This window comes from Phocoena sinus, chromosome 20, assembly GCF_008692025.1.
Source record: "Phocoena sinus isolate mPhoSin1 chromosome 20, mPhoSin1.pri, whole genome shotgun sequence".
NCBI lineage: Eukaryota > Metazoa > Chordata > Mammalia > Artiodactyla > Phocoenidae > Phocoena > Phocoena sinus.
This window is the reverse complement of record NC_045782.1, coordinates 10675462-10797357: the sequence shown is the minus strand read 5'-3', so window position 1 is coordinate 10797357 and position 121896 is coordinate 10675462. Positions and strand designations below refer to the sequence as shown.

At 54.3% G+C, this 121896-nt stretch overlaps 3 protein-coding genes across 6 annotated transcripts; 2 read left to right on the top strand and 1 right to left on the bottom strand.

Annotated features, from left to right (window-relative positions):
• Positions 1-1820: 1820 nt before the first annotated feature.
• PITPNM3 (PITPNM family member 3) lies at positions 1821-94340 on the top strand. Its single transcript, XM_032617816.1, is given in 24 exon segments — positions 1821-1935; positions 19840-19935; positions 28777-28884; positions 49891-49938; positions 65383-65459; positions 65814-66049; positions 68911-69100; positions 69503-69625; positions 70080-70264; positions 72688-72704; positions 72707-72769; positions 72772-72842; positions 72845-72860; positions 74135-74177; positions 74179-74303; positions 75580-75774; positions 76315-76463; positions 79236-79352; positions 81985-82101; positions 82406-82554; positions 82836-82985; positions 86222-86405; positions 88493-88621; positions 90147-94340. Coding segments are annotated over 24 exon segments (2913 nt in total). The 5' UTR covers positions 1821-1913; the 3' UTR covers positions 90450-94340.
• A 172-nt stretch (positions 94341-94512) lies between these two features.
• PIMREG (PICALM interacting mitotic regulator) lies at positions 94513-99521 on the bottom strand. Of its 4 annotated transcripts, none has more exons than XM_032615054.1 (6): positions 99389-99521; positions 98536-98864; positions 96834-97129; positions 96225-96320; positions 95556-95605; positions 94513-95207 (listed from the first exon to the last, which is right to left on the bottom strand). In XM_032615054.1, the coding sequence occupies exons 1-5, from the start codon at positions 99438-99440 to the stop codon at positions 95572-95574; spliced, it is 807 nt and encodes a 268-aa protein (XP_032470945.1). In that variant the 5' UTR covers positions 99441-99521; the 3' UTR covers positions 94513-95207; positions 95556-95571. The 4 variants fall into 4 exon arrangements, with proteins under 4 accessions (XP_032470945.1, XP_032470944.1, XP_032470946.1 ...); XM_032615053.1 differs by having other exon boundaries at positions 94513-95168; XM_032615055.1 differs by having other exon boundaries at positions 94513-95693.
• A 5234-nt stretch (positions 99522-104755) lies between these two features.
• Positions 104756-112877, top strand: AIPL1 (aryl hydrocarbon receptor interacting protein like 1). The gene is made up of 6 exons (XM_032617013.1): positions 104756-104851; positions 105399-105578; positions 110288-110476; positions 111474-111650; positions 111777-111918; positions 112675-112877. The coding sequence occupies exons 1-6, from the start codon at positions 104756-104758 to the stop codon at positions 112875-112877; spliced, it is 987 nt and encodes a 328-aa protein (XP_032472904.1).
• Positions 112878-121896: the final 9019 nt, after the last annotated feature.

The following is a 121896-nucleotide window of genomic DNA, read 5'->3' as shown; positions in this document are numbered from 1 at the left end:
CACTCATTGCTGTCCCTGCCTCCACCAGGCCCGAGTAATGGGGAAAGGCTGCAGGGATTCACTCACACGCTCCCAGCTGGCGATGGATGGCACACACCGGCCAAGAGCTCTGGCTTCAACCTCGAAGCTTCTGAAATTTTGTCTATTGGTCAGCCCCGCTGTCTGGTTCTGGGACCCAGAACTCTGGGGACTGAGGGGTTCCCTGGGATGTGGGACTTTCAGTGCTAAAACCAGGAATCTCTGGCAAACCCGGATGGTTGGTCCCTCTTGGTGAAGCCACACTAGGGAGTTTAGACAGAGGGCCCTTGGTTCTGTTGAGTGAGGCCAGAGAAGGACCCACAGGTGGGTCATCTGAGGGGCAGATTTCAGTTCAAATGAGGGGAAACCTTCTCACGGTCAGCAGCATCCAAAGATGGAAGAACTCTTGCTTGAGGTACTGAGCTCCCTGTCCTTGGATGTAATACACCAGGAGCTGAAGGGCCACTTGATGGGGATCCGGTGGATGGAGACAAAGCCCCGGGGGGTGGGGTGCTGGGCTAAATGCCCACTGAGGACCCTTTCAGCACCATATGTGCCCCGTTTCCATAGAGGGGCTAATGGGACCCTGGAGTCAGGACAGTGGCTACCCTAAGGGGGGAATTATCCTTTTCCCTGGAAGGCGGGTGTGGGACAGGGTGTGTGAGGTGCCTGGCTACAGACGGTAACTGGGCTTTAGCTTCCCAGTTCCTCAGAAGGAAGCAGAGGGCATCTTCTCAAGGGATGTTTTGGTGGGAATTGAAAGGTCATCTGAGAACAGATACCCCCTAGCCCTTTCCAGCAGCTGAGCCAGGCAGCCGGCTTTGGGGATGTTGGGAGCTGCCAAAGGCTGGGCAGACATCTGCTGGGCCCACCGACCTGGCCCAGCCTTGAGCTAGGGAGAGGACTGCTCTCCCCTGGGGCCTCCCATCTGGCTACCACCCAGGCGCCACCGAAAACGGCTGGCCTTCTCCCGCCCCCTGCTGGGGCTGGGCTGTGGATCCCCGGCTGCCACCAGGCAGAAGCCACAACCCCAGCCTCCCCAGCCTCCGCTGGGACTGTTCACCAGGATGTCTGCGTCCCAGGTGTGGGAAGCAAAGGGGGCTACAGCTCACAGCTAGGCTCCTGGCCTCCCCAGACTGCTCCAGCCTGGAATCCCAGGTGGGCTTTACGTGTATTTTACAAGTTCCTTTAGAACTAAGGGCACAGAAATCCCTTCCCCTCTGAGGCTAGTTCAGGTCCAGGTTGTGGATCCTAGAAACGACAGCCTGGAGTTGGGGCTGATGGAGGGGTCCATCTCTTGCCTCGGATCCCTGGAGACACCTCCCTCTTGGCTTCGCGGGAGCCTCCCGGTGCCCGTTCTTCCTTTCTCTCTCTCCTCTCTGCTCTCTGTCACTCTCCAGGTGCCAGGGTCTCGAATCTCCTCCGAATTTCTCTCCCCCTCTCCCCGTCGGTGTTTCGGCCCCAGGGGTGTCTCTAGCGCCCAGTCTCAGTGGCTCTCGCCCCCGACTCGCGGTCCGCGTGCGCATCTCCGCCTGGACCGCAGCGCCTCAACGTCTCTGCGCCCGTCCGGGGCTCGGAGCGGAGCGTTTTGGAGTGGCGGCCGCGGCCCCGGGCAGGGGTGCGGGCCCGCGGGGGCGGCGTTGGGCGCCTTCCTCCGTCAGTCCCTCCCCGGCGGCGCGGGGGGGCCGGCGCGGCCGCCGCTCGGCGCCTTTAAGGGAGCGGGAGGGAGCGGCGAGGCGGCGGCGGCTGCGGTGGCGGCGGCCGCGGCGAGCGGGGCGGGGGCGCGGCGCGCGGCGCTCGGAGTCCGCTCGCGGCCGGAGGCGGCTGGGCGGCCGTGGCCGGGCTGGGAGCCGCGAGGAGAGCGGGCAGCGCCGCCGGAGCCCGCCGGCCGGGCCATGGCCAAGGCGGGCCGTGCAGGTGAGGGCGGGCGCCGGGAGGGCTGGGCCGCCGCCGGGGGGAGGGACCCGCGCGTCTCGAGCTGGGGGCGCCGGCCCAGGTGAGCCCCCGGCGCAGGTGGGCGGAGGTTCCGGGCGGGCTGAGGGGGCGGCGGCGCGGCCGGCCCCCGGGAGAGTGGAGAGGGGGCTCCGCGCGCCCCGCGCCCTTCCTGCGCCCCCGGTCACCTCGTGGGACACCGCGTCCCCTCGCCACCGCCCCGCCGGAAAGGGCCAGGTCTGCGGCGCCTCTGCCCAGCCCGGCGGTGGGGAGCTCTCGCCGCCCTCCCGAGGCCCTGGGCAGAGCCGGGCGCGGGGACCGAAGGCGAGGTCCCGCGGCCGCCGCTCCATCCCACGCCCCCCAGCGCCAACCAGGACGCGCCCCCTTGTCCGGCCGCTCGCTCTATCCAGGACGCGACAACCCCCCCCCCCCCCCGCCCCCAGCTCAGTCAGGAGACCCAGATTTCTTCTGAGGAAGGAGGGGTGCCCCGCTCCGCACCGGCCAGTGAGCCGTTCCCCCCTCCCCCCTTCCGGACCCTGGGAGGCAGAGCCTCAGGTGTGGAGGTCTGAAGCGGGGCCTCTTCTGGGGTCCCCAGGGCTCTGCCCTCCCCCAGACACAGGCCGTGTGGCCCGTGGTGTGAGGGAGTGGGCGTTAGTCATTCGTTCATTCATTCGTTCAGCCAGACGATCATTCGCCAACATCTGCTTTGTGCCAGGCCCGGAGCTGGGCTCTGGGACCAGGAGGTGGTGGAGACTCTGATCCTATTTGCGCTCTTCGGGCTCATGGTGCCTTGGGAGGGCGGTGGAACGACGGTGGCGGCAAGCCTGGACACAGCAGGGCTGGCTTGGGAGGCTGGCATGTGTAAATCTACCGTGAACTCACACCCAGCCTGTGACGTTGGCAGGTGCCATGCCATCCCCTTGGACTCGACATTGGGCTGGCACGAACCCCACCCTCTACCCACCAGCGACGACAGTGATGGCATGAGTGTGAGTTCACCCCTGCACACACTTGGGCTGGATACCGCTGGGCTGTGTCAATCCACTGCCACCCCGCAAATGCTGCTCTGACCAAGGGCCGGGGCCGGATGCCCCTGTACACATGCTGGGTGTGTGATATGGATGCCTGAGAATACACTCCCGTTCTGTCCCTGAGGAGTCCTCTTGGGGTGGGGCTGGTTGTGTGAGACAGCAAGTACGGAAGACGTGTAAACACCCCCTTTCTCACTCCCCTCCCCTTTCACCCCAGGCAGCTGGAAAAGGCTGTCTCCCTGGGTCCTTACCCACCCCCCTCCTCCCATAGGGCACATGGCAGGGTGTGTGTCCCGCCCACTGCCCCCGCGCCTCTGCTGCCTGTGTGTGTGTGTGGTGTGCAAGTACATGCACACCCCTTGCACAGATCACCTGCCCGAGAGCACTGTCATCACAGCCGCAGTTAACAATTGCTGCTTGTCCTAGGTATCAGGCACTGTGCACAGCCGTGCCGGGAGGCAGGAAGTGTTACTCTTCCCTTTTTAAAACATCTGGAAACAGGTACTGGGAGAAATAGCTCCCTCCAGGTGGCCCAGAGGGTCTGGGCAGAGCTTAGATGTAGACCCAGGCTGTAAGGACTTCGAGTACTGGATTTTCTCCATTGCTACCCTCGTAGGTTGCCCCCCTCACAGCACAAAGATGCGGTTCCAGCCCCTCCACCTTGGTCTGTGGGTGCATTGGTCTCTAGACTGAGAGTCCGTGGGAATTTGTTCCAGTGACAGGTGAAAAACTGCTCTGCTTTGAGCACCAGTGCCTGGTGCGCTAACATTTTGTCTTTCCTGCTGCAGCTTCACGCTTGGCCCTTTCCCTCAGGGTAGCACAGATTCCCCTCCTCTGTGGATCAAACCGCCCAGGCTCTTCTCCCAGCCTCAGCCGCCACCGCAAGGAGCCTTTAGGATTGACCTCAGCAAGATGGGATTGCTCGTCCTCTTCTTAGCTCTTCCAGGCTCCTTTGCATTTTGTAAAGGTCCCTTCTCTTCCTAAGGCTTCTAAGCTCGCTGACTTGGAGACAACATGTGGTGATGTGTGCACGGATGTCAAAATCTGTGTAGGATGGACTGGTGAGCTTTAGAACAAAGGGAATCCTTGGAGGTAGGAGCCCCAGTCCCTCTCTTTACAGCTAGAGAAACTGAGGCCCAAGGAAGGGCTGTAACTCAGACAGGAGTGGCTATTCAGGACCATCTACCGTGGATGGACAGGCTGATGGTCAGTCAGAAATGATCAGGCCTTCACTCTGGCGGAGAAGAGGGTGCTGTTAGAACCAAAGGAGGCTGAAGGCTGTGAGAAGCTAGACTGTGAATGAGGGAGTGTGCTCTCTGACCTGTGACGTGTTCCGTCTAAAACTGGTCAGGGGAGCCACTGACTAGAGATAGGGGTTTGCGCCTCAGGGCCACCATAGGGCATGACTCCAAGGTCATCACATTGTAGTCTAGCGAAGGCGTCCCAGACCTGTGCAGTGCACAGCCTGAGCAGCCAGCCATGGCCGTGTCAACCGTGTCACACAGGAGCTGAAGGAAGGCAGTGAAAGGGACTTCCATGCTGCCAGGAGAGCCCAGGTACAAGAGAAAATGTAATCAAGTCCTAGAAAGGATTGGATAAATGGCAGAGGGTGGATCCCCAACGGGCGACTACCAAATCTCTGGGGAGATTTCAGCACACAGAACAGGATCGTTATGGTGCCCTGTATCCAGTCTTGAGAGAAAAGGCAAGAGGAGGAGGGCCATTGGTCTTGCCCTGAGGGAGCGCTCCGTCTAGCGGACAAAGGAGGAGAGAGGCCTACCTTGGGGATGAAAGTCTGCAGTAGGGAGGTGAGGGCTGGCAGTGGGGAGGGGCCGGGAAATGCACAGAGCTACCCGTGGCGGCAGGCCTCAAGTGCAGTGCAGATAGAGAGGAGGCCAGTGGGGGCTTGAAACAGCGAAGGCTGAATATCTCTAGAAGTTGGGCCTTAAAGGCTGGCAGAATTTGGACAGGCAGGTGGCAAGGGGCAGGCTTCCACGGGCAGGTGAGGCTAGGAGGGTGGGATGGGAAAGGTGTAGGTATGGCGGGTGAGAATGGGGGTGGGGGGGGGAGGAGGTGCCCAAAGGTGGCGAAATCTGTCTGGCTGGGGTGAAGCATCCCTAGGGGGCTGCAGAAGGCCGAGAGGAGCTCCGGAGAGCATGGGGGATGGGAGGGTTGTGTAAGGCTTGGGTGTTTTGGGGGTTTTTTTTGAGGTATGCGGGCCTCTCACTGTTGTGGCCTGTCCCGTTGCGGAGCACAGGCTCCCGACGCGCAGGCTCAGTGGCCATGGCTCACGGGCCCAGCTGCTCCGCGGCATGTGGGATCCTCCCGGACCGGGGCACGAACCCGTGTCCCCTGCATCGGCAGGCGGGCTCTCAACCACTGCGCCACCAGGGAAGCCCAGCTTGGGTGTTTTGACAGATCCCTCTGGCTGCTCCTGTGGGGGCAAAGCGAGGCCAGCCTGGCTGGGCTGTCTTAGTTGGGAAGAGTTTGTGCTGGTTCTTGCCAGCCGCACGGTCCCTCCCTTCCTCCCTGGCCCCCTCTACGCCTCCCTCCACACCCCAGCAGGTTGGCAGGGGTGTCTGCCCACCCGGGGGCAGGGCAAGTGGAAGGCCGTGCCGGGCAGGAACAGAGACAACAGCCAAGAGGGTCTTGGAACCTCTCAGGCTGGGCCAGGACCATCTGGAGAGGCGGGGCTGGGGCCACAGGGCTGGGCCTTCCAGGCTGGAGGAACCAGTTTATTTGCTGCCAAGTGTTGACCTCTGCTCTGAGGGGCGGAGCCAGCGGGCTGGACTGTATCAAACCCAGTAATTCGAGTGAGTAAAATACTGATCCTATAGTGGGAGAGCTGAGAGGACGCTTCCAGAAACTCATGTTCACAGCCCTCACCACGAGGGGACGTTGAGGCCTGCGGTGTGGGGTATTTGCCCAAGGCCACAGAAGAAGGTGGTGGCAGAGCTGGGCCCAGAACCTGTGTTTCCAGAGTTTTGGCTGGGACCTTGTTCTGCCGAGTCAGCCGCCCCCTCACATCCCAAAGCCAGACCCTCTTCTGGGCCCCCTGCTTCACGGCTCCCAGGTGGTGGTGTGGGGAGTGGCCAGAGCTCTCAGAGGACAGAGCATTTGGAAGCTTGGGAAAGGAACCAACTCTGGGATTCTCAGGACTCTGCGGGGGTGCCAGGAGATTTGAGGCACGACTCACCCAGGCCGAGGGTTCTGGATGGCTTCGCAGTGTTTCTGGGGAAGAGCGTCACGTTTCTGCGGGGAGATTGCAAATGCACCTTTTCAGGTTCCGAGGGAGAAGGCTAGGGCCGAATCAGATGACCGTGTCCCAACTCAAGGCCTTTCTAAAACTCCGCCCCTAGGAAGCCTTCGGGGCCTTCCATGCAGTCGGGGAAGTGCTGGAGCTTGGGCCAGTCTCTGGTTCCTCTGCTGAGTTACGTGTCACAGCAGCCGACCTGGCAGGCCCCAGCAGTCCCCAGATTGAGACCCTTTGCTACGTCTTAGCCCTGGCTGTGGTATGGTGTGGTGAGTCAGAGACAGCACAGTTAAAACAGAGTCCTACCCCCAGCGCCTGAAGCCCCAGTCCTAGCTGGTGTTCGAGTGGTGGAACACAGGGTATGAGGACATGGCTGGGCCCCCCTTGCTGGGGCCATGTCTGTGTCGGACTGGCCAGAAAGTGGGATGTTTTCTCGTATACATCTTAGTATACAGTGGTAATTCATGTCTAGAAGAGGCTTGGAGATCTTCTGGTCCTACCTGTTAATTATGCAAGTGGGACACTGAGGCCAGAAAGGCAAAGGGTTTTTCTCTGAGCTCTGGTGTCTTCAACGACAGAGGGTGTGAACTCCCAAGACCAGTGAGGCTTTGAGGACTGGGAGCTACTCAGTAGGCTCTGGGTGCCCCCCAGAAATTCTCTGGGATTCCAGGCTTGGGAGAGGGAGGGAGAGCGTCAGGGATTATCATCCTGGGGACAGTCTGGCTCATTTTTTGGTAGCAGTCAACATGCTTTACTGTCCGATGGCACGGCAGCATCTCTTTGAAGTAGGGCTGATGTTGTTCCCATTTTATGGATGAGAAAACTGAGGCCTGGAAATGTTAAGTGTCTGGTTCTAGGGTCACACATAAAGTCAGAGGCAGAGCTGGAATTAGAACTTAAGTCTCTTCTCTTGGATTCAGCATTCCTAGGAGTTGGACTGTGTAACAAAGAACAGACCTGGCTCGGTCACTGGTTGCCCTTGAACTGCCCCTCCGGTCTCAGTTTCCTCGTTTGTAAAAGGGGAATGGGAAGGAAAGAGTTCGGGGGACAGGACAGCTCTGAGTTTGCTCCAGTTCAAATACTGCTCTCTTTTCCTTCTTGGCCTCGCTCTCCACTGGCTTTACTGTGCCTTTTGGGCCCTCACCTCCTCCCTTCTCCTCCCTCACAAGGGTGGTGGGGATGGGAGGACAAATGGGAAGCTGGGCACCGGGACATGGAGAGCACCTGCCTCTTCGGGGTCCCGGGGCCCCAGCCTATCACCAGATCTTCAGCCAGGAGCCACGTGGAAGGGTGCGGCAAGGGCCCCCAGGGGAAGGGCTGGGGGTGGGGGGAGAATACATAACAGATGAGTTTGGAAATCAAATGGGATCTGAGCTCCCCACCCACCCCCTCAAATCTCTTTATACTCCCTCTTCTACAATTCTTGTTTTCTAAAGAGAAGGGAAATGCTACACTGCAGCCCCTTTCGCAAACGAATGGGAGCCTTAGTGAGTCACTCCGGAGGTAAATCCCACCTCCAGGGCCCCGAGTCTGCCTGCCTGCGGAGGCCTGCAGAGCCGTGTGGCCACCGGGGGGCGCGCGTGTGAGGTGCCCCTGCCTGTCAGCGGCTGTGGGTGGGCGCTGGGTCCCTGCAGTGGTGCCCCCACCCCGCCTCCTCCAGACTCTCCGCAGGGTGGCGTTCGTGAGGTTCGCTCGCGGATGGGGTCACGGCTCAAGCTGGGGCCCGGCTGAGGCTGGGGGTGGCACGCAGGGACTTGGGCTGTGACCTGAGTGTGGGGTGAATACAGGACCTGCGGGGGCGGGCGCTGTGGTTCTGGGGCGGTCAGGGCTGGCAGGGGGGCAGGTGCTAATGCATCTGCCTCTAGAAACCGGAGTTCTCGGGCGTCAAGCTGTTCTCTCCAGGTATCCTGGTGGAGGGATGTGTGTGTGCTTGTCTGGAGCCTCATCTTCCGCTTTGAGGGTCAGCCTGTTAACTTGCAGACCTGGGGCAGGGAAGGCCAGCGAGGAGGTGTTCCCCCTCCTAGATGACCCGTTGTTCGGGAGGGAGGGGAAGTAGCCGTCTGTTAGCCGGGGATGCCAAACAAGGGTTGAAAGCAAAAATAGAAACGCATTGGGTTCTGTCTGGGAGGGGCGTGGAGTTCTGGTGGATCCGAGAGGCCTCTTCCGAGCCGTCTGCCGCCGATCCTGTGTTTGCTTGGCTCAGTGTTTGCAGAGCACGTCATGTCCTGCGCTCCTGACCTCCTCGGGGATCTAGGTGTGCAGGATCCGGGCTGCGGGCTCGAGGGGCTGCAACTGTTCCACGAGTCTGTCTTTGGGAGGTTTGGGGCTGCTGTGGCCATGGTCCAGCTTGCTAGCTTGCTGTCCTCCTGATCAGAGCTCCCTTTGGCCTGCCATACCCGCCCCCCCGCCGCCAGTCCTCCAACTTCCCACCCCCCCCCCGTGAGGCTGGTCTCAGCTGAGCAATTCTGAAATCATCCCTTGTGGTAAAAGGAGCTATTTTCAGCCTTCCCATTACTGCCCAGTGGGGGGTGGGGTGGGGTGGTGTTTATCCCTTTGCTGCCTTTTTCTCTCCTTCTTGTACAGTGTAATCTGGAGCAGCGGCGAGAGCATTACGCAGCCCTGCCTCCGGGGTCCCGGCTGGCAGTTCCCGGTGCTGTGATTTGGCACCAAATGCAGAGCCTGGGGCAGAGGCAACCCTGGGCCCCATCCTTGCTCTGTAGTCACTCCAGAGTGGCAGGTGGCACAGATGACCTGTCGCAGTCACCTTGGCCCTGGCCGGTGGGGACAGCTCCCCTGCTGCTGCTTGCTTCAGGCCGACGGTAGCCTTTGGTGACCTCACCGAAAAGCTGGCCAGCTCCCTGAGGTGGCGGCTCTAAAGGAGCCCCCAGCATGCTCCGCTGACTCTGTGACCCTCCCCAATCTGGTCTCCCCATGCCCTGATCGGATGCCTGGGTCCCTCCTGGTCTCTTGTTCCCTGCTCCCCTCAGTGGGTCCTGGGGTGATCTGAAGGGGCCCCTCCGTCCTGTCTTTTGGGCTCCCCCGCCCTCCTGAGGAGCCTGCAGGTGGCAGAGCCATCGGTGGTGAATTGGCAGATGCTCTGGGAGCTCCCTTTAGAGGCAGGAGAAAACCTCTCCCTTATGGAGTGAGAGTCTGGTGGGACAGAGTCTGGTGGGACATCTGGGGCTTGAGAGAATTGTTCCAAATAACTCAGAACTGTTGGGAGCCGAACTGGCAGAGCAAATGAAAGTACAATAGATAGCCAAAGCTATTAATCACTAATTCTCTCCTAAATCAGGTAATTAATGGGTATTTAAGTAGCATATTTATGAGATACCAGCAGGTCTTCAAAAAGCACATTTTTTCCCAAAGCGACTGGTTGGCCCAACTGTGTCCTGCTGGGAGACTGGGGTTGTCATCCCACCCCCAGGCCACCCCAGGCACAGGGAGCATGATGGGAGGCAGGTCCCGTCTGAGCTTCCCTTTTGGCATCGCAAAGAGGGATCGGAGCCCTTCTGAACTGACCTCACTGGGCTGTCGTGAGGATGATAGGAAGTGAAAGCCATACAGATCCTGGGCAGCGGTGTAAAATGCTGTACAGAATTTAGTGTTAGCTATGAAAATAGCCTTGAAGTTATAGGATACAGTGCCTTGATTGTGCCCGGTGCTGTTTATGGCCAGGGTCAGGCGTCAGTCGGTGGCTAGAGGCATTCCTTTGTTTTGAGTCATTGCCGACCGTGTGTCTGGGTCTGTGACTGAGTCAAGGCTTAGTGTGTGGCTTCACGGCCTGGTTTGAGATCAGGTCCCAGTTGTTCTGTGATCGGGGTTGTGACTTGATCTGTGGTCAGCTCGAGGTTAGGCTGTGGTTGAGGTCAAGGTTGGGCCATGGCTAGTCTCAGGAAAATTCAGCCTTAGTTCTTGTGTCCACCCCTGGAATGATGGAGCTATGTGGGTCCCCTGGAAGCTGGATTCCTTCAGGGTCCTCCGGGATCTGGGCTCCAGGTGCTGGGAACCCCAGCACACAGGCCCTTCTGGGACTCCTGGCATGTGCCCTGAAACAGCCCAGCACACGAGCTTGTCAGTGGCGCTTACAGCAGTTTGGGAGATAGTTAGGACATGTTTCTATAGCAACCAACCCCCAACCAGCACTGGTTTCCTTCAATAATGCCTTTTTCTGGAAGCAGCTTCTCCTGGCCTCTTGTTTCTCCCTGGGTGGCCCTGTAGCCCCTTGAAGGCTGAGCATGGGCTGGTTGGCCCTGACTGGCCTGGTCAGACTCATCCTGACCCAGAGAAGGGGCCTGAGGGCATTCCCTATGGGATACTTCCCTGAGAGGGGGCCCTCCTGAGATCTACCTGGTGCTGGGCCATGCTGAGTGTAACAAGAGATTTCTCTGTGCCCAGCCCTGGGCTGGAAGAGGCTATGGGCCTGGGGAGGATTCCTACCAGGCTTCTGCCTGGGGGAACCCACAGCCCAGTGGGACAGGCAGGCCTGGACCTAGTCTGCAGACTGGTGCTCTGATGGGCACAGGTAAAGGATGTCATGGAAGTACAGAAGAGGCAGGTACCCAGACGAGCACTGGGGTCAAAGAAGGCTTTCAGCTGGGGTAGGGTGGGGATGGAGGGTATTTCAGGTACCAGGAGGTTCAGGAGCGAAGTCTTGGAGGGAAAGAACATGGTATGGGCTGGGGTGGGGGGCGAGGGGGGCCCTTCCCAGTGGCGACGTGTTGCTGGAACCCAGACTTATGGGTAGAGGGGCTTGCAGACAGAGCAGGTCCTGGCCTTAGGTAGCTCAAGGTTTGGGGGGCAGATAAGACACAGCCCCAGGAAGCTGCGCCGGTGGAGAGGAGAGAAGGGCCAGCCGTGCACCAGGGGCAGCCCCAAGACTGTCGGGGCTTCGGAGCTTCCAGCCTCAGGGTGAGGAGGGCAGTTCCTGCTCTGCCCTCTGGGCTCCCATTCCAGGGGCTGGAGAAGCAGAGGGGCCCACTCTTGGGAGCTCCCACCTGTGAAAGGACCAGAGAAAGGCCCGTGGATATCATGATTTATTTATGTTATTTAACAAACCCTTTTATAGCACTGAGTGCCAGGCACCACGCCAAACCTTTCTCAAATATTCATTCACGGAATCTTCATAGCGACCCTAGGGAAGGACTATTATTACCCCCATTTTACAGAGGAGGAGACTGAAGCACAGGGCGGTGTAGCGACATTTATTAAGATCACCAGTTGAGAAGTGGCAGAGCTGACAGTGAGAGGAGGAAGGAAGCCAGGGCTGCGGGAGGAGGGGCAGAGAGGAGGTGGGCCTTCAGAGTCCCCCCAGCCTGCCAGTAGGAGCCTCACTCAGACTCTGCATCTCTCACTCTGCATCCAGCAAGTGGATGGACCCCTGGGACCCCAGGCCAGAACTGTGAAGTGTGATTCTAAGTGTGTGTGTGTGTCGGGGGCGGGGGTGGGGGGGCTGTGTGGGCCACGTTTGGGCTCTGAACTCTACGTGTCCACGGGGCTCCCACTGCCCACGGGACGTCTGGCAGCCTGATGGTTTCTGCAGCATTGATTGTCAGCAGTTAGACCCAGATGCTTGCGCTTGTAGAGCCTGCCATCCCCGTGTGTGTGTGTGTGTGTGTGTGTGTGTGTGTGTGAGAGAGAGAGAGAGAGAGAGAGAGAGAGAGAGAGAGAGAGAGAGAGAGGCAGAGGAGACAGAGACAGACTGGAAACGAGGGACCTGCCTGAATGAGCCCACAGCCGAGCTCTTTTCTCCCCCTCGGCCCCGTCCTCTCCGAGGCACAGATTGCTGGAATCCCGCAGGCCTGCCAGGCCGTGGTTTCAGATGTGGCCTCAGGCAGGACTGGGCACCGAAGCTGTGGCCACACTCACGGGCATTAGGCTCAGAGCCAGGCAGCCCACCTTGGCCAGCTCAGAGGTGCTTGTGACTCCCTGGAGGTCTGGAAATTGGTAGGTGTCACTTGAACACCCACAGGGCCGTGGCTGTCACAGCAGACACCTATGTCCCCTCCCTTGCTCTGATGAGCCAGACTTCTTACTCTTGAGGAGAAGGTTCTGGATCCAGCGTCTCTTGGAAATGGCCCGATTGCTTTGACCCATGTCTCTACTCCCTCCCACCCTGCCCCAGCCTGGCCAACCCTGCCCACCCTTCCTTTAAGGCTCAGCTTGGGCCTCCTCCCCCAGGGAGGACTCTGGGCCCTTCAGCCTGCAGGGTGTCTGCCTCTGGGAGGTCCTGTCCACACCTATGAGACGAGGTAGGGGTGGCATTTAGCCCAGAGTCTAGGCTGCCCACCCCTCCTTTGTCCTGTGCCCTGTGCAGGGGCTGTGCAGGGCTGGGCCCCGAGGCTGGCACTCAGGAGCCGGGATTGAGCCCATTCAGCTTTGTCCCCAACTCCTTCCTCCTGGGCACCACCTGGCCCAAGGTCTGGCCCAGGAAGAGTCGGCCAATACCCACCTCCCTCACTTTACTGTACCTGGGCTTTCCTCACTGTGAAATGTCTTTCCCCTCAGACTGGGCTCCTGAGAGCAGGGCGGTGACTCCCTTCTGGTGGGGCTGACCCTCAGGCCGGGGCTGCCCTGGGCTCCCTGGTACTGGGCAGAGTACCCACTGCTGGCTCCTGTCCATCTGCCTATTCCTGCGTCCCTGGGAGCCAGGGCCCAGGTGGGGAAGTGGGTGACCTCTGGCTGCACCCACGCTGGGGAGACCCAGGCCTGTGACAAGGTCGAGGAGACCACACTGGACCTGATGGTGGCGGGTAGATGCGCCAGGAGAGAGGGCGGGGTTGGCTTCTAGCAGCCCCTCCCACTGCAGGCCCCCCACCCTACCCCGAGCTTTGCTGGGGGATCAGCGTATCGTGGGGTGTGAAGGATCGTTTGTTTCTCTCTGGATTGCCGGGAAGGATTGAGATATTCCCCTTTCTCTTTTATCCTGACTTAGAGGTTTTTTTTTTTAATTTGGCCATGCCTCGAGGCATGCGGGATCTTAGTTCCCCGACCAGGGATCGAGCCCACACCCCCTGCATTGGAAGCGTGGAGTCTTAACCACTTGACCCCCAGGGAAGTCCCCTGATTTAGAGTTTTTGAATAAGTGTGGTAGAGAAGGTGGGACAGGAGGAGTCTGCTGGAAGAAGTAGGCTGAGCCTTGGGGTTGCGGAAGGGACTCTGCAGCCTGGGAAGGGAAGAGAAGAGGAGACCTGGGCTCCGTGCCCTGAGCTCTGCTACAGAGCACCCAACATGGTGGTCCTGAGCACAGACCCTGGAGTCATATGGACCTGGCTTCAAATCTTGCTTCCATCACTTATTAGCTTTATGACCTCAATCGAATGACTTCACACCTCTGAACTTTTATTTCCTGAGCTGTAAGATGGGGATTCATGACACCCACTCCACGAGGCTTGGTTAGGATTACTTTAGATAATACCTGTGAAGCAGCTAGCAGATCATTTTTGTTCATTCGCTTGTTTGCCAAACACCCCTTGGCCCTCTTTCACCTGGGACCCTGTACGGGACACAGAAAATGCAGAGAAGTGGAGGGCAGGGGCCCACCTCCAAGAGATCGTGCTTCTGGGCCTTTGCCCTCGCTGTTCTGGGATCACGGCACCCACCTTCTCTGACTCTCAAGATCACGTATGGCCTTTAGCAACCTGACCTGTGCCCCCTATCTCTTGGGAGACCTCCTGACCCTCTTGGGCATCTGTGTTTCCCTCTTCCTGAAGTGTGCAGGTGATAGACGCTGGGTGGAGGTTGGAACCTTAAAATCCACCTGTGCTGAGCTCCCATCCGCAACAAGCAGGCAACCCCCTACCTTATCCTAACCCTAAGCTTAACCCTATTCTTACCTGGTCTGGCTTCATTTCCTCTCTCACCTCCCCTCCGTCACTTGTTCCAGCTCTTATCACAGGCTCTCATCCTTCTCCTCTGCCTGTCCATTCCACACGTGTGTGCCAGGAGCATGCATACACATACAGACGTACACACTCACGCTTAGCATGTCTGGCTGTGTCTCATCATTCAAGTCTCCACTGATCCGACACCTTTCCAGAAAAGTCTTCCCCTCACACCCCTCCCAAGATACCCTGTCTATCACTGTTTTCCTTTTTTGAAGTATGATCTTTGCCGTTCACTAAAAAGCCTGCACCCTGAAGGAAGAGATGAAGGGAGCATCTTCCACCCAGAAGCCAGGTGACGGCTGCTTCTTAACACGATCCGTACTTATAGGTTCTTTTTTACACCAGGGTAGATAACCGAGATCCCTCCACATACATAACTTTCCGGAGGTTGTTTGCAAGAAGGGAGGAACTGTACCAGGTTTAAACAAACTTACGGTGTGTATTTTAAAAACCAGTACAGGTATGCATTCTGAAAACAAAGAAGATAAAAGTAAACCAGATAAAAGACGCCTTTGAAGAGAAAATCAACTGTAGATTTCTGCCACAAAGGAGAGTCAACCATCAGGTGAAGGGTTCATGTGGGAGGAGAAACAGCGCTGGTTCAGTGTTTATAACTCGAACACGTGACAGAGTTCTTTTGGTGACGGGGCCGATCGCCCTTGTCATCATCCCTCGGTGGATGTGCAGATCCACGCGTTCATGCCTGTCTATTCTCCAGGCTGTAATTACACCGTAGGAGACGCTCAAGGAAGGAGGACGTGGTGGAGGTAGGAAGGGACCGTTTTACTTTCTTCCCAGCACTTTCTACTGCTGAAACGATCTTTGCTGCTTCCTTGTTCCAGGTCTGCTTTCCCTGCCCACTGCCACCATCACCCACACCCCGCAGAGTGTCCACGCCGGGAGAGCCCCATGGCCGGGCACCCCCTGTCCCTCTTATTGACCTCAGTGTCCCTAGCATCTCACACAGCGCCCTGCAGGATGGACAGCTCCCTTTGACACCCAGAAGCTCCTTCCCTCTCTGCCCACCTCTAGCTGGGAGAACATCTCCCTCAAATGGAGCTGAACTGGCCTCCCTGCAGCCTTCCCTGCTGGTGGGTTCTCCCCAAGGCCAGCCCGTCATGCATGTTATGGGTGTTGCGCTGACCTAAGATGATGGTGGCCTGCAAGGATGGATGTGGTGGTGGGAGTGAGGGAGGGACAACTTCCAGAGCTCTCCTCTTTTCCTCAGGCTCCAGCACACACTCTATTTAGGAGGGAGAGGTTGGCAGGAATATCCTTGCCCTTCTTCATTCTCAGGTGGAGTATATACTGTACAGGTATGAGACCCACCATTACCAGGACCTTCTTGCTGAACCCTCACTATTCAAACTCAGGACCCAAATCGACTCAGATACAGCTTCAGACAAACCCATCGCTACTTAAACCCTTGCTGCTAACCATCCAAAACTCAGGAGCCAAGTAGATGAGGCTGACATGACTGTCCTGAGTATCCAGATTCTTGCTTTCTTAGTAATGGAATAGATTTGGACAGCAAGGGATATTTACACATTAATATAGGATGCCTGATAGTTTTTATACCTTTAGCATCTATAAAAGGGGTAGGTTTAAAAAAAAAGGGATAGGTTTATATGAGAAAACATATAAAATTAGTGTAAAATCAAGAAGAAGTTTACGTGATTGTATTCTTTGAATCACAGAAATCTTCACATACATTTGATTTATACCTAAGCACTTCTTTATTTTATTTTGATACTATTGTAAATGGTATTGTTTTGCGGTACGTGGGCCTCTCACTGTTGTGGCCTCTCCCACTGCGGAGCACAGGCTCTGGACGCGCAGGCTCAGCGGCCATGGCTCACGGGCCCAGCCGCTCCGCAGCATGTGGGATCTTCCCGGACCGGGGCACGAACCCTTGTCCCCTGCATCGGCAGGCGGACTCTCAACCACTGCGCCACCAGGGAAGCCCTGACTTTTGTATTTTGATCTTGTAGCCTGCGATCTTGCTACACTCAATTATTAGTTCCAGTAGGTTCTTTTTTGGTAGATTTTGCAGAGTTTTTGTTTTGTTTTCTAGATAGACAATCATGCCATCTGAGAATAAAAGCAGTTTTATTTTTTCTCTTCCAACATGTATACCTTTTATTTATTTTTCTTGTCTTGTTGCACTAGCTAGAACTTCCCCCACATACATTTGGGAAACGGTCCCATATCCACGTTAGAAATACTCAGTTATGGTGAATCTCGATTCTCAAACTCCCTCGCAATAAATCCAGGGGTCACGGGCAGGAAATTGCTGATCAGCCTGTCATGCCATCCACACTGTTGGGTGAGAATCAAAAGCTTAGAGGGTCCCCACAGAGAGTGTATGGCAGACCCAGCTTTACACCTAGAAGTGACTCCCAGGTCAGTGTTCCCTGTGGCCTCTGCCTTTTCTGTGTTTCAGAAAGTGCTTTTGGCCTGGCTCCAAGCCATGGAGCTCAAGCTGGGTGTGTGTTTGGGTGTCTGTGGTGGGTGGGGCAGAAGGGACAGGCAGGAGGGCTGTGTCCCTGGGCTGACCTGTGCTGGCCTCTCCCTTCAGGAACAGTTTACGTTCTGAGATCTGAGCTCAGGGCAGGGAACAGTGCCAGCATCCTGCAGGGTGACTCGGTGTGGGGAGCTGAGGCTGCAGCAGATTTTCTGAGGACTGCATCGTGATGGGCATTCTAGCCATGGCTGGGGGAATGCCCACCTCTCACTGGTTCATGCACATCTACTATGTGCCAGACTGGCTCCTCAAACATCAGTCGGAGTTGAAAAGTTTCAGGGGAAAGTCTCTGTCAGATTCCTTATTGCACAGACGGGGAAACTGAGGTAGGGGCGTTGCTGATGCAAGAACCCACATGTACTGGATGGCCAGGGCCATACGGTGGAAGACGTACCTTGTGTGCACGGCGATTTTACTGTTTTCCATTGAATTAAGATGCAGTCAATTGTAAGATGCGTCATTATTTTCTATACCCCAGGAAAGAATAAACAATGCCAACTAAATGAGGACATGCCATCATGTAAGACACACCCCAATTTTAAAGATGTTGAAGTGTGAAAAAAATGTACGTCTTAGAACCGATAAGATGAATTTATAAAATTAATAGTCATATGGAATTATATGTGCAGGGTAAAAAATTGAGTTTTCCCTGCTTCTTATCAAATTCTACTCTGTAGAGATAATCTCTACTGACGTTTCGGTGCCTGTCCTTCCGGACATTTTAATGCATGTGTGAGTACATTTATATAATAATTACTGTTGTGAACACTTGCTATATGCTAGGCCCTGTGCTAAGCACCTCGATGTATTTTATTTCATCTTTACAGTAAGCTCATGGGGCAGGTATGAGCTTTCCTCACTTTATAGCAGAGGAAAATGAGGCACAGAGAGGTGGAGGGACTCACTTGACATCACACAGCTTCTAAGAGGCAAGGGCCTGAGCCTGAATCTAGGCCTCTTCCAACCTCGGACCCTGAGTTCTTAACTAACGTGCTGTACGTACCCTCAGTGTGCAGGTATAAGTATATTTTTCAAAAATGGGGTCAAAAGATACCTATGGTTCTGGGACCAATGTGCATTTTTTTTCTTCTACCCATACTCCGTGGGCATCTTTCCATGTCAGTACATAAGGAGCTACTTGATTTTCCTACCAGTTGCAAAGAATTCCCCTGGTGACTGTGTATGAATGTATGTCTGATCCTCTGTGGATGGACACCGGGATTTCTTCCAGTTTATTGGTATTACCAGAACACTAAGATGATCAACTACATATTACCATCTTTGTATACTTCTCTGATTATTTCCTCAGGAAAATTACCAGGTCAATTTTCTTCTAACACTTTTATGGTTTTTTTTTTTTTTTTGCGATACGCGGGCCTCTCACTGCTGTGGCCTCTCCCGTTGCGGAGCAACAGGCTCCGGACGCGCAGGCTCAGCGGCCATGGCTCACGGGCCCAGCCGCTCCGCGGCATGTGGGATCCTCCCGGACTGGGGCACGAACCCGTGTCCCCTGCATCGGCAGGCGGATCCTCAACCACTGCGCCACCGGGGAAGCCCCACTTTTATGGTTTTAATGTTTACAATTAGATTGGAATTCATCTGCCATCTCCAGTAGTTCACGTGTCCAGGGAGCAGGTGGAGGGGTTCCTGTATGTGCCGGGCATCAGCTGGTTCCATGAGAGTCCCAAAGTGACAAGTAAAGGGGGCTCTGAGAATGGGGGTCATGGGAGGAGGCTTCTGACCCAGCTCTGCCTCTGGCCTTCCTCCCTCCCGTCGTGGGGTAGGAGGTGGGTTGAGGCTGAGTCCAGGGCAAGGGGCCGCATTCTGTATATGCACTTGCTCCTGCCTGCTCTGGAGATCCTCTCAGCCCCATGTCCTGGCCTCTGCAGATGTTAATAATAATAGCAGTCACCATCACTGAGCCCCCCCCCGAGATAGAGGCGCTGAGCATGCATTATTTCTGATCCTTCGAGCTCGGGATTGATTGTTGCCGATATTTTGTAGAAGGGGAAACTGAGGCTGTGGTATGGAGAGGAAATGGCCACAGAGGTTGCAAATGGCAGAGATGGAACTCAAGTTCAGGTCCCCCTTCTCTTAGTGTGGGGCTTTTTCCCCAGGGGAGGTTGCAGTCCTTCCCTGGCCTGCACACGTGTGCAACAGACATCACTAATGCCCTTCAGGGTCTGCTTCTCCTCGCCTCCACCCTCTTAAAGCTGGGTTTGGTCACGTGACTTGCTTTGGCCAATGACATGAGCAGAAGTGTGTCACGTGTGGGAAGACTCATTTACGACTGGGCGTGCCTTTCTGTGCTCTCCTTCCCTGCCTCCGCAAAACTCGAAGTCTGGATTCGAGATGCTGGCGTCATAAGGCGGCGTCTTTGAGTGACCGCCGTGGCCAGAGGCCCCTTCCTAGCTGTGTGTGAGTGAGGAATGAACCGTTATTTTTTTTTTTTTTTTTGCGGTACGCGGGCCTCTCACTGTTGCGGCCTCTCCAGTTGCGGAGCACAGGCTCCGGACGCGCAGGCTCAGCGGCCATGGCTCACGGGCCCAGCCGCTCCGCGGCATGTGGGATCTTCCCGGACCGGGGCATGAACCCGTGTCCCCTGCATCGGCAGGCGGACCCTCAACCACTGCGCCACCAGGGAAGCCCTTTTTTTTTTTTTTCTTTCTTTTTTTTTCTTGCCGCTGCTTCCTCCCGCCTCAGGCGGCCCGGGGTGGGGGTGGGGGGAGACAGGGAAAGGCAACCTCCCTCCCGCCTACCCACAGCCCAGGCCCTCCCTCCGCCGAGCCGACCTGGCGGCAGCCGGGCGACGGCCGCAGGGCTCCACAAGCCCGGAGACCGAAGGAGCCCGTTAGTGTTTTAAGATCATTTATTAAAACAGCAAAACTTACCTGATGCTTCCTGATACACCGTGTCACCTCGGCAACATCTCTTAACTACCTCTGGTCTCGGTTTTGGTGTGTTCAAAACGGGCACCCTCGTTCCTGCCCCACTGAGCCGTCTCAGAAAGGAATTTGGGTCTTAAATGAAAGCATAGCGGTGGGAGGGCTCTGCGAGATGTTGTGCACTTGAAGTCAGGAGGGCAGGGACGTGCAGGATGCCGACTAAACCTTGGTCCAGGGGCAGTCTGGGTTTACCTCCTTCATGTCAGGACACGGCCTCAAGCTTGGCTAACAGGTGTGTTTCCTTTGGCAGGTGGCCCTCCTCCGGGCGGTGGTGCCCCCTGGCACCTTCGAAATGTCCTCAGCGACTCAGTGGAGAGCTCTGATGATGAATTCTTTGATGCTAGAGGTGAGTGAGTCTCATCGTCCCACCATTGTCTGGGTGACCTTTTTAGAAGCTCCAAGAAGGGGGTCCCTGTTGGGAGTTAGTATCTCTCCCCACTCAGAAACTGCAATTCCGTGCTTCATTATTACCCAATCTGTGAGTCCCCTCAGGGCTGGGGCTCAGCGTCCAGTCATTCACTCTTTGAGATATTTGCTGAGTCCCTACAGTATTTCAGGCGCTTACCATACTGCAGTAAACAGATAGGCGTGGCCACTGCCCTCATCAAGCTGCTAGTCTAGTGGGAGAGGCCAACATCAAACAATTACATAAAGGAAAATACAGTCACAAATGGGAACTAATATCCCTGAGTAAAAAGTACCAAGTGTTAATAGAAAGAGTGATGATGGGGGTACCTGATTTAGGCTGGGGAGGTCCTTAGTATCCTCTCTGCAGCACTGAGGGTAGGAGCTGGCTAGAAGAAGAGCGGGAGGAAAGAGCCTTAGGCAGAAGACGCAGCAGGTATGATGGTGCCGAAGCAGGAAAGACGGGGCTTTCCAGGAGCTGGAGGCCGATGCAGCAGGGGGAAAGGAGAGATGAGCCTGCATGTGACCCCGTAGGTGACTCTCAAGATCAGCCCGCAGACGGGAGGGGGATCTGGAGTGGAGATGTGGACGAGTTAGTTGCAGATGTTCAGGGGAGACACGAGGGAGGGGAGGGCATCAGCTCTGCTTTTCAGTGCTGGGTGCATGGCCTGCCTGCCGGACATAGCAAGGGGCGCTAAGTGAGGATGGGAAAACAAGGAACATTACAAGGATCGGAGAAGAGGGCACCAGATGGGGTGGGCATTTCAGGCAGAGAGCACGGTCTCAGAGATGAGGATGTGCAGGGCAGGTGTGGGGACCAGTGGAAGGCAGAGTCTGCTTGGACATCAGGAGAGAGGACCCTCACAGTCACGCTGGCCTGGGCCGTGCGGGGTTGGGTGAGACGCACAAGCCTAGGAGGGTCTCCAGGCTAGGAGGGTCCCCAAGTCTCACTTGGCTGGCTCAGCTCCACTCTGGGAAGTCACCGTATTTGGGGGATTGACTTACTCCTGGGATGGGGCCAGCTTTGAAGTACTGGCTGAATGGGGTCTTGAAAGAGAAACAGAGCATGCGCTGGCAAGACCCCAGGACCCAGAGCAGGACACTTGGGACATGGTCTCAGCCGTGCCATTGACTCGTTCTGTGATCCTGGGCAAGTCTTTCACTTTCTCTGGGCCTCAGTTTCCCTATCAGCTCTGTGCCTCCAGAAATGGAGACTGTATCCAGATCAGGTGATTTTCGGGGAGGCACGGTGGGGGGGAGGCAGTGGGATGCTGCCCCAGCCTGAGCCTCCCCCATTCTTGACTCTGGATGGAGTGCCCCCTCCCTGATGCTAACCCCAAACCAGCCCATTTGGGGCTTCTTTCCTGTCTCCCACTGGCGTCTGATTGGAGTGGCAGCCGGGGCTGACTTTCTCCATAGCAACTCACGCAAAGTGTGACAACAACGGCTTCAATATTTTCATGCTTAGAACACTTTCATTTAAAATACTTTTGCAGTTGATCAGGGCTCTGCATTCCCAGATGACGATGATGGCTTCCCGCGGGAGGCGTCTGCGGGTGGCGCCGGTCAGCTCCGTCTCCATCCCCATGGGCCCTATGCACCTGCTTTCCTTTTGAGCAGCTGTGGATCCATCCTGCTTCCCTCCCTGCGGACCCTCAGCATTCTGTCCTCTGCCCCCATGATCTCACTGCTCTGTCTGCAGTTCCCAAACTGGCCTCACCTCTCACTCCTCTCTTATGGGTGGCCCCACCTTCTCTTCTATTCCTTTGTCTCATCTCCTCCCCGCTCCCCTCACCTCCGTCTCTCCTTCTCTCCACTATCCCAGGATCACACACTCTCCCATCTCTTTCCTTGTCTTCCACCTCTCAACACTCCCTACCAGACCTCTGAACTTCATGTCTCTGAATCTTTCCTATGTCACCTCTCCCAGAGCATCTGTAGCTCTCAGCCTCAGGATCCGCTCACAGGGTGCTGGAACCTCTTTGGTTCTGTGTTGCCAACTCCTCACCTCCTGTCTGTTCCCTGTGGTCTCCCTGGACAAGGCTTTTGCATATTTCCTTCACTCAGGGCAGTAAGAGGTAAAGCCATCCTCCTTCTCTGCTCCCAAGGGCTTTCTCAGCATCTGGGGCCAGGCCATGAGTGTCCAGCTTTCTGGGCATGCTCTGAAGGGTCACCTCCCTGCCTCTGTTCTCCAGCCCAGGCTGAGCCCTGACCCTGGCCTGGGTGTGATCTCTGTCCCCACCTGCAACCTGCTGCCTCTGCAGTTCCACCTCCAGCCGTGGTGGAGCCACACTGTCAGGAACAGAGGCCAGAGCATGGAAGGGACCTCTCAAGATCACACAGCAAGGTCGGGGCAGAGGGGCTGGAGCCCAGATCAGGCCTTTTCCTTCAACTTATTACTGAAAATGGGGCCCTCCTCCCTCCCTTTCTTCCTTAAGCTCCATCCCACTTGTCCAGCACTAGGGTTTACCTGGTGGGACAAGAGACCTTCATGGCTCGTGGTCTAGTAGCAGAGGAAGGCTCTGGGGGCTCTGGTTGTGTATGTAAGGCCTGGGAGGGACTGGGGGAAAGTCAGGTAGGAGTATGGAGCTATCCGGGACCATAACAATCCCCTGGGCAGGATGCCAGCTCCCTGGGCTGTGGCAGCAGGCATGGGGCCTCAGGGCGGCTGGTACCCGTGATTGGATGCTGCAGGATGGGTAGTGGGGTCCAGGCTCCCAGACCCAGAAGAAGCACCACTCCCCATCCTGTCAATACAGTCAGAGGGTATCTGGGGAGCCACAGTCTAGCAAGGTTGGAGTGCAGAGTGAGGGAAACCCATGGTGGCCAAGAGGGTACATGCCTCAAACCCATGTCAGAGCTAGGGGGCCCTCAAAGTGTTTGAGTTCAACACCCTGACTTCATTTTACAGGCTGGAAAACTGAGGCCAAAGAACTGGGAAACTTGTTCAGGGTCCCACAAAGGGTCAGGCAGAGCAGGGGCTAGAATTCAGAGTCATTTATTTACTCTCTCAAGTATTTATTGGGCATCTGCCCATCCCCCTATTCCAGGTGTAGGGGATGCAGGGCAAGTGGACACTGTCGTGGCCCCCATGGAGCTTACAGTTTAGTGGTGATGGGTGGGAAGACAACGTACAAGCAAGCGAGCTCTATTGATAGTTTCCATAAATAAAATAATGCAGAGGAACAGACAGCTCACCAAAGAAGGTAGATAAATGAAAAATGAAAGGTGAAAGATGAAAATAACGCTCAACATCGTTAGTTATTAGGAAAAGGTAAACTGAAGCCACAAGGAGATACTGCCTCACACTTATTAGAACGACTCATTAAGACAACTGACCAGGAGGAGGAGGAATTGGGACTTTTAAAGTCTGCTTGGTGGGAACGGACGATGGGGCAGCCATTTCGGAAAATAGACGGCAGCTTCTTAGAAAGTTTATCATAGTTATAACGACCTTTCCACTCCTAGGTATTTACACAAGAGGTAAGCAAACATATGTCCACCTAAAGACATGTACCTGAATGTTTATAGCAGCTTCATTTATGATCGCCCCAAAGTGAAAACAACCCAAACGTACATCAATGGGTAAATGAATAAACACATTGCGGTACATTCATGTATTCAGTATTCATGAAGTGCCGCTTGGCAATAAGAAGGAATGAACTGATACACACAACAATACGGATGAATCTCAAAATAACTGTGCTGAGTGAAAAAGAGTCAGACTGAGAAAGAGTGCATATTATGATTCCATTTATAGAAAACTCTAGAAAATGCAAACGAGTCTATGGCAACAGGAGCAGATCAGTGGTTGCCTGGAGGTGGGGAGGAGGGATCAGAAGGGACAGGAGAAAACTTCTGGGTGTGATGGATATATGTCCACTCTCTTGATTAGGGTGATGGCTTCCTGGGTGTGCACATATGTCAAAACTTATCAAATTGTACTTTTTAAAAATTAAAAAAAAAATTGTATTTTTTTTTTTTGGCCGCACTGCGCAGCTTGCAGGATCTCAGTTCCGTGACCAGGGATTGAACCCGGGCCCTCGGCAGTGAGAGCGCCGAGTCCAACCGCCGGACCGCCAGGGAATTCCCAAATTGTACATTTTAAATATGTGTAGTTTATTGAATGTCAGTTATAGCTTTAGTAATGCCGTTAAAAATAAAAATGGAGGCACTCCCCCCCAGTATAACGTAAGGGACTGTGATAAGAGTGGCTGGGCAATTTGGAGGCCCCCAGCAGGTGTGGCCTTGACCTGAGAGCTGAATCACAAGAAATGAGCCAGGTGAGGATATGAGGGAATAGTGTTGTGGACAGTGGGAACAGCCAGTGCGAAGCTTTTACGGGAGGAGTGAATAGGAAGGCTGGTGTGGCCAGAGTGAGCGAGGGGGGCACCTGCTCAGCGCTGTGCGGGAGGGCAGACCCGGCCCAGTAGCCTCTGGATGTGCTTCCTGCCCAGGCTCTGGAGTGGTCCTGTGTGCCCCTGCTCCTGCACCAGGACACCAGAGGCTCAGAACTCAGGATCTCTGAGCGTAGAGGGAAGTGGCGCAGGTCGTCTGGGGTCAGAGCAGCCAGGTTTTCCTCAGGGCTAGGGCAGTGACTAGCTACTGTCTGACCTCAGGCGAGTCTTGAGCCTCTGGGCCCCGGGTCCCACTCTGGAGCACAGCAGGGGTACAGGCTTTGTCTCGTGGCTGGAGTGGAGGATGTCGCTTTGGGAAGCTGGGCAAAGGAGCCCTCAGAGAAGCAAAGCACAGGTGTGTCGCTGACCCCTGACCCTCCCTCTCATTGGGGGAGGGGACGTAAAGAAGCAAATGCCAAGGAGCTGCCCCAAAGGCTTCTGGGAATGGGCTGAGTGGGGACCCCCTTGTGATGAAGAGAGGGTGGTGGTATGGCCGTAGGTGGGGCATGGAGCGAGCAGTCCCCAGTCGGGGAGGTTAGCAATCTTGTGTCCCAGAGGCCCCAGCGCAGCGCATATCTGGTCCGTGGAGAGACTGGCCTGTTGGCCTCAGGCAAGGAGTGCTGGAGGGTCCTGGACCGGCTGATGGCCGAAGGTGACCGAGCCCTCAGCTCCATGAGCTGCAGGTGAAGCCTGCCTAGCACGGGACAAGGAGGTTCCCCGCTTTGAAGTCCTGTGGGTCCAGCAGACACAGAGGCCCCAGGGTAGGAAGAAAAGCTTTCGCTGTATCCAGGTTTTGTTTCGGGTCGGAGTCAGTCTGAGGTCAAGGCCAGGGGCGTGGTACTGGTGGGTGAGGCTGAGCCTGGCACCTAGAATGGGCAGGGACTGGGGGTCAGGGGGGTCGAAGTAGATGCAAAAACTCTGTCCGCACCAGGGGTCACCGGGGTTGAGCATTGGCACATAGGGAACAGTCACCAGGAGTCGAAAAGCAAAGTCAATAACCAGGACGTTTATTCAGATAAAGCCCTTCGCGGCCTTTGGCCTCCACTGGGAGTCTCCAACTACAGTGAGGGGAAACGGAGCGGAGGCTCAGAGCTGAGGCGCACGTCTCCCTGGTTCTCCTGAGTGACTCCAAAAGGAGATTTCTCAGCTGCTGCTTCCGTGTGTGTGTGTGTGTGTGTGTGTGTGTGTGTGTGTGTGTGTGTGTGTGTTTCTTGCTGCCACTCGGGACAAGCCCATTGTTGCCAGGGTGAAGATCTAAGGCTGAGTACTGAGCGCAGGGGCAGAGGAGCGGCCCAGAGAAGGAGAGAAATCTCGTCTGTGAGGTCGGGGGCTGGGGAGCGGCTGGAGAGTGCAAGGAAGCCAGGGGAAATACGAGAAAGCAGAGAGGGAAAGAGAGCAAGAGAGACTCAGAGAGGACGGGAGAGAGGGACACATACACACACACACAGACACACCAAGAGAGACACCAAGAGAGTTGAAAGAGAGACAGTGACCCAGGAGAGAGAGAGATCAGAGACACCAAGAAGGCCTGCAGAGGTGGAAAGCTCCGAGGGACAGGCACCCAGAGAAGAGATCAAGAAAGAGACACATCCACCCAGAGAGAGGAGAGAGAGAGGTTCTGGGATAAAGACAGAGCGAGAGCAAAGAGTAATTGTGATCGAGGCCCAGAGGGAGGGACAGACACGGCAGAGAGCCTGAGACAGAGAAATCCCAGGACCCAGAGGGACAGAGATCAGTGGAAAGGGACCTGGGTCAGGGATGGGCATCAAGCAGGGAGGAACACGGGGAGAGTCTGAGAGGAGATACATTTCCTAGAGAGATAGACAGAAGGCCAAGAGGGAAAGATGGTGGTGGGTCATGCAGATACAAGGAAGAGGGAAAAGATGCTGAAGCCTCTCGGGGTTCTGATAGCCTCACGTACACCGTGAGATGGGGATCACGCATTATAGAAGAACCAGGATCTAGGACGCGTAAGCACCTGCTGTATACCCAGCACTGGACCAGGAGCCCCAGCTCACTCATCTGACTGTGTCAGTTTCCCACTGTGTTTTTTCACAAAGCTGAATTCCTACAGGATGGAGGTCGTGTCTCACACTGCATACAGCAGCTGCTCAGGAAGCCCTCCGTTGTAGAATGAATGTTAAATGAACAAGCAGAAAACTGCACGCGTGGGTAACTGAGCCAGGAGACATAGGCACTCAAGGTGGGCTACAGGCTGACCCTGACGACCCCGCTCCGAAGCTGGGACAAAATGACCTAGGGGTAGGCAGCAGCATAACTGGAACCGGGGCATATCTCCACGTGCTCTGGTGGTGTTGGTGATGGTGGTACCTTCGTCTTCCTGCGCTGGTATCCACATCTGTGCTCCCGCCGTGTGCTAGTCGTGCGTGTACACACTTTACCTTCATTGTCTCATTATCTGATTGAATCCTCACAGCCATTCTAGGACGTGGGCATTACTGTGATGTCCTTTCATAGATGAGGAAATGGAGGCTCATAAAGCATAAGTTACTGTCCAAGGTCGGATAGCTAGCAGATGGTGCATCCAGGATTGAAAAGAGTCAATCTAACGCCAGAATGGAGCTCTTAACCCCCTGGTGACCCTGCTTCCCCAAGAATAATACTACCTGATATTTGTTTACAGCATTCTGGCTTGTGTAGCCTTTTCAAATTTACTATGTCAGTCGTCCTCATGAGAGTTTGCTAGAAAGAGTTGTGGAACCAGAGCTGTTATTCCCACTTAAGCAATAAGAAAAGAGGAACAGCTGAGGGACATCTGTAAAGGTACAGGCTCACATGTAGCAGCTCAGGACTGGAACCCAGTCGGGGCTCTGCCCAGAGCTTGATGCTACCTAGAGGTGTAAACCATGCCCAGATGGAACACACCGGGTTCAGGAAATTGTCTGGTGGTGTGTGGTGCTTGGGCAGCCAATACAGGATGTCCAGGACAGGCAGGCCATCAGGAGGGCAGGATCTTAGGACTCTTGAAGTAGTATATCTGGGTTTAAATCCTGGCTCTAGCCAGTGACGTTTGGCAAGTTACTGAACTATTCCGTGCTTCAGTCTCCTTGTCTATAAAATGGAGATAATAATAATTGTCCTCTTTTAGTATTGTTATGAGAATTAAATGAATTTGTGTTTGTAAAACACTTCTAACAACCTCAATGCATACTAAGGATTTGGTAAGTGATGTTAAATAGATCACATAAAATAATCAAATAAGGCAGGAGGAGGTGTCCCAGCCAGAAATGGGGTCTGGATGACTGAGCTTGAGTGATTCAGAACTCTGGACAGATCCCCAAGCTTTAGATTCACCATGTTGGTTCCACGTGCTCTGTGAAGTTCTTTGGCAGTGAAATGGGTCTTATCTCTTTGTTCTCAGTTACGATGAGCTTAAGAATTCTCCTCACGACCCTTTAATGTCTGCTCTATGAGAAAAGGCACAAAGGTCTTCACCAGGAAGGCCTGTCTCTTTAAAGAGAGAGGGGGCATTCCTGTGGCTTTGTTCTTGAGGCAATGTCCCTTTCTGGGATGAGGGACTGCACCAGATATGTGTAATTGATGTGTGGGACCCAGGGGCTTGTGTTCAGTGTGTTAGGGAATATGACCTCACCAATTCCTCTGAGCTCAGACTGGGAAAGGGCAAGGATAGAGACAGGGTTGAGGGGAGGACTAAAGGGAGAATGGAAGCATTAAGAGGTTCATAACGTTGAGATGTGGGTTAAGGGTTCCATATAGCTTAAGACTTGCTTAGAGGCAGAAGTCTTCTGCTCTCTCAGTTACTCCAGAGCCGCTCCTACACCACTCAAATCCTGATCTGCTCAAACAAGGATGGCAACTCACTCCTCATGTGAAGAAGTAACCTTAATGTCTCCCATCTGTAAGCACCGCCTGTGCACCAAGGTCTTTATATTCATTATCTCTCCTTTAATCCTTACAACAACTCTATGATTAGACATTGCCAGTCCCATTTTACTGATAGGAAAACTGAGGCTCAGAGAAGCCAAGTAACTCACCTAAAGAAAAACTGCTACCTAGTGGTAAGGCTTTACTTCTTCTTCCCAAACACACTGCCTTTCAAGAAATACCACTCTGAGTGCTAGGAATGGAGCCTTCTATGAGTTTTCAGCCTCTCTCATGACTGTTCCCTTGTTACTTTTTTTTGCTGTAACATGTGGAGACCCAGTAGGGTATAACCACAATGCCTTCTTGCAATGAAAAATTCCTGGATGTCTTATACCTGCCTGTAACCATAGACACCTTCAATAGTTGACATCTTCCTCAACTCAAAGGAAGAAATAAATACCCCCTGAGACATAGGCTCCTGTTAGGGCTACCTCTACACAACCCTGCCGACTCATGCCCATCCTTACTTCTTTCCACAGAGGAGGTGGCCGAAGGGAAGAACGCCATCCTCATTGGGATGAGCCAGTGGAATTCAAATGACCTGGTGGAGCAGATCGAGACCATGGGGAAACTGGAGGAGCATCAAGGTAAGGTTCTGCTTCTCGCCTGGCCGGGTGTGTACATGTGTGTGTTGTGGACAGTACGCAGTTTGAAATGATGGCAACTTGGGGCTAGAACCTGGGTTTTCCACAAAGAGTCATCTCTCTGTCTGGGAACTTCGCCTACAACCCCTGAATTCTATGACCTGCAGGAATCCTCACGGGGACTTCTGCAGGGTTTTCTGTGGCAGAAAAACTCTAGGATACTTCAACAGAGCTTCCTGTGTTCATTGGATGACCACCCAGGAGCATGGGTAATTAAGGGCAGGCGGCAGGGTCCAAGCTCCTTGGAATCTGCTAGTTAATGTAGGGTGGCAACTGGAAAGCCTTTGGGAATGGGCAGGGGAGAGGGGCAGCAGTTGGGGCTGTAACTTCCTTTGGTCGAATTGTTGAAGAAGATCATGGCTGGGGATTCGTCCAGAGGCTTTTTAAGGAGGGGAGTTTTGACCAGGAGTTTAATCAGGAGACAAAGCAGGCATATTCTTTTAGGCATCCATCCTTCTGTCCATCTGACCATTTCATGTTATGAACAGAATGTTCGTTGAGCATCTACTATGTATAAGTGCTTGGTAGGAGGGACCAAAGGCGATTTAGCTAAGGCTTCTGCCCTGTGATGTGTCACAGAGTGTAAGTCAAAACATAAAGGGGTCAACCCTTAAACTGAGGGTTGTTGGGCCCAGAGGGGAGAGGCAGGAATTTTAGAAGGAGGCAAGAGGGGGGGTCTCAAGGAAGCATTCTTGACAATGAACCTATGGACCCAGGCTTCACAAGGCAAGTGGAGGATGGAACCAAGGAGCTTATAAAATGTGAGATGGCATATGGGGAACCTGAGGCTCAGAGAGGGGCTGTAGTTGACTAAGGTCACACAGGAGTGAGAAGCAGAGCTGGGGCTAGAACCCTATCCAGGATCCAGGGTGCCTCTGCTTCTGTTAGCTTTTTCTGTCCCTCGTCCCCACCCAATATATCACTCCTCCTACTTCCCCTCCTTCCCATCTCCTCTTTTCCTTCCTCTCTTGGCCCCATCTTTCCTGTCATGGTCTGGGCCAGGCTACCTATCAGGAGACGCTCAGTGAGACAGTCCTGGCCTAGCCCAAGAGAATGACCGCTTTGGTGTTGACCATCTTGGTGGTAGCTGTCTTACCCCAGCATCTGTTCCTTTTCTTACCCTCCCCCATCCCAGCCTCCTTGGTTCAGAGCCCGCCCCATACCAGCTTGCCCATCCTGAGAAATGGACAGGCCTGGGACGACTGTTCCATTTTACAAACGAAGCACCCAAGGCTCAGAGGAGCTGCATCTTGCCCAAGGTCCTCCAAGTTGGGGGCAGCATCACACTTAGATCTCCAGTCTCCTGATGCCCAGACCAGGGCTTTGCTTCCCAAATTGGACCAAGGCTCAGCACAGTTTTGAGCCCCGGCAGAGTCAAGTCCGAGCAGCCCAGAGTCTTAACGGCAAGGCCCTCCTGGGCCACTGTCACATTCACAGAACGAGTGGGCTCTGAGTCTGGTACCCAAGACCAGTCCAGAGGAAATTTCCCAGTCTTCCCTGCTACTCATTTGCAGATGGACCCTTTGTCTACTCTTTCCTTCACCCCAGGAACCCGGAGGGGGCCCAGAAGGGGTCATGGACTCCAAGTGCTTCCCTGGGACAATGCTTGGAGTGATGAAAAGACAAACCGAGACTTGTACTCACCACCCATCTGGCCATCCCCTCCCATCCCAACCCGCGCTTGTCTGCCAAGGAATGTGTGACTCAGACACAGTGTGAGCTAAGGAGGAGGTGAGTGAGAAGCAGTGTGAGCTGGGAGGGCAGGGGAGGAGGAAGCAGGTGGAGGTCGACGGGCAAGGCTGAAACCGTAGCTTTGGAATCTAAGAGGTCTGGGTTTGAACCTTGGCCCTGCCACCTCATGGCTTTGTGGCCAGGAAAGTCGCGTCACCTCTCAGAGCCTCAGTTTCTTCATCTGCAGAATGGGGCTAGCACACAAATTGCACACATTAAATGAGCTGATACTTGCAAAGTGCCTTCAGTGCCTGGTCATTATAACGTGGGAAGGGGAAAAGAAGAGTGAAAGATCTTTCACAAATACAGTTCTAACAAATGCATCATGGAGCTCATGAGAGGTCGGATTAGGGGCAGTGGCTTGCCTGAGTCCAAGAATTGATGCTGTTTCCTCCCAGTATGAAATGGGGAGCAAGAGGGAGAGAGAGAGAAGGAAGGGTGAGGAAGAGGAAACCAGCCGTGTTTCTGGCTCCTTCTGAGTCCCATTCCCCTGTGCATTCATGATGTGAATTCCCACAACACGGCGGAACACACACGCCGATTTCACTCATTCCAGCGGCCACTTCTGGAGCCGAGACGTGGGCTCAACCCAGGATGGTGGGGAAATAAAGACAAGCAGGCTGGCCTTGTTACCTCTGTAGGAGCTCACAGCAGACAGGAAGAGGATCATGGCCACGGCTACAGTGCAATAAGACAGGCTGAGTCAGGGGCCTGAGGAGAGAGCCTCTGGGGACTCTTTAGGGGAGAGGAAGTTCTAAAAGCACTTTCTGGAAAAGGCTGCAATCAAAATTGGTGTTATAGACCGAGCTCTACCCCTGCCTCCTTCTACATTCCTGCCCTTAAACGCACGGCTCGCTGCAGAGACATCCCCCGCCATGGTTCAGGCCCTGGCCAATCACAGCGACCCCTGGTGATGACCCCCAAGTTCATCTCTAGCCAAGACCTACCCCCTGGGCTCCAGACTCATATTCTAAGGAGGCTCCTACTTGCCTCTACCTGGACGTCTCAAAACCACTTAATGGTCTGCAAGTTCCAAATGGAGCTGAGCTTCTTCCTTCTGAACCTTAATTATGTTCTATGGCCCATCTTTAATCTCAGTCATTTGGAGCCTGTGTTGCATAGGTACATTCAGCCTGCTCTGGTATCTCCAGTTCTTGAGGGCGCTAATTCTGGTATGTGTGTGTGCATGTGTGTGTACCTGCGTACATGCTACCTGTACCTCATGGGTTTTGTTGCATTTTTTTTTTTTTTTTTTTTGTGGTACGTGGGCCTCTCACTGTTGTGGCCTCTCCTGTTGTGGAACACAGGCTCCGGACGCGCAGGCTCAGCGGCTATGGCTCATGGGCCCAGCCGCTCCGCGGCATGTGGGATCCTCCCGGACCGGGGCATGAACCCGTGTCCCCTGCATCAGCAGGTGGACTCCCAACCACTGTGCCACCAGGGAAGCCTGTTTCTTCATTTTTTATTGTGAACTCATCTTGATCAACACCCCACCCTTTTCTTTTCTATGGGAATCTTGTGTCCCCCAGGTCTTGAAAATGTCCTTCTAGTGATTGGTCTTGTGTCTCTGCTGGGCCTGAGTGTTTCACTAATCGTGGACATTTTATATGCTAAATTTACAGCTTTGCGGTTCCATTCTTGAGTGGTGTAAATTTAGACCCCACACCCATAGGTGGCAAGGGCTTAGGGTTTTGATTACTCATGTATGACTTTTTTCTTTCCCACCGTCTATGAATGGTTTTTTGGCTGCTTCCCCAGAAGACTTTTTTTTTTTTTTTCGGTATGCGGGCCTCTCACTGTTGTGGCCTCTCCCATTGCGGAGCACAGGCTCCGGACGCGCAGGCTCAGCGGCCACAGCTCACAGGCCCAGCCGCGCCGTGGCACGTGGGATCTTCCCGGACTGGGACACGAACCCACATCCCCTGCATCGGCAGGCGGATTCTCAACCGCTGTGCCACCAGGGAAGCCCTTTTTTTTTTTTTAATGTTTCTTTATGGGTGGAGCAGCCCTTCACGGATCCCTACTACACAGGGGGCGCTGCTCTAGCTCCTCACCTTCCACAGGCTGAGGCCAAGTCTGTGGGGTTAACAGCAATACTGTTCTTAGCCTCTAGCCCTGGAGCCTTTATCCATCTGAGTCTTCCAGGGGTCTTCTCTACATTAGCTTCTGCTTTTGTGTCTGGATTGTAGTTCCCTCTTTGTTTCTGGCACTTGTATATTATCCATTCTTTATTTTGAGCTCAGTTACATATTTACTTTTTTTTTTTGGATATTTATTGCCCAGTATTTTTTTTTTAAATATTTACTTATTTATTTGGTTGTACCAGGTCTTAGTTGTGGCGGGCGGGCTCCTTAATTGTGGCATGCGGACTTTTAGCTGCGGCGTGCATGTGGGATCTAGTTCCCTGACCAGGGATTGAACCCGGGGCCCCTGCATTGGGAGCGAAGAGTCTTACCCACTGCGCCAGGAGGGAAGTCACTATTGCCCAGTATTTTCATGGAAAGGGATCCTTTGGCATCAGCTCAGTCCACTTATTTTTACAATTGCTTGTCTTGTTATTTTCATTTAGTGTTTTAAAAAATTTGGTAAAATATATAAAACTCACCATTTTAGCCATTTTCAAGCGTACAGCTTAGTGGCATTAATATATTCACATTGTTGTGCAATCATCACCACCCGGATGAAGAAGCTCCAGAACTTTTCCATCCTCTCAAACTGAAACTCTGTCCCCATTAAACAATAACTCCCCATTCCCCCCTTCCCCCAGCCCCTGGGAACTGCCATTCTACCTTCTGTTCCTATGAATTTGACCACTCTGGGTGCCTCATATAAGTAGAATCAAGCAGAATTTGTCTTTTTATGTCTGGCTTGTTTCACTTAGCATGTCTTCAAGGGTGATTCATGTTGTTACGTGTGACAGGATTTTCTTCCTTTTTGAGGCTGAGTAATACTCCATTGCATGTATCTACCATGTGTTGTTTATCCGTTCATCTATTGATGGACATGTTTTCACCTTTTAGCTATTGTGAATAATGGTGCTATGAACATTGGTGTACAAATAACCATATTATTTCCTGAATACATTCTTCCTCTGTGTTTTTGGCCACGGCTTGTGGCGTATGGGATCTTAGTTCCCTGACCAGGGATTGAACCCGTGTCCTCAGCAGTGAAAGCGCAGAGTCCTAACCACTGGACCGCCAGGGAATTCCCACTTGAATACATTCTTGTTGTAAATAAACAAACAATACAAATAAACAATCAATACAAATAAACCAATCTTCCTTATCTACTTCTTCAATTGCAGACCTCACTTCAAAGTATATCAACGTGGAGGGTATCTCTCTAGAGATAGATATTAGATGTCATTGTTGCAATTTAACTTATTTTTTCCATTTAATAGTAGATCTAGGAGAGCTTTTCCTATGAGTATTTATAGATTTGACTCATTATTTTTACCTGTACTATAGTATTCTCTATAATAGATGTACCATAATTTATCAAACCACTGTGTAGTGATAAACACTGGAATTTTTCATCATTAAAACAATGATACATGGGTTAAGAGTATAAGCATTGAAACTTGTAATAGATACTGCTAAACAGTTTTCCAAAAAGACTGTGCAAACTTATATTCACACCAGCTGTGGATTAGGTGAGCCATTTCCCCACAGTGTCACCAGACTTGATATCATCAACTTGACGGATGAAGACATTTTCTTGTTTTGCTTTGTCCTTACTTGATTGCTAGTGAGAGCAATCATCTTTCCATAAATGTGTTGCCCAACTCCATTTTCTTTTTCTCTGAGTTTCTTAATCATGCTTTTTGTTCATCTTCTATTGAATTGTCTTTTTCTTATTGGTTTTTAGGAGTCCTTTACCTGTATTTTGGATATAAATTATTTGCTGTGTATTTGAAATCTTTGTGTCTTGAATTCCTGCCACTTGGCTGAATTTTCTTATTTTCTAATAGTTTGTCAGTTCATCTCTTGGGTTTATTTCGGTAGAGTGTCACATCGTTTACAAATCTCGACAGTTATATCCTTGCCAATATTTACCCAGCTTACTTATTTTTCTTATTAAATGGCATTGCACAGGATCTCCAGATAGATGCTGAGTGGTAAGAGTGATCCAGGCTTTCTTATTTGATCTTGACTGTAATGCTATAATCTCCTCCCTCTTCTCCTCCCACCCTTCCCCCTCCCCTTTCCTCCTCCCCCTCCTCAGTTAAGTGTATTGAGGTATGATTTACATTAGGTAACATTCACTCTGGTTTTTGTTTTGTTTTGTTTTGTTTTTTGGTTATTTTTTGCAATACACGGGCCTCTCACTGTTGTGGCCTCTCCCGTTGCGGAGCACAGGCTCCGGACGCACAGGCCCAGCAGCCATGGCTCACGGGCCCAGCCGCTCCGCGGCATGTGGGATCCTCCCGGACTGGGGCACAAACCAGTGTCCCCTGCATCGGCAGGTGGACTCTCAACCACTGCGCCACCAGGGAAGGCCCCGGGGTTTTATTTTATTTATTTATTTTTTTTGGCCGTGCCTCGGCCTGGCCTGCGGGATCTCAGTTCCCAGACCAGGGATTGAACCCACGCCCCCTGCAGTGGAAGCGTGGAGTCTTAACCACTGGACTGCCAGGGAAGTGCCAGCATTCACCCTTTTTAGTGTATAGTTTTCACCGCTGCTTCTTAAATTCCATGACTTCCTCTTGGATTTACTTCCTCTGTTAATTAGAATGTCTCCTCAAGTAATTCTTTCAGGTAGGGACTGTCAGGTAGGGTTAGTCATTTTCCAAGCCCTTGCATTTCTCAGCATGTGTTCATTTTGCCTTTACACCTTTTGGAATAATCGTATTCCAAACTATCTCTGAAGACATTCCTCATGGCCTTCTCGCATTTAGTGTTGTTGGTGAGAAGTCTGAGGCTAATGTGTGGGTAATCTGTTCTTCCCTCTTGTTGAAGCTTTCAGTGTTTAAAAGCTTTATTCTTTGCATTCTGAAGTCACAGCCAAGTTTGCAGATGAGGTTTTGTTGTTTGCTGTGTCTGAACCTAGTGTCCTCTTTTTTTATTACTGTGACATTTTCTTTTGATTATTTCTTCAAGTATTTCTTTCACTATGTTTTCTCCTTCCAAAACTTAGATAGTTGCTGGAACCATGTCTCAGCTTGCCCTGCCTATTCTTATTTCTTGGTTCTTGCTGGGTTCTGGAAGTAGTCCTTTGTTCCAACTCATCAACAGCTCCCCAATTTTTCTCTTCTTTGGCTGTTTCCGTTCTTCTGATCAACTCTTCTTTATTATTTTTTTTAACAATCATCTTTTCATTTTCATGTGCTCTGGTTGGTTCTTTTTTTTTTTTTTTTTTTTTTTTTAAATTTATTTATTCATTTATTTATTTTTGGCTGTGTTGGGTCTTCGTTTCTGTGCGAGGGCTTTCTCTAGTTGTGGCAAGCGGGGGCCACTCTTCATCGCGGTGCGCGGGCCTCTCACTGTCGCGGCCTCTCTTGCTGCGGAGCACAGGCTCCAGACGCGCAGGCCTCTCACTGTCGCGGCCTCTCTTGCTGCGGAGCACAGGCTCCAGACGCGCAGGCCTCTCACTGTCGCGGCCTCTCTTGCTGCGGAGCACAGGCTCCAGACGCGCAGAGCTCAGTATTTGTAGCTCACGGGCCCAGCTGCTCCGTGGCACGTGGGATCTTCCCAGACCAGGGCTTGAACCCGTGTCCCCTGCATTGGCAGGCAGACTCTCAACCACTGCGCCACCAGGGAAGCCCTGGTTGGTTCTTTTTCATAACAATCTGATACGGATTCATAGATGTCATGGACTCATTCCATGCTTTTTAGAGTCTCTATCTCCTTGTTCTTTTAAGTTTCAGTTTTCTGGTCTGTCAGAAGTGGATGGGAATAGACCACACACACTTCAGATTGGATTAATTAGCCAAAGATCCATAAGTGAGATTATAATATGGAGCAGGATCAAGCTTGGTTCTAATTGTCTAGGAAACACACAGCTGTCATTAACATTGTCCAAGTGAAGCAGGTCTTGCCAAATTCTTTTTTAAGTTGAGACATAATTCACATATCATAAAATTCACCCTTTTTTTTTTTTTTTTTTGCGATATGTGGGCCTCCCACTGTTGTGGCCTCTCCCGTTGCGGAGCACAGGCTCTGGACACGTAGGCTCAGCGGCCATGGCTCATGGGCCCAGCCACTCCGCAGCATGTGAGATCTTCCCGGACCGGGGCACGAACCCGTGTCCCCTGCATCGGCAGGCGGACTCTCAACCACTGTGCCACCAGGGAAGCCCCTAAAATTCACCCTTTTAAAGTGTACAGTTTTATGGTTTTAATATATTTTTTTTTTTTTTTTTTTTTTTTTTTTTGCGGTACGCGGGCCTCTCACTGTTGTGGCCTCTCCCGTCGTGGACCAGGCGCGCAGGCTCAGCGGCCATGGCTCACGGGCCCAGCCGCTCCGCGGCATGTGGGATCTTCCCGGACCGGGGCACGAACCCGTGTCCCCTGCATCGGCAGGCGGACTCTCAACCACTGCGCCACCAGGGAAGCCCTTAATATATTTTTGAAGTTGTGCAATTATCACTATTATCTAGCTCTAAAACATTTTTGTCACTCCCCCCAAAAACACCCCATACCCATGAGCAGTCAATCCCCATTTTCCTCTCCCCAAGCCCCTGGAATTTCATATACATGAAGTCAAACAATGTGGTCTTTTGTGGCTGCTGTCTTTGTCTAGCATAATGTTTTTGAGATTCATCCATGTTGTAGCATGAATCAGTACTTCATTCCACTTTGTGTCTGAATAATATTCTATAGTATGGATATATCACATATTGGTTATCCATTCATCAGTCAATGGACATTTGGGTTGTTTCCGCTTTTTGACTCCTATAAATAATGCTGTCAAAAATATTGTGTACAAGTTTTTGTGTGGACATATTTTCTCTTGGGTGTATATATCTATGAGTGGAATTGATGTATCGTATGGTAACTGTTTAACTTTTGGAAGAACTGACAAACTCTTTTCCAAAGTGGCTGAACCACTTTACATTCCTACCAGTACTTTATAAGGGTTCAAATTTCTCTACATTCTTGCCAACACCTGTTATTGTCTGTCTTTTTGGTTTTAGCCATCCTAGAGGGTGTGAAGTAGTATATAATTGTGGTTTTGGTTTGCATCTCCCTAATGACTAATTATGTTGAGCTTCTTTTCACGTGCTTATTGGTCATTGTTCATCTTCTTTGAAGAAATGTCTATTCAAATCTTTTGCCCTTTTAAAAGTTGGGTTGTCTTGGGAATTCCCTGCAGGTTCAGTGGTTAGGATTCCAAGCTTCCACTGCAGGGGCCATGGGTTCGATCGCTGGTCAGGGAACTAAGATCTCACACGCTGTGCAGCACAGCCAAAAAAAAATTGGGTTGTCTTTTTATTGTTGAGTTGTAAGGGTTCTGTATATATTCTGTATGCTAGACCCTTATCAGTTGTATAATTTACAAATATTTCTCCCATTCTGCAGATTGTCCTTTCACCTCCTTGATCATGTCCTTTGGAGCACAAATTTTAAAAAATTTTACAAAGTCCAATTTATCTATTTTTAATTTTATTGTGTGTGCTTTTGGTGCCATATCTAAAACACCATTGCCTAATGCAAGGTCATGAAGGTTTACCCCTATGTTTTCTCTTAAGAGTTTTATAGTTTTAGCTTTTGTATTTAGGTCTTGAATCCACTTCGGGTTAATTTTTGTATATGCTGTGAGGTAGGGATTCAAGTTCATTCTTTTGCATGTGGGTAACCAGTGGTACTAGTACCGTTTATTGAAAAAAAATTATTCTTTCCTCCATTGAATTATCTTGGTACACTTGTCAAAAATCAATTAATCATAAACATATGGGTTTATTTCTGGACATTCAATTCTATTCCACTTATATATATGTCTATCTTTGTACCAGTATCACAGAGTCTTTATTACTGTACACTTGTAGTAAGTTTGAAATCAGGAAGTGGGAGTCCACCAACTTTCTTTTTTGCACGTTCTTTTCTTGCAAGTTTGGCTCTTCTGTGTTCCTTGCATTTCCACATGGATTTTAGAATCAGCTCATCAGTTTCTGCAAAAAATCCAGCTGGGATTTTTTTTTCTTTTTTTTTTTTTTTTTTTTTTTTTGCGGTACGCGGACCTCTCACTGTTTTGGTCTCTCCCGTTGCGGAGCACAGGCTCCGGACATGCAGGCTCAGCGGCCATGGCTCATGGGCCCAGCCGCTCCGCGGCATGTGGGATCTTCCTGGACTGGGGCACAAACCAGTGTCCCCTGCATCGGCAGGTGGACTCTCAACCACTGCGCCACCAGGGAAGCCCCCAGCTGGGATTTTGATAGGGATTGTTGTTGAATCTTCCAGATCAATTTTGGAAGTATTGCTAGCTTAACATTATTAGTTTTCTAACGCATGAACATGCAATGTCTTTCCATTTATTTAGGTCTTCTTTAATTTCTTTTAATGACGTTTTATAGTTTTCAGTGTACAAGTCTTACACTTGTTTTGTTAAATTCATTCCTAAGCGTTTTATTCTTTTCGATGCTATTGTAACCAAAATTGTTCTCTTAATTTCATTTATAGATTGTTTATTGCAAGTGTGTAGAAATACAATTTATTTTTGTAAATTGATGTTGTATACCTCAACTTTGCTGAACTCGTTTATTGGTTTTATTTTGGGGGGATTCCTTAGGATTTTCTATATATACAATCTCCAAATAGAGGTAGTCCAATCTGTCCAAACTGGATGCCTTCTATTTCCTTTCATTGTCTAATTTTCCTGGCTAGACTCTCCAGTATAATATTGAATAGAAACGATGAGAACCAACATCTTGTCTTGTTCCTGATCTTAGGGGAAAACTTTTCAGTCTTTCACCATTAAATACGATGTTAGCTGTGAGGTTTTTTTGTTGTAGTCCTTTCTGTGGTTGAAGAGATTCCCTCCAGTTTCTTGAGAGCCTTTATGAAAGGATGTTAGATTTTGCCAAATGCTTCTTCTGCATCTATTGAGATGATCATGTGGTTTTGGTCCTTTATTGTATTAATATAGCATTAATATAGCATATATTGTATTAATATATATTGTATTAATATATAGTTCAATATTAATATAGCATTAATATTGAACACTCTTTCATTCCTGGGATAAATTCCACTTGGATCTTGCCGTATCACTAATCCTTTATGCTCAGGATTTACATATCTCTTCCAGAATAAGCTGTGCTAATAGTCTATGAGCTGTCACTTAAGAGACTCTACAATCAGGGCCCTTCTTGTTTCTGAAACAAACTTAGTGTCATCAAGGCTACATTCTCATAGAGACAAAGGGAGCAGTCACTGCCTAGGTGTCCCTGATCAATTTCTCTGCCTCGAGCTTTCCAGAGAGCTGTTTCTTCCTGCCACTCACCCTCTGACTCTAGTTTATACCCTTATTTCTAGACATGTGATTCTTAAAGAGTGGTCCCTGGACCAACACAATTAGCCTCACTTGGAAACCATCAGAAATACGAATTGTGTGGGACTTCCCTGGTGGCGCAGTGGTTAAGAATCCTCCTGCCAATGCAGGGGACAGGGGTTCGAGCCCTCGTCTGGGAAGATCCCACATGCCGCGGAGCAACTAAGCCCGTGTGCCACAACTACTGAAGCCCGCGCCTAGAGCCCGTGCTCCGCAACAAGAGAAGCCACCGCAGTGAAAAGCCTGCGCACTGCAATGAAGAGTAGCCCACGCTCACCGCAACTAGAGAAAGGCCCGCACACAGCAACAAAGACCCAACGCAGCCAAAAATAAATAAATAAATAATTAGAAATATGAATTGTGGACTTACTGAATCAGAAATCAGTACGGCTCAGAATCTGTGTTCTAACTAGCCCTTTGGGAGATTCTGGTGCTTGCTAAACTTGAGAGCCATTCATGATTGTGATACTAAGTTGATTGAAGGAACCCACAGATCCATTTTCCTGTACTCTCCTTCAGGCATTGAGTTTGGTATCTTTCTTTCACATTGTTGGTTTTCCTCTTACATTTAGTAATATTTGGATACATACTGCACTTGGTGTTTGTAGTTAGCCTCTCTCTGAGTGATGTGATATGTCTATTTACTGCAAGCTGCTGTCATCTTATTATTGGGAAGGGTAGGAAGTGCTGCAGGGTGACTTGAGCCATTAGCTTCTGCTTTGCCCCTCTTGGGTATTTTCAGCCCCACAGGGTGTCCTGTCCCTCAAACTCAGCCCTTCTCACACCTGGGGACAGCTGCCTCTACTTGGTACAAGCAGGAGTTGGTGGGCAGGGTGAATGGGGAGCCCAGTCACCTGGCTTCTCTACCATGGAAGCCCGGACAGTTGCAAAACCTTCCTTTGTTCCTGTGTTCTCCACCCATGACCCTGACATTCCCTCTGAGCTGCCCCTACCTTTGGCTCCAGACCTTTCTTTACAGAGTTGAGGTTATGGTTTCCTCTCTCCTGGCCTGGTTTTATGGGCATTTGACCTTAGCAGTCACACGAGTCTCCATGCATAGCAGAGTCTCACACTCGAGTTTATGCTCTCCTGTTACCATCTTGAAATTCTTAGTCATTTTGAACAAGGGGCCCCACAAACTATGTAGCCAGTCCTACCCCCCTCCCTCAGATCTCTCTACCTTCTGCCTTTTGAGGGTACTTCAGAATTTCTGACCTGCCAGGACATCCCTTCCTGTTTTACAGTGCTACTAAAGATTACTTCATACAAAATAGTTAATGCCATTTTCTAGGGGTATGGGACAGGAGAAAAAGGCTGGATCTCGTTGCCAGTTGGCCAACTTTATCCAGTCCTACTGTGATGGTTCTAAAATATAAATCCAGTAATATCGTTCTGCTATGGAGTTGGCAACTAGGTGTTTGTTGGCTGCAGGAGGAAGTATAGGGACTTCCCTGGTGGCACAGTGGTTAAGAATCCGCCTGCCAATGCAGGGGACAGGGGTTCGAGCCCTTGTCCTTGTGGCACACTAAGCCCGTGTGCCACAACTACTGAGCCTGCGCTCTAGAGCCCGCAAGCCACAGCTACTGAGCCTACGTGCCACAACTACTGAAGCCCACGTGCCACAACTACTGAAGTCCACGCGCCTAGAGCCTGTGCTCCAGAACAAGAGAAGCCACTGCAATGAGAAGCCTGCGCACCGGAACGAAGAGTAGCCCCCATTCACCGCAACTAGAGAAAGCCCGCAAGCAGCAACGTAGACCCAACGCAGCCAAAAAAATAAATTAATGAATGAATAAAAATTAAAAAAAAAAAAAATGAAGGAAGTATAAACCCCCCAGCCTGGCATGTGAGGACATCCTGGTTCTAGCCTTCCTTCTAACAATTATAATTGTCTAGGGTTAGTACGTTCCCCATCCCTGCAGGAGTCAAACAGCCCTGGAACGACTACCATGAGGGATGCTACACAGGGGCTGTCAGCTCATTGCTAAATCTGGCGATGTCCAGGTTATCTCTACTCTGATATTCACGGCTTCTGGAATATACCTTCACGCTGGGTTTCAGCCAAATGCCCAGGGGCTGCTTGCTGATTCTCAAGCCCACTTGAGCTCTGCCTGCTTCCCCCCGCCCCCCCCACCCCCCCCACCCCCGCCTTTCCCCTGATTTCCTCTCCAGCTCTCGTAATCCTGTGCACTTCCCCAGGGGGCCTCCCCACTGGCCCAGCCTCTCCCAGAGCACCTCCCTCTTGCTCCGCACTGCTTACGTGGGCTGCCCCTGCAGTGCTGACTCGTCTGTTTACAGCTGTGCCTTTCTGGGTGGTGATGCTTTGCCTCCTTTTCTGAACCCGAAGCAGTGAGGTGCTCATCACGCATTCGTGCCCTCCCTCCCTGCCTCCCTTATGCATTCAGGACACATGTACTGGTACTTACTCTGTGTCAGACCCTGTGCCGGTCAATGCTGGGGACACATTGATGACTCAGAAATGGACTCAGAATTGACCGGCTCCCAGACTTGGGGGTGGGGCAGCTCCAGGCCAGTGAGCTAATTACTCTAACAAGAGTGGGAACAAGGTCCAGAGGGATCAGAGAAGGACCCGGAGCCGGAGCTGAGACGTGAGGCATGAAGGAGGCCTTTCGGGGCTCTGGACAGACCCGTGAGGGTGCAGCAGGCAGAGGGAACAGCAGGTGCAAAGGTCCGGAGGGAGGTATGAGAAGGCAGGGAAATTTGGGGAGCTACTCGGAGTTCGTCTTGACTGAAGTTGGGATGCTAGGCATTGGGCTGGGGGGGGTGACCAGGGGGGTGGGGGGAATCTCGGAGAAGAGGTAGGAGTGGGGAAGTTGAAGGGAAGGCCTTGAACATCAGGGGTGCCCCCGGGGACCCACAGAACAGTTTAAGCGGGAGGGACGAGCTGCATTTTAGAGAGATCATTCTGGAAGCCGATGCAGAATATAATAGGAGGGACCGGGGAATGAGTGTAGAGGGGGTTGTGATGGGCCGGGTGAGAGGTGATGAGGGTGAATCTTGACCTTGCAACTCAGCAGAGGCTCAGCGTGTGGGGAGCACCCTGAGCAGGGGGGAGTGTGCGGGTCTTTCCTTCTCAGCCCCACTGCGTGGGCTGAGTTACCAGGCTGGCCAGAGCCTGGCAGATCACAGGGCTTCAGTTGCCCCCATTCCTGCTCCACGGGGCCTGCCCAGACCCTTTCTGGCATGTCAGGAGGAGAAGTCCCGATTCCTTCTTCCCCGAGGCCCCGTCTGCCTGCATTGCTCCCTCAGCAGCCACCCGATCCTCCTGTTGCAGGTGTTTGGTGAAAGTGTTTCTGTTCTTGGCCACGCACTTTGCTTCTCTTGCTCTCGGGGAGCTCACAGTTTGTTGGGAGGGGATTGGAAAGAGGAAATATAAAATCCCTCAGGAAACCATGGGCGGGATGTGGAAGCATCTTCTTGGAGGACACGATGGGGCTCAGATGCGCGGGGGTGTGAGGTTGGGACAGGCGGGATCGGTGGGCGACGGAGGCCCTGCCCTCCCTGTGTAGCCTGTCGTGTTTGCGGGAGTTGCTGGTAGCTTCTGCATTTGAAGAAAGCCCCAGCCGAGGCGACCCTGTTGGGCCCAGGGGCCCTGGAAAGCGTAGGCCAAGTGAGGTCTCATTTAGACAGTGGCTGAAGCAGCGGCACATCTGGTTAATCACCCGCGTCACGGGAGCCTGCTAATCAGGAAGCCGGCTTCACCGCGGACTCCTCCGCGCTCGCCGGCTGGTGGCTGTGAGGGACGGCGGGGCTGGATGCTTCTCCCCGGCAGCCCTTACAAACAACCCCTTCCCCATTCCCCCTGCTCCCCACTCCTCAGCCCCTGACCCCCCCCCCCACCCCCACCCCACTTCCGGAAGCACTGTCCACACTGCCTGAGCCATCCCAGGAAGCCCCGCTCTAGAAAGCCCCTCCCCCAATAGGGGGCAGAGGTCATGGGAAGAGCCCCCAGCAGATGTGAGGGCGTGGAAAGGGACCGGATATAAACTTGGGTAAGTGACGTTATCCTTCTGAGCCTCAGCTTCCTCTTCTGTGAAGCCACCCTTCTCGAACAGGTGTGAGATCTTAGTGATCTAACAGGTGGGAAAACACTGGGCAAACCCCAAGCTCTGCAGCCCAGGGACAGCCTTTCTGGTTTCCACACCTGAGCCTGCACTGCCGGGGCCAGCTCTGGCCTCCCCAGCATTCTTCCTTCTACCCACGTGACACCGGTGTGAGTCCTGCATTCCAGCTTCTCAGTGACATTCCCTCCTGGCTTCTTTTCGCCTCTGCACCCCTGCTTCCCCCCTACCCCCAGCTTTAATGACCCAGCTCGCATTATTGCCCACTGAAATCCTGCCTGGGCTACAAATCCTATTTCCTTTCTGGTAATGAAGTATTGCGTGGTAGCAGCATCTTGTAAACCGTCTAGGTGAGTCGCTCCTAGGGCCTGGCCTGAGAACAGGGAGGTGATGGGCTAGACCCGGCCCATCGCCTCCCCTTCCCCCAGGGTCTGGCACAGAGCAGGTACTAGAGAAACACCAGAGGTGTATGTGTGGTAGTCAGGGCTGTGACCAGTGCTCTGAAAGGCCTGGGGCTTGGGGTTTAATGATCTCAGTTCTGAATGATTTTGTCTTCAGCTCTGTGTTTTGTAAGTGCCGCTCGATGGGACAGTGGAGCGTGTGCTGGGGCTGGGAGCTTGGTTCACGCGTCGGGCCGCCTCCCACCCCCTCCCTGCCTCCCAGGATGGGCTCTTGGCCTCCCTCTCTCCTGCCCTCTGCCACCCAGCTTCCTCCTCCCTTCACCTGCCCGGAGACGACTACTGTCCTCCCCCAAGCAGGGGCCTGGGTGCCGGGACGGTTGGGGTCAGAGGCATGGAGCCCAGTGTCAGTACAGAGCAACCGTCCCCACCCTGGGCTGGCAGAGCTGCGGTGCCTTCGGTGGGTGACTCAGAGAGGGCAGGCCTCTCACCCACCCCATCCAGGGACCTAGAGTGTTTTGATGCTGAGGCTGCAGTACCCTTGGGGGTCACCTGCCTGCCCGGGGGGTCGGGGCAGCAGGCAGTGGGGAAGGGTGGATGCATGGCCCAGCTTTCCTGCTCTCGGTCATGGCACGGTGCCAGGGTCCAGCAGCTGGCGGGAGGGGGACTCTGGTAGCTGATGGCCCATGTGCCTGGGTGCCACATTGAGAAGCGGGCACCCCCGGGCACCTGTGAGTGTCTACACTCAACCCTCAGGTATCCCTGTGCATGAGGGAGCACACATTAAGTAGCAAATAAAAAACACCAGGACAGGTCAGGAAAGGACAAAGGGGAAAACTGTATTTTAGTACCTTTAGCAGTTTTTCTTTTCTTTTTTTTTTTGGCTGGGCCTCATGGCTTGTGGGATCTTAGTTCCCGACTCAGGATTAAACCAGTGCCCTTGGAAGTGAAAGCACGGGTCCCACCTACTGGACTGCCAGGGAATCCCCAGGTTTTTTGTTTTTTTTTTTTTTTTTTTTTTTTTTTGCTTTTTGAACGAGGGCCTTTTCATTTTGCACTAGGCCCTGCTCATTATGTAGCTGGTTTGGGGCACAGTAGAAATGGCGGGAGACTCGGGTTTGGAAGAGCTAGTGAATCCCTCCGCCTCTCCAAGCTGCAGTTGTCTTATGTGCCCCGGGCTCCGCTCCCCTGCACCTGCCTTTCCTTGGGTCCACGTGCTGCGGACGGGGTCTCGCTGGCTGCGTGCAATGTCCTGCTCGGTCCTCTCCCTGTCAAAGCTGTTTGCCCCGAGGCTCACAAGTCGTGGCTCTGCCGCACCTCCGCACCTTCCCCAGGTCGCTCGGTCAGAGCGAGTCTCTCCTTCTTCCTCCCTCATCTCACCTTGACTTTTTCATCTCCGCGTCCCCCACGGCCCCATGGCACAGTGCTTGGCAGATAGATAAATAGAAGGGGTTTTATAGGTGAGTGTCTTCATCTCGATGTGAGGCATCTGTCCTGCTGGGTGGCGGGAGCTGACTTTCCCCCTGGACTCAGCTGGCGCTCAGACAGGATGCTCGTGTTTGGTCCTGACCTACGCATCTGACATCTGATGTGGGATCTCCCTTGCTCTGTCCGCATCAGTGCTGCTCTGGCACCCGGGGAAGCGGTCTGCGGGCGCCTTGTCATGCTGTCGGGGGGCTACTCTGCGAGGGTGCCCAGGCCTCTGTTCTCTACCTGGGCCTCTCTGGAGCACGGGCTCTGCCGTGACCCCTGGGCCCGGGGAGCACTGTGAGCTGGCACCCAGCACTAACCATTGAGTCTCTCTACCTGACTCCACCAGGAGTCGTGATGGTGACAAAAGAGATGAGGTCTTGAGCCAGTTGTTAAAAGTAAATAAGTAAATGAAGCAACAGTAAGACCACTCCTCACACCTTGAACGGCTACTGTGTGCTGGGCTGTGTGCTAAGGGCTTTACACGCATTAATCATTTGATATTCACAATAACCCTCTGAGGTAGGTAGCACCCCGTCCCCATTTTATAGATTAGAAGACTGAGGCATGCAGAGGTTAAGTAACTTGTCCAAGCATACACGGTTACCAAGATTTGAGTCCAGGTGTTTAACCGAAATGCAGTACAACCAAGGACTTTCAGTACTTGTAGGGTCCTTAGATAGCACTGGCCCACACTGGATTGTGGGAATGAGGCCCAGAGAGGGAAAGTGACTTGCCTCAGGTCACACAGTGAGTCCGAGTCCATGGGAACCTGGATGGGAATCTCAGCCTCCTGACTCCAGGTCTATGCCCTTTCCATTCCCTGCTCCTGCCTTTGAGAGTGCCCAGAGGCCCTGATCCCATGGAGGAGGGAGATAGGTTAGGATTCAGGTGACATGAGCCATGAAGGCAGCCCTAGCAGGAAGAGGCTGCAGAAACAGGGCAATGGATTCCGGTGCATGGCATCTGGGATGGTTCATTCCCTTGGAAGGGAGTCTCCCATCAGCCCCTGGATTGTTGGCGGGGAGGTGGTGGCATTTCCTACACTGGAGCCTCCCTTGAGTCTGCAGGGGAGGGACTGGCAGCTTTGCACGAGGAAGGGCATTCAAGGCCCCTGGCAGAGGCCTGGAGCTGGCTTCTCTCTGTGCCCTGGAACCTTCCTTGGAGAACTGGGGTTCTTGGGGAAGCTGTGGACACATTTTTGGGGGGACTTCAGACTTGCTCAGGAAGCCGGGGACACCAGACCTGGTATCTGTGGGTTCTGCCGGCATGGTCAGGGTCAGGAGAGAGGGTCCCACCTGGGCAGCAGGATCCTGCCTCTAGCTAGAGTTTTCATGGCTGGAGGCGTGACTTCTACATTGCTTGGCCCATGCCCTAGACTCCAGTCTGGCCACTTTTGTGCTGTGCCCCTGGCCCTGGACTCCTGTCCTGGCAGAGCTGGAGGACCCTTCAACAGAGTAGAGTGAGACCTTCCATTGAACAGATGTGTATAATTGAGGCCCAAAACATGGTGCCACAGAGCCAGGGCTAGGACTCCTGATGCCAAGGGGCTCCCCTGGCTGAAGATCTTTGGGGGGCTCAGACAGAACTGCTAACTGACTGGGCTCTCAGTGGGCTGAGGTCAGCTGAGGGCCGGGGATTCCACTTCTCAGATTCCAGCCTCACTCTGGCCACAGAGAATTTTCTAGCTCCTGGGGTTTGGCTTAGGTCCCTTTCTGAGCCTTCCAGTTAGGTGGGGTGGGCTCGAGGGGAGCATTCGCGATGGAAGGGAACTGGCCTTTGCTGAACCTGACCCTGTGAGTCCCTTGGGATGCAGAGCTGACCTTTGAGGACAGAGGTCCTGAGAATTGAGCCCTTTGAGGAAGGATCAAAGTCTTCGTGGAAGAGGTGGCCTCGGGTTGGTTCTCCACCCAGCCCACAGGATACAGCGTGTTCGACAGAGAAAGACGAAAGAGCCCTAATGGTGTGCAGGTCATTTGGCCGGTGGAGATGAGGCAGGAAGGGGTGGGCAGAGGCTGGGGACGTGGGCAGGGGCCACTTTACAGAGAGGCTTGCTTGCCAGGCTGAGAATTTGATGACGGCGAGTCACTGGAGGGCTTGGAGCAAGGGAGTGGCCTGGGCAGGCCAGTTTTCAAAAGATTAATCTGGTGAAACTAGAGGCAGAGAAATTTGACAGACCAATGTAAATGCTGGGGAGGTGAGCATCTGTTAAGAGCAGCCCTTACTTCTGCTGCGACTGGGTGTGTAAATCAGAACATACGCCTCTCTGGAAAGCAATCAGGCAATAAACATCGAGCCTTAAAAATGTTCTTACCCTTTGACCCAAAATTTTCCTTCTGTGGCTGTATTTTAAGGAAATCATAAAACAGGCAGAAAGAGCTTCAGCCTCAAAGATGTTCCTTGCAGCAGTAATTATAAGGGTGAAATTTTGAAACTTTCTGCCAATAGGATAATTTAAAAGTCAACCATGATGTATCCTTTCAATAGAATGTCCTGTAGCTGTTGGAGTGATGTCTACAGAGGTTTCGTAGCTTTAGTTATTTATTCATGCTTCAACTTGAAGTACAGAAAGTGTATTTTGCGCTTCCTTATCATCTATGATACCTTCCACGAGCCAACCGTTGATCTGTTTGTTGGGGGTACAGAGATAAATGACATAATCCCTGCCCACAGAGAGATGATATGATCTCACTTGGCCCAAAAACATGTTTATGGAAAGAAGCCTGGAAGGAATGACATAGAATGGGGACCAGTAGTTTTCCCTCAGTCATGGGATTATAAGGAATCTTTTCCCTTTTCTCTCCTGGTTGGTGTTTTTTCAACTTTTCCATAAGGAACTTGTGTTACTTTCATAATTATAGAAAAAAGCTTCTCATCAAAAGGAGGCGCTATTGCAATAGTCCAGGGAGACGGGATGGAGTTCTGTATTTGGGGAGTGGTGTGTGTGTGTGTGTGTGTGTGTGTGTGTGTGTTTGTGTATGTGTTTGTGGGTATTTGTGTGTATGTATTTGTGTGTGTGTGTGTGTATGTGTTTGTGTTTCATTTATTCATTCAACAGTTATTGACTGAGACGCACTGTTTTAGGCCTGGAAACACACCAGTGAACAGCACAGAAACCCCTTCCACTGGGGAGTCCAAATCCGGTGGAGAAGGAGAGAGTAAGGAGGAGAGAATGAGGCAGATGGCCCCAGCACTCTGTGACTGACTGAAAGTGGGGACGAGGCAGGGAAAGGGGTCACGGGTGATTCCCAGGCTTGGGGAGAAGGTGGTGCCTTCACTGAGGTGGGGACTTGGGAACAGGGGCAGTTCTGTGGTCCTGGTGCGCATGCGCTACCTGCTGAGCTGAGGTCCAGGAGGCGGTGGGGGACGTGGGTCAAGGACTTAGGAGACTAGAGGCTGGCCCAGAGGCGGAGATTTCCAGTTGTCTGCAGGGCGGCGGTGACCCTCAGAGATGAGAGTAAGTGTAGAAAAGGGCCACCCCAGACAAGCGGCTGCTTTATGCAGGTGGGCGGAGGCGAGAAGGTGGCCAGGACACGCCTCCCCAGGCAGTGGCATCAGGGCTCGGGCTTTGTCGTGTAGAAAGGGTATAAAGAGCCGAGAGCTGGGTGTGGCAGGGGCAGGGCAGGGCGTGAGGGGCTGGGGTTTCCCTGGTGCTCACCTCCAGCCCTTGGCTCTGGGAGGGGCAGCTGGACAGGAGGGGCCAGTGGGGCCACAGTGGCCTCCCAGGGTCTGGCCGACAGTGATGCGGAGTCTGCTCACCTCTCTTCTCTTCTTCTGCAGGAGAAGCGAACGTGCCGTGCACATCCAGCATCCTCCAGGAGAAGCAACGTGAGTTAAACCTGGCCCCCAGGAGTCTTTTCTTTACCTTGGATGGGTCCAGGCTCCTTGGGCCGGGGGATCCCTCATCCACTCAGGTGGTAGGGTCTTCACTACTGTGCGGGATTGGAGGGCCGGGGCCACTCTCTGCCCCAGGAGCTGAGCTTCACGGGTTCCCAACTTCCTACACGCTGGGCAGCTCGGGGGTCAGGGCCAGAGAGAGGGGCCTGAGGCTGATGGGCCAGGAGGCTGAGCGCAGCAGAGCAGGTGGAACCGTGGAAAGCCTCGTGCGTGGTCTGCCTGTGGGCAGAGGGGGGCACCGGCAAGGGGAGCAAGCCCTCCTGAGCCGTTGAGACCATCTATCTTGGGTGACACAGCTTCCAGGAACCACAGTTGGTGACACGGTAACCGAGGCTGTGCCAGGGGTCATGACCCTTCTGTCCCATGGCTCAGAGGCCTTGTCTGCAGAGCGGGACCTCCCAAGTCCTCGTGTCCTTCGTATGATACAGGTGCCTCAGATTTCCTTCTGCCTGTGTTTTCTCAAGAGGCCGAGCACAGGGTTAGACCCAGGAGAGACTTGGTAAAGATGTCAGTTTCTGGCACAGTGACCTCAGGGCATCTTCCCTGGAGGTTTGGGGTGCACTTGATGGGCACTGTCTGAGCTGGACGTCTTTGCTGTTGGCAGTATTGAGTTCTGCACGAGGCCAACAGGGCTGGGGACTGGGGTCTATGTGTGTATCTGGGGGAGGGTGGGCTCAGAACTTTCCTTCCTTCTCTCTCCTGCTCTTTTGGTCTGTGGTTGCAGCCCACTCTGCCCACCCCCTCCCCAGGCTGAAGCCTTTCTTGAGTTCTTCCTCCAAGCTCTTCCATCCGTCAGCTAACAGGAGGGGTACCTGTAGCGCCAGCTTCCCACGGCCTGAGTAGGTGCACAGGCCTTGGAGAAGATTTCGATGCTTCAAACGTCTGGTGGCAGTTCATAGATGAAGCCCCTCAGGGGCTGGGCGCCATGAATGTCTCTGAGAGGGGCGTGCCCCCCACAAGACTCAGGCCATAAGTGCACCGGGCAAGGGGAGGGGCAGTGCAGAGAGGGGGGCAGTTCTCTCTCCTGTGTCCTTACAGGATGTGAGGAACCAAGCTCAGCAGCAGGGGGGGCTGGGTGTTGAAATGTACCCACGGGATTTTGATTTATAGAGGTGACTGAGTGAAGATGGGAGAGATCAAAGCCATGGACCGAAGACTTTATTATTTACACTTCCCCAGGGCAGGGGCCACGGGGGAAGCACCAGGTTTGGTCGGGGGGGGGGTGGGGGGTGGGGTGAGGCAGGCAAAAGGTGCATGGGGCAAGCCTGGCCCAGAGCCTGGATTGTGTTTTCCGTGGGAAAGGCATGTCAGGGCAGGGGAGACAGCTGAGGACTGGCTGGATTGAATAATGTCGCAGGCTCCGGGCCACAGGGGCGGTCTCTAGGTGTCGGGCACGTGGCCCCAGGGTGATTTAGGGCAGGTGGGGGGATATTGGCCTGGGGTGTGGGAGTTAGATAAAGGAGGTGGTTGGAGCTGAGGACCCAGGATTGGCTGTCACCCACTTCTCCTTAAGGATATTCTTGTGTAGTAAAGAATAACAGTAGATGCATGGAAGAATTTCAGAGCTGAAAGGGTCATTGAGGTCAGTGATTGCCAAGCCCGAACCCAACATTTCTGACAACGAGACAAACGGCATTCCTGTAACGCATCACGTTGAATGCATTCAGTTGAGAGAACAGCTTCTTATTCCGCACTTTGGCCCTGTCTACACATTATGGCATTCAAGTACTTTTTCTTTTATGAAGTGACGGTGGTAGTTGATGGTGATTTGTGTTTGTCATCCCAAACTGGCAAAATAAAAGTCTGTGACCCTGAATAAAAACAGAATAATGGCAATGCCTGGCATTTATGACGCGCTCCGCCGTTTATGTTACACCTCTGTGCGTGTTATCTTATTTGATATTTCCACTCGGTTTTCAAAACCTCACTAAAAACAAGGTGGGAAGTGGTAAAAATTGCCCTGGACCAGGAGTCAGAAAATCCTGGGACTGGTGCTATAGCATCTGAGCTTTAAAGGTGTCAGGCCTGGGCTCGAGGCCCAGTTCCTCCATTGACTCTCTGTGCTTCTTTGGGCAAGTTACCTAACATCTCTGGGCCTCGGTTTACTCAGTTGTGGAAAGATGATCATAATGTCTGCTTCGACAGTCGCTGAGGGCATAGAGGTAACGCACGTGGGTGCCAAGGCCTGCACCTCGCAGATAGGAAGCGTTGCGTGGTTCTCGCTTATTGTTGGCTTTTGGATGAGCCTTGGAAGACCTGGTGCAGGCGCGGGGGTGAATCTCGGCATCTTACAGAGCCCAGTCTTTTCCCTGCTCTGCTGGTCCTGTGGCTGGCTCTGTTGTCACTGTCACAGTCTGAGTCCCCAGGGAGCCCTCCTGAGCTGGCCACAAGGGTTGGGAGTGCAGGAAAGGGGTCTTCCAGGGCCTCCCAGCTCACGTGCAGGCATGGGATTGTAAGGCCTCGTCTGCAGTGACTGTGGGTGGGGCACTCCGGGGGTGTCCTGGAACCCTCTCTCCTCTCCCAGGCAGCCCAGCCTTCATCCTGCAGCTACACAGGTGCGCTGACAGCCTGCTGCCTCTGGCTTGTGCTTGCCGTTTGGAACCAGACCTGAGGAAGCCTAGGGAGCCAGTACGGGGGGGCCAGTGGAGGCAGAGGGGAGAGAGGGGCTCGGACCGGGGCGCAGGAGACCTGGGCCCCCCACCCCTCCAGCTAGCTTGCTGTGCAGCCTCAGCTCCTGCCTGTGGCCGGCCTCCTGGCCCGTCTGTGCGTAGAGCCCCTTCTAGCTCTGACATTCTGGCGCTCTCTGAGTTTCCGTCGCTGCCTCTGTCTCCTGGTTTCCTTTGCCTGCACGTCCGGCTGCTCTGCCGTGTTCACGCTACTCCACAGCAGAGCCGACGTTTACAGAGCACTTCTGGCACGTGACCGTGGTGCTTGGGTGTAAGGACTCGGGGAGCTTACTACCTGCCCACTGAACCTCACTCCTGTTCTTCTGTGCAAAGTGAATGGCGCCACTTTCCACAAACTCACGCCAGACACCTGGGCGTCCTTCTGAGCTTCCCCTTCTCTGCCACCTTCCAGAGTCAGATCAGACCCCTGAGAGCATCCATTGTACCCCCAGCAGATCTCTCGTGCCTCCACCCACTCCATAACCCATCCCTCCTCCAGCCGAGGCCACCATGTTCTCTCTTCTGGATGGATCCATCCTCCCATGCTGGCCTCCCTGCCTCCGGTCTCTCCCACTTTGGTTCTTCCTCCAGAGTGTGAGAGAAACCTTCCGCGGGAGGCAGACTTGTCCTCATGGCCTCCTGCTGCCCTCTAGTGATTCCTCTCCAGTAAAGGATGAGACGGGCCTCCGCGGTGACCTGCCTGCCCACCTTCCCCACCAGCCCTCCCCTTCCTTTCCAGACCGCCTTCTAGAAGGAGCGTGCAGGACTCCAAGCACAGTTTTCTCTTAAGCTAGTTGGAAAACTCGAGCAGTGCATCCAGCCCCGTGGAGGGGGCGCTAGCAGCCCGCTCCACAGCAGATGGTAGGAAGGACTTGGGGCTCCAGAGTGATGCCCTTGGGACCGAGCCCTGTCGGCCTCTGCCCTCTACTCCATTCATCGCTTCCTGGATCTGGGAGCTGGATCCGCCCCTCCCTGCCAGGACCTACTGTCATCACAGAGGAGGCTGAGGGCACAGCTGTCGGCTCAGTGGGTGTAGAAACTCTCCTTCCTCTGTCCCCCGGCTCCATCTCCAGGGAGGAGCAGACTCTCCCAGGAGGGCCGTGGCTGCCTCTCTCTCTCCATCCCCCTCCCTTCCCCTCTCAGCAGCTTCACAGCGTGTAGGGCACTGCACACTGACCTTCACGGCCCACCTGGATGCTGGGAAAGGTTGCAATCATTACAGCTGTGTCACCATTGAGAAGGTAAAGACCAGGGGTAAATAACCTTCCAAGGAAGGTGCTCACACACAGGTCTCCATTGCCCCTCCATCTCCAGAGCTCAGTCCCATGTCTAAGCTCCCATTTTCCTGAAGTTTCTCCTTTCTGGTCACCCTAGGTATCTGGGGAGGTGCCCCATTGTCCCCTGTGTCACACAGGTACCCCCTTCAAGAGCCAGCTCCACGAGCTCCCCAGAAACTTGGGGTCCAGGATGTGCACCTGTGTGTGTCGGGGGGTTGGAGAGACTTTCTCTGCCTCGCGTCCACCTGGGTGTGTCGGGGGGTTGGAGAGACTTTCTCTGCCTCGCGCCCACCTGGGTGTGTCGGGGGGTTGGAGAGACTTTCTCTGCCTCGCGTCCACCTGTGTGTGTCGGGGGGGTTGGAGAGACTTTCTCTGCCTCGCGTCCACCTGTGTGTGTCGGGGGGGCTGGAGAGACTTTCTCTGCCTCGCGTCCACCTGGTTGTGTTGGGGGGCGGGAGGAGGGTGCAGATTCCAGGACAGGAGGACTTGCTCTTGGGCCCTCCGAGTGGGACCCAGTGTGTGTGGAGTACAACTCGACCTGCTCATGTGACTTACACTTGTGGTTGTCAGATGGCTTTCTCAGGGCCAGTGCCAGGCTTCAGATGCAGGGGTGGGGGCAGCAAGTGGTGCCCCCAGTGTGGGGAGGGTCTGCCCGTGGCCATGCCTGTTTGTTAGAGCGGGCTGAGCAGTGGGTCTCTGAACTTTCTCTCGTCCTCGACAATGGTGCAGACTGAGTCCCAATCCTGGCCCCAGAAGGACCCTTGATTCTTCATCCCAGACTGAGCTCTACCCTAGGCACCCACAGAGCCCGATTTGTCCCAGGCTGTATCCTGGCTCCAGTCCCTGGTCCTGGACTGAGCTTGGCTCCTGGACCCCAATAACTGTCAGAAAAACCTGTGCGGTTGTCCCACAGAGGCAGAGGGGCAAGATGAGGATGCTTTCTTGGGGGGTGTGGCTTGGCCTCACGTCCCACTGTCTGGGATTAGGGACCAGAGGAGCAGCTCTGAAGATCCAGACCAGCCGCCAAGGGGCTACCCCTCCCGCATGCCCTCGGCCCCATGGCCTCCCCAGCAAACCCCTGCCCACGGCTTGCCTCCCCACTCCTCTGCCTGGTAACTGGTGTCTTTTCCTGGCCTGTGTGGGCAGCTTGCTGAGCACAGCTGCAGACGGGCTATGTTTAGCGGCTTTAATGAGCTCAGGGTGGCAGACGTCCGCCTTGGGAGCACTTTTCTTGCGTGCGTGCGTGTATGCCTATGTTTGGCACGGTCCGTTCGTGTGTGTGTGCGCGCACAGGGAAACGTGTGCCTGCGCATTTGTGTGTGTGCGTTAGTGTGTGTGTCCAAACGTCAATGCAGTCATCTACACAAGGCTCCGTGTGCATCTGTGTGAGTCTGTGCCGCGTCTGCATTGCCAGGGACGTGCGCAGCTTCTGACACGTGTAGGGGCACAAAATAGGAACAAATTATTAGTTCATTCACTTGTTTGAAAAATATTTAATGAGTTTCTTTTATATGCCAGCACCTTAATAGTCTCTGGGGATAAAATGGAACAAAAACAAATCCAGTTCCAGCCTTTAAGGATCTTACAATCTGGGGGTTGGAGGAGGGGAAGACAAATGAAATAACCACAAAACTAAAAGTATAAGGATTAGTCCTAGGACACAGAAAGCCATGGTGCTTTCGGGAGGAGGAGAGTAAGAAGGGAAGGCCCCCAGGAGTAAGGAACACTGAGGTTTCTGTAGGGACTGTCTGGGCACAGAGGGTGAGAGGAAGAGTCCAGGCATAGGGAACAGGATGTGCAAAGGCCCTGTGGCGAGAGGGACATGGGATCCTTGACAACTGTCAAAAAGGCCGACGTGGTTGAGCTCAGAGAGGGTGGGGCGACTGGTGGGAGAGGTGAGTGGAGAGTCGGGCCCGTGGGCAGACCACACGGGCCTTGGTCAGGATGGGGAAGCCGCAGGAAGGGACAGTGTAGGCTGACATGATAAGATTTTTGTAGGGCAGTTAGAGTCTAGTCATGATTTGGCTGGGGGTTCTCGCAGGAAAAGGAAGGCTCTTGAGCAGCCTGACTGGAGGAGAGTCCAGCAGGGGTTTCTTCAATCTCAGGCAAAGGAAACCCGCCAGGTACAGGACGATGCCCTGGGCCACTCCCAGCCCTGAAGGTCGCTGCGCTGTGTGGAGAGCCTCCCCCTCTGTCCCTGCCCCACCTGTGCAGGAGCTTGGCCTTGGGCAGGGACAGGAGAGGGATAGCCCGTGGTGAGCCGGCAGGGAGGGAGCCTCACTGGGGATGGTGGAGGTGGATCTGGAGGGACGAATGGAGACCATACTGCACAGTCCACTGACTTATACGTGAACGAACCACCTTTTCCTTTATTTTTCTGTAAGCCCCTTTGTAATTTCGACTCTGCATACCCATCCAGCTGGACTGGGCCCCCTCTGTGATTCCAGGGGTTTCCCTTTTCCTCATATTCCTGCCCTTGTTCCAAAGCCCCCAGGGGTCTTCCCCGCCACCCTGGTGGGGAAACTGTGTGCTCATGCGAATGTGTGCAGGAAGCTCTCCATCCACACTCGTGGATGCTGCGGAGCTCCGGGCCCCAGCCTGGTACTCCCTTCCGTCCTGGTCTGCCTAGGGGCCAGGCTCCTTGGGGCACAGGGTGGCTAGACCGTGAAAATCATTGTCTCCTCCTGGACTTGCGAGAGTCCCCCAAGCTGTGAGGACACCGCACCTAGTTCTGTCTCCTCCCCTCAGCCTGGGGCAGAGGGTGGGGAATCTCTTTTTAGTCTCAGGGAACCTCTGTCTCCTCAAATCTCTTTCTCCTGGGGACAAAAGGGCTTTTAATCACCCTGCTGTGTGCCCTTTGAAAAAATTCTTATTTTTAATCTGTCTCTTGAGTAGATAGCACATGTACATGTTATAAAATTCTAAAGGAATGAAGCTGATGAGGGTTCCTCCCTCTCCCCAGAAGCCATGATTGTGACTAGGTTCTTCTAGAACATTCCAGAGATATTCTCTGCATATATGAGCATCTCCCTAAATATTCATTTATATATCTATCTTTATATATACCCCACACAGATGGGAGCATTTGGTGCCTTCCACGCTGTACCTTGCTTTTCTCAGATAACAATATACCCGGAGTATTTCACTAATACATTCAGAAGGGCACCATTCTTTGCAACGGTTGTGTCATATTTCACGGTGGCCTAGTTTACTGAACCAGGCCCCTATTTATGGGCACATAGGTTGCTTTCTGTGTCTTGTCTATATCTTAGGAAGTGTGGCAGTGGTTAGTGTTGTACCCATGTCATTTTGCACATGGACTTGGAATTGCTGGGTCAAGGGCATGCTGTATGTGGCGTGACCTTGCCAAACTGCCCTCCACGGAGGCTGTACTGGTTTTCGCTTTCACCCGCAATGAATGAGGAGAGGTTGCTGTCCCACACCCTGGGCGGCTGGGTGTTGATAACTGCTAAGGTGAAAAAAAAGGCGTTTTAGAGTGATTTCAGTGAGCGTTCCTGCAGTTTAGGCTTCTAAGGCTGAGCACCTTTTCATATGTTTAGGGGCCCTGCCCCGTTCCTTTTCTGGAGCCCATGTTCATTTTGAGGGGATTACCGTCGGGGAGTGTGCTTCGGGGTTCCTCTGTGTGCTGACTTCCAAGCCGGGCCAGGGCAGGCTTGACAGGGGTTCCTTAGTGGGTAGGACCCAAAGGTTTCAGGCAGACTTCTGCTCCTGATAACCGCCTCTCTTCCCCTTTCCCTCCCTGCCAGGGATGGCTCTGCTGGCAGAGCCAGTATGGAGACATTTAAAAGACTGACAAGAACACCCCATTCTTAACCCCCGCCTTTGTGGGGTGATGCTTCAGGAGGATGAAAGAGCCCTTGCCGGGTGACCTGGGTTCAAATCCCCACCCCTTCACTTAACCTCTCTGAGCCTCAGTTTTCTCATCTGTAAAATGGGCAGAGCACCCCTGTCCTCTCAGGACGAATGTGAAGTTTGCCTGAGACACTGGGTGAGGACTAGAAACTCAAGACGCATCTGAGGAAGACTGCATTTATTACAGAGTCACCAGATAGGGGACGCCAAGCCCTTCTAGCATCACTGTGTAGTGGCAGGAGAGGTTCTTATGGTTGTATATCTGAAACCTTCCCTGGGCCTGATCCAAGATGGGGACACTGGGTTCCCCCAAGGGGAGTGGCTCCTTGGAGCTATCCCCAAGCTCCCTTGGGGTGGCCAAAAGTATGTTTTCAAGAGGCAGGATCTGGGGCCCAGACCCTAGCAAGGGACAGGACTTGGTGGGGACAGGCAACTCTGGGGGGGGCTAATTGGCCCCTGGGGTTTGGCCTCATTAGCCAGATGAATCCAGGCTGACTTGATTGGCTTCTGACCCTGAAAGGCTTAAGGAGTCATAGGAGGGGCCTTGGCCTCTAGATCCCACAGCCCTGGATAAACATCCCCTGCCAGCATCCCTGCTAAGTGACCACTTACACTCCTTGCTTGTACAACCTCCTGAAGGGGAGAGAATGCCCTGCCGCTGGGCCAGCACGGGTCACTCTTGTACTATTGTAAACATCTCCTTAGTTGTGCTGAAATTCCGAACTCTTCAGAAACTATCCGCACCCCCGTTCATCCCGACTGTGTCTTCTGCTCCTGTGACCCAAACACGGCTCCCCTAGCTGGGATTTGCAGGGAGCAAATGTCCCATAGAGCCTGCTCTTCCCCAGGCTGGGCCCCCTTCCACAGCTTTCCTGCCCAAGTTATTGGGCTCCAGATGTGCCCTCAAAGTGACCTGAGCTGCAGGGAGCAGGACGGGGATGTCCCCTCCTCATTCCATGGTCTCTAGTGTGCGCAGCCTCAGAGGCTGACTACCTTTGGGGGTCCCATTACCCTGGCTCAGGCAGTTTGCAGCCTTTGGTCATGTGACTGGGCTGGGTCACATGACGTAGGCCTTGATCATGTGACCCTAGGGGCTTGAGAGATCCTTGAAGGCACCTGCTATATATCTGATTCATCTTGGTACTTCCAGCCCAGACACAAGTTTGGGCAATAACCAACGGAGGAGGAATTGGCAAGTCATATCAAGTTGGATTTTTAACCCAAATGCAGGATGGTGATTCACTCATCGTGTTTCACATTCGTTCTTTCCTTCCATAAGCATGTCATTTCCTTTTTGCATTTCCTCATTTGCTGTCTGCTCCCAGAGGGCAGGGCATTTCACTTTGTTTTTTCTGTAGTGTTTGCATTCAGCAGAGTCAGGGTTAGTAGCTTGTTGAAAATGTTCTTATCGTAAACACGACACAAGCTTGTAGTGCATTCAATGGATGTATTCATAAATAGTTGTAAACTAAAAGAAATAGGAGTTTGCTAGAGAAAAATTGGAAAATAGAGAAAAGCAGAAAGTTAAAAAAATCACGCATTGTTCCACCATCCAGAGAAACCACTTATAAATATTTTAGTGTGCTTTTCTTCCAATATCAGGCCTCTAACCCATCCTCCACCCTCTCCACCTAGATTGCCGTTTTTGCATAAAGCCAGGGGCTGGGGCACCGTGGAGGAGGGTGGCCTGGAGTCTGGCTGGTGAACAAAGTTGGTGGCTTTTTAATTGTCCTCTGGAGCCCTCAGTGGCTGCCTAGGTCAAGGGTGGGGGGGGGTAAGGAAGCGGGGCTCTGGGCCCCCCAACCTTTTTCAGTCAGAGCCGTCCACTTTCACCTGTTCTGCAAATTGGGTTTCTAAGGAAAATTTCACTGGGCAAAAGATTTCACTGTTTTAAAAAAGCTTTAAAACCATCCAGCGCGGGCCCATTCTTTCCCTTGCTTCACACTGTCCCGTCCGCATCGTGACCCCATTCATGAACCTGCGCTCCTTGAGCCGCTCTGAGAGCTGCGGGTTCCAACCTGTTTGTCTTTCTGCCAGTGTCCTCTCCTCCCCAGATGCCCTAAGCCCTTGGCGCTACCTTGGGCTCCCAGCCCAGTGACCCTACCCAACAAGCAATGAGGTGGGGTTGGCCAGAGATGTCCAAGTGAGCCTATCAGGGCTCTGGGGGACCATTGCTTCCTTTTCTAAGGGTCCCCAAACACTCGTTAATTTGCAACAGGTCTTGCCTGGAAATTGACATGAAGCTCTCTAGATAGAATCAACCACTTTGAAAATCCAGGTGACATTTGCCACCTGCCATTTCTTGGTTCCTCTTCCTTCCTCTGGCATCCCTCAAAGCAACTCACCCATCATGCCTGCAGGTCCCGTTAGGGTCTAAGAGTCTAATTCTGCTGGGTATGGAGGCTTGAGCTCACACAGCGTGCTTGGACTCATGGAATCTCCAACTGCCTGACTCCTAAGAGGGAATGAGGTCTGACCCCCTCATTTTGCGGTCGTGGGGAGGGTGCCCGAGGTCACCCTCTGACCAGGGTACTCATTTCCCATCCCAGGACTCTGTCCATGCCTGTCTCCCGTGTGTGTGTCCTTCTCCATGCGGGTCTACCTGGGGGATTGGGGCCGTGATCTGAGCCTCCTGTTTGTAGCTGAATGAAGCTCTAGATCTTCCCAGACACTTCTAGGTATATGCCTTGCATCTCACATCAGAGCAAGATAGCCAAGCCGTTGGGCTTACGCCAACACACACGTGTGTGTGTGTTTTCCCACGCGTGTGCTTCCGTGTGCTCTAAGGGATTAGATACTTTTGCAGATAGGTCTCGGGACGTACCATGTGGCCTCAAGCTGGGCCCAGCTCTGCTCAGTTGACCCCAGGAGTGACTAAGAGAGGTGGGGCGACTGCCAGGGCTGGTAGAATGGCGGGTAAGATTGAGGGGTCAGCTTTAGCCCGGGGGCACCCCAAGCACCCACTCCTTGTGGGTCCCAGTGGCGGGTGGCAAGGGAGATGGAGTCTTTGGGCGAACTGGCTGATGCTTTGTTTAGGGTGCTGAGTGCGTGGGTGACGACCTTGGCTTGTGTCTTGAGAGGAGTGTAGCACATCGGTCATTAGAAGGGATGGTCATGATTTGTGCCTTTCCAAGGATGTGATTAAGCAAAAATAGCCTCTATTCTTCAGGTGGCAGGAGGCGCCACGGTGAGCTGGGAGGGGGGGCACTGGTCCTGGTGCTAGAGCTGGCAGGGGTGCTGGGAGCAGGCATTGCAGTAGCTGGCCTGCCTCAGAGCTTGTCACAAAAACATTGTCACAAAAACAGTTGTGGGCTCACCCCGCCCCAGATCTGGGCACGGCCGGGACCCAGCCTGAATAGCGCCACGCAAACAGAAATGAACAGGAAGTGGGAAGAAACAGGCAGCCTGATAATGAGGTCCTGGGGCCCCTGGAATGTGGCTCCCCACCACCCAGGAACCCCTGCCAGCAGCTCTTGTCACCAGAGGCTCTGGGGAAGCCTCTAGGGGCAGAGTGATAAGGCCCTGGCCAGGATGCTCTAGAATTCCCAGAGGTTCCCTGATACCACTTTCCCTGGGGACTTTCAAGAAATGTGCCTCCTGGTGGATGACGCTCCCCTGATCCCAATTTCCCCTGGGGGTTTGACAGCATAGAGATGTCTCGTAGGTCATGTGTACCCTGGGATCTTCACTTGCAGTAAGTTTTCACAAAAATGTCATGCGAGGTCCTGACCACTGGCACCCTGTGAGATAACCATCTCTGCCTGAGTAGATCTGAGGAAGCTTTCCAGAGGTGGTGACGATTGAGCAGGTTCGTAGGTTAGGTAGGAGTTTGTTGGTCTGCAGAGGGAGGAAGGGCTTCCCAGGCAGAGGGCTCAACATGAGCAAAGGCGTGGAAGAGTGGAAGAGTTGTGTCTTGTGGGTGAGTCAGAGCCAGTGGCCTCAGTCATTGTGGTGGGAATGTCTGGTTCTTAGAAGAGCAGAACCCTTGTGGGCAAGGTACTGGCAGGTGGGTTCTAGGCTGCCTTTCTGTTGGTCTACAGAGACCTCTTCTAAGACTGAAGATGGGGAAACCCTGGTCCTATTAGTCAGCTCTCAAGGGGCCAGAATCCAGATCTGGCAGGCGAGGTCTCCCCGCCTCCATCTTCCAGAGCAAAGCATTTCTGGCTTTTGTGCATTAAAAGGAAGCAAGTCTCCATCTTCAAACAGCATGGGAGGCCAGACTCTTCCCCTTGGCTAGGGAAGGGGTGAGGGATGCTGAGGACAACCCTGCTGGTCTCCCATCTCCACTGAGCCAGGAGCTGCCTCAGCATCATTTGTGGCCGGGACGCAGCACAGATTTGATGCCCAGGGCATCACATGGGCCCCAAGGGAGCTGGCCACAGGAAGATCAGGGATGCGGGTGCTCTCAGTCTGTGTAATCAGTGAGGGTGCAGGTTGCAGTCCCCTCATACTGGAGGACATGGTACCCAGGGGATGGCAGGACCCTCATGTCTTCCCTGCAACTTATTTATAGCCTTGCTGTGGTAATTTGTGGCAATCACAGCGTTTAATTCTGTAATCACACTGCAAGCAGGCATCCAGCCCAGTGAGGCTGGGGAGGCTGCCAGGGCTTAGGGAGGGACTTGGGGGCAGGGCAGGAGTGTGGAGGTGGTGATGTCCCCATCAGCCTCCAGCCCCATTGTGTCAGCTGTGGCCCTGGCTCTGTGCTCCCCGATGCACCCTGGATAATAGTAATAATAATAATAAACTACTAACACTTATATAGCACTTACCATGTTCTAGGCCCTGTCCTAAGCACTTTGTATATATGGGCTCATTTATCCTCATCACCACTCTGTGAGGTAGCTACTATTATTATGCCCATATTCCAGATGAGGAAACTGAGACACAGGGCACACAGCTGGTAAGAGCCTAGATTTGTACTCAGGCATTCTGGCTCCAAAGTCCATGGTCCCAACTGGGTTTCTCCCGGCCCCAGAAGTGAGGGGTCTCCCAGGCTGCCCGCCCATATCCTCAGCTCTGCCCAGCTCCTGGTTCCCTCTGGTCCAGCTGCCCCAGGGCTGCACACACCACGAAGTATGGTTGCTTCGTCCTGGGGAAGCGACACTCAGCTTCCCTCCTGGACACTCTCGGGGTTTCCTACTAGCAAACTTTCACGTGCGGTGGGAAGAAGTCTCGGGGGCTTTAGTCTTCAGGATGTCACATCAATTTGTGCTCCTGTTTTTTCTCCTGCAGAATGGGGATTGTCGTGTCTGCCTCACTGGAAAGCCGTGGAGATCAGGGGGATGGGAGGGGAGCCACTTTGTCAAGCATCGTCTTCTGCTGAGTGTGGGGCAGCTCACTCAGTCTTTAATTAGTTGTGCGGTTTGGGGCAAGTGACCTTGGTTGTTCGAGCCTCAGTTTTCTCATCTGTAAAATGGGGCTAATAATAAGAGGACCACAGCTCAGAGGATAACTGTGGGGACTAGATGAGATGGTACCTGTAAAGCTCATTGTGCCTGGGACGTAATAAGTGCTCAACAAAACTGAGCCATTTACTGGTGTCTTTTAGCATAATCCTGTCCTGAAGGTAGGGCCCAGACCTCTTCTAGCCAAGCCCAGGGCAAGGTCTACAGGATGTTCCAATGAAGGCAGAAGAGTCTGAGCCACTGAAGGAGTCTCAGTAAGTGCAGGGCAGAGTCCGGCCTCAAAACAAGTTTTTTCTCGTCCTCCTCCAAGCCAAACCTCTCCATCATTTGGGAAACGATTTCCTGTCTGTGTGGGCAGCAGCTCCGAGCTCATAAAGCAGTTACCCTTAGACCAGGGTTGTGTCTGTGAGGACAGAATATTTCAGAAATGCACTTGCTGACTGAGAAAAGCTTCTCTCTTGGAATTCTTTGCACGCTCCCTCCCCTGGGGCCAGTAGTGGCTGAGAAGATGTTGACTTAGAAACAAGTTGGCCAGGGCTCTCGCCCACGCCTACTGCAGGGTTGCCTGTAAAGCCCCTGGGAAGGCCCCTCCCCAGATGTGACTCCTAGTGGGTGCTGCAGGCTCGTGGCAGGGGGTGGGGGCAGAGTGGGAAGGAGAAAGGGCCATCCTGTCTAGAACCAGATGCTTTAGAGATGAACCGCTTGAAGGCAGACAAGTGGCTGGTTCACAGTCTAGCTTTGTGGTTCAGCCACACAGAGAAAATAGTATCCTTCTCATGGGGAGAAAGGAGAGGTGGTGAGGATTCCTCAGTGTAGCCGGCATCACCGGGTGGGCCATGAGGGGGCCGTTGGATGTCTTGGAGGCGCCTCTCCACCGGAGAGTCCAGTGCCGTGACATTCAGAAATGCGGGTGTTAGATCAGATAAACTGTTCTGTAAGGAGACAGATAGTCCATAGTTTCGGCTTTGCCAGCTGTAAGAACTCTGTGGCAATTACTTAACTCTGCTGCTGTGGCACAAAAGCAGCCATAGACAATACATAAATGAAAATGTCGGTTGTGTCCCAATAAAACTTTATTTACAAAAACAGACAGCGGGCCAGATTTGGTCCTCGGCTGTAGTTTACATGTTAGAGGAATGAGAACTCAGCCAGGGCTGGAATCTGAGGAGCGCTTCCTGGAGGAGGACATGGCAGCCGAGAGAAGCAAGAAAAGCATTCCTGGCAGTGGCTGGCTTCACCCCAAATCTCTGTGTGATGGTGAGTGTGCTCCTGGGTGCTGGCCTTGCCTCTCAGAGGATCCACCTTCCCTGGACCGGCCTCCCATGATTTAAGGCCTTGCTGTCACTCCGAGCGCTTCAAACAGACCTTTAAAAAATACTTTACCCAGCTCTTCTAGTTGTTTTCAGAGGGATGCTTGGCCCAAGTTTCCCTCCGTAACTGGTAGTCACCAGATGGCATTTGTCCTGTTGCTCTCGCATTCCTGGTGAGGAAGAGAAGAATAGTTCCTTTCTGGGACACCCCTCCTGGCCTCAGGGACAGACAGCATCCATCATGGCCTCACACTGCTGGCCTCCCTTTCTTTTTCTTCCTTTTTTTTTTTTTTTTAAATAGATTTATTTATTTTTGGCTGCGTTGGGTCTTCGTTGCTGTGCACGGGCTTTCTCTAGTTGCGGTGAGCAGGGGCTACTCTTTGTTGCGGTGCGCGGGCTTCTCATTGCGGTGGCTTCTCTTGTTGCGGAGCACGGGCTCTAGGTGCGCGGGCTTCAGTAGTTGTGGCGCACGGGCTTCAGTAGATGTGGCTCGTGGGCTCTAGAGCGCAGGCTCAGTAGTTGTGGCGCACGGGCTTTGTTGCTCCGTGACATGTGGGACCTTCCCGGACCAGGGCTCGAACCCATGTTGCCTGCATTGGCAAGCAGATTCTTGACCACTGTGCCACCAGGAAAGTCCCCAGCCTCCCTTTCTTCAGGAGGAGAAAGGTTTCAGGTTGTGTATCTGTTGGCGGCAGGGGCTGGGCAGTGTGACCCTCCCGAGCTGGGGACGCTGTCATTCCAGCTCACCTGGGAGCCCAGGCCGTATGCCAGCTGGGCCCAGGAAACATCCAGTCACCGTGAGGGAGGCCTGGAGATGCTGAGTCCGCTGTCCACCCCACAGGAGAACTGTACCGGGTTTCCTTGAGAAGACAGAGGTTTCCAGCCCAGGGAAGCATCGAGATCCACGAAGACAATGAGGTGGGTTTCTGAGGGTGTCTGGGCCACCTCTGTGGTCAGGATGTCAGGAAGAGCCCCGAGCTGGTAGACAGGCCACCCAGTTTTCACTCAGCTCTTCATTTGACTTGCTGTGTGACGTCGTGCTGGTCCCTGTCCCTCTCTGGGCTTCTGGGTCCCGCATGAACAAAAAGGGTCTCTTGGGACTCTTCCCACCCTGACGCGGAGGGGCTTGCCCTCCTGGCAGCCTGTGCCCCTCATTCTGAATGCACAGGAGGTGCCGTCAGAGTCCCCCTGTGTGTGTGTGATCCTCTGTGTGCCCCTGCCCCCACCTCCCCATTGCCTGTCTCTCTCTATCCTGACCGATGTCCCTCTTAGGAAGGCTGCCCGCAGCGCTCCTGCAAGACGCACGTCCTCCTGCTGGTGCTGCACGGGGGGAGCATCCTGGACACGGGCTCGGGGGACCCGTCCTGCAAGGTGGCCGACATCCACACCTTCAGCTCCGTGCTGGAGAAGGTCACGCGCGCCCACTTCCCCGCAGCCCTGGGCCACATCCTCATCAAGTTCGTCCCCTGTCCCGCCATCTGCTCTGAGGCTTTCTCACTCGTCTCCAAGTGAGTCCCTTTCTGCTTGTTAGGACTGGCTGGAGTTGGTGGGGGGCCGAAGCGGAGGGGCCGCCCCTACCACGTGGGTACATGGTGGGCAGGTAGGTGCCTGCCTAGGCCTCTCTGGGGTGTCAGGTCCCGATCAACCACGAGCATCACCGGTGGGAGGTGGTCAGCTAGAGTCCAAAGTGATTAACACTTGCGCACCGAATCCTCCTCTGCCTGGGGCTGGGTGGCGCTCAGACCCACTTCCTGTGCTCAGCAGGCCCTGGTCTCGTTGGCCCAGACAAGGAAGCTGAGGCATTGAGAGGTTAAGCAATGTCCCCAGGGTTACGCAGCCCGTGGACCCAGGAGTCAAACCCAGGCAGCCCCACTCTCGAGCCACACAATTAAGAGCCAGTAGAGATGTGTGCTATGATGGAGGGGGCACAGGGCACTGCGGACACTCAGAGAGAGGGCCAGGGAGGCTTCCTGGAGGAGGTGACTTTTGGGTGTGCTTTGAGAGTAGCGTAACCTGTGAAGGGTGCGGGCTCTCCGGTCAGCCTGGATTTGAGTTCCGGCTGTGTAACCTGGGGGAAGTTGTTTAACCTCTCCCTGTGTGTTTCCTTGTCTGTAAAATGGGGATGATCATGGTATTAACCACCTCCTAGAGTTTTTGTGAGGATTCTCTGTGCTAGTGCGTGTGAAGCACGTGGCAGGGCGCGGGCATTAGTTGAGACTCACATCGCCATCCTGGTAGGGGAGAAGGCACTGTCCTTGTTGGTGGACAGTGGGCCGGGGCAGGAGAAGAGAACCCTGCTGGCTGGGAATAAGGCTGTGTGATTGCGCGGCTTAGTTCTTCACGAACCTGCCCTGGAACCAGTGCGGGACAGATTGTGAAACTGGGGGCCCTCAGAACCTGGGGGACTTTGGGAGATCCTGACCACTTCTCCAGGACCCGGGGGCTCCCTCAGGTGCTCCCCAGATGCCTGCCCTGTTGAACCAGCTGAAGGTGGTGCCTGGAGCCAGCTGGGAGCCCTGGCTGCTCAGCAGTGATATAGGCAAACAAGACCCTGAGCGCCTGTGTGGCAAACGGCTGGCTCTCGAACCTGGAGCGGGGGTGAAAGGGAGGCCAGTGGCACCTCAGCCTCGCCCCTCACCCCCTTTCATAGCTCCTGCAGAGGAGCCCCCATCCATGTGGGGTTTGGGGAGGGTGGAGAGGGATCCCCAGTCTGGTGCCAACTCCCCAGGGGGATGGAGTGGGTGCTCTGGATCCGGTGTGGCTCTAAGGAGAGGGGCTCAGTGTCCAGCTGCTTCGGGGGGAACACGGGGAGGGCATGCGGGGGTCTCACTTCTCCCCTCTGAGAGAGAAAGGAAAGTCTCCTCTGCCTTCTAGATTTATCCGTGTTCCCAGGACACGGGCTGGGCAGATCCCAACCAGAGTTGGAAGGAAGGAGATTCGGTCAGGAAGGAGAGTAGCTCCCCAACCTGGTTAATTGCCCAGATCCCGGGTGGGGTGTGATTTTTGTTAAACTGCTAGGCGGTCAGGCCTCCCCCTGGGTCGGCTGAGTCTGGAGGGCAGGAGCCCTAAAATCTGCATCCTGACTTCCTCCAGGCTTTTGCTCTGCAGCGGGTTTGGGAGGCAGAGCTGAAAGAAGGCTCTGTCCATCACTGCCAATAGTCGGAGTTAATTGTGTTCCTTTATCATCAATCTCAGGACTCCCCACCCCTACCCCTTCTCCCCCAGGACATCTGACCTCCAGAGCTGGGTCACCCAGTCTGGGCCTGATCTCCAGGAAGACGAATGGCCCAGCATCCACTGGAGGGGACAGCAGGAGGGAGCCTAGCTCTCCCCCAGGCAGCTCCTTCCCCCGGGCCATCGATCACCCCTAATCACTGCTGGGAAGGAGGTCTTTCTCAGCTAATTAAAATCTCTCCGGCTGCAATTGAGGGCTGTTTCCTCTAATTTGTGTTTCTTTTGGAGATGAGGAATGGCTGTTAGGCCCGCCTGGCACACCATGAGGTCTCTGCCTCCTGTCCAGGGTGCCCTGAGCCCTGTCACCTTCCCCAGATTCTGTCAGGTCCCTGTTGGGCCCTGGGTCGACCTGAGCTTGGACTGTGGGGGAAGGGACGGACAGTCCCTCCCTCTGTTGTCCCTCCTGGCCAGCGGGGTCCGATGCCCCAGGGAACAGAGGTAGGACGGGTGGGGTGCAGGCAGGCACAGGCAGCTGGGAGCTCGTCCCTGTTGGGGCTGAGCTGCCCAGAGAGAGGGAGGCAGGAAGTGAGGGGCCCACACAGCAGCTGAGGATCAATCCACTGGTTGGGGGGGTGCTGTAGGATAGGCTCTCTCAGTCCTTTCTGGGGTCACAGACCTTTCTACAAAGCCCTTGATGGCTCTGATCCTCTCCCCAGAAAGACGGACACGATATCATGTGTGCAGCTGCGTGCCCACCTCCAAGCTGTGGCCAATGCGTGATACCCATGCCTGGCACGCTCTCTCACCTCCCTTCTAGCTTCCCTAAAGCCTTTCTTGAGGCCTAGTTCAAACCTCACCTCCTCCAGGAAGTCTGCCATGATGACATGTCCCCACCCTGATCCACACCAGAGGCTTCCTCCATAACTGGGGTGTCCTTTGAGGCCATACAGAAAAGGGCAGAGAGCACTGCTGTCATGAGAGGCACAGGGCCCACATCATGGCTGGCACGGGATGGACATACAGGGGATTCAGCAGAGGCTTGCCCCTCCCTCCACCCCCACCCCATTGCCTGTGCTTTGTCTCGTCCGGCTCCTGCCTGTGTCCTCCTGAAGAGTCCCCGAGCCGAACGCCCAATTCCTGGCCAGCATGTGCTCTCTTTTGCCCGGCTGGGCTTACCTTGGCCCCCTGTCTGCAGCCTGAATCCCTACAGCCACGATGAGGGCTGTCTCAGCAACAGCCAGGACCACATCCCTCTGGCCGCCCTGCCCCTGTTGGCCATCTCCTCCCCGCAGTACCAGGATGCAGTCGCCACCGTCATCGAGCGAGCCAACCAGGTGTACATGGAGTTCCTCAAATCCCCCGATGGGATTGGCTTCAGTGGGCAGGTACGACAGCCTGCCCTCACCTCCCTGTCCTGGTCCCTGCCTGGAGAGAGGCTGGGGTCTTCCAGAAGGATCTAGACCAGGGTGCCCTGGAGCCCTAGCTTCTGAGATCCAAAGAGGCTTTTGAGATCTTTGGGTTTATCCTCATTTTACAGATAGAAAAACTGAGGCCAACATCTGAGTTCTGATTTTCAGCCCATGCTGATCTGTGGCCCAAGTCTGACCCCTGACTGTAGCCTGCTTCCTGTCCTCAAGCTGACTCTCCCATCCCCCTGTTGGGACCCTCAGTGCCTCCCTGGGACAGGCTCCTTGTTCCCCCGCGGACAGGCGACCCACGCTCTGGCTGGGTGTGGAGCGGGGGTGTGGCAGTGGGCAGGCCTGCAGTCCCGGCTCTGCCTTCTCCAGGTGTGTCTCATCGGGGACTGTGTGGGGGGCCTCCTGGCCTTCGATGCCATCTGCTACAGCGCGGGGCCCTCAGGTGACAGCCCTGGCAGCGGCAGCCGGAAGGGGAGTGTCAGCAGCACGCAGGTGCGGGCCAGGTAGTGGGAATGGGGGAGGGTCTGTCCTTGGGAGCCACAGCCCCGGCCCCAGGGGAACAGGGCCTCTCCTGGGGGAGCAGTGTTAGCTTTTCATGTTTGTGCTGTGACATCCACGTTACAAGGTATCATATCACAGTCCTGCAAGAGTAGTGGGAGATTATTATTACAGGTGAAGAAACGGAAGCCCAGAGAGGGCTCATGCCGGGTTTGGTCCCTAGACAGCTGTCCAGAGTCCCGTGGGGTTGCCAAGCCCTTTGGACTTGGGGGACAGCCCTGTGCCTGAAATCCCACCGTTACTGTGCTGTGGCTCCCATGCCCCTTTTGGAAGAAGGACTGCCTCTCCCACCGTAGGAGGAAGGGGTTCATTTATGCTGGGGGAGGAGGCGGGGCCCCAGAGTCTCCGGTGACTGGAGTGTCCTCCTGTCCTCTGCTCGGCCCCAAAGGACACCCCAGTTGTGCTGGAGGAGGAATGCAGCCTGGCCAGCAGCAAGCGGCTCAGCAAGAGCAGCATTGATGTCTCCAGCGCGTTGGAGGATGAAGCACCCAAGAGGCCATTGCCCCGGAAGCAGAGCGACTCCTCCACCTATGACTGCGAGGCCATCACCCAGCATCACGCCTTCCTATCAAGGTAACCGCTCCCTGTTCCTGCTGCCTTCCAGCAAAGCGTCCAGGGGGACAGGACCTCGGCCCAGGGTCATCTGGCAGGCCTGTGACTCCCAGGCCCTTGCATCGGGGTGGGGGGGAAGGGACGAGCACTGAAATGCTGGGACCAAGGCCATTCCCCACGGACCCTGCACCAAGACCCAGGACTCTGCACGCTGTGTCCGCCCCACTCCCCAGCTTGCAGAGAACTGGGGGCAGTCGATCTCACCAAGAGAGTAGATGCTGCCCTGCAGCCTACTTCACTGATGGTCTTAGGAATTGGGTGAAAAGAACAGACGTAGTGTGTTTCGTATTTCTTAGTATTGTGTTCTTGGTATTTCTCACATGGGGCAGCAGAGGCCGAGGAGGTTAGGAACTTTCCAGGGATCACACGGCCAGTTACTGGAGAGCTGGGGGTCAGCATTTTGGTCTCCCAGTGCCCAGCACCCAATACACTCTTCATTCAGAGGCCAGCCGGGTCCCTGCATGGAACTGCCCACCCTTTAAACTTTCTAGAAGAGGCATGTTAACAGACACTGGCTAAATGAATTATCTGTACAATTATTCAGGATTCAAATGGGTATTGAACATAGATCCAAATGGGAAGGAACGCCTCTTTTCTTCCTTCCTTTCTCCTCGCTTCTCTCCTCCCATCCCCCCTCCTTCTTTTCTACCCGAATGATAAGTAGCGGGAGGCCGTCAGGACATTTGGAAAATGGATCCTCTCACCATTGCCGACCTTGGAGTGTTTCCTTGCAGTATATTTTTTACTTGCTTTGCCTATAGTTTTACTTTAAAAAAAACCCTCTTATATTGTGGTCTTTTCCCTATGTAATTAAAATGTCTTGGTAAATATTCTTAAAAATATTTCTTTGAGTGAATGGATGACATCTTACTGAGTCCCAATAACTGTACACTTTGGCTTTTTCCAGTTCTTTGCAATTATAAACAGCACTCCAGAAACAGCTTTGTGCATATATATACATATATATATATATATATATATATATAGGGGTTATTTCATTCAGATGGATTATTGGAGGAAGAATTATTAGGTCAAAGGCTCTGCATATTCAAATCGTATTTAAAGCCCCTCTGAAAGATTATTCTTTAGAAAAGCAGCTACATTTCAAGTCAGGTTGCAAGGTAGAATCATACCATTTCTGGTTCATCCTTGAAAAATCCTTTAAGAAAGCCCCAAATTTGGAGAGTGACGTGAAGTTGGAGGCTCTCGATAGCTGGTCCAACACAGCCAGCTCTTCCTTCTGGTGTAGGGACAGATGGCTGTTTCTCTGGCAGTTAAGTAGTTGGTGTGTGTTTAGGGACCACGCTGTACATGAAATACGAATTGTTAAACACCAGGGTGGTCATCCTCACTGCAAGATGCTCACACCGCGAGAGGCGGAGGGTGTGTGGGGATTCAGATTCAACTGCCCAGACCCTCGCCCACAGGGCATGGGGGACTGACACACATTATTTCGATGGTTATTTCTAAGATTCCCTTCCTCCTCCAACTTGAGTATTTTAGTAGAATTTGCATTCCGTTAATGGATTCATAGATCATGCGATCCTGCTGGACTTTCTTAAACCCCGAGCAGTACCTAAATGCAGCTGGAAGGTCAGGGAGGTCCCCAGTTTTCTGCCCATTCTCAGCAGCCCACTCTGGGTCTGTGGCTAAACATCCACTTGAAGTCTTTGGGGCAACGGGCACCTGGGAGGGGAACGGCTGGAATTGTGGGTGTCTCGTGTTTTTCTCTTTAAGCTCAGTTTCCTTTGTGGGCTAGAGGGGAGGGAAGACCAAGCTGTTTGCATCTGTGTCTGCGAGTTGCCTGGAACATGAGTTCCCATGAAAGCCCTCATCCTCGCAGGACTGATGTCACCCAGCTGTCTGGCCAGGCCGGGCTTCTCTGCTGGACAGGGCAGGAATTCACAGTGTGGCCATCACAAGACCAGTACGATGGGGGGCAGACCTGCCAATGCGCGGGGGCTTAGGTTTTCAGGTGCTCAGTCTGTTTTAGCGAAGAAAGTTTGATTGGATCATGGCCACGCGTGTTTGTTCAGGTAGCGTCTGTGGCTGCCCGCGTGCTACACAGCAGAGTTGAGTTAAGTAGATGTGATGGAGGCCATATGGCCCCCGAAGTCTGAAATATTACCATCTGGCCCTTACAGGAAAAGTTGGCTGATTGCTGCCTTACCCAAATGTTGGCCAGGCCTTGGTGTTGGATGCTGAGATGGTCGCCATCTCGTGTCGGTGATCCAATCAAGTTGGACTCCGGGTCTGAGGCCACCGCCCCAGAGACGGAGGGCTGGGCTCTGCAACCCCGGACCTCAGGCTGCTCTGCTAAGTGCTCACCCCCGGCGCTTGGTCCTCCCCTAACCTGCACTCCCCTGTCTTCCTCCCTCGGCCAGCATCCACTCGAGCGTGCTGAAGATGAGGCTGAGCCCCCTGTGGCCGGGGGGCCCCAGCTCCCCGAGGTCAGCCTGGGCCGCTTGGATTTGAGGTGTCCGACTTCTTCCTCTTTGGCTCGCCCCTGGGCCTGGTCCTGGCCATGCGGAGGACGGTTACTGCCCGGAACTGGATGGTGGGTAGGGCGCGGGCTGGGGTCCCAAGATGCCTTTGGGTCACTAGGCCACTGTGTGAGGGCCTGGAATTGGGGAGAGCGGGGGCGGGGAGGGCCATGGAGTTGGGGTAGATGAAGAGAGAGGCGAGGAAGAAGAAGGGGTCGGGGGGGAGGAGAGTGGGGCAGTTTTCCCTAGATGGGCAAAGGTGAGGCAGCTCCTGGTGGATTTCGCTGTCCCTGTCACATTGCTCCAGACTGATTTGTGCCCCCATTGTCCAGCTGTCATGCTGTCAGGGAGAGAAGACCTATTGTACCACACCCCTCCATCCCCAGCGCCCAGGCAGGCCCCCTGCAGCCAGGTTGGTCTTACTGCCCCCTGCAGATGGCCCTGCTCACCTCAGTGCTTTTGTTCTCGCAGTCCCTGCAGCCTTCAGTGCCTTCTCCCCATTCCTCTAAAATACACACGGAGGTGATTTGCACCAGCAGATGGCTTAGCAATGACTCTGAGGATATAAGAGGCTGGAGGCACCTCGGAAAACAATGGATCAGGGATTCTCGAATTTCCTTAGCACCAAAGTTTAACCAATAACCTGCCACTATGGAACAGATAAAAAGTGGCAGGGGGGTGTCTGCTAGAAGTGGTGAGAGAGGCAGAATCCCACGGCCGGTCCTTAACGTTGCTAAGGAAACCTAGGCTCCCTGGATGCTGGACCGTCCCAGTCCTCTAAGAGGGACAGGGAGGCGCGTTGATGAGCTGAAGCCTCAGTTGGACACCTGCCTGGTCAATGGGAGAAGTGTTCTGTCAGCTCTGGCAAACTAAGAAGTCTACTTACTACGGGCCTGGGAAGTGAGCGGGCCGAAGGAAGGGCTGCTGATCCTGACTGAAAGATCCTAGGTCCGCTTCATAGTTCAGGTGGCAACTAAGTGACAGCTAGAAGAATTTAAAGGAGTTTGACCAGTGGAAATAGTGGAGGGCGTCCTGCTAGGAGGAGGGGCAGCTTGAGCAGAAGCGCAGAGAAAGGAAAGCAGCAAGCCTGGCTGGGGAGTCACCACGTCCCACCATGGCTGTAGTGCTGGGTGCCTACAGCGGTGCTTCTAGGTGGGGCAGGTTGGAAGGCATTGAAGGCCACTGAACCTGATGGCTTTGATCCTGTCGGTAGCAGGGAGCCATGGCAAGTTCTTGGAGCGGAGGAATAGGTTACTCAAAGCTGCAGTCAGGGAGCCCTCCTAGGGCCAAGGGACAGGTGCTCAAGGGACTTCCCCCATGTATCCTCCCACTTCCCACCCCCACCCAGGTTTCCAGGTACGTCCTGCCTGCAGTCAGGTCTACAGCTTTTTCACTGCGCGACCCCTCTTGCTTCCCGGCTTGACCACTGCTTGAGCCCAAGTTCCACCTGGTGTCGCCCGTCAGCGTGCCCCGCTACCAGAGGTTCCCGCTGGGTGACGGACAGTCCCTCCTCCTTGGTAGGCCCTCAGGAGTATAAGAGTGTGCTGAGCCGGAGGCTGGGCCCCAGCTAGGAGGTGCCCCAGGGCCACCCTCTCTGGTCCAGGCCCTCCAAGCTAGTCAGCTGTTAGAGTGACTAGACTCACCTGAACAAGGACTATGTGCTCTGTGTGGGGGGGACAGGAAGACAGCTGACTCACCTGCCTTCCGAGCAGCCCACCTGTGTGAGCACCTGTTCTGCAGGAGGCATCTTTGGGCTCTGCCCCGTGACCAGCTCCCATGGCCGGGACCAGCATAATACTTGAGTTGTCAGACCTGATTCTAAGTCCGGGGATCCATGCTGAGTGCTATGCTTAGAGCCCAGCCTGGACTCTGGAGGGGCAGGGCATGGAGTGGGTCACCCTGGAGGGCTTCATGGAAGAGAGGGCCTTCAACCAAGGCATCGGACAGGTGGAGAAGAGCTGGAGGATGGGGGTCGGAGAGATCTTCTGGGTGGAGGGAACATCAGGAGCAGGGCAGGTGGGTTGGGGGGCATGGCCTCCAGGGCTTAAGTGGGGTGAGCCAGACATGGACTGGGGTGAGGCCAAGGGGAGGCCTCTACTGGACAGTCAGGGGCTTGGAGATCAGAGCCTTGGCTCCGTACCACAGTTCAGGAAGTTTAGCCAAGCCTGTTCAGAGATTTGGGCCAGATTGGGGGCGGGGGCTGCTGTACACGTGGCTCATTCAGGATTAAAATCCAATTTACCCCCCTTGCCCCCATTTCAATGGAAACTTAATTTCCAAGTCCTCTTTGTCAGGAGTTTCCGTAGATAGAAGGGGCTCTAAAAACCTTCCCACATCTTAAAATGTCACTCTCTGCTCAGGGCATCCCCCTGCCCCCAGGGGGCGCCCTCGCTCCCAGGCTGGAGGCCCCATTCATTTCCAAGCTCAGCCACAGTCCTCTGGCTCAAGGAGGAGTCTGATACAAGAGCACATGGTAATGTGCCACCTGTGACCTCAGCTGGTGCTTTTGGGGCAGTGTCCCAGACGCGCCCTCGGCAGCTCTACTGGGGCTGGATGTCATGGTAGGGACCCTGACTCGTGCCTGCCTAACCCATGGCTTGGAGGAGGTGAAATCTGACTGCATACTACAGTGAGGGGGTCCCTTCAGGCCCTGGGGTAAGAGGTGCGGGCTGCCCGCTGGGCAGGTGAGGGGGCAGGCCGGGCTCAGCCTCCCGCCCAGCACGGGGCTGGCGCACACAGGCAGCTTCATCTGAGGCCCACCACTTGGCCTTGACTGTGAAATTCCCCCTCCAGCTGACGCCCTGCACACCCACAGCTCCCTCTTCCTGGAGAGCAACTCCCGGGGCAGCCCGCCGCTTCTGGAGGCCCCGGCCTCACCCCCTCACGCCCCGAGGTCCCAGCGCCCGGGGCGGAGGATAAGCCAGGGCAGCTCCCACAGTGAGAGCTCGGAGTCCTCGGACAGCCTGGCCCCCGTGGGCACCTCCCGCAGTGAGTGAGGGTCTCCCGGGCCCTGCCTGGATTCGCGGGAGAGGGGACCCTCCTCTGGGTGGCCGCTGGCCCACTGCCGGGGCTGCCGAGGGCGGGGGAGGAGGGGACAAGGGAATCCAGACCGAGCTCTGACCTCAGAGAGAACTGTGACCTCTAACCCTGGACAGGGGCCCTGACCTCTGACCGTGGACTGAGCCGTGACCTTGCCAGGCCTCAGCTTACTCCCAGCGTTCAGTTTTCCCCCTGGGAGTCCCTGTGACCAACAGCCCTGGGATGAGACTGTGCACGTCTCTGTGGGTCAGGCCCCCATCCTGGGGACCAGTTTGCAGCACGTGCCCTGGGGGAGGGGTGGGTACGCGAGGGGGCTGGGGGGTCGTTGAAGGCGGAGGAGAGCTCATTCTGAGCTGAGCGCTCTGGCCCCAAACTTGTGCCCCGAGTGGCACATCCACCCCTGGATCCGGGCCCCGGGGTCCCATGCTGCCCCTTGGGTCAAAGCCCCGGGCAGGCCGCTCTGACCTTGGCCCCCTCTTGGCCCCGCAGTCACAGCCAAGTGGTGGGGCAGCAAGCGCATTGACTACGCCCTGTACTGCCCCGACGTCCTCACTGCCTTCCCCACCGTGGCCCTGCCCCACCTCTTCCACGCCAGCTACTGGGAGTCCACGGACGTGGTGGCCTTCATCCTGAGACAGGTACTGCCGCCCCTTCTTGGGAGGGCCCGTCCTTCTGGGGGGAAGAGGCTGACCTCGCGGGCCACGCTGGACACTGGGAAGACACCGAAGCGTGGCGAGTTGGGGGGTGACCTGGACAGACAACGGTTTTCCTAAGGAACGCTTGCTTCTGGCCAATGGTGTGGTACTTTCTAGAAAATTAAATAGACACCACGTAGGAGAATGTACCTATGGTTCAACTTGGAGACTGGAGTCATCATGCCTGTTCCCCTGTGGGTCTCAAGGTCCTCGTCTCTAAAATAGGTGGAGAGAGAGGCCAGTGACTGAGGGAGAGCCTGGGGGTGGGTAGGGGCTGGCAGGTGAGGGTCAGATCACATGCACCCTCCACAGCCAAGGTCAGAGGGGGATTTTATACTGGGTCCGATGAGAAGTCACTGCAGAGTTTTGAGTAAGGGAGAGATATTGATATTCTAGAAGGAAGTCCTGTGGCTGCTGCTTGGAGGGCAGGAGAGCAAGCGTGGGATCCCAACCTTGAGGTGGCGGCTTGGGCTAGGAAGCTGGTGGCAGAGGTGCCGAGGAGCTGCCAGGTTTGAGGTGTGGTGACAGGACCTGCTGACATTCGGGCTGCGAGGGAAGGGGGGGGCGTCCCATGAATCCTGGTTTCCACTCGATTAACTATGGTGACACCATGCCCTGGGGCTGGGGAAGAGCCGGGCTGGGCAGGAGGGGATACTGAGTCTTGGGTCTGGACCTGGGAAGATGAGACGCCTGTTAGATGTTGGGAGGGAAGGTGAGTGGAGAGTCTGGAGCTTAGCTGGCTTGGAGATAAAAATGTGGAGTCATCAGAGCTTGGATGGCATTTAAAGCCAGCGATGGGTTGCCCTGCTTCTCACACCAATTCCCACGTGTGGGTTTTTTCCCCACACCAGGCAAGTCTCTGACCTCAGCTGGGTGTCCTACAATTTCACTCAGTTTTGACATTATCTACCTAGAGATAGGGTCAGATCCCACAGGTTAAGGGCTCAGCCCTACAACTGCCCGCCCCTCCCCCATCAGATGTCAATCTTCAGGTTGTCACCTGGTTTCCCTCTCTTTTTTTTTTAAACATCATGAAAAATTTTTTCTTTATTTTTTTTGGCTGTATCGGGTCTTAGTTGGCGCACATGAGATCTTCATTGAGGCATGTGGGTCCTTTCGTTGCAGCGCGTGGGCTCTCTGTTGCAGCGCATGGGCTTCTCTCTAGTTGTGGCATGCAGGTTTTTCTCTCTCTAGTTGTGGCACGCGGGCTCTCTTGTTGAGGCGTGTGAGCTCAGTAGTTGTGGCGTGTGGGTTTTAGTTGCCCCGCAGCATGTGGGATCTTAGTTCCCTGACCAGGGATTGAACCCACGTCCCCTGCATTGGAAGGTGGATTCTCTACCACTGGACCACCAGGGAAGTCCCTCACCTGGGTTTTCTGACTCACAGGCTATAGAATGGTGGTTCCAAAGATCCTCTCCTTGGATTCAGTTAATTTGCTAGAGTGGCTCACAGAACTCAGTTTATTTACTAGATTACTGGTTAATTATAAAAGGATTTTATAAAAGGAACAGCCACATGGAAGAGATGCAAAGGGCAGGGTATGGGGGAAAGGAGATGGAGCTTCCATGCCCTTTCTGAGGGCACCACTGTCCCCAAATTCCCATGTGTTCATCAACCTGGAAGATCTCCAAAGCCCACCCTTTTGGGGTTTTGTGGAGGCTTCATTACATAGACATGATGGATTAAATCACTGGCCATCTGTGATTGAACTCCAACCTCCAGCCCCTCTCCCCTCTCCCCTCTCCGGAGGTGGTGATGTGGGGCTGGGGCGGGACTGAAAGTTCCAACCCTCTGATCACAAGGCTGGTTCTCCTGGCAACCAGCCCCATCCTTAGATGCGGTTCAGGTCACCTTATTAGCATAACGAAAGACACCTTTGTCCCTCTCACTTAGGAAGTTGCAAGGAGTTGAGGAGCTTTGTGCCAGAAATTGGACAAAGACCAAATATATACTTCTTCTTATAAATCACAACATCACAGATACCGAGGGAGTTACTGTAGACGGAGAAGTTCAGGGAGGAGTCCTGGAGCGGATAGACGGGAGGGGGCCTCTGAGTTGGGCAGGATGGAGGTCACGGGGCCTTGGCAAGAATGGCTTCAGGGGAGACACAGGATCAGAAGCCTGCCTGGAGTGAGGGAGGGGAGAAGGCAGGGGGCAAGTGGAGACAGTGCAGGGCGAGTCTTCTGTGGACTTTTGCTGTCAGGGAGAGCAGGAACATGTCATGGTTGTTGAGAGGGGTCCTAGGGAGAGGCACTATGACGGCATATTTAGATGCTAAGGAGAATGATCCAGTAGTGAGGGACTAGCCATTGATGTAGGGTTGAGAGGGGAGCTGGCTCCATTATGTTCTTGAGGAGGTGGGTGGGGCTGGGTGGGACCAGGGCTCCAGCTGGCCTTCAGTAAGGGTCACCCACCATAATGGGGGAAGGCAGAGAATGGGTACAGACGCAGGTGGCTGCTAGGTTTGGGTGTCGAGAGCAGAGGCTGGTCCAGGCCAGAGCATTTGAGAGACAGTGGTCTGGCCCCAGCTGTCAGGGCAGGTGGGCAGAGTGGTAGGTGCTGGGGGCTCCCGGCCTCCTGAGGGTCCCAGGCTGGGAGGTGGGGAGGCCTGGGGGAGGGCCTGACTGGCCGCAAGCTGGAGGGCCCTGACACCATGGGGAGGAGGGAGAGGGGCCCAGATGGCCTGACCCGGAGTCCTGCTGGGCCGCTGATCAGGTGATGCGCTATGAGAGCGTGAACATCAAGGAGAGCGCTGGCTTGGACCCCGCAGCACTGAGCCCCACCAACCCCCGCGAGAAGTGGCTTCGTAAGAGGACCCAGGTCAAGCTGCGGGTATGTGCTTGTTGGAGGTGCCTGCGGGTTGAGGCTGTGGTCTCGGGGAGGTGGGGCTGCCCCCGGGGGCTGGGGCATCCACACGGCGGGGAAGGGCTTTGGTTCGCTCCTCAGATCTCCGTGCTCATACATGCTGGGATTCAGGCTTAGACGAGGCCCCCAGGGCTGCAGTGGAGGGGGAGGGGGGATTGGTGAGATGGGGAGCTGGCTGCCCGTGGCCTGGCTCCACAGGAGCACCACGGGTGGGGCTCCAGGGCGCTGGGGATGGTGAGGAGATGGCAATTGTGGAGCAATTGCTATATGCCAGGTCTCTGTAGACGTACCCAGGGGTCCGAAAGAGTCTTGCACACAACCACGGGGCTCACAGCCCGGTGTGACATTTGCCATCATATAGAGGGAGGCACAGATTAGGAAGAAGATGAAGAGAAGGATTGTCAGGGCAGGCCGTGCGGCGCTTCCCTGAAGAAGCATCATCTCTGCAAGGTATTGACGTATGAATAGGAGTTCAGTAGGCATACATTCATTTACTCGGCAAACGATGGTCAATACCCACTGTGTCCCAGACCCTTTGCCAGGCAGTGGGGCACAGGGATTTACAAGCACAGCCACTGTTGTGGTGGGCACTTCCAGTCCTGTGGGAACATCAGACATGGACCCCAAGAACAGTCCTAAATGGTACAAGGTGATCAGTGATCCATGAATCAACTCTTTTTTTGGTAAACATATTTACTGAGCTATAACCACATTTTATACAATTCACCCACTTAAAGTGTGCGATTCAATGGATCTTAGTGTATTCACCGATGTGTGCAGCCATCATCATGGTTAATTTTAGATCATTTCCATCACCTCCAAAAGGAGCCCCTTACCCTTTAGCTACCACCCCCTTCCCCCAGCCCCCTACTGCCACCCCCTAACCTTAAGCAACCACTCATCTACTTTCTGTCTCTATAGATTTGCCTATTCTGGACATTTCATATAATGGAATCATACAATAGGTGGTTTCTTGTGTCTGGCTTCTTTCACTGAGCACCTTTTTCAAGGTTCATCCACGTTGTGGTTTGTGTCAGTACTTAATTCCTTTTTATGGCATCTTTCCATGTGTTTATTTCCATGAATGAGCTCTTCCCTTATCGGTATTCTTGTAAGCAGGCCTGCATCTCCCACTTGACTGAGGGTTTCCGGGTCAGGGACCATGACTGGTTCCTCTCTGCATCCCCAGAGCCCAGCTCTGGGACCAGTGCAGATGAGGTGCCCACAAATGTTTGTTGATTTGAATTAAAATACCATGGGAATTGAGAGGAGGTGGAGACCATCTCGGGGGAGTCCTCCAGTGCTTCTTGGAGAGGACGAAGTTGAGTCAGGTCTTAGTGGATGGGCTGGAAGAAGGAGGCAGGGGACCAGGGATGCCATAGAAAGTGGGGGGACCAGTGTGAGCAAAGGCCCAGAGGCCTCTGCAGAGCCTGACCTGAAAGAACCAGTGGGGCTTCGAAGGGCAGCAGCAGGAGATGGGACTGAAAAGATTGCCCAGCAAAGTTTTGATGCCAGGCTCAGGATTTGTACTTCATCCCGAGGGCCCCGGGGGGTTAAGAGATCTGTGCTTTATAAAGACGGTCGATCTGCCACGGGGAATGTTTTTGAGTAAGGGGGCTCCTTTAAGATGCTACTAGCAGAGCCCAGGTGAGAGGTACCTGGGTGTGGGAAAAGACACAGATGTGGGTGGTTCTGTAAAGATGGAGTGGTTTGGGTCTTGAAACCAGGCTGGGAGTGGTGGGCAGCTGGGGCCAATGTAGGGCTACGGAATGAATTGAAACCAGACGTGAAGAAGGATGGGGATGCTGGGATAGTTACAGACAAGTGATGCGACGTCCAGCATCGCTCCAGAATGATCTGGAGCGGGGTGGGGGCATCCAGCCAGGGAAGAGCAGAGCCAGAATGGCCGCGACTGGTTTCCGGCCACACGAGACTTCCTACGCTGTTTTCTCTACTCTTGACATTTAAATCACCCACGAAGCAAAGACGGATGGTAAACGGCTACTGGATGTGAGCCGTGATGAGGCAGGAAGAAGTGAAGGTGACCCTCAGTTTCCAGCCTGGGGGTCTAGAAGGATGCCAGGCTCTGAGGACTGGTTGTTACCTCCGGGCCATGCGGAGAATCAAGAGCGGAGGATGGGGCTTCCCTGGTGGCACAGTGGTTGGGAGTCCGCCTGCCGATGCAGGGGACGCGGGTTCGTGCCCCGGTCCGGGAGGATCCCGCATGCCGCGGAGTGGCTGGGCCTGTGGGCCATGGCCGCTGAGCCTGGGTGTCCGGAGCCTGTGCTCTGCAAAGGGAGAGGCACAACAGTGAGAGGCCCGCGTACCGCCAAAAAAAAAAAAAAAAAAAAAAAAAAAAAAAGAGCGGAGGATGCTGGTCTGCAGGAGCCCAGGGCTCCTTGGAGACCACGTGAGGGTCTAAGGGTCTGTTTCCCTCGTGGATTCCATGGGGACACATCTCGGAAGCTCTAACGAGGTTAATAGGAAGAAAGGCAATGTCCGGCGGGTGTGCATCCCTCCAGCTGATCCTGTGGCTGACGTAAGGAAAAAGCCAGGTCAAGTCCCCTTGCAGAAGCTGAGCTGGTTTCTGTCCTTCCAGAATGTCACCGCCAACCACCGGGCCAACGACGTGATTGCTGCCGAAGACGGCCCCCAGGTCCTGGTGGGGCGGTTCATGTACGGGCCCCTCGACATGGTGGCCCTGACCGGGGAGAAGGTACAGAGGCTGGGCCATCCCCTCCTGGGTACCACGTGGCACGTGGGGTGAGGGCTGCAGAAGGCCTGGCTGCACGAGGTGGGAGATGCTCACGCAGGTCAGGGAGGGAGAGCGGGAGTGAGGGTTGGACTGGGTGCCTCGGAGAAGCTGGTGCGGCTGCAGTGGAAAGAGGAAAGGTGGTGGGAGCCAGGAACTAGTGTCGGACAGAACCCCAAGCCCTGCTGTCTTGGCAGAGAAGAGCTCCCAAGCCCAGCCCCAGCGCCCCAGCCTTCAGCGATTCCCCTGGTCCCCTCACTGCCTGCAGGTGGACATCCTGGTGATGGCAGAGCCTTCCTCTGGCCGCTGGGTGCACTTGGACACGGAGATCACGAACAGCAGCGGCCGAATCACGTACAGCGTGCCGCGGCCCCGGCGCCTGGGGCTCGGCGTCTACCCCGTGAAGATGGTCGTCAGGTAAGGCCCAGGCGACATTCTCACGGTGCTTTCACCCGGTTCCATGGCCCTGCCAGCCAGGCCTGTCCAGAAGATGGGGGCCTCGAGGTACTGTCTTCGGGACCCTGTCCTTGTCTGCAGGGAGAGAGGAAAATGGGATGCGGTCGCAGCTGTAGCATCAGGAGATGCCGCCCAGGTTCTCTCTCAACCTGGCCCTGACTGAGCTCTGACCCCGGCTGTGGGCTGACCTTGGCCTCAGGCTGACACCTGACCTTGAGCGCACGGCTGGCCATACCTTTCAGGGGCGACCAGACCTGCGCGATGAGCTACCTCACAGTGCTGCCCCGGGGCATGGAGTGCGTGGTCTTCAGCATCGACGGCTCCTTTGCGGCCAGCGTGTCCATCATGGGAAGCGACCCCAAGGTCCGGCCAGGGGCAGTGGACGTTGTCCGGTGAGTGCACCCTCCCTGCAGGGGATGTGTCCCCCCGGGGCAGGGGCCAGCAGCCCTGGGGGATATGGGCCAGGAGCCGGGAGTCCTGGCTTCACCTCCAGCAGTAATTTACTGAGGGCCCTTGAGAATCTCGGATGCCCTCCCTCCCTCCCTCTCTATCCTCCTCCCTCTGTTTATTCTAACACTGTCTGAGCATTCTGTGCAGTGAATCAGGCCTGGTCTCTTGCATTCAGATCCCAGTCAGGATAAAATTGGTGTGTTCTGATTACCGGTTGCCGTGGAGCAAATGGCTCCATACTTAGCAACTGAAGATCGTACTTTATTATTCTATCACATCATTGACTGGGTTCTGCTGGGAGTTTCTCATGTGGGGTCTCTCCAGCAATGGCAGTCAGGTGGCGGTCCAGGCTGGGGATCATCTAAGGGCTCCACTGGGCTGGAGGTTCAAGATGTTCAAGATGGATGATGAGCTCATGTGTCTTGTTCCTCGGCTGGGGCGTCTCTTTCTCTCTCTCCATGTGGCTGTTCCATGTGACCAGCCAGGTGGTCTCAGGCCAGCCAGACTTTGTACCTGGTGGCTGACTTCCACCATGGTGACCGGCCTCCTCTGGTTCCTGGAGACCCAGCTGGAAGCTACAAGCGTTCTTAGGACCCAGCCTCGGAATTCAGTGTCCTTTCCACTATGTTCTATCGGTTATAAGTGAGGCGCAGGATCAAACCAGATTCAAGGGGAAGGGACCACATAAAGGTGTGAATACTGGGACACATGGCTCACTGGGAGGCCATCTTTCAAGACTAGCTAACACACAGTGCTAATCGAGAGATTGCAGCTATTAGAGCTGATTGGAGAAAGCAGAGCAGACTTCCTGGAGCAGGTGACATTTGAGGCAACTCCTGAAGGACGGATATGCCATTGTACAAATATTAGCACATGCAGAAAAACAAAAAGAAGAAAATACAAAACTCTTTTTTTTTTTTTTTGCGGTACGTGGGCCTCTCACTGCTGTGGCCTCTCCCGTTGCGGAGCACAGGCTCCGGATGCGCAGGCTCAGCGGCCATGGCTCACGGGCCCAGCCGCTCCGCGGCATGTGGGGTCTTCCCGGACCGGGGCACGAACCCGTGTCCCCTGCATCGGCAGGCGGACTCTCAACCACTGCGCCACCAGGGAAGCCCACAAAACTGGTTTTGATAGGCCAAGAAGGTGACAGGGAAGAACAGAGCACATGTGGGGAAGAGGTGGGGCAAGTTTAGGGCCATTGGATGTTGGGGGCCAGATTGGGACAGGGCAGGAGGTGCGGCAGGAAGCACAGCTTCCTAGGACTATTGTACTGCGGAGAGAGGTGCAAACGGATTTTGCCACTGGAAAAGCAAAAGAGGTACCACTTTAGTCTCTCCCTCTCTCCCTGCCTCTCTCCCTCCACCCTTTTCTGAGGCTGGCTCTGGGCCAGGCTCTAGGCTGGGCACTGATGCAGAAAGAGATCCTAGTTAGAGGAAATTCACAGTCCAGTGGAGAAAACAAGTCATGGGCATGAGAAACTGTACTCCAGGACTCCAAGGGATCAGAACACCAAGAGTGGGACCGATCCCGGGTCCTGGGAGTTCTTGGGGACTGGGTCAGGGGACTGCCCTGCACCACCCCAGCAGCAGTGGTCACTCTGGGGAGAGAAAACTAGTCTGGCTCAAGGACTCCTACGAGACTGCTCACCTCAAGATGCCCACTGGCCTTGTGGAAACAGGCCCTGGACCTGCTCATTTCAGGGGTCGACCTCCTCCTTATAAGCCTGCGTCCTTTATTCCCATTATATCTTCTCCAAGCCCCTCCCAAGTCAGTGTCCCCCTCCCACACCTGGGAAGGGGAGGCTGTGGTCCTTCCTCTCTGGGGGGCAGTCCATCTGGTGCTCTCATCTCTTCACATGGGCTCCTGGGGCCGCTGCGGTGCTCTCCAAACCTTGCTGAGCATCAGAAGCTGCTTTCTATAACCGCAGATCACTGGGTGCCCCGTCAGAATTAACCAGAGCTCTGGAGGTGACACCTGAGCCTGTGCATGCTTACAAAACCTTCCCACATCTCTCAGAGCATCTTCCAGGTTTGGAAACCCCCAATCTATGGTGGCCAGTCAGTGGCTAGCGCCACAAAAGCCTGCAATCAGGCCTGGGCTCATCTGACATCTTACAGACAGGATTCCATGTCAGCGGAGAGCACTTGCCCACTGTGAGAGCACAGAGAAGAGAGGCAGGTCCTGCTTGGAAAGCAGGGAAGGCTTCCTGGAGGAGGTGGCCTTGAAAGATGGGGGGATGGGAACATAAGGAGATGGAGCCACAAAGCCTCTCTAGGGCAGGGGTCTGCAGCAGAAGAGCACAGGGCTTGGCTGGGGCAGCAAAGCAGCTCCGTGTGGCTGGGGAGCTGCCATGCTCAAGGGCAGAGTGTGGAGGACCACCAGTGCAGGGGGGCCTTGCGACCTCAGGGCACCGGGGAGCCAGGAACGGCTTTAGGCAAAGGAGTAGTGGGGTTAGATGTGCAATTTACAGAAATCACCGTGGAAACAGTACCAAGGATAACAATAGAGTCACTGCCAGGCTTGTTTGGGATGAATTTATTTCATCCTTCAGAAAACCCTAGGTGGTAATTGTTGTTATCAGCCCCATTTTACAGAAGGGGAAACTGAAATCCTGGGGGCGTTAAGTAACCTGCTCGAAGTTGCACGGCCCAGGTTGGATTGCAGTTGGGGGCACTGGAGGGAAAGGGGCCTCCCAGGAGGGTTTTGTAGTGGCCCAGGAGAGCGATGGGTCCTGAGCTAAGGCTAAGAAGTGGAGTTAAACTGAGAGGATGGAGTGAAGATCCTGCCGGGTAGAATCAAAGGCTCCTTGATTGGAGGAGGAAGGACGGGAGACCGAAGGAAAGGGAGGAATCAAAGGGGCTTCTCTCTGGCTCCAGAAACTTGAGTGATGATGGCGCATCACAGAGAAGGGGACCCACGCAGAGGGGCCAGGAGTGGGAGGATCATTTGTGCTGTGGGCATGTGGTTGGTGCCTGTGGGCCATCCGGGGGAGATGGCCAGGACTCACGGGGCTCAACTGGGGGTGCGGACTTCAGGGTGCCCCCTTTTCTCCCCTAGTGCTCCTGGGAACAGCCCCTCCGGCTTCTCGGGGCAGGGGGAAGTGGGGAGTGGGGCGGGCTGCTGGGCAGGGGGTGGCCCACCCAGGGCGGGGCTGGACCCTGCAATGCCGTCTCGCCAGGCACTGGCAGGACCTGGGCTACATGATCCTCTACATCACGGGGCGGCCGGACATGCAGAAGCAGCGGGTGGTGTCGTGGCTGTCCCAGCACAACTTCCCACAGGGCATGATCTTCTTCTCGGACGGGCTGGTGCACGACCCGCTGCGGCAGAAGGCCATCTTCCTGCGCAATCTCATGCAGGAGGTGAGTGTCCCGGCTGGGCAGGGCTTCCTCCACCGCCCTCCCCTCCTCCCTCAACCCTCCTCCTTTACCCCACATCCTCCGATTGTCCAAGCGGATGCCCAGTTTGCAAAGCCCATTCACGTGCACCTCATTGGTCCTTTTACTGCCCAGCGAGGTGTGTCTTATTATCCCTACAGGCAAGTGAGAAAGGTGAGGCTTAGGGATGTGCCCAGGATCTCAGAGTCACCCTTTCATCCTTTATCTTCTGACCCGAAAGCCTAAACTCTTGTCTCTGCATCTGGTTATACCTTCAGCAGACACTTAAGTGCCTAGTGTGTTCCCTCCCCTGTCCTGGGTGTTGGGGATGCACAGAGGCAAACAGAACTCGGGATGTCCTAGAGCTGTGATTTTCACTGTGTGCCCTGTGGCACAGGGTCCCCTGGGACCTCATTAGACATGCAGAGTCTCTGGCCCCCCTTGGAGACCTACTGAATCTGAAACTCTGGGAAGGGGGCCCAGCAATCTGTATTTTAACAAGCCCGCCAGGGGATTCTTTTTTTTTTTTTTTTTTTTTTTTTTTTTTGGCGGTTCGCGGGCCTCTCACTGTTGTGGCCTCTCCCGCTGCGGAGCACAGGCTCCGGACGCGCAGGCTCAGCCGCTATGCCCAGCTGCTCCTCGGCATGTGGGATCTTCCCGGACCGGGGCACGAACCCGTGTCCCCTGCATCGGCAGGCGGACGCTCAACCACTGCGCCACCAGGGAAGCCCCCCGCCAGGGGATTCTGATGCTTACAAAATTTTGAGAACTGCCGATCTGGAGCCGGGGTTGACAAATCATGGCCCAGGGGCTGAATCCGGCCCGTGGTTTTTATATGACTTGTGAGCTAAGAATGGTTTTAATTCTCTTACATGGTTGGGGGAAGAAAATCAAAAGAAGAATAAGGTTTCATGACATGTGAAAATTATATGAAACTCAAATTTCCATGTCCATAAATAAAGTATTACTGGAACACAGCCATGCTCATTTGCTTACGGGTTGTTTATGGCTGCTTTTCAGCTACAATGGAATAGTTGAGTAGTTGCAACAGAGTGCAAAGCCTAAAATATTTAGTATCTGGTCTTTCACCAAAAGAGTCTGCCAATCCCTGATCTACAGGAAGAAAAACATGGAAATTGACAGTTAACTGGTGGGTGATTAGAAAAGACCCTTTGGGAAAACAGAGGAGAAAGGACCTAGCTTTGTCTGGAGAGGCCAGGGAAGGCTTCTAGGAGGTGGTAACTTCTGAGCTGAGTCTTAAAGCATGAGTATGAGTTTGTCCGGTGGCCAAAGAAACAGCATGTGCAAAGGCACTGAGGTAGGAAAGAGCTGCAGGTATGCAGGATGGGGGCATGTGCTGGATCAGATTCAGGTCAACTGGGGGCTGAGGTCCCAGAAGCGATCAGGGGCCTGGGCTGGGCAGGCCGTGAAAACCTTAGAAACTGGGCAAGACCATGAACTCTCTGCTGAGGGTAATGGTGAGCCATGGAAAAGCTTCAGGCAGGGGAGTGGCCGTGTCTAATTTGGGTGGAAGAAAGATCGTTTTGGCAGCTGTATGGAGAACAGATTGGCGGGAGAAACGAGGGGCAGGAAGGCCAGTTGGGAGGCTGTTGCCCAAGTAAGAGACAGAAGACCAGAATCCAGGTGGTAGTCGTGGCGTGGAGAAAAAGGCACGGACAGGCAGGAGAACCAGAGGGCAGAATTGGCAGGACAGAACTGGCCTCCAGTCCTGGCCCTGGATTGTGTCAACTTGGCACTCAATTTCCTGTCCACAGAGGAGCACTTTGCCCCACTGTTCGTAACCTACGGGTCGCGTTCCTCACGTGGGGTCAGCAAATGGTGGGGCTGTGATTCACAGGTGGAGCCCATATCAGGCTTTCGGTGCAGAGGGTGGGGCAGGAGGGGAGGCCACTGCAGGGGGTGGTTCCTGATGCAGGGTGGTCCCATGACTTGGAGTCTATCAGTGTGCAGATAAAGGGTCCCCCAGCAGTGCTCCCCGGGGGGACATCTAGGAGTCCTCTGTGGGGATGCGCTGGGCCCCCTCTCCCTCCATCAGCTGCCCTGTGTTTCAGTGCTTCATCAAAATCAGTGCGGCCTACGGCTCCACGAAGGACATCTCCGTCTACAGTGTGCTAGGCCTGCCACCCTCCCAGATCTTCATTGTGGGCCGGCCCACCAAGAAGTATCAAACCCAGTGCCAGGTGGGTAGAGGTGGGGCTGGGGGTTGGGGGGTGAGGGGGGTGGAACCAACAAAAGGGGAGAGGGGAGGAGGAGGTTTATTCCATTGTTTGCTCATTCAGTCATTTGTTCTTTCCTTCCTTCCTTCCTTCCTTCCTTCTTTCCTTCCTTCCTTCCACAAACACGACTGGGTGCCTGCTTTGGGCCAGGCCCTGCGCTGGGTACAGGGGAGACCCACGGTGCAGTCGGATGTCATGTCATCCAGTCTAGTGGGGGAGATGGAAAACTTAGCAGACAGTGACAGTGCAGTGTGGCAGGAGCCATAGTGAATGACAGGGAGCACAGAGAACTGTGGGGTCCCAGAGAGGAGCAGCTAAGCCGGACTCAGGGAAAAGGTTGGTTTCTGGGAGTTTGAAGGAATTATCCAGGAAGGGCCTGAGGTTGGAGGAGCCTTTGTGAGAGAGGCAGCAGCAAAAGCCACGGTCAGGAGACAGCAGAGCACATGTATATTATGGGAACTGCAAGTGACTCAGCTTGGCCGAGTGTGATGTGGGAGGGAAAGGGAGAGGGGGCTGGAGCAGCGGGTCCTGGATGGCCTGTGTGTCTTGACAAGCTGGGACTCTACGGCTCTGGAGTGAGTTTGTGATGAGTTTGTGATTCAGAGAGATCCGTCAGGCTGCAGGTGGAAGGCGGATCAGGGGAAGGGGAGAGGGGAGGGAAGCAGTGGCAGGGCGGTGGCAGGGCAGAGAAGGCCAAGGGCCTGAGAGGCACTTCCAAGGCAGGATGCATTGGATTTGGTGACGAAGGGATGGGATGCATGAGTCGAGAGAAAGGGAAAGTCACAGATGACGCCCGGTTTCTGACCTGGGTGACCAGGTGGGTGGTACCGTTACTGGGGTTGAAAAGCAGGCGACTGAATGGAAGGCGATGACCTCTTGGGGCCACGTGGAGTGGGAGGTGCCTGAAAGTGACCGGCAGGTGGAGGGGCAGAGATGGTGGGACCTGAGAGTGGGGACCGTTAGAGCAGGGCTTCTCAACTCTGAGGTGCACACGGATCACCTGGAGACCTCGTTTAAACGCAGATTCAGATTCCCAGGCCTGGGCTGGGGCCTGACATTCTACCCGTCAAGGGTCCAGGTCGTGCTGATGCTGCTGTGATCCACGGCCCACACTTTGAGTAGCAAAGCCTCTGAGGACCTAGGGAGAGAGACTGGCAAGAAGGGCAGCTGCGGGGGCCAGAAAATAACGAGGTTCCGTGCGGTAGGAGCTGGAGGAGGGGAGAGAGAGACTTACCTTTGGGGGATTTTAGTGAAAGTGACAAGGATGGGAGCTTCGCCCCATCAGGAATCCAGGGAACTCTGGCGTGACCCGGGGGTACAGACAGAAGCGCTCAGTTGCCCAAAGCCGGGCAGGGAGCATTGACGGGTCACGAGCTCCCCGGGTCCTGGAGCAGCTGGGTGTTCCGGGGAGAGGGCGATGTTGGGGTGTGGGGAAGGGCAGGACCGCGGCCCGCCTGCCCCTCTGGCCTGACGCCTGTCCCCTCCGCAGTTCCTGAGCGAGGGCTACGCCACGCACTTGGCCGCGCTGGAGGCCGGCCACCGCTCGCGGCCCAAGAAGAACAGCTCGCGTATGATGCTACGCAAGGGCAGCTTCGGCCTCCACGCGCAGCCCGAGTTCCTGCGGAAGCGCAATCACCTGCGCCGGACCCTGTCGGTGCAGCAGCCCGACCCGCCCACCAACCCCAAGCCCGAGCGGGCCCAGAGCCAGCCCGAGTCCGACAAGGACCACGAGCGGCCCCTGCCCGCGCTCAGCTGGGCGCGCGGGCCCCCCAAGTTCGAGTCGGTGCCCTGAGGGCCAGGCTGCGTGCAGAGCAGGGGGGCCCCAGCGGGCTGCCTTCTCCCCGGCAGACACAGGCCTTTTCCTGCTTTTTCCCTCCCGTGTCTGTCCAGCAGTGTCCGACCAGCGAGGGGGGCAGGACCCTGCCTGGCCTTGGGGGGCTCCCTGGGCTGCGAAGGGGTGAGATCCAGGGGTCTCAGTGCGGTCGCTGCTGCCCCATCACGCCTGCAACGCAAGCCCCAGCTAGGGTGGATGTTTGTGTAATCCCGGGGGCAGGCCTGCCTGGAGCCGGAGTGTTTGACAAAGTCGACCATCTTTCTGAGTTCCTGAGGCTTCCACAGCGATGCTAGGCAGGCCCTAACGGGAGGAGCCCCCAGACCAGGGACCAACAGCCGCTGGCAGGTACAGCTTCCTGGCTGCCTGCTGGAGGGTCGAGTGGCATTTGTGCCCGCCCTCCGTGTGGCGTCCCGGGTCACCATCTTGGGCCTGGCTCTCCTGTGGCAAAGTGGCCACGTTCTGGGAGTGAGAGGATGTCCCCTGGGCTCATCCTCTGTTTGAGTCGTTTGCCCACGGCCCTTGGGGGGGCGGGGTCTGGTGCTGACGGTCTGTCCTCCTGCAGCTGTCCATTGTCCCCTCTTGTCTCCTCACCTTTCTCCCGTGGCCCTTGAGGACAGTTATGCCTCTTCCCGGAGTCCCGCCTGGTGCCCTCCCGTGTGAGGCTGTGGCCCCGGGTTCTGGCCTAGCCGGGCTGGCTGTGAGCCCTTGAGCCTGTTGCTTGCCCTCTCTGAGCCCTGCCTTCCTTCTGTAACTGGAGGGGTCTCCCGAGCTGAGGTTGGTGGGAGTTTTTGACTCCTAGGTTGTCCTGCACTTCTGCCTTCTGAGGCTTTTCAGGCCTAAGAGCCCCTCAGAGCCCCTCTGAGTGCCCAGTGATCTATACCTTCCTTGCAGACTAAGAGAGGGGCTGGGGCAGGGGGTGGGCAGGAGGGAGCCACCATTGCCCCACCACTTCAAAGGAAGCCCCTCTGGGGGGTTGCTGGGAAGGGGTCCCTGCTCCATAGAGAGGTTTGCTTTGCACTGAGGTCCAAACCTGGTGTCCCAGGGACAGCGACATTCCCCAAGGGCACTGGTCGGGCTCCCCCTCTCCAGCTCTGCTCAGAGGGATTTCTCCCTTTGGCTCCTGGAAGGCGTAACAGCTGAGGTCCCAGAGCTCCGGGGGTTCATGTAATTTTGGCTCAAACTGTTGTGTTCTCTTCCCTTCCCCCTGCCACTCAGCTTGGTTTGGTGCCCGTAACCTCCTCTTGGGTCATCCCCTGAGGTTGGCAGGGCTTGGCTCTCCTGGGGCCCCTCAAATTCTGCCCAGGCCTTCCTCCTGCTGAGCCCCTGGCCCAGGCGTTGGTCTCCTGCACTCCCCCTGCTCCCTGGCCCAGACCCACACCTGCTGTGTTGGGCTACCCGGGCTGCCTCTGAGCCCTTCGGGCCGTCACTGAGGCTGATCCAGCTCTTGCAGCCGAGGCTCTGGGTCACGGGCCGGGCTGCCCAGGCCCAGATGTCTGTATACCCAGCAGGCACCTGTGTCAGCTCAGTGTCGCTTCTGCTGTCTACCTCTTGCAGGTCCCATGTGGCCAGTGTCCTCCCCAGTGGCGGCTGCTGGTGGGGGCTGCTGGCACCGCTGTTGTGAATCACCCGGTAAACTGGACGCGCCGCTGGGGCTGGACGGCTCCGGGCTCCCAGCCCCCACCCCTGCTCTCCACTGGAACTCTGTCTTCTCCAGCCTGCCAGCTCCCATTCCACTTCCAGCGCCACCTCTGCGCCCAGGCCCAGAGCTGCTGGCAAGTCTGCTGGGGAGGGGTGATCACCCCCAGCTTCCTCTCTGGTCCTGCCTCCTGGCGGTTCGCAGCGGGCCCATCCCGCCTTTAACATTTCATCCTTCTTGGCTGTCCATCGAGCAGCAGCTCGTACGGCACAGCCACGTCAACTCCAGTCCTTCCCCTCCTTTCCAAAGCAGACGCGGCAGTACACTTGGGCGGAGTTAGTCTGCTTCTCTGAAATTCCATCTCCTTTTTGCAGAAGCCACTGATGTGTGGCTCTCAAGTGATTAAATAATTAGCGTGCGATACTTCTCCCCCAGGTAGAGTCCCTCTGCCCTTTTTTCTGAGAACCCCAGGCTGGGAGCAAGAGAGAGCAGGGACCCTGAGGAATTTGGAGTCCGCGGGAGCAGGGTTCTGTGCTTGTGGGGATCGGAGCCGGGACGTGGGCCCCAGCAGGAGGGCCCGCACCCCTTCCCTTCTGGAGCTCCGGTTTGGGGCTCTGACGAACTGCACCTCAGATGCTGAAGGTGTACAGTGAGATGTGGTGAACACAGCGTTCTGGGAGCTTCGGTGGGTGTGTGTGAATGTGTGTACTTGGAGCCCTGTATAGTGATCAGACTCGACTTGTTTCAGTACTGCTTTCACAGCAACTCTGTAACCAACGTGCACTTTCTCTGCCAGTGGTTTGTTTGCTCTTGTCCTTCCAGTTAAGTTGGAGAAAAACAAAGAAGCAACTTGTGTCGTTCTCCGGAGGGGGTGCCACTGCCTCTCCTGGAGTACTTCTGTGACCCCCAGTCTGGCTGTTTTCTAGAGAATCCTTCCAGCTCCGTGTGCCTGCTCCCCAGGAGCTGGAAAACAGATCTTCCCGCCTGACCAAAGCTCCTTGTTCCTTGCGTGGCATGTTTGTTCTTCCTAGTTTGGGGTGGGGGGGTGCCGGCTGTCCCGACAGAGGGCCTGCCTGCAGCCTCCCCTGCCTTCGCCCTGTTGGGGGTTCAGGGTGCATCTGTAGCCAGGGCCTGCTCTTCAGGCCTCATGGCATTTTTCTAAAGATCTCAACTCCTCTCTTAGGCTCCGCAACAGATACATTAAAAAAAAAAAAAAAAAGTAAGACTCTTTCATGCATTTGGATAAAGGGCCCTCCAGTCTGGGTGCTGGGCCACAGAAAACCAACATATTTGGACCCCAGGATTCCAGACGTTACTGGGGTGGGGTGGGGTGGGCTCCCTGAAAGAGGGGAAGCTGGAACTCATGGGTTTTAAACCGTACTTTGACGGCTTTGGAGCTCAGACCCACGCCCCGGAAGTGCCCTGCCGACAAAACGTGGTGCCGATTGTTAAATGAAAGGCGGACCCTGAGGCAGGTGGAAGTGGGTCCCGAGGTGGCGCCGGTTTTGTGGGGGACACTCGCCCACCCAGCCCAGGTGCAGCCCTGCCCGGGAGGGGCGCCCTGCCTGCGGAGCCTCAGCTTGACCCCGCCTTAAATAACCAACTTTCCTGCCGAATCCCCGGGGGTTTGGGTGCCCAGTGCTCTGGAAACCTATTCTCTTTGGCTCAGCCAGAAGAAACCTCCCCCACCCCCGCCCCCCCGACCAAGTAGGGTTAAGTCCAAGCAGCGAGGCCTGGCCTGGGTCCTTGTCTCCTTGCTGAGAAATCAACAGGGTGGATGGGAAAAAAAAAAATCAGGAATTTGACCGCCCCCCTCACGGGCACAAGGAGAGGCAGGTGATACCGAGGAGGGCTGGGACGGTAGGGTGGCTTGCTCGTGGGGACTCCCACCCTCAGAGCCCACGGTCCTTTTCTATTTGTCTACTCGGCGGTGGCAGCCGGTCTGATCTTGTCCGTCTGACTGTTCCTAAGTACGTAACTCTCAGTATTATTTGTGGTGGATGGTTCTGTGGTGGAAAAGGTTTAATCTGTTTCTCATGGCTGCCTTGTACAAAATCCGTTAGAAAAGAAAATGTAAAATACCAGATTTCTAACAAGACGAAAACAGCATTACAGAGTTAAAAGATTTTTACAACTGGTCTTGATTTTGATGTGAGCTGGTTTTTAACTCTCAAATGTTGTCACTTAAATAAAAACCTTATTTGCCTTTAAAATGTGCTTTGCTCTGAACTAAGCCGAGAGACCCTTCCCGTTGCTCATGTTCCGCCTGAGCTGGGGGCAGGCTGGCTTGGAGTCGGGGTGGATGAGGGCGACAAAGCCGGGCCCTAGACCACAGACCTGTTGCTCAGAGCGGCACAGGGGGTAGGGTGACAATGAAGAGATGTCAGATACAGAGAGTCTTTATTATGAAAAAGCAGTGTTGTCTAGGAAACTCATACACTGGTTTCTTTCGAATAAAATGACAAAGCAGATTTCTTAAATAATTTACAAAGGGTGGAAATCGCTATTGAACAGGGCTACCTCTCCCTGTACTCCCACGGTGCCCTGTGCTGAGAATGTAAATAGGTACCTGTGGACTCAGGGTCTTGGGGCCTGCAACTTTCTCCCATCCCTTCTTCCGGGGCTCTGCTGTGGGCAACAGGGCTAGAATCTGGGTTCCCAAGAGCCTCTGCGCTGGTGACACAGGAGATGACTCTTTGCAGACCCTACTCCTGGGTACACAGCTCAGAGCTCTCAAATATTACCTTGTGCTTGCACTGCACTTCACAAGTGAAGCAACTGTAAAGCTCACGTGTGGGATGAGTTTCTAAGTCCCAAAGGGGAGTAGAATGAGCAGTTCCCCCCGCCTCTCCGAGGTCTCCCCGAGTCACTCGCGGACTGCGGCAAGTGGTCACTGGCGGGCGGGGAAGTGGCTGGAGCGGAAGGGCAGAGACCCCCGAGCAGCCTCCACCTGGGCCCTTGTTAGTCCGGTCCCTGTTTGCCGCGGCCCAGGGGCACTGCCAGCTCCTGGGTCCTCCAGGAACTCCCAGGAGGCGCGGACCCTGGGTGTGAGGGCGTGGTGGTCAGCTGTGGCTTGCTTCCTGCAAGACAGAGCTCCCTTCATGCCCCTCACAGTGCTGAAGCCAGGGGAGGCGGGGACACCATAGACCGCCCCCCCGAAATGAGGTGCTAGAAGGTGGCTGCGGCTGCCTGGGGCCCCGGTATGCTCTGCTCCATCAGTGATGGGCCCCGTGAGGTCAGGAGCTCCGGCTCCAAGCAGCTCAGAAGACTCGCGCCTTCCTGCTCTGTGGGGCCCATTGGCTCTGTGGCTTTTTCCAAAAAGACTCAGTTCTTTAACGTGCCTCCAAGTATGTCTATGGGCTCGTGCAAGAGGAGGAGGTGGGGGAGGGGGAAGGCACAGAGAAAGATGCTTAGGAGGAGGGCGTTACCTGAAGGACGCTGTCCTCAGTCATGAATGAGAGAAACAGTCATGTCGCCACTAGAGGTGGGAAAGCAGGAGGGACAGATGCCGCTGGGTGCCGCAGGCTTTGAGGGACCCTCCCCGCCTGAGCTAGACAAGAGCAGACCTGGCAACGTGGCGGGGACATGGCCCACTCAGCGTGTAGTCAGAGCCGGCAGGGCCCCGCCTCAGAGGCCGTCACAGCCACGTACAAACGGCCCCCAGTTAGGGCAGCTCCAGGCCCCGGCCCTGCCCCCGGGACGCTGTCCTAAGCAGACAGACCAGGCATTTCACAGCAGCCAGGATGCTTTCCCCAGTTCCGTGGGCGGGCAGGGCCGAGAGGAGCCATGGGGAGTGGCAGAGGAAGGGCGGGTCTTTCAGGATCCAGGGACCCGGCCACATGTGATGGACAAATGTGGGGGACCAAGGCTCAGGGGGCCACATACATGCAGGGTATGTCCTTAACCACCACCCCAATCTAGGTCTTTCATCAAGGAGGAGATCGAGGCATGTTGCGGAGGAGACAGAGGCTCAGATAGGGAGAGGGACGACCAGGGTCACACAGCAGGGCAGAGCCAGAGCCCGCCTAAAAACAAGTGGCTGGCTCAAGGCGGACCCTCCCAGCCATGTCCCTTTGAAGCATGGTATACCAGCTCACCTCTCCTCGGCTATGATGGCCTCATCCAGCTCTTGGGACAGCTTCTGGAGATGCTGGATTCCTGCCCCTACGGGCTCTAGGTCACTGTCAGACTCGCTGAACGGAAGGAAAAGCCACACATATCAGTCATTAGTTGGAAACCTGTGACAGGAGCCCTTCCCATCCAGCACTGGGCCTGGTGTATGGGCCCAGATGACCCACACGGGCTGGGAACCCACCGTAGACCCCCATTCCAGGAAGTGACATCAGAGCAGCCTGGAGCAGATGGCAGAGAAAAGCTGGGTCAAGGCCCACAAGGTCAAGGGCAGGTGATCTTGTAGACAGGTGAGCCTCAGCCCTCCAGATGGCTTCAAAACTTGCTTTTGGGCTCCCTAGGAGGCTTGGGTGACTGTGATACTCCCAGAGTTAAGCTCGCCTCTTCCTTTGGCAGATGGGGAAACTAAGACCCTGAAGGACCTCCCCAGATCCCCCACCAGCAGGGCGCAGAGCTGGGCCAGATCACGGATGTGACTCCGCTCAGGGTGTCCCTGGCTCCAGGTAGCCCCAGGAGGGGCTCAGCAGCCCCCAGGGCCCAGTTAGTGTTTGCGGGGCAGGCACTACTGCACGTACCTGGGGGAGCAGAGGGGCTCTGCCGAGGAGTAGGGGCTCCGGAAGGCAGCCTCCCTCCTGGACCGCCGCCGAGGGTGGGCGTGCGGGCCCATCTTGGTGGAGAGGCGGCGATTCACCCTCTCCCGGGGGTCCAGGCTTGAGCGGGCAGGGGCAGCCACTGATAGCCGGGTGCTCCTGTGGCTCGGGCTGCGAGCTGGGGGGCCACTGCCCTTCTGTGACCCCCTCTTCCTCCTCCTGGCTTTCACCTGGGTTTCCACCAGCCACTTGGTGCCACTTTGGCAGGACTCCTGGATTCTCTGTGACAGGTACACGGAAAGGTCAGCACGGACAAGCCAAGAGTGAGCTACCCCAGAGTCCCCAGGCCATACCCCCAACACTTCGGCCCACCAGGTGGTCCTACAAATCCAGGCAGCTTTTACTCTCAAGGTGAGGGTTGCAGATGAGTCCATGTGGAATGGGTCCACGGCAAGGACCCGGCTCAGGGCCCCTGGGGATGAGTGCACGGCCAGCAGCAGAACCGCGCTGGCTCATGGAGTCTGCGTTTGGTCTAAGTCCAAACCCTCTTTCGGGACAGACTGACCCAGACTCAAAGGGAAGGCCCAGAGGAGAGCAGGTCTACCCACAGGATACCATGAAATAATTTCTCTGCCGGCTTCTGGTCTCCCTCACTCTAATCTACCGTCCACATTGTTGCACAGAGATCCTTCTCAGGGACTGACATTTGGCTCAGAGACTTCTCCTCAAAGGGTCCAGAAATGCTTCCCTCTCCCAAACCTCCAGATTCCCACTCAGCAAGGAGATGCCCTGCCCACCCCCAGTTCTCTCCTTGGAGGCCTGTCCACTCTCGCAGCTCCTGTCCTTCCTAGGTGACACCTCCCCACACCTCCAGCTCTAGGTTTGGAGACACAGCCACTTGGGAGGCCCACGGACCCGTCAGCCCCAGCACACGTGGCCTCTTCCTGCCCACATCTCTCATCTGATACCAAATCCTCTCAAAGCTATCTTCTGAGCAGTTCTTGAAGTTGCTCACTCCTCTGCAAGGCCAGACCCCCAGACCCCCTCAGAGGCGAATCTTCTTCTAACCCCCTTTTCATCAAGTAGCTAAAGAACAAGTTCTAATATGCTAATCGGACCCAATTCCCACCATGTTGCAAATTCTTCCCACTGGTTCCCAGGGCTCCCAGTCGCTCTTGGGAGCATCTAAACATGTTCGGCGCACCGAGCCCCTCTCACGTCCCACGCTGCGCTCTGTCCTCCGGCCATACATGGACTAAGTTCCTGCCAGTTCTCTTCAGCATCTTGCCCTCCCTCAGCCCTGGGTCTGGACTATTTCACCTGCCTTGTACACTCCTCATACTTCCCCCTTTTCCTGGGCGAATTCCACGGAATCACCTCCTCCGGGAAGCCTTCACTGACTAAGCTTCTTTTTGGTGTTCCCCCACCATTAGCCCCTTGAATGCAATACAGCTCTATCATCTTGTCTTAGGAGGCTCTGTTTCTTCACAACACTGCTTTCATTCACTCATTCAGCTATCTGTTGAGCACCTGCTATGTGCCAGCAACTATTTGGAGTGCTGGGGACACAGCAATGAACAAATCAAAGGCCCTGTCTTCACAGAGTCTAGATTCTTGGGGGCTCCTTGGGGGCAGCTATTATCCAGCATCAAGAATGCCCTCCATACCTGGACATGTTCGACATTACCTGGGACACGGCACCCAAGGCGTTCTTAGCTGAGCGAGCTGCAGCCTGGAGACCCTGCTGTCCTGGCTGTGGGGTTTCCAGGGGCTTCCAGGAGGGGCCCGCCCTGAGGTTGAGGCTGACTGCTCTCAGGGGCAGCCTCCTTTGGAACTGTCTGCACAGGGAGTCCAGGGCCCCGCTGGAGGTGTCTGGGTGGCCAAGTGCAGGCTGTAGGGCCTCGCTCTCCTCCAGCTGCCCCTGGTTCTGTAGGGACCTCCGACGCATGGAGGCCCCCATGGCCGGCCACCGAGAAGCCATCTGCCTGGCCGAGAGTCTGTTCTGCCCAGCAGACCCTGGAGAGGAGATCAAAGGGAGGTCAGCAAGGCATCCCCCCACGGTCCCATTCCCAGGCTTCAAAGACACCCTGAGTACCGAGGGAAGAGATGGGATGGGGGCCCGTGGGGTGGGGCACTTGGCAACTGTGGGTGCAGGAAGGAGGATGCTTCCTGGAAGAGGGGTCAGCAGGGACCAGAAGAGGGTAGAGGCTGAACAAGGCCGGTCAGCAATGTGTCCCGTGCTGCGAGTGTCTGAAACAAGCTGTCTCTTCATCCCAGCCTCCTTTCCGTTATCTGCCTCAGGCGGAGAGGGAGGCAGTCAGGGCTGGCCGGCCGTCACCGAGCCTCAGCACTTGGTCCAGGGCAGGACCAGCGGCTCTTTCACGGGTTCGCCCTGACCCAACGCGCTCTGGCGGGCTGACCAGACACCCCAATGTCCATCCGGCTATACCCAGAAGCCCCACATGTGTCCGTCCTAACGGGAGGTCCCCCCTCCCGTCCCTTCTTAACAGAGGCCCTACCACGCCCCGGCCCGCACTCACCCAGCAGCGCCCAACGCTCACCAGACGCCGAGCACAGCTGCTCCTCACCCATCCAGAGGATTTGAAACACCGCGCGGATCCGCCCCCTGGCCCTGTCCTCACAGCTGATTGGCTCCGTCCCTGCCTCGCTGCCTCGTCGGGGATCCGATTGGCCCCTGCGACCGCGGCTGTGAATCTTGCTCTCGGATTGGCCCTGCCGTCCCCATTCATGCCTCTGTATGTCTGGCGGGCCGGGAGCTGCGCGTTGAGGCCTCTTTGTATTCTCGGGTCCCGCCCGCTCAGCCTGCGGAATCCTTCCCCCGCGCCGGCTCAGCCCCGGCGCCACCTCCTGACGCTCGGCCCCCGGTCGCTGGGCTCCCTCCTTAACTACAAAGGGTTCTGGCTGGTCTGACCGGGCGGGGCGGAGGCGGGGTCCCGAGCTCCTAGGGGCCCCTCCCATCCTGCTTGGAGGTCTCAGTGGTTTTGTCGGAAAGAGCCTGGGCTGGGGGAGCTCAGAGCCTTGGGTTCCTGTGGAAGTTTTGTTTCAAACTTCCCTCGTGACCCTGTGCCTTCCTGAGACTGACCCTCTGTCCCCCAAACTTGCCACCCGCGTTCACCCCCAGGAAAGTCCATCCTGGAAGAGGGGACAGATTGGGTGCACCTCCCCTCCTCCTCCAAGTACGCTCCCCCCCCCCCCCCGCCCCGTCCCCTCTATCCAGCTGAGTGCCTCCCTCCCTCCCTCCCTTTAGCATCCAAACTAAAAAATCCACCATTTAGAAAGCCCTGTCCCTCCTCCACCTCAAGGCAGCACTGGCCATGCTCCCCCTTCCGTTTCCTTGCTGCCGTCCTCACCTAAAACCCTCCACCCCCCCACCCCGAGTTTCGACTGATGGGCACCTTGAAGCTCAGTCCTTAACCCCATTCTTCACCTCTGGGTGATCTCACCCACACCCTTGCGAAAGGACCCTCCCCATGGGAGGAGAACGATTAATACGAGGTACATACTATATACACCAGGTACTGGTGTTCCAAGCACTTTACAGGAGGAACTCATGAGCCCCTCATTGCAGCCAAGGACTAGATGAGGAAACGGAGGTGTAGGGAGGTCAGGTGGGGCCCCAATTTCCCCCGGTTAGTATGCAGCAAGGATTCAAACTCAGTCGGGGACCAGGGTCCATGAGCCTCACCAGCGCCCCACACTGCATCTCCTCAGCCTGCACCTCTCCCCTGCAGGTGTATCCAACCCTGGTCTCTCCCAGCCCCCCTTCTCCTCCTTCCCCATGTCCCCTCCTGTGTCTTTCCAAATACCTACTTGTGTCTTGATAGATTCAGCACTGTGCTAACAATCGTCCACAAAGGTCAACAAAACGGATGCATTCCTTACCTCCAGGAGCTCAGATCTAGCGTGTGGGGAGAAACGGACATGAATAAATTAAATAACCAGTAATCGATTCATCAAAGAAAATTATGACACCAAAGTTATGTCACTTAAAGCTGAGACCTAGAAAATGAGTTCACCAAGCAAAGAATGTGTGTGTCTGTGTGTGTTTGAGTGTGTATGTGGGAAGTGGGAGGCAGGGGAGGAGGTGTTCTTCTTGCACAAGGAACATCGTGTCTGGGGGCCCAGGACCCAGGTGAGACCCCCAGCACACACACATATGTGTAACTAAAACAAAAGTTTCCTGAAACAATACTTGACTATGTGTGAGGTGCTTTGACATATTTTCTATTTCATTAAAAAAAAAAAAAGTCGCGGTGACAGCTCGCTAAGTTTATGTTAGTGACTCTAAGCGTTGTGAGCTGCGGTTTGAAAAACGCTGCCCAGTTTTGCCTGCTCAACTTCTTCCCCTAGCCGAGTTGTTTCCCAAGCGTCGGAAGTGTGTGTTCCCACACTTCTTGTATGCTTGTTGGATTTATTATTGTAATTAGGGAATTTACTTCGTGTCCTCTACCAATGAAATATGAGGGGGGGGAAAGCAGGAGTTATTATTTTTCTGGAAACTAAGTTGAACATGTGGGAAAGACTCAGGGAAGATGACACATGTAGAAACAAATCCTCCCAAATCGGTCGTCGTGCTGCCATTGTCCATCCGTGCCTGTCTGCCTGTCGCAGTGCCTGGCTCGTACGTCACGGGCATCTATACGATAGCTTACATGTGTGAAGCCCTTACCGTGTGTCTGCTAAGTGCATTTCCTTTCTTTCATCTTCCTTAATCCTTACAGCAACGCTATGAAGCAGGTACTATTTTTATTCCCATTACAGATGACAAAACTGAGATTCAGACGGGTGAGGTGTCTCTCCCAAGATGGAACAGAGAGCCGGAGCTGGAACTTAAATCCTGAAGGTCTGACTCTGAAACATGAATTCTTAACCTTAGATTCCACGGCCTCATCAAGCATCAGGAACGAGGGGCTGAACGCACGCTGAGGCCCTCCCTGCTTGAAGCTTTCAGCCCGCCTCCCTCAGCTCTGCGACTGGAAGGGCAGGTGAAGGAGAATGGTCTCCATGGCAACAAGAGGAGGAAGAAACAATTTCTTCTGAATGAGGAGCCTCTCTATTGGCCTCCTGTGGAGGGTGGAGCAAGGTGGTGGGAAGGAAAATGTACGGAGGCCAGCAGGCTCCCAACAGAGAGGTGGTGGGTACAGGGGCTCCTGACCCTCCTTGTAAGGAGGAAAAACCAGTCCGTGGTTCCAGGCTGAGGCTTTCTGGGTCCAGCTCCATCCTTGCCTCTGTCGGGGAGGAGGTTGGAGAAGGAGAAGGAGCTCCAGCCCTGCCCTGCCCTGAAGGTTCCCTGTCCAACGGAAAACTTCCACCAGTTACCTTGACCTCATGGAAGTGCCAGTGTGATGGAAGAAGCAGACATTAAACTGTGAAAATGTCATGAATGTGAGGTGCTAGGGGATGATGAGAGGGTGTAAAAGGAATGGGGAACCCACTGGAGCTGGGGGGTCGGGGCAGGCTTCCCTTAGCATATGATGTTTTAGCTGATGAGTTAGGGAGACAAAGCCGAAGAGGATTTCCAGTAGAGGGATCTGCAAAGGCTTATGTTGGGACGCCAGATCGCCATCAAGTTCCAGGAGCAGAGGAAGCCTGAGCGAGATGGAGAGGCCAGGAGCCGGATGGCAAGAGGCAGGGCTTGAAGGACCCCATCAGCCAGGGAAAGAGCTTAGAATTTATCCTGATGGTGGTGGGAAGCCTTTGTTGAATTTTCAGAGGGGACTGAGGTTATTAGACTTGCATTTTTATGAAGTCCATTAGGAAGTTATTTTGTGGGCCAAACAGTGGCTGGGGCTCCCTCTAGAGGCTGTGGCCTGAGCACCTCATTTTTCTCAGCAGTGAAACTGAAACTTCCGGCATCAGCTTCAACACCCCCTTCTGCTTGTATCCCTCACCCTCGCCAACCATGGACCAAATTTGTCAGTCCAACCTCTGGGTATTTCTGCAATCCATGTACGCCTTTCTTTCTTTCTTTTTTCGGCCACACCATGTGGCATGCGGGATCTTATATCCCTGACCAGGGATTGAACCCACGTCCCCTACAGTGGGAGCGTGGGGTCCTAACCACTGGACCGCAGGGAAGTCCCCAGGTGTGCCTTTCGACTCTCTGCAAAGGGAAGCAATTGAAACAGAGGGAGAGTTTTGAGCAATGTGAGACCCAGTTAGAACTTTTTCTTCCATTGTGATGATATCATGGACAGAAAAATGCCTAAAACGTAAAGGCTAGTAGCATGAATACTTATAAAGCCAAGACCCATGTAACCATCACCTGGGTGAAGAAACAGAATATTGCCAGGACCCCAGAAGCAACCACTGCCCCTGCTCTGTGTCCCCCCTCCCTTGACTTTTATGGGAATCTCTCTGATTTTTCTTTGTAGTTTTACCATCTTGCCTCCTACGCATGCAGACTGCTCTAGGTTGCTATGTGGCTGTAGAAAGAATGGAACAGAAAAGAAGGACCTCTGCAACCCCCCTCCACCTTATCCCCTGTCCTCAGAGAGAGATGGAGCTGGGCCCACAGTGGGGAGGTTCTGAGCACTCAGGGAGGGGTCCTGGAGGGGTGATTGGGCTGCTCCAGTCTGGGTTTGTGACCCAGACCAGTTGGCCCAGGCTTGGCCCTGCTGTATGCCAATGGTTCCTCATGGGAGTCAAAACTTTTAGGTATGCTGGGTTTTAGGGTCCCACTCACTTTTCAGGGAAGCTTCTCAATTTCATAGAGAGGGAGGCAGGAGAGGTCGATTTTCCCATTTCAGTTGGGAAAATAGAGATAGGGTGGGAGATACCCAAAGCCACAAGGTCAGGAAATAAGAGGTGGGATCAGCCCTTTGAACGCAGCTCTCTTGGGCTCCTGGTGCCCTCTTCTTGTCTCTCCCTGTGGCAGGGTCCTGTGTCCCTGCTCCCTGTAACGTAGCCTCTCAAGGCCTGGCGCAGACCAGGCATGAGAACTTGGATTGGCCACAAGGTGGCGCCAAACACCACGTCTTCACATCATTTTTCACTTTTAAACCCCAAATGCCCAGAATAAGTTCTGCCCGGGGGGCCAGGGCACAGGGATGAGATCCTGCAAAGGGGACGGGAGAGCTCACTGTCCTCAGCCAGACCTTGTAGGGGAGACAGGAGCAGGGCTGGTGGGGGTTCCTCAACTTTCTCCGAACCTGCTCCCCTTCTCTTACTCCGTCTTAGTGCTCTCCCAAGCCAGCTTGCGGGCAGATCTTGGGGAGGAGATAGCGGGACATAGGAAAGAGGGAAGCGGGACTGCACCCCGGCCGGGGCTCCAAAGGGACAAAGAGTCTGAGACCAGGACCAACGCCCCAGGACCAGGCAGGGTAAAGGGGGCTTGCAGTGCCCTCTCCTTCAGTAGCCTGAGGCCTCTCTGCTGCTGGTCACTCCTGATCCCCTGTCTTTTTTTTTTTTTTTTTTTAATATTTATTTATTTGGCTGCACGGGGTCTTAGTTGCAGCACGCGGATCTTTGTTGCCGCGTGTGGGATGTTCTCTGCGGTGTGCGTGACCTAGTTCCCAGACCAGGGATCGAACCCGGGCCCCCTGCATTGGGAGCGTGGAGTCTTAACCAGCGGCCCACCAGGGAAGTCCCCTCCTGTCTTCTTTAAGAAAGCTCCAACTGTCTTCCCTCCTTCTTAGGGTGGGATGGAACAGAAGCTGAGGCAGTAACAGTGGATGTCAGGCAGGGTCCCTGCGTCACTGCTAGAAGCAGAGGATGGGACAGCGGCCAGGCTGCCGGGAGTGGCTCCACCTTATTCCTTTCATTCACACCCAACCCCCGCTCCCCCCCCCCCCCCCCCCCCCCCCCCCCCCCCGCTCAGCCACCTAAGTACCTTCCTCTAGGCAGATTATCTCAGCTGGGCTGGACATCACCCTGCACCTGGAGCCATGGATGCCGCTCTGCTCCTCAACGTGGAAGGGATCAAGAAAACCATTCTGCATGGGGGCACGGGGGAGCTCCCAAACTTCATCACTGGAGCCCGAGTGAGTGGGGCCCGCCCCCCAGACCAGTTAAAAGCCCCCATGGCAGCCTTCTGCATTCTAGCTTGGCCACAGGGCACTGCAAACAGCCTTTGTCAGCTTTGCCAACAAATGGCCAAGAGGTCCTTGCTGGAATTATCAACTGCTCCTCCCCTTGCCTCTGCCCCAGGCATCTGGGTAGCTCTGAAGTGGTGCCCATTCACGGGGGTGGGGGGGGTCCCAAATGCTGAGGGAGAAGGAAGGGCCTTCAGGGCTCCGGGTGTTTGTCCGGGGATCTCTGGTGGGCTCCTAGACGGATGACGGATGTGTCTGGGTCTGCGGCCTCAGATCTAGGGCGTGTTTAAGGCAGGACTTCCTGACCTGCAGAGCTGTCGAGAGTGGGATGGGGTCCTTTAGGAGGGAGTCGGGGAGTGCAGGCTGGTGGGAGGGGGATGCTCTAAGGTCTGATTGGGGTTGGGAGAGGACAGCCCAGGGAGTCGGTGATAGGGGATGGCTTCTGCTGGGCCTCGGGAGGTATGTCTAGACCAGGGTCTGCTCTCTTGGTGACCAGGTGACCTTTCATTTCCGAACACTGAAATGTGATGATGAGCGGACGGTGATAGATGACAGCAAGAAGGTGGGCCATCCCATGCACATCATCATCGGGAACATGTTCAAGCTGGAGGTCTGGGAGATCCTGCTGACGTCCATGCGGTTCAGCGAGGTGGCCGAGTTCTGGTGTGACACCATCGTGAGTAGGCCCCGCCCATCCACTTTGCAGGGCTTCTGTGTTTCAGGAAAGTGAGGGTAAAACAAAACTCTGGGGCTTCCCTGGTGGCGCAGTGGTTGAGAGTCCGCCTGCCGATACAGGGGACACGGGTTCGTGCCCCGGCCCGGGAGGATCCCACATGCCGCGGAGCGGCTGGGCCCGTGAACCATGGCCGCTGAGCCTGCGCGTCCGGAGCCTGTGCTCTGCAACGGGAGAGGCCACAACAGTGAGAGGCCCGCGTACCGCAAAAATAATAATAATATAAAAAAATACTGAAAAAAAAAAAAACTCTGGAGAGAGAACCCTGCCCACTCCTTCTCAGCTACGGTAGCGGCGAAGATGGATTCGCCAAAAAGAATAGGTGCTGCTAGAGTGACAGTCGGTGTCAAAGCTGGCTGGTGGGATGTGGGTGCAGGGCCCACCTCACAGCCCTCACTTTTGGGCAGGATTATTGGATCCTGGCGACTTTTGGCCACTGGTCATCTTCTGCCCTTCTCCCCACTCCTACCAACACTGCAAAATTGTTTTCTCATTTATGGCACCCTTAGCAATCATCCAGACAAGGCATTCTCCTCGGTGGTCCAGATAGAAAGGGCAAAACTCACTGACCTTTAAACAAACATTTCTTATGGAAACTTTCAAACTTATACAAAAGTCGACAAAAAGGCATAATCAACTTCCAAATACCCATCACCCTATACCAGGCGCCATCACTCCACGGCCAGTCTTGTTTCATCTAAACCCATCCACCTTCCTTCCTCATCCCCTGTGGTTAAAGCACATTCCAGATGCCGTAGCATTTCATCTGTAAATACTGCAATTTGTATCTCTAAAAAGGACATTAAAAAACATGACCTCAATATCCTTATTACATTAAAAAAAAAACCCAATAATTCCTTAATGCCATCTAGTATCCAGTCACTGCTCAAATTTCTCCAATTGTCTCCTCATTCACTCCTGCTGGTTGGTTTGCTCAAATCAGGATCAAAACAAAGTCCATGCACAGAGCTTCGTTAATACATCTCTTAAGTCTCCTTTCGTTTATGGGTTCTCCTCTTTTTCTTCTTGGACATGGATTTGTTGAAGAAACTGGGTAACTTGTCTTGAAGTTCCCATGTTCTGATTTTGCTGGTTGCTTTGCCGTGGACTTGTCTAACACGTTCCTCGATCCCCAGTATTTTCTATAAACTGTGTACCTCCACATCTGCTTACCTCTCTTACTGTGATGTTAAGATTGGTTGGTGGGCTCAGGTGTTGACAGCCTGACCCAGCCATTACCAAGCTCCTTCTCTTTTTTTTTTTTTTTAAATTTTATCTTTATTGGAGTATAATTGCTTTACAATGGTGTGTTAGTTTCTGCTTTATAACAAAGTGAGTCAGTTATACATATACATATGTTCCCATATCTCTTCCCTCTTGCGTCTCCCTCCCTCCCACCCTATCCCACCCCTCTAGGTGGTCACAAAGCACATAGCTGATCTCCCTGTGCTATGTGGCTGCTTCCCACTAGCTATCTATTTTAAGTTTGGTAGTGTATATATGTCCATGCCACTCTCTCACTTTGTCCCAGCTTACCCTTCCCCCTCTCCATGTCCTCAAGTCCATTCTCTAGTAGGTCTGTGTCTTTATTCCCGTCTTACCCCTAGGTTCTTCATGACCTTTTGTTTTAGATTCCATATATATGTGTTAGCATACGGTATTTGTCTTTCTCTTTCTGACTTCACTCTGTATGACAGACTCTAGGTCCATCCACCTCATTACAAATAGCTCAATTTCGTTTCTTTTTATGGCTGAGTAATATTCCATTGTGTATATGTGCCGCATCTTCTTTATCCATTCATCCAATGATGGACACTTAGGTTGCTTCCATGTCCTGGTGATTGTAAACAGCCAAGCTCCTTCTTGATATCAAGCAATGGATTTACCAGCCTATTGGTGGATGCCCAGATCCATTATTTCACCAGGGGCCACTGACATTTTTTTTTTTTTTTTTTTTTGCGGTACATGGGCCTCTCACCGCTGTGGCCTCTCCCATTGCGGAGCACAGGCTTCGGACGTGCAGGCTCAGCGGCCATGGCTCATGGGCCCAGCCGCTCCGCGGCATGTGGGATCTTCCCGGACCAGGGCACGAACCCAGGTCCCCCGCATCGGCAGGCAGACTCTCAACCACTGCGCCACCAGGGAAGCCCAGGCTGGTAATTTTTATGCCACGACGATTACTGGTTTTTCCAATAGTCCCCCTCATCTCCCCTCAGCTCGCAGCTGCTATGATTGCACATGTACACACACACACACACACACACACACACACACACCACACACACACACACACATTCTTTCCAGAGTCATTTACCCATCTATACATCCATGTTTTATCCATGCTTCTATCCACACACTTAGGCATCAATTCATCCATCCTTCCCTTCAACCAGAATTATTCATAATCCATTCTTCCATCACTATGCATCCACCCATCATCTATCTGTAGGTCTATCTGAAAACATTCAGTGCACCAGGTTTGGCCTGTGCTAGGTGTTAGAGACTAAACAGGCAAAGTCCCCATCCCTCAAGGAACTTGAATTCTGGGGGAGGAGCAGACACCTAAGCAATTACAATGCAGGGCAGGTAGCACCATGATATACATGAGTGAGGACAGAGTCGTTTAGAGCCACAGGAGGGGAGCAACTAACTGCTTGAGGATCACAGGAGGAATTTTTTCAAGAAGATGACATTGAGCTGGGTATTGAAGGATGAATAGGAGTTCACCAGGCCTAGAAGTGGGAAGAGAGGTAGCATCCAGGCCAGGGAGTGTGAAGAGGCAGGGGCCGTCAGGGGCTCTGGGAGCTTCTGCCCTGAAATGTACTACCACCCCCTCTACCCAGGGAGCACACTGGTCTCTATGAGGAATTTTCTGCTGGTGCCCAGTCTGGTGATGCCAGGGGTTGCAAACTCAAATACCACAAGGGCCAGGGCCCCTGGGTGACTGAAGGTCATCTGCTCCATTCACAGTGGGCAGCTGCTCCTGAGCTCCAATGGGATGGCTGCTGTGTGAAAGGGGCAGGTCTGGTGTGGCTGGATAGTCTGAGTTTTATAGACAAACTAGAGATTTTCATTAGTCCATGAATTCTCTCAGTGCTTAAGTGTTGGCAACTAATTACGTGAAGGATAAAACAAAACGAATCTGGGAGCTGAATGGTGGCCTCCAGGATGCCAGTTTGCAATTTCCAGATAGATAGAGCCCCTCAGACAGAAACAGGCTGTGGCCTTGAAGCCCCAGAGAGGGGCAGTGGTCCCGGGGTCCCCCTGCCCAGTCTCAGCGGAGATGCTGCAGAGGTGGGTGCGGGGCCCTGGAGTTCTGCTCCTTCTTCTGGCCTGTATTCTTCTTCTTGGGATGTCTGCCCACTCCCGGTGGCATCCTACAGTCCACTGTGCCAACCAGCATCCCTAGTTGTGCTAGGGTGGCAGGTGGCTAATGGGACAAGGCCTTGGTCTGAGGTCATGTCCAAGCAGCCTCCCATTCCTGGGGTCAGCAGCTAAGCACTGACTTTCTGGGAGGCAGGGGGCTGCGAGCTGGGGCCGGAGTGCGCCCTCCCCGCAGCAAGCTGTTCCCGGGGGGCCCCTCCCTCCCTCCCTCCAGCTTTAATCTCAACAGGCTTAACTGCCATCTGGTCACCCAGCTCACAGAGAAGCTGAAGGTACTCCGGGCTAATCCTGGCTGGTGAAGGTAGGGAGGGGGTGACTTTCATCCCCTTGCTGGTGACTTGGAGACCAAGCTGAACAATTCCTGCCCCTTCACTTTCCCAGTGGTGTGTCTTTACTAGAGTTGCGGTGCAGGAGCCTGAGATGGGCCATCTCAGGACCCAGCCCCTGAAGAGCGGTTCTCAGAGCTCATCTGTGGGGCATCCCCGCTCACAGATGGGGCAGCTGAGGCCTTGCCTGAGGCCAAGCAGCTGATTTTCCTAGCTTCTTCCACCCTGAGGGTGGCCACCCCAGCTCCTGGTGCTGGGTGAAGCTGTGATGAGCTGGCCCTACATCTGTGCCATCTCATTTATTTAACCCCCACACCAACCTCACTATCAGATAGGTGCAATCCAGGGGATGGGAGCTCAGGGAGCTGCAGTGACCTGGACTCACTGTCAGTCAGCTGCACCATCAGGACACCAACCTGGCCCTCTTGGGCCCAGAGCCCTGCTCCTTCCACAGCTCTCCATGCTCCCGTCCCTGCGGGTCACAGGCTTCACGGACTGAGGGGTCTCCTTGGGAGAGAAAGCCGTTTGAGTCGCGACCAAAAGGGCCAGCAAGAGGCAGCATAGCACTGCGGCTAAAGCATGGTCCCCGGAGCTGGGTTTGAATCCTGACTCTCATTTCCTAGCTGTGTGACCTTAAGCAAATCACTTAACCTCTCTGGGCTCTAGTTCCCACATCTCTAAAATGGGGAGAATAGTAGGGCCTCCCTCGTAGGGTCACCTTAAGGATTAAAGGAGCTAACAGGTGTAGTGTGCTCTCCCTGGCACACAGGTAACCACAGTGATTAGTGGGGGTACGCTGGGGTGACGAGTAGTAACAGCCATGGGGCAGGGGTAGGGAGACAGCAGAAGTCCTGCTCTGGGGGGGCCCCAGAGTGGGACTCTCTGTGGCGCAGCTGGCTCTGAGCAGACAGCCTGATGCCATCCGCCCAATTTTCCTCACAGCACACAGGGGTCTACCCCATCCTGTCCCGGAGCCTGCGGCAGATGGCGGAGGGCAAGGACCCCACTGAGTGGCACGTGCACACGTGTGGGTTGGCCAACATGTTCGCCTACCACACACTGGGCTACGAGGATCTGGATGAGCTGCAGAAGGAGCCGCAGCCACTGATTTTCGTAATAGAGCTGCTGCAGGTGTGACCCTGGGGCATGGGAGGTGGGGTAGGTACTGTCCCAGCATCAAAAAGCAACAGGGGTCAGTGGGCATCAAGGGGAGCCCAGCCCCACGGGTCAGTGGACATCACCCAGTTCCTCTTCAGAGAACGATAAAGGGTTCATACACCACAGGGGAACTGGAATTAGACCCCTCCTCCCCAAAAACCGGTACTTTGCCTTTTCCAAGGGAAAAGCCCTTTTGGGACTAATTTTTTAAAATGTTATTTTCTTCTTTCTTTCTATTGGTTATCTACTTCCATTTTTTCCCAGAAGTCTAGAATTACATCCTCAGCCCCAGTCCCTACGGTTTGTGGGTTCCGATCTCATTCTCCAATAGCGGGAGAGGCTGCATGGAACCATCCACAGTCTCTCCCCCAGACCCCAGAATGATTGATGGCCCTTGTCTGTGGGGTGGTAGGAGAGGCTCAGACCAGGGCAGGACTCAGCTAATGGCCAAGGCTGAGGCTCAGCCTGAGGGTTACATGGGTGAGTGCAAATAAATAAGAACTGTGTCACCAAGGGGTCTGCTTGAACAGCTGTGCGGCTTGTGCACTGCAAGAGGGCATCCCCTCTAAGGTGCTCATTAGAGACGTTATATATCTGTGCTTTTATAATAATATTTTTCCAACAGATGGCAATAAAGTGTTCTGTTCTAATGAAATGAGTATCATGGCAATTTTCTGAATATTAGAAGTAAAGTGTGTTGACAAAGGAGTACCTTTTCTTAATTTGCACAAAGGCTCTGATCTAGGGTAAGGCCCTGGGTGGGGGGCTTGTTGCTTCCTTCCCCTGTTTGTATGTGTTTGGCCAGCAAGCATGATTCTGCCCGCAATCTTCACTGTGGAAAATGAAGAGCTGATTTCAGCAAGATGTGCTGGGTCCACTTTCTCTGGTCCCCTGCAAGGGAAAGGGACTGCCCTGCTGGGCTTCGAGCACTCGGGGTCCCTGCCTTACTGACCTGCAGCTCTTGGGGCAGGTGGAGGCCCCCAGCGAGTACCAGAGGGAGACCTGGAACCTGAGTAAAGATGAGAAGATGCAGGCGGTGCCCATTCTCCACGGAGAAGGAAACCGGCTCTTCAAGCTGGGCCGCTACGAGGAGGCTTCTACCAAGTACCAGGAAGCCATCGTCTGCCTGAGGAACCTGCAGGTCAAGGTGGGAGGCTGCCCGCCAGGGGGTTGGGAAGTGGGGCGCATGTGGGGGGAGCAGCCCTGCACTGGCCCTGGCCGCGGGGGAGAGGGGTGGGGGCAGGGCAGCAGCAGCCCTTTCTTCATCGGGCAGGAGAAACCCTGGGAGGTGCAGTGGCTGAAGCTGGAGAAGATGATCAACACCCTGATCCTGAACTACTGCCAGTGTCTGCTGAAGAAGGAGGAATACTATGAGGTGCTGGCGCACACCAGTGACATCCTCCGGCACCACCCAGGTGGGCGGCGGGAAGCGGGTCCGGGGTTGGGGGGGGAGGGTGTCCAACCCCGCCCAGGGGCCCAGAGTCACGTGCACAGACCTCGGGTGGCCTCTTCTGACCCTGTCAGGGCGTCAAAACTCGCCTCCACGCAGCAGGGTTTTCCCAAGCCTATAACGATATCACAGATGATGGATGAGCTGTGCTTATTGTGGGAGGCATTTTATTTTAAGGTGCATTGGGGCAAAATATGAGCAGCTCACCAAACCTGTGTGGAGCAGTAAACGGGTTTTAAAAACGGGGGCAATCAATACAGAGAACAATATTAAGTACATTCTAGGATCTGTGATGCGCGGATACGGCGATACTTGTGAAGACGATGTTTGAGGAATGTTACAAGATCACTTACTCTGCGTCACACGCTAAATTCTCTGCATTTATCATTTCAATTAATCCTTATAGTGACCATAAGGGACAGGTGCAGTGACTGGGTCTGGAGCTTGCACCATTTGGGGCTCTTCTGTAAGAAAAGAATAGAAAGTTGTGAATGTAAATTAAGTTGCAGGGCCTTGGAAGGGTCCGCGGAAGGGCGGGAAGTAGGTACTGCGATTATTATCGTCCGTACTTTATAGTGGAGGAGACGGGCTCTGGAGGTACAGAGAGGTTAAGACTCAGGGTCAAGGTTAAGGGTTGTGTAAGCTGGTCAAGCCCCGCCGGGCGCGGGGTCGGTGCTGCCTCTCGGTCTGGGTGGCGGGTCCAGCTGGGTCTTCCCCGCAGGCATCGCGAAGGCCTACTACGTGCGGGCCCGGGCTCACGCCGAGGTGTGGAATGAGGCAGAGGCCAAGGCTGACCTGGAGAAAGTGCTGGAGCTGGAGCCGTCCATGCGGAAGGTGGTGCGCAGGGAGCTGAGTCTGCTGGAGAACCGTCTGGAGGAGAAACGCGAGGAGGAGCGGCTGCGCTGCAGGAACATGCTGCGCTAGTGCGCAGGCGCCAGACCTCCCGCCTCCGGCCCCCGCCTCCATTGGCCCCGCCCCCAACCCTCCCCAGCCCGCCGCCACTTCGCCGCACACTGACCCTTCCGCCCCAGCCGGACAGCAGTGTCACTTTTTAAACTTTTAATTTTAAAAGTCAAGATAATGCATGTGTCGACTGAAAAAGTAATGTACAACCTAGAGGTTGAGAATTATGTTTTATTCAGCGGACTTTCTGAGGACTCCCGCCCCAGAAGACAGCCCCTCAGATAGCCCTGAGGGACTGCTCCGAAGAGGTAAGGGAGGAGCCAGGATGTATAGGAGTTTTTGCAACAAAGACCAGGTAGTCGGAACTTCAAAAGATTACCATTAATGAAAGAAAATCAGACATTTCAAGTTAATGAGTTTAGCACTTTTCTTGGTACGGGAAGATGCGAGAGTCTGGGCTCCTTGAAAACATTCCTTTGAGATACACCTTAATTATTATATGTAGACTCAGCATCCTGCTTTTCTCCATCCTGAATCCTCTCAGGGTGCACATTGTGGGTGGCTGCAACATCCTTTGTCTACTAACGTGGCAAGCAACATTTTTAATTGATACATGCCAGGGTTAACAAAAAAAAAAAACCCCAAAACCCCAAAGGGCTTATGGATAAAAATGAAGTTTCCTGCCCTATCTCTCCCATCCCTTAGCCTAGAGCTAGCAGTTTTTTGGGTTTTTTTTTTGTGGTACGCAGGCCTCTCACCGCCGCGGCCTCTTCCGCTGCGGAGCACAGGCTCCCAACGCGCAGGCTCAGCGGCCATGGTTCACGGGCCCAGCCGCTCCGCGGCATGTGGGATCTTCCCGGACCGGGGCACGAACCCGTGTCCCCTGCATCGGCAGACGGACTCTGCTTTTTACCCCATGTCAATGAAAAGTGAGAATTGAATGCTTTGATGCTTTCTGATCCCTTCCTTCCCTCCCCTTCTCCTAATTTCTGATAGTTACATTGCTGGTTCTTTGCTTGGTTATTTTTGTAACTTGGTATTTATTCTTCACCTAGAACTCTCTGCTGGGCCGCAGGGACTCTCTTTTGTGTAGGATGAGGGTGGCAGCACTGGGGCCTCCCCTCTCATCTCCCACTTCTTCCTCCCTAACCGGTTTGATGTACCTTTACTCTCCCATCATCCTGGCTGTTAACGTCTGTGTTCTGTCTGTCACCAAAATGCAGTCTTCTATGCTTTGTTCATCGGTTGACTCTAAAATCTGAAAAAATCAGTAGACATCATTTACCTGAATATGGCCGTGTAGTATGATTGCAATTTTCTGTGGTTCCAAATTCATGACCCCTGGACCACCAGAACGAGGATGTTCCTGGCGACTGGAGTGGCAGCATCTATTTTAACATGGGATTCCCGCCCCCCTTCTTCTTCCCTTTTGTGGCACTAGGAGATTTGAGGTTTAAGTCCTCCGACCGGGGAGGAAAGAGGGTTAATTTTTGGTTGAATTAGGCTCGGTGTCTGATGGGCTGCCAGGTATACTGTCAGAGAACCAGGTGGAGATTTTAAAGGAAGTCCAAGGAAGGGGTCATTATGACCTGCGGAAGACGGAAGGGAGGAATGTCCTGAGGCCGGAAAGAAGGCTCTGAGCTAGAGAAGGAGCAGGGTGGAGGCTGTGGGATGAGAGTGGAGGGGACCTTCACCTGCTCCCGGCTGCCCTGAAAAAAGGCCTGGGTGGTGTCTGGACAGGCAGAGTCTCAGGGGCAGCTCAGAATCAGATGAAGAGCCCGGCAAATGGCATTATTTGAGGACAGGAACTGTGGTCTGCAAGCTTCCCAGCCTCCACTGCCCTGTCCATATTGTGTGTGCAGCGTCCCCACTACTTCCCCTTTTCCTGGGGACAGTGAATATCTCACTTCATTTGTGGTCCCCACAGCGGAATTGATGCCTGACTGTATCCCAGGACCCTGTGTGGTCCTGTCCAGTGCATCCTGGGTGGAAGGCTCCCCTCCTGATGCCCCAGGACATTTGCAAACCCAAGAACAAAGAGGGGTAGGGGCCAGGACCCCCGTGAAGTGTGGTGGGAGACACCCTGGCATTAGTAGTTGAGGTGTTGAACTCAAACAACTGGAGACCCCCCTGCCCCCCCAAACTGCAGCAGCCATTTCTATTACAAAAGCCCTGGGAATTCTTTCTCACATGGCATCCAGTGGATTAAAATCAAGCCACATTTTGGTTCATGACTTTCTAGGCCAGCTTTCCCCCAGCCTCATCTGCACCCAGCATTTCTAATTGCCTGTCTTTTCCTTTTAAAAGGGGGACACAAATCATAATTTGCCTTTGACATACCCTCAGCTTCTTAATCATGGTTTTTGCACGGTCTCTCTTTGCTTTCCTGGTCCAGCTCTCTTGGTCTTCTCAGTGGACTCCCTCCTGCTAATTTTTGCCTTGTCAAGCACGCTTGTTGTGTGCTTCTCTTGTGTGAATTCGTGTGTGCGTGTGCGTGAGAGAGAGAGAGAGAGAGAGAGAGAGAGAGCAGGGACACACCATCCTCTTGTTACTGTCATCCCAAGGCAGCGAGTGGGACAACATCACCACTTTTCAGAATTCACGGCATCTCATACTTCATCTCACTAGTGCCTGGGGAGGTGGAATGCAGAGATGGGGAGAGCTGACTCCGGGCCCCATAGCAGGCAGCCTCTCCAGCCAGGCCTCTGGTCCTTGCACTGGCTTCCTTGTGTCTCCAAGGAGGTCTTGGCTGGCCATGTCTAGGCCGGTGCATGCAGGAAGTAGCAGGGGCAACTCCTGAGCGTCCCTTTTGACTGTTTCCAAGGGATCTAGCTGGAAGCCTTTGTTTTTGAGCGGCCAGCAGGGGGCAGCAGAGAACAAGCAGATTGTAGTTCCCGGTCCAGGAGCTGGACTTGGCCGGAAAAGCTTGGGGCTCTGGAGGTGGCGGCTCTCCAGGGGCCCTGACCGCCCCCACTCCTACAGGGTCAGGCTGACTGGCAACAGGGGGGGAGGTGTTTAGAGCCATGGAATCAGCATGCCAGCCGACTAGGGCCTCAGTCTCATCCCCTTGTACAGATGGGGAAACTGAGGCTCAGAGAAGGCCAGTAACTTTCTAGATGCCACTCCAAAGGTGGGGTGGACGGGTATTAGCATCCAGGTTTCTAGGATTCTGGGCTGGGCCTTTTTGTTCCACATTGTGTTGCCTCCCTCACCAGACAGTCCATACAGGGGTATGATGTTTTTTTAAAAAACGAAAGGAGAAAAATATGAAACTTCTATTAGAGAGCAACCCAGAGCATGTCTATAGGCTTATTTTGGGAGCAGTTGGAGGGGTAAATGTGAGCGGGGCTTGTGTGGGCCTCACAGCCCGTTACTGGACGAGTTCTTGTGCCCAACACACAGGGAGGCCAAACAAACCGAAACGTTGGAGTTTGGAGCAGAGAAAGATTTATTGCAGAGCCATGGAAGGAGTCAGGTACTCAGGCTCCCCAAAAACCCTGAACTCCCCAAAGGGTTTCAGCAAAGCATTTTTAAAGGCAAGGTGACGGAGGGGTGTTGTTGCCTGCTGCAAACTTCTCACTCTGTTGTTCCAGCTGCCTCCTTAGGTCAGGTTCCCATGTTCCTGTAAACCTCCAGCAAGATGAGTGTTATTCTCTGTTCTGCAGCTCTTTATCTCTATATGAATGGAAAAGTGTTATACCCTTAAGGGTCAGAGCCTTGAGAATGGGCTGTCCTGTATATTTCAGGCTATAGGCAACATTCTTAGCTGGAAGCAAAAGCCATAGAACACAAAGGTTAAAGTGAAAGAAGCATCTAGTACCAATTGTTCTTCCCTATGACTCCCTCTCTGGCCTGCCCCCTCTGAGAATCATTACTGCTTAACCAAGGCATTTGTTCCCATGTCTGAGTCACCCTCCTGACCTCTGTCTAGTGGGGTTTATATGAGGCAACACCAGAGAGTGATTTGGGAGGGTGGCGGGGGCTGGGGACCAGGCAGAGGGACCCCCTTGGGTACTGTGCAGGTGCATTAGGCTTCTAGTGTTGCTGTAGCTAATTACCACAAACTTAATGGCTTAAAACAGCACAAATTTATTCCATTACAATTCTGGAGGTCAGAAGTCCCCAAATGGGTCACTAGGCTTGTTTTCTTTTTGGAGGCTCCAGGAGAGAATCTGTTTCCTTACTTATTCCAGCTTCTAGAAGCCCTTGCATGCCTTGGCTTGTGGCCCCATCCTCTGTCTCCAAAGCCAGCGGAGCAGCATCTTCCACTGCGTCTGTGTTCCTCTCCTTCCGTCATCACATCCCCTCTGTGGTGACCCCCTTGCCTCCCTCTTATAAGCACCCTTGTGGATACATTGGGCCCACCTGGATAATGCAAGATGATCTCCCCATCTCCAGACCCTTAAGCACACGTGCAAAGTCCCTGCTACCACGAAGGTAACCTATTCACAGGTTCTGGAGATTAGAATGTGGGCACCTTTGGGGGCCATTATAGAGCCTACCGCAGCCAGCTGGTTTCTTTTTGTCCCCAGATCTGTTCTCTGGCCTGCTCTGTTCCCTGAGAGGCTCAACCTGCTGATGTGTCCCAGCTCCCTGGCCCTCCAGCCTCCAGTTGGGTTTGGCCAACAGGAGGTACCAGCAGGAGATCTGTGTGGGAGGAGAGTAAGGCTGGGTCTCTGTTTCTCCCACTCCCTTCTTGCTGGGCTGTGGTTTTGCCGTGTCTATGCTCTTTGTTCTGTGGTCACAGTTGGGGTCAGGGAGCCCTTCTAGGCCACAGCTCTCACTGCTCCCCAGATCAGCAGCCCCTCCCCTGGTCCTTCAGCCCCAGCCATCCCCTAAGGTGCCCCTCATTCTTTGCTGGTTCCCCCAACCCCACCTGCACCTTCATTCAGCTCTCTGCAGTGGCACCTTCAACTGGGCCCCCTGTTCTCTGCCAGGATGCTGCTGAACAGACATCAAGTCTCCTCCAGACTGGGAGGAGAGAAGGAAAGCTGAGAGGTAGAGAAGCATGTGCAGTGTCACCCAGCTAGTCAGGGGCAGGGGCGGAATTTGAATTCCGACCCAGATGAATGGGGACTAGAGTCAGCATTTTCCTGCCCCACTGGGCAGGGCCCCCTCTCAGGAGGTGAGGACCCCTTCAGGACCCTCGCCATGAGAGGGGCTCAGCTAGAAGGGGCATCTAAGGGTTTGGTGCATGTCCCGAAGTTGATGGCATGGCAGAGGGCTATAACGCGTGCCCAGTTACTGCTTGTCACAGGCCAAACCACCTCCTCGTCCATGAGACATGGCCAGGCAACCTCAGTCAGATGCATTTAGCCAACAGTTCAACCTTCCATAGCGCGGGCTCTGCTGGAGGCTTGGCGTGAGCCCGGGGACGAATCAGCACCCCCTTTTCCCTTGCTTCACGTTGGGCAGTGCAGGTGCCACTTGGCAGACGAGCCTCAGCTCTGGGGAGGATGCTGCTTGCCCGGGTCACACAGCTGGACTCAGTAAGTGGCAGTGGTGAGGATAACCCAAGCTAAAGAGCGGGGCTGGCATTTCTTTTAATTTCCTGCAAGGCTATTGCTCCTAGGGGGTCCAGGCAGCAGGTGAGAGTAGAGAGAGCTGGGGAGTGAGGGGCCACCTGGGCCTTCCCTGGCTCCTGATTCCCCCTGAATAATAGATGCTTCATGGAAAGTGCTGGAGCCCTGGCTTCCCCACGACCACCGTCTGCGTGATGACGGCCAGGCAGCCCAGGTTTGAGTCCTCGGATAGCCACCCTCTGGTTGCCTGCTTTGCCCTCCTCCTCCCTGGGTTTCCCATGTCTTGTACCAGAGACTCTGTCTTGAACTTCACCTTGATTGATCGGCCTGTGAATGAGGGACCACCGTGGTGGCCTCCAAGTACCTGCTGTTTTGGGGAGGCTGCGCCCCCCGCACAGCCTTCTCCCCCATCCCTCCCCTCTCAGGGCTTTCAAGGACAGGTTAGGTATGGCCCCGTGCTTCTGTACGGCTCCATTGCTTCAGGTATTCTCATTAGTGTGAGAATTCGACGAACGAAGAATCTCGCCTTTCCTCCTGCCTCCAATAAAAATATCATTTGAAGATGTAATGGAGCATTTGTCTCTCCTCAGCAGTCTTGAGGCTGGAAGCTTTTACTGAGTGTGACAGTCTCTGGAGGGCAGAGAATTTCTTCCGCTTTGTTCTCTGCCATGTCCCCAGTAGCTAGAATAAGGCCTGCCCCATACCACGGGTTCAGAAATACCTGCTGGTCATGACCCAACATGGTCCATTTCTTTATGAAAAACACGTCTTGATTCCTACATGTGTGAAGACCCTCAGAAAGTATCTAACAGCATATTTTGCAGATGGAGAAACTGAGGGCCAGAGATGAGAAGGGACACGTCCAAAGTCACAACAGTGAGTTTATGACAGATCCAGGGCTGGAATGAAATGTGTGGCCAGCATTTTCTCCACCCGTCCACTTACAATTTGTGGCTCTATTTGCATGCCAACATTTTCCTTCTGTGTCACCAATTTTTTTTTTTCTCTTTGGTGGCATGATGGGATCCCACCCCCCCCACCCCTTTTTAAACCTCCACCCACGCTCTGTTCTTCTGAATGTCTTACGAGGCCCCTGGTTTGCCTGCCTCCTGGCTGACAGGCTCAGCTATCCCAGCCCCCAGCTGGGGCTGCCCGTGGGTCTCACCTCCCCAGCCTGCATTAGGAAGGAAGGACGGAGACCTACGTTGTGCAGAGCTGGTTGCCCAGGGCGGGCTGCGACCACAACCAGACTGCCAGCTCCTTGATGAGTCAGGAGAGAGACACCCAGAGACAGAGGCAGAGGGATCTCTCTCCAGGTGGTTACAGGTAAGCAGTATAACTGGGGACCAGTTGGCAGCCTGTTGCCCCCCTTGTGGCCTGAGAAGTAGGGAAGCAAGTTGGTGAGGGAGAGAGGCATGAGACAGATGTATAGAGAGGAGAGAGAGGGGGAGAAGAGAAGAGTAGGAAGATAAGAGGGAGAGGAAGAGGGAGAAAAAAGGAGGAAGAAGAGAGAATTTTTAAGATCTGATTCCCCGTGTGCAACACCCATGTACCCTAATAAGTCAGACCTTCTGCAGAAGCTGTCAAAACGCCTTACCTAGACCCTCCTAAAGGAAGAGTTGGATGGGATCAGCCGGCAGACAAATGCCCAGTTCACTGAGGTCTGCTGCAGAATGACCTTGAGTCTGAGGCACAGGCAGGAAGGGGTGAGAGTAGCTCTGTCCGGTAGGAAGCTAGTACAGGTCACGAAGGTAGCTTAGGATTTTCTAGTAGCCATCTTAAAAAAAATAAAGAAGGGAATAGGTGGCATTAATTTTAACCCAGTCTGTCAAGAATGTTATCATGTTACCATTCATGAGACACTTTGCACTCTGATTCTCGCACTAAGTCCAGCACATCCCGGTTCAGACCAGCTGAACTCCAGGTGCTCAGTCGTCACAGGGCATAGTGGCTACTGTATTGACAGTGAATATACACCCGCTCCTGTTCTGACCCTGGACACCGTAAATTCATTTTACCCATTCGTGACCCAACAGTATATTCTCCCCTGTGTTCTCTCACTGCCACAGTGCACAGCCCAGGGCCTTCATCTAGAGGCGTGTTCCCGGAGGTTTTGGCCGGGGGCACCGATGGGAGTTCCGGTGGGGGCTGGGAGGGCTCTACGACAGGCTGAGGGGCTGCCATCTACAGTTGTGCAGGTTGTGCATTGCACAATTCCAGGGGGCCCCTGTTTTCCTCACTGTCATCTTGGCTATGTGCAGTTATTGGAGATCCCCAGTAGATGGCAGGAAAATGTCTTAAGGAAAGTGTAGCTTTTCTTAATCTGCACGGTTGCCTTCTTGGCTAGGGCCAGGCTGCATGTTTCAGCTAAGTTGGCTAGGGCCAGGCTGCATGTTTCAGCTAAGTTGTGAATGTTCGTTTCTGAGGGCAGGGCCTGAGCATGTCTCCAGCTGGTACTATGGGCAGTAGCAGTTGGCCAGAGCCAGGCTAGGAGGGGCAGCCGATGCCTGGGTCTCTGGGCTTTCTTCTCCATCGAGCACAGTCTCGTCCTTGAAGGGTGTGGTGTGTGTGGGGTGCATAGCCAGGGCTGGGATTGGTGGTTAAGACAGGAGGAGGGGTGGTGGCCTCTGAGTTGATCGCCTCTGCAGACTGGCTCCTATTAGATCATTCAAGGCATCCCCACCCCCCACCCCCCGCAGGAAGCTCTGGAAGGATTTCCAACCTCCATGCCCCAGATCCGAGTCTGTCTTGCTGGGGTTCTGATCTGAGGGTTAAGGGTGAGTCTCATTTTCCCGCCGCTCTGCGGGCGTCTTGCTCTATCTCAGGACTCACGCGCGGCCCCCGCCTCTTGTACAGTGTGTGAGCCGACATCGATTTTCTCCAGGTCTCCCTGTGGCGCCGGAGAACCTCTCTGTCTTTTCCGATCTGTCCCCACCTCTGCTCCCTGCACTCCGCCCCAGAAGCTGATCTGTATGGTCATGGCTCCCTCTGGCTTCAGTTGGGTTCTTGGCAACTTCTTCTCCAGAGGAGAGTGAGGTCAGGGTTTTGTTTCCTCTGCTTTCTGCGGGGATCTCCTGGCCTGGCTGATTAAAGGTCACACCTTCTTCAGGGCAGCCCTCTGCACCCATCCCCCACTGTATTAGTCACCCACGGCTGCTGTAGGAAATCGCCACACATTTGGTGGCTTAAAACAACACAAATCGTACAGTTCTCGAGGTCAGAAGTCTGAAATGAGTCTCAGGGAACTAAAGGCAAGGTGTCAGCAGGGTTGTGTTCCTTCCGGAAGCTCTGGGGGCAGAATTCCTTCCGTCTTCCGGCTTCTCCGCCTGCCTGCCTTCCTTGGCTTGTGGCTCCACAGCCCTCCACCCCTGCTTCCGTCATCACATCTTCTCCAATTCTCTTCTCTCTCTTATAAAGACCTTTGTGAGTACACTGGGCCCACGCCAATCACTCTGGATCATCTCCCCACCTCAAGATCACATTTGCAAAGTCCCCTTTTTCCGTGTAGGGTAACTCAT

Excerpts from the sequence above, each read along its gene's own strand:
- PIMREG (XM_032615052.1), bottom strand. The coding sequence starts at position 99,440 with ATGGGTGAGGAGCAGCTGTGCTCGGCGTCTGGTGAGCGTTGGGCGCTG. Across the intron at positions 97,130-98,535 it reads CCTTGGGTGCCGTGTCCCAG|AGAATCCAGGAGTCCTGCCA; the intron begins GTAATGTCGAAC and ends TACCTGTCACAG. Across the intron at positions 96,321-96,833 it reads GAGCCCCTCTGCTCCCCCAG|CGAGTCTGACAGTGACCTAG; the intron begins GTACGTGCAGTA and ends CCTTCCGTTCAG.
- AIPL1 (XM_032617013.1), top strand. The coding sequence starts at position 104,756 with ATGGATGCCGCTCTGCTCCTCAACGTGGAAGGGATCAAGAAAACCATT. Across the intron at positions 111,651-111,776 it reads TGAGGAACCTGCAGGTCAAG|GAGAAACCCTGGGAGGTGCA; the intron begins GTGGGAGGCTGC and ends TTCATCGGGCAG. Across the intron at positions 111,919-112,674 it reads CATCCTCCGGCACCACCCAG|GCATCGCGAAGGCCTACTAC; the intron begins GTGGGCGGCGGG and ends TCTTCCCCGCAG.